The 138,571-nt window shown below is 41.4% G+C and overlaps 10 protein-coding genes and 1 long non-coding RNA gene across 15 annotated transcripts; 2 read left to right on the forward strand and 9 right to left on the reverse strand.

The window, feature by feature from the left end:
* Positions 1 to 2,517: 2,517 nt before the first annotated feature.
* Positions 2,518 to 10,301, reverse strand: LOC121197198 (TLE family member 5-like). Its single transcript, XM_041060659.1, has 7 exons — positions 9,882 to 10,301; positions 7,010 to 7,107; positions 6,186 to 6,249; positions 5,975 to 6,019; positions 5,808 to 5,870; positions 5,635 to 5,709; positions 2,518 to 5,209 (listed from the first exon to the last, which is right to left on the reverse strand). The coding sequence occupies exons 1-7, from the start codon at positions 9,906 to 9,908 to the stop codon at positions 4,970 to 4,972; spliced, it is 612 nt and encodes a 203-aa protein (XP_040916593.1). The 5' UTR covers positions 9,909 to 10,301; the 3' UTR covers positions 2,518 to 4,969.
* Positions 10,302 to 11,558: 1,257 nt separating this feature from the next.
* gna11b (guanine nucleotide binding protein (G protein), alpha 11b (Gq class)) lies at positions 11,559 to 35,460 on the reverse strand. 2 transcript variants are annotated; one of them, XM_041060956.1, is made up of 7 exons: positions 34,356 to 35,460; positions 25,234 to 25,418; positions 23,504 to 23,658; positions 21,664 to 21,792; positions 18,127 to 18,256; positions 17,742 to 17,895; positions 11,559 to 16,888 (listed from the first exon to the last, which is right to left on the reverse strand). In XM_041060956.1, the coding sequence occupies exons 1-7, from the start codon at positions 34,489 to 34,491 to the stop codon at positions 16,698 to 16,700; spliced, it is 1,080 nt and encodes a 359-aa protein (XP_040916890.1). In that variant the 5' UTR covers positions 34,492 to 35,460; the 3' UTR covers positions 11,559 to 16,697. The 2 variants fall into 2 exon arrangements, with proteins under 2 accessions (XP_040916890.1, XP_040916889.1); XM_041060955.1 differs by lacking the exon at positions 21,664 to 21,792 and adding an exon at positions 20,574 to 20,702 and having other exon boundaries at positions 34,356 to 35,459.
* A 785-nt stretch (positions 35,461 to 36,245) lies between these two features.
* On the reverse strand, positions 36,246 to 38,832 carry LOC121197369 (protein ALP1-like). The gene is made up of 4 exons (XM_041060954.1): positions 38,546 to 38,832; positions 37,606 to 38,154; positions 37,342 to 37,502; positions 36,246 to 37,125 (listed from the first exon to the last, which is right to left on the reverse strand). Exons 1-4 carry the CDS (start codon positions 38,708 to 38,710, stop codon positions 36,693 to 36,695), a joined length of 1,308 nt encoding a protein of 435 aa, XP_040916888.1. The 5' UTR covers positions 38,711 to 38,832; the 3' UTR covers positions 36,246 to 36,692.
* Positions 38,833 to 39,558: 726 nt separating this feature from the next.
* On the reverse strand, positions 39,559 to 41,338 carry tpgs1 (tubulin polyglutamylase complex subunit 1). Its single transcript, XM_041060957.1, has 3 exons — positions 40,991 to 41,338; positions 39,815 to 40,561; positions 39,559 to 39,773 (listed from the first exon to the last, which is right to left on the reverse strand). The coding sequence occupies exons 1-2, from the start codon at positions 41,326 to 41,328 to the stop codon at positions 39,916 to 39,918; spliced, it is 984 nt and encodes a 327-aa protein (XP_040916891.1). The 5' UTR covers positions 41,329 to 41,338; the 3' UTR covers positions 39,559 to 39,773; positions 39,815 to 39,915.
* A 618-nt stretch (positions 41,339 to 41,956) lies between these two features.
* LOC121197368 (inositol-3-phosphate synthase 1-A-like) lies at positions 41,957 to 48,394 on the reverse strand. The gene is made up of 11 exons (XM_041060953.1): positions 48,185 to 48,394; positions 47,723 to 47,847; positions 47,469 to 47,630; positions 46,565 to 46,694; positions 45,665 to 45,858; positions 45,397 to 45,546; positions 44,542 to 44,757; positions 43,877 to 44,041; positions 43,667 to 43,780; positions 43,024 to 43,241; positions 41,957 to 42,831 (listed from the first exon to the last, which is right to left on the reverse strand). The coding sequence occupies exons 2-11, from the start codon at positions 47,834 to 47,836 to the stop codon at positions 42,636 to 42,638; spliced, it is 1,659 nt and encodes a 552-aa protein (XP_040916887.1). The 5' UTR covers positions 47,837 to 47,847; positions 48,185 to 48,394; the 3' UTR covers positions 41,957 to 42,635.
* A 2,233-nt stretch (positions 48,395 to 50,627) lies between these two features.
* On the forward strand, positions 50,628 to 57,552 carry LOC121196810 (programmed cell death protein 10). The gene is made up of 8 exons (XM_041059944.1): positions 50,628 to 50,762; positions 51,984 to 52,206; positions 52,887 to 52,940; positions 55,155 to 55,272; positions 55,456 to 55,582; positions 55,959 to 56,037; positions 56,143 to 56,225; positions 56,707 to 57,552. The coding sequence occupies exons 2-8, from the start codon at positions 52,117 to 52,119 to the stop codon at positions 56,786 to 56,788; spliced, it is 633 nt and encodes a 210-aa protein (XP_040915878.1). The 5' UTR covers positions 50,628 to 50,762; positions 51,984 to 52,116; the 3' UTR covers positions 56,789 to 57,552.
* Positions 57,553 to 58,673: 1,121 nt separating this feature from the next.
* LOC121196806 lies at positions 58,674 to 68,767 on the reverse strand. 2 transcript variants are annotated; one of them, XM_041059942.1, is made up of 5 exons: positions 68,586 to 68,767; positions 61,455 to 62,090; positions 60,710 to 61,040; positions 60,405 to 60,580; positions 58,674 to 60,065 (listed from the first exon to the last, which is right to left on the reverse strand). In XM_041059942.1, the coding sequence occupies exons 2-5, from the start codon at positions 62,060 to 62,062 to the stop codon at positions 59,834 to 59,836; spliced, it is 1,347 nt and encodes a 448-aa protein (XP_040915876.1). In that variant the 5' UTR covers positions 62,063 to 62,090; positions 68,586 to 68,767; the 3' UTR covers positions 58,674 to 59,833. The 2 variants fall into 2 exon arrangements, with proteins under 2 accessions (XP_040915876.1, XP_040915875.1); XM_041059941.1 differs by having other exon boundaries at positions 68,580 to 68,767.
* A 48-nt stretch (positions 68,768 to 68,815) lies between these two features.
* LOC121196811 lies at positions 68,816 to 74,611 on the forward strand. Of its 2 annotated transcripts, none has more exons than XR_005896197.1 (3): positions 68,816 to 69,017; positions 73,248 to 73,498; positions 73,767 to 74,611. It is a non-coding gene; the product is annotated as an uncharacterized LOC121196811 (long non-coding RNA). The 2 variants fall into 2 exon arrangements; XR_005896198.1 differs by having other exon boundaries at positions 73,791 to 74,611.
* On the reverse strand, positions 70,263 to 75,208 carry LOC121196807. The gene is made up of 4 exons (XM_041059943.1): positions 74,607 to 75,208; positions 73,158 to 73,488; positions 72,847 to 73,022; positions 70,263 to 72,640 (listed from the first exon to the last, which is right to left on the reverse strand). The coding sequence occupies exons 1-4, from the start codon at positions 75,206 to 75,208 to the stop codon at positions 72,409 to 72,411; spliced, it is 1,341 nt and encodes a 446-aa protein (XP_040915877.1). The 3' UTR covers positions 70,263 to 72,408.
* A 5,129-nt stretch (positions 75,209 to 80,337) lies between these two features.
* On the reverse strand, positions 80,338 to 84,155 carry LOC121197301 (glycosyltransferase family 92 protein F13G3.3-like). 2 transcript variants are annotated; one of them, XM_041060860.1, is made up of 6 exons: positions 83,400 to 84,155; positions 81,985 to 82,616; positions 81,342 to 81,672; positions 81,048 to 81,226; positions 80,615 to 80,930; positions 80,338 to 80,523 (listed from the first exon to the last, which is right to left on the reverse strand). In XM_041060860.1, exons 1-5 carry the CDS (start codon positions 83,409 to 83,411, stop codon positions 80,714 to 80,716), a joined length of 1,371 nt encoding a protein of 456 aa, XP_040916794.1. In that variant the 5' UTR covers positions 83,412 to 84,155; the 3' UTR covers positions 80,338 to 80,523; positions 80,615 to 80,713. The 2 variants fall into 2 exon arrangements, with proteins under 2 accessions (XP_040916794.1, XP_040916793.1); XM_041060859.1 differs by having other exon boundaries at positions 81,985 to 82,207; positions 82,368 to 84,154.
* Positions 84,156 to 122,376: 38,221 nt separating this feature from the next.
* On the reverse strand, positions 122,377 to 133,562 carry LOC121197292 (SLIT and NTRK-like protein 3). Its single transcript, XM_041060841.1, has 6 exons — positions 133,347 to 133,562; positions 132,912 to 133,163; positions 132,556 to 132,671; positions 131,357 to 132,286; positions 129,734 to 129,953; positions 122,377 to 123,516 (listed from the first exon to the last, which is right to left on the reverse strand). Exons 1-6 carry the CDS (start codon positions 133,560 to 133,562, stop codon positions 122,377 to 122,379), a joined length of 2,874 nt encoding a protein of 957 aa, XP_040916775.1.
* Between the last annotated feature and the right edge of the window lie 5,009 nt (positions 133,563 to 138,571).

The following is a 138,571-nucleotide window of genomic DNA, read 5'->3' on the forward strand; positions in this document are numbered from 1 at the left end:
AGATTTGGAATGAGATCACATTTGCCATCTGGGGACTGAACACCCAGTATTCAACATCTTTTAAGCTATGGACTAATATATATATTTAATATATGTATTTTATCGTGTCAGCTTGAAACCATACAAACATGTAGTGTAGTCGAACAAGAATGTGCATGGCGAATCAAATCCCAAACAATCCATGAACCAATAAATGACACATCTTGATTGCACTTCCTTTTATTGACCACTAGATGTCCTACTCGAGCACTGTGTCATTGAAGCCTCGGGTAATGAACCCTTTGTTTGAATCAGGTGTCGAAGCTTCAACAAAGCCTCGATCAGCCATCACTGGCTACTGCTGCTGCAAGTGTAACTACCGCCCCCCTAAAGGTGCTTTGAGATGTTTCTCAATAAAAGATAAGGTGCAATACATTTATGGTGTATTTTGGGTTACTGCTGTCAAATCAAGACCTCAATAATCGTAATCGAATCAGGAAATTGAACCGATTAAAAAAAAAAAAAAAAAATCAATACCATCATTATAGGGATCAGGCTCAAATAGTTTTGAGCTGGGCACATAATTCCATCAGGGTTGGCAGCAGAAATCTTCTCAGATTTTTTTTTTTTTTTTTTTGTAATTTGGGTGATCCAATTATTTAAACCTGCTTTAAATGTTTTGTTCTTTTTTTTTTTTTACAACATGCTGTAAACACAACACTGACATAGGCACCTTAAAAAGTGCATATTGTGAAATTGTAAGCAAACATTTGCACATTTGCACATCCTGCAGTCACAAAGCAACATTAGCATTCATTTGAAGCTGTGCTTCTGGCCACTTATTTTTTAAGTCCAATATTCAGAGTTTTAGCTCAGTTTTTCCAACTTATATGGAAAATATCCAGCTCTTTAACCCCTAATTATTTTGCTGGAAACAAGGATGAGAGTGAACAAATATAAAAGGAGCTGCAAGGTACTTGCAAAGTCATGGTTATATGGTGACTCATCCTGAGAGCTGTTATTCATCTGAAGGGAATTCTTTGTTTTATTTTTTCTGTAATTACAACATGACTCCTATAATCAAATTCACTAACTTGTATCTGAGTCAGCTAGGACTAACCACAAATTATTTCGCAAAGCTGCAGAGGAGTCGACTATCAGACTGAACATTTTAATCAGGCCCTCAAATACTACATTTCATAACTCCAAGTTTCAAAAACCCAGTGCTGAAGGGATTTTGATGCCCTTTAATGTTGCCTTTTTGGCCTTCAGATTGTTTCCTTCTGTTCTACTAAATATTTTTTGCGCATGCAAAGACAAACCACCCACTCTCAATCACGTCTTTTATTTGTAAGGCACCAGAGAAGCTTCCTTACTGCTAAAAGGTTGATTCATTCTCATTAGAGTACACAGTTGCTTGTTTACATTTTTTTTTCTTTGCCCCAGGTATTTTTAAAATGAGACTGTGTTCATAAACACATTAAACTGGTTTTTGTTTGCACAAAAAAAGGATAAAACATTTACAAACCTAGAAAACAATGTTAAGTGTTACTGCCTACTGAGAGAATGGGAGAGAAAAAACAGGGAAAACGACATGGTATACAACATTGTGCCCCTCTTACTGTAGGCTTGTAATGCACACATACAACACTAAAGTCTTCCATGATACACACACATTAAAAAGCAGCTTTGAAACATACAAAAATGCTTTAAAAAATATGTATATTGATATATTCATATGTATACAAATTGGCCCTTCACAGCAAAAACAAACACACATACCATTCATATGTCTGAGTTTTGCCAAAGGAGGTTTTCTACCGAGACTGACGTCAGCATAAAGAGTGCAAATGACTCACTGATCTGTTCTTGCACTCGATATATCAAAGTCAAATCTCCGGGGGGGAGGGGTCTACGGCTCCCCAACACTAGCACAGACAGGAAGAAGAAAAGCAAAAGAGCACTGAGCCACAAGTGCTTTTCAAATTAAAATACACAGAGAGAGAAAGGTTTAAGCGCCAATCTCGGACGTGCTCAGACACTAAAAAGGTGGGTTGTCAAAGCCCTGGTAAACGCTCACATTACAGGGGAACAACAGCTAACACCTGCAGTGTGCCGGAGAAAACAGCGGTGACAACTTTGTGAACACAACAGTCTGACCCGGACCTCCTCAGATGCTTTGAGGATGTCAGCCTTTATGCGTGCCTTTACACTAATGACCAATGAAAAAGCTCTGCTGCCCTCTGCTGCCTAAAACATTAACATTCCTGTCTCTCAGACTTCAGCTGTGTCCCATTTCCATACTATGTGCTAACTGCACACAGTATGTACTATACGATAACCTTTACTGTGATAGCAATAAGTATACAAAAAAATCAGTATACTGAGTTTTGTACTTACAAGAAAGGATACAACACTAGCTTCCTCAGATGTCAACTAAAGTGCAACATTAGAAAACCACTGAAAATTAAACTTAAGAAAGACAGAAAAAGGTTTTTCCAAAAATAGCAATAACTATCTTTCATTTTCTGGGGTGGGGTTCTGTTTCACAATTAATTGTTTTGGGGTTTTTTTTTTGTTTTGTCCACAGCTATGACCAGCTCCTCCATATACTTTGTGCCTTGCATTATGGGACAACAGTGTCCATCAGTACTAGACTCAGAAATCAAGCATTTTTTGTATGCATACCGACTGTTCTGGGCATACTTTATTTTGTCACACGTCTAGTTTGAACACGTTATGTACTGAAAACCTGCTTAGAATAAGGGTCGGGTATGCTGAGACAACTGACATGACTAAAGGCAAAAGTTTTTATAGTTGATCCGAAGAGCAACATTCAAAAGGCGTGAAAAGCCAGCTGTCAGATAACGACGCATATTTACAGGCAGTCTCTCTTGGAAGGAATTCACAGTGTTGCACAGAAAGTCATGTTTACTTAAGGAATGAAAAAAGAAGAGGCAGAGGCAGAAGTTCAAACCCTGATGATCCCCTTGCCTCGGCCAATCAATCACTGCTTAAATTCTGATTACCGAAATGGCAATTCAGTCTGATGATCAGGTTAAAGTCACTGATAAAGTGACAAAATTCTGTTCAAATGGGGCTGATACTGTGGTTAAAACTGTTACCACAATATTAATATATATGTATCCCGATATGGCAAATGTACACTCTGCAAAATCACAGTTCAAAGAATCAAACTGATTTTTTATTTTGTTATTTTTTAATTAAAAAGTGGACACAAATTGTGGACAATGGTAATTAGACAAGATGTCAGAAAACAAAGTAAGAAATATTTGGATAAAGGTTTTTGCTCTTTAGTTTAATTGGCAGTGCCTATCCAGAGTTGCCTAATACCATTTCCTGTTGGCACAAAACTGTATTTCATTTCTTGTATTAAAAGAAATATACTGTATATACTATCCAGATAAGTAGACAGTATATACTTTACAGAATTAAATTAGCATTTAGTATGGATTTGGGTCACAGCTTTTGTTTGAAAATGTTCTGATTATAAAAACCAACTTGTTTTTTTTCTGTGCAAAGGACACAATAAGCTGTTTGTAATAACTGTTTGCTGTCGCTTACAGAGCTTTGGCAACTCACCTGAGACATATTCTTCATCAAAACAACGGGAAAATTAAGGAAAGGGGAAGAATCCCCCTTAAGAGTCACACACAAGATAGGAAAAGACAGATGCTTGTTACAGTCTCAGCATAAACTGAAGCGCACTGCTAACTTAGAGAAATACAGTACTCGTCTGCTGTTTACGACCATCTGGTTCCGAAGTTAAGATCCTGTTCAAGTTTGTTTAACAGTGGACCAGCAAGGCGAAAGGGCTGACGCAGGGGGGTGAGGAAAATACAAAAGGTGCTTATAAAAAAAAAAAAGTTAAATTAAGCAAGTGTTTTCTTCTTTCCAATCACATTCACTCGAGCACACACAGACAATTATAGACTAATTAGAGCCTGTCTTTAACTTCACGAAAACATGTCAAAATAAAGTCAATTTTTTTTTTCAGAGCGTAAATTCTTGTCATTTAGAGACGAGTCATGGTCCATGCCATGTAGCGCGTGTAGCAGCAGCAGCAGCTAGGCCTATGAAACACAAATCAACCCCCCCGAGCTGGGCTTACTATCATTTGTACAAACTATAGGGTTCTTAATGGAATAAAATCCCACTTGTTGGGATTGAGGTACACAGCTAAGGTAATGCATCCAGTGGTTGGTCATATGAAAACGGGTGGTTTAGGTTTTGAAGGGTTTGAATGCACCGGACAAGTGAAACGTCCCTTTAAAACATCCCATTTAACATCCAACTAAGATTTAATTTGGCTCCACACACAATATCACTGTCCAAACAACTTCAATCAACATTTTGTTGATACTGAGCTACTGTACGTCATGCAAGGAGGAAAAGGAGGGAAGTGAGATGTTAAAACTGCTTACTGTGACTGGCAGACAGGGGCCAGTAAGAAACAATCGGAAGGACTTAAAAAAAAAACAAAAAACAAACAAAAAAAAAAAAAACATTGGATACAGATCTGATATCAACAAGAAATAAGAAAAATAAACCTGTGAGAGGAAGATCCATGTAAGGGGTACTGCTGTTAGCTTTCATCCTCAGCTCTCTCTCCAAATGGGAAAACATTTATCTCAGTTAAGCCTAACAACAGTGGCTTACACTTTAAAAAAAAAAAAAAAAAAAAAAAGCATATACTTAAAGTCTAGAAGCCTGAACTGAGTCTATTACCACTAAATAATAAGGACTCACACTCTCAGCCATTCAGCAGTTTCATTCTCGACACATCCAAAATCTTTAGCTCCGTCCTCTCTGCTTGTCATCATCCCTGCAGTTACTCTTCTACATTAACACTCAGCCGACAGGCAGCCAGACTTACATCAATCTCCATTTACAGTTACATTTTCACCTTTCTTTTTTTCGACACTTCACCCCATGACATCCCCCTCCAAACCTCTCCGCTGTGTCAGCACTAGTCTGACTTGTCCCCGTCCTCTCCTCTGGGTGCTCTCTCAGCGGCGTCCCGGGCTTTGTCCTCCTTCACCACCTGGGCCTGGCCGTGGGAATAGTTGGCCAAGATGGAGGAGAGGGAGAGAAGGCCGGAGCTGGAGGAGACAGCGGGCAGGGTGGGAGGGGTCAGGCCCAGGGGCAGCGGGGTCACGGGCAAGGCCAGGCCCTGGAGCTGGGACAGGTGTTGCACCTGGAGCTGTTGCTAAAAACACAAAGGTGGTAAAGAAACAATCAGTACATGATACGCACAAAACAAATGTCAGATGGTCCAGAAATGGAGTGTTTAAAGCTGTTCCTTGGGAGCCATATTTCCAATATTGTTTAGCATTGTTTTTATTTTACAAGTATATTAACTACATGTTTTCAACAAAATTATGATTGGCTGTGGTGACAGATACTTTTGGGCCCTACTTTAATCTTTTAACGTTTTACTCGTCTTTATTTTGTATTTGTATCTTTGCAATAGTGTAAATTAGCAGGAAAAGCACATTCTTTCTCCTATTTCCTGTACTAGAAAGAAGATGTGGCTTAATTCACAATAAAAATAATAAAATGAAATTTAAAATAAAAAAGGTTTTGCTCTTTGTGCATAAAGACAAAGTCAGTAGTAAGTGACATTAAGCCCACCCGTATGATAGAGTTCATCTCAGGAGGTGTGACCTGCTTGGCTCTCTCTATGGCACCCATCACTTGCTGCTGATGCTGGAACAAAGACACAACACGATCATAAGCGACTAGCTAATGATTTATGTGATTAAAAGAGTAAACAGCTGGGCATGACTGCTGAGCGGTGTCATTACCTCCTGTGACAGGTAAGGCAGCACCTGAGCACAAATCCCATTCAGTCTCTTCACTATTTCAGCCTGTAAAGAAAAAAAAATGAAAGGGAGAAAAAAAAAAGTTATACCAGATACCTACAAGACCTGGGATCAGAGAAGAAAACTGCATTTTAGGGGAAGGTAATTACCTGTTTGTGCATTTCAATGTTGAGGCCATAGGACATTTCATAGTACTAAAATCAACAGAGGGAGAAAGAGACAGTTAAGTTAAAACCGACTGAAGCACACACACAAACTGATGTTTTTAATTAATAATTAAACAGCTAGAGTTGTTATTTTTGGTCAGATTCAACTAATAAAAAGCCACATGGCACGGAAACAGGACCATAACGGACTTACCATGATATAGTGACGCTGCATCTCTGACTTTTCAGAGGCCAGTTTATCACACTCCAACTTCAAACTGTCGAGACAGAATACACAGAAGCATTAGAGGACAGCTTGAGTGCAAATATCCAAGTGAAAATATTCGATATTGAATTTCATCAGCTGGATTCTTTTCATCCATAGCTTCTATTTGTCTACTCATTTTGGCCAAGACTGACATGAGGCTTAGTACAAATGCAGAAGTAGAGCATGTTAATGAAAACGATATCTTATCTTGATGGACATGCTTAGTACTTGCACATTTTATTGCTAATCTTTCACAGGGTTTCTACAGCTCAGCCAGATTTCAGACTTTTTAATACCACTTGGGAACATATTTAAGACCAACTTCAGGAACATTGAGTGGAATGAGTCATTTACTCCCTCATGTGACTTGTACGTGTTTTTTGTCACTGTGTTCACACACCACCGCACTTCTGCTTTCAGTATAGGTGTACACCTAATGTTGTCCGGAGATCTGTTCCTGCTTGCCCTGATGCTGGTATCGGAGATGGGGGTTGAGGCGTGGTGAACACAAGGGCACCTGGGAAATACCTGGCGTCTGCTGGCAGGCTGACCTAGCAGTTTTGTGTTTCTCGTATTAACATCAGTAAATATGGAGCTCCGTGTGTAAATTGAGGCAGGAGGAAAATTAAGTTAAAAACCTCACTTGGGCAGTGTTGCCTGACTGAGAGTATGTTGGACAGACATAGTCCTTCTTCTTACAACGACAGTGGGCGATATATTAGGGCATTCCTCGTGTTAAGTGCCTGTGTGAGGTGTGTGTCACTGCCTACCTGTGGTATTGTGCTTGGAGGAACTGGAACTCATCCTTGATGCGGTCACAGGAGTCAGAAGTGGTGAACTTGAGAGGTTGACTGGACTGAGAGGACGCCTGGGGAAACAGCAAAACGCCAGCATGAACAGTTTTCATAAACTCACACACACAGGTGGCTAAAGTACACTCACAAAGACTTATTACGATGACACAGCCTTTGCTTTGCTAAACCATAACATGTCCAACTAGACAGAAAGCAGAAAATGGGCCAGCGGTGTATATGTCTTTGTCCTGCTGCTGAAAAAGCTGATGATGAGTGTGTGTTTTAATTGAAAGCGTGTTTGGGTTTGTTTAGAAACAGCAGTTTGACCTCTGAGATTAACCCTTTGAGAGGATAGTTAAAATGAAGGACAGCCTCATGTCTGAGTACCAGAGTGTAAAACGAGATAAATCAAACAGTACGTTTGACTTGTATGCTAAGAACCGGAAAGAGAGATCACCTAGCACTCAATTATTCCAACAACCACAGATATCTTTAACAAACTGATACACAACAGTCCTCACTGTTTTGGTGAATCACTGGCCTCGCTCTTTTGGTAACACAGAGTTTGTTGATTGAGGAAATGTGTTTACAGAAAGCGAGATTAAAGTGTGCCCATGTTGAACATATGTGAGAGGTATTTAGAGGCTGTATTAGAAGTCTGGTTATGTATAGACTACGCTTAAACCATCAGTCCAAAGCTGTAATCCAGGGTTTATCCTGTGCCCTAAACCTCATTACTCTCTAAATAAGTGGCACAAGGGCAAGAGGCTTCTAGGAAGATTATCGGACTGAACAGAGAGGATGGAGTCGCACAGAGGTCGAAATTCTGCATCCAAAATGCAAACTTTATTAATTTGCTGTGCTTTTCGAAAGTAGAAAAGAAATACTGAAACCGATGAACACTGATCTGATCGAGACTAAAACTGTGAGCATTGACAAGTTGTTGAAGTAATTTTGATGAGGCAAAAATAAAAAAAAACTGCTGTGACTCTGAGCTAAGGAAATGTGTGATAGGCATATTTCACTACTTTATAACATTTTAGATACAATACAATCAATTGAGCAATTATCAGACGGCTGACCTCACAATTGATCACTGCAGCCCTTGTAAAAACAACCAACGGATAATCAATAATGGCAATGACCGTTAGACGTAGCTGTATGTCTGAGGGATCTCTCAGTAATGAAATAAGTCAGGGCTAATATTCTGTGTCTTATCAAACGGTTTAAAAAGGAAAAACAGTAATACAGCAATAAAAAGGAGTCAGCTTGTGTCATGTTGATAAGGCAATAAAGAATTCTTATTAAAAGCCACAAGCGGTTTGAAACTTGTCTTGCTTGTCTCCACATCTTTAAGAAGATCTTTGATACAACCTGGCCACAGAAAGAGGAACATCAGTCACATTTTGAAACTAACCAACAAGAATGTACTGTTATATATGTATTTTTAACAAACTCTTCACATGTAACCTTGTATGACCATGAGACGACACTGTGGGAAGTGTTTGTCGTGGTGCTTCAGTTAATGATCTGTGTTATTTTGTGTACATTTGTGAAGCACTTGCCTAACCTGTGGTTTTCTGCTCTGGGTGTTGTTCAGTGAAGTTTATGTGGCATTAGTTGACCATAAAATTATTATACTGTTCTGTTAAATACAGCATAAAAAGAATAGGGCTGCAGCCCATGTTTACTTTCTTTGTTGATCAATGTGCAGGTTACTTCTTAAATTTACCATGTGGTTAATAAAATGTCACTAAACAGTGAGAAATTCCCATCACAATGTCTTGTATTGTTTTGTCCCATAGCTATGAAAACCATCTTATATTCACATCTGAGAACCTGGAACCACCGACGTTTTGGAATTCGTGTCTGAAAAATGTTTTATTTTTTGACGTTCCTCTTTTATCTCAAGAGCTGCAACCATTAGTCAAGTAATTGTTTAATATATCATTGTAAACTCAATATCTTTGTGTTTTGGACTGTTGGACAAACAAAACAAGACATTTAAAGAAATCCCCTTGCATTTGCATTTTCTGGGCTATGTTGGGAAATTTTATGGAAAACACAACATTTTTGGAATGTGTTGTTTGGAATACTTTGTTGGAATGTTTGTAGTGGCCTTTCAGTGGTCATTTTTCCAAAAGGTCTTTTTTTTCTTCACTGGCTAGTTGTTGTGGTGAAATGACTACTTAATAAAATTAATCTGGCATTAGTTGGCCTTCTTAGACTGTTAAAATTACTGAATGATTTAATTTGGCCTTGAAGTGCATTTATTTATGTCCTTCTGTTTTAAATTCTCCAATTACAGTTCTGTTTCTCAGGTATCATTAACAGCTGACAAATGCTATTTGTGGTTTTGGTCAAATCATGTCAAAGATAAAGTCCCTTTCTGGCAGGTGTCCACATTGTTTTGTCAAAGTCAGCTGTTGTTCTTTCATGTGCGCTGTTTCCACACATTTAATTTGTTTTGTTGACAGTGGAAAAGGTGAATTAAGATAACCAAAGCACAATAACACACCAACTTGCTCCCACACATCCAACCATCAACAACTTCAATTAGCTGTTTTGAGAAACGCTAGCTTACGACGGCCGGTTTTTGCAGCCAAATACAGGCAAGTTAGCGACAAAACAACTAACTCAATTTATTTTCATATTTTAAGCCGACGCCTCTCCTACAATATAACAGTACAACCGTCGTGAGGAGGTGCAAATGAGAGGGGTCTGGCATTGTGAGACAAGCTGACAGCTACCAGCAGCCAGCAGTGCTAGTATCAGCTGTCGGTTGCTAGCTAGCGTTAGCTCAGCTTGCTTAGTTTCCAACTGGGACAAGTTCAACTAGTCAACTTACCGAGTGCCTTGATTGAGGAAACATCATGTCAGCAGTGTGTTTCGCCCTGTTTCCTTGCTCTAGTCAAATTACCAGGCTAGCTGGCTAAGCTAACAGGTCCCCAGATACTATTAAATGATCGGAGACGCTATTCGCACTTTGTACTCTGTCATCGTTTACAATAACGTTAGCTAACGTCAAAGCAGCAGGAGCCGAAGATCGTCTGCGGGTCTTTACGGTCAGAAACACCGCGGCCTCCGTGGATGAGCAGGCTAGGAAAAAAAAAAAAAAGATCCTCAAAGGGACGTCAGGTTTTTTGGAATAACGTTAACGCTACGCCTCCCCCGGGGAAACCCTGGATGTTGACACATGAGCCCCCGACTTTCCTCTGCTTTGAAGAGAAGAGCAGCATCACCCGGAAAACAAACCGAGCAGCGGAGGAGCGGGCGCCCCGTGTGACACAGAGCTGAACTGACCCGCTGCTCGCCACAGCCAGGGCCGGAGACACAGCGTCTGTGGCCTCACAGCACAGGCTAATCCCCATGGGGTGGATTATCAACCCGGCAAAGATGGCGACTGACCCAGGACCCCAGGCTTCCAAAAACTCACAGTTTTACTTACTATTTTTTTGTCCCTCAACTGGTATTTTGGTTAAATCTTTTTGCACATTTCTATGATCAATTGAAAATGTGCACTTCTCAGCAAAGGTGGCAGACTGGGCTCAGACTCCCAGACACACAAAAACAACTCAGTCGTGTTATTTGTTGTCATTTTGTTTGTTTTTGTAGTTGTTTTGCAGTCATTTTGTGTCTCTGTGGTCATATTATTTCTCTTGGTAGTTGTTATGAATCTATTTGAAATAGTTTTGAGACTCTTTGTAGTCTTTGCATTTCTTTGTGGTCAGTGTGTGGGTTTTTACCTCTTTGTAATTGTGAAGAATCTCTGTCGTCTTTTTGTGGACATTTTGCATCTCTGTAATAATTTCCTTGACTTTCCGGCAAGAAATATTAGATGTCATTCCACACAGAGGCTCTGGCCCTGGGGCCCCTGTTCCTGTGGTTGGTGTGCTTAAGTTATTTTACTTTACATTATGACTACATTGTGCACGTTCCTAAGTTAAGCTGTACTTAGTGAAATTACCTCCATGTGAGTGAGAGAAAACATTGGATATTTCAAAATATTCTGATGGAGTGTCTTTTGATTAAACAAACAAAAAAAACCTTGATAATACTACTAAGAAGTTCTTCCTGCTGTTGAGTATTATAACTAAATCAGAAACTTGAAGACAATTTAACAATTCAACCATGATTAACTAAAATAACATATATAAAAAGAGAAAACAGGATAATAACCAACTAAGGGCCCCAGTAGGGAGTGGACATAGACTAAGCTGCAAAAATGAAACAAAATGAACATAAGCAGAGCCCCGGTTAGCCACATTTTCAGGACCATCTTTTTGGAAAACACTCAGGTAATCCGAACAGTTTTTTTTGTTCAACTTAAAATCCAAGAAACCACAATGATATTTCTTTCTGAGATTTGACATGACTGATTAAAAAAAAAACATAAGCCTTGAGATAACAGATGTTTGCTACTCATGGTACAATCTTGGACATCATAAAACTGACCTCAGAAACATTGTAAGTTATGTTACAGACAACAAAGAATCATGAAACCCACTCACCACACACACCATCAGCAAGTATAGGAACAAATTTATTTCAATTTAAAACAGATACCTTGTCATTATGTTTCTCTCTTAGAAGGCGGCAATGATCATAAGTCATGTTCATGTTTGAATGAGGATCAGGCAACAGTGGTTGAAACAAATACATGAAACACATAAAAAAATATGGCAAGAGTTATGTAAATCAATAATCGATAATAACCAACTGATTGAACCCCCTTCATCAAGGGCTCTGCTTCAATGAAAACATCCAAGCCCTCACTTCCAACACAAAATAAAGAGCACATGCAATTATAATTACAGTTTCTTAAAAAAAACAACAACAGCAGATTATCTTTTAAATCTTCAATCTTAAATACAGAATAAAGTCTTTGCGTGTACTTAATCATCTATCCTTTTAGTCTCTGGTGTGTTTTATTTAAAAAGGGGGACCATGTCATGTGGTGGTCCTTTTGATGATGACCACAGCGTTGGCACTTAGAGAGAGCCTGGCTCTAGATAGAGTGGGGTTGGCACACTCAGTATAATACATAATTTACATTTGGTTTACATACAAAATAAAGAGGAAAAAAAAACAGCATTTTATACACCACACAATTGACCTTCAGGTTTCATTGGAGTGAGGAAAAATAAATCAAGTGGTCCTAAATAATAGTGTTCTGGTAATGTCTTCTTATCGTACACAGAGAAAATGAAAAACACACAAAAAATAAAAAACAAAAAACAAAAGGGAACAAGCTTAAGTTTTTGAATATGCACTGACTCCATACTGATGTCTGAAAGATAAGTTTGATTCCACTTATTCCAACAGGCCCACAGGAAGGAACGTCACACAGCCCCGGCCACCAAAAGGTCACAGAGCATGCTCCAAAGCCATAACGGGCCAGCAACATAATCTGTCATTATTCAAGGCAATGAAAGGCAATAAATAAGAGAGTGTTGTAGTGAAAAACCAGTCCAGTCTTTTCACTGGTTAATGCTCAAAATGGACAAGAAAGAGAGAGCGAGAAGGAGATTTAAGTGTCATAGGGACTGCCTTCCCTCTTTCCAGCTCATTTATGTTGAGATGTGTCGAAAACACGCTGCAACTATGGACTGCAAACAAACTACAAACCCACACTAAAAGCCAGTCAGCCCTTCACCATGTGCCAGAGTTGCAGTGTCAAGTTTAAAAATACAACATTGGTTTGTCACTATTAAAGTGAGCTGCACTCAACACACAGTAAATCTTAACACAACTAGTGATAAATACTTGGGTATTCATACTGGTATAATCATTTCACCTAAATACTGGCATCCAGACCCTCTTTATGACAGCTGTGTAGTGGTTGGCTGTCTGCTCTCGTCCGTACAAGGCTAGTGTCATTTTTTCAGCAGACAAAATGGCAGTTAAGGACCACACTGGATTTTTTTTTTTTTTTTTTTTTAACAGATATTAGCCCCATTAATAGTGTTCAAACGTCACTTGCATTGAATCTAAAGGTTTTAGACTGATTCTCTATCTTTTCAACAGCCTTTGGTTTGAAATAAATGATTCCAATAAAGCTTCACACACACAAAAAAGAGCCGTGGAATCAGCAGATACTCTGAGTTGAGGTATCAGAAGAGTTGGATTGGCACTTGGTGCAATCATGTTCTTCTGAAAAAGATTTGAGATTTAAGAAGCGAGAAGCAACAATTTTCACCAAAATCACCAAATACCCATTATGCTTCACATTACATCATGCTTGTTTTCTTACTTTGAATTTATGACCCATGCAGCTTTCAAAAACATTTATGGCAATCGATTCTTAAAACTCTGATGCAAGAGCTTCTTTGAAAGCATCCACAAGGGAGACTGGAAATAGCCCTGCTCACTGCATTACCACTACAACTATCACACAATACTGCAAGTGTGACAAAAAGGGGGAAGGAGACTAAATGTCTCTCACAATCACGTTTCAGCACTCTGCAAGTTACTTTTCAAACCTTAATGGCATTAATAGAAACCAGCAGCTGCCTGGAAGTTAGGAAATCAATCTATAAATTGACGAGTCTATAAGACAGTGTAAGATCTGTAGTTAATGGGCTAAAACATGCAAATCCACCAGTATGGCCATTAAGATTTCTTGGCTAAAAGGTACGACTCAAATACTTGGGGAAACATGCAATACTTGTCCTGGTAGTAGTGTCTTTAGTGATAAGTGTGTCTACACTGCATGAGGTGTAACAGTTAACACTGTGATACCAATGCAAAAAAAAAACAAAAAACCATGACGTAGTGAAGGTCAGAGAGCCAGATACTAGGTCCATGTAGTTAACCAAAGGGCCAAATACATAAGGAAAACTTCTTAGTGTTGGTAAACTCTCTACACACACCTTATGTTTGCATTAACACCCTGTCTATACTTCTTATAGCACATACTGCGAGTAATCTCCATTTATAAACAAGAATTAGTAGTGGATGACTTGGTTCACTGTGGTCCTGTACTCCACTCCCCACTGTCTGATGCCTGATGCACTGTGATAGCCCTTAATGAGGATGAAGGATAAGTCACCTGTAGAAAAGGTCAAAGACCAAAAAAGTATCTGCACTTCACTGGCACTATCAAAGCAAGCCTCAAAAAACTGGAAATTAACATTGCAAAAAACCGACAACATTTCTTGTGTTAAATTACAAATAGCAAGCATGGACCGCATAGGTCTTCAATCACTGATTAAAAAAGTCCACCTACGTTCGTACTATACATTTTTCTAGGTATGCATTACAGCGCTGCGTCTATAAACCAAGAGAAAATACGAGTTTCTTTTTTTTTTTTGTTGTTTTTTTTTTAAAAATCAAACAAAACAAATGTGAGGGCTCCTAAAGAAACAAACCAGTATTATAAATGGATGGAGATGTGATGGCAAGTACAACTGGAAATGTCTCAATAAGAAATAGAAAGCAGAGATAAAGTCCTTACTATACCAGACATTCGTTTTTACAGCAGTTCAGACTCAAGTATGCTCCACCATGAGAAAAGGAGCACTTCAACATGACAGAATCAAAAGCAGTCAAATTATCAACACCTTCAAACCTGGTCCATAAATTAGATAAATTAAAAAAAAATCTTTAATTACTCTTAAAATCATCTTGTCACCATACTGTGAAGATTTTTACCAGCCCTAGTTAGTATTACTCTGGAGCCAGAGCTGTTGCAGTAGTGTGAAGTTGTGAGGCTGGTTGGGAGGAACCTCTTTTCTCTGACTATTGCTCCTTTCCGATCATTTCCTCAGCACCACTCAGCTCTGCGTAGTCCTATTAATCAAGTGAACAAAATCCATAATCACAGTATCAATACTACCATTAATTCATAGGAAAAACTGTATGCTAACGAAAGAAGTTGATAGTTGTTTTTTTTTGTAGGTTTTTTTTTTTGCCAAAGATGGTGTACCACAGAGCATTTTTATACAGGAGTGTTTTGTGTATATGTATTTACAAACAAATATACACAAACAACATTTGCAGACTTCAGAGTGTGTTTTCTGTGAAAGGTTCATAACCCCCCCCTTCCTCTCACCACTCAACAGCAAGCAATCTTTTTATAAACAAAGTGACTATACAGTTAAAAAAAAAAAAAAAAAAAATTAAAAAAAAGGTAAACAGAAGCACATCCTGATATAATGGATGACTATGTCACCATCAGGAAGTGTGTCTGATTGGACGGCTGAGTGACGTAGGTGTGACGCCATCAGAGAGGTTACCACATGGATTCTACTCACACACACCGGGGTGTGGGCGTGTTTAATTTACAGCTTTTATTTTGTTGAATAAGCTACTTGCAGCCCCAGCTGCAGATGTGCTCTGTGGGACACTGATGTCATCACACACCCCTTCACACCTGCTTCCACCAATCAGAGCAGAGCCTGTGTCAAAAGCAGGGTCCTCTCACCTGCTACTGGTGTTTTGTAATAAGGGTGTGGGGGGTGCTATCAGTGGAGCCAGATACTGTGAAGGTCACGTGGAAGATTGTCCCTGTGAATCCATACAGAAAACATCTGGAGGAGGGAAGCGATGTGATTAACTTAAACAAAAAATTACAGAAGTCTTTAAAGGATACTTATGTCAAGTAAATTTCTGGTTGTTTCTTTTTTTAGATGTCTTTGTTTAAAAGTTTTTTTTTTATAGATTTTCTTACCATTTCTTATCACCATTCCATTTAGCCATTATCTGTTAAATAGAAGTAGATGTAGCAACACATTTCTATCATTAAAAACATTTAAAAAATCTCAGCAATGAACAGATTTTGATTAGCTATGTCTTGCCCTCTCGTGCTTTTTGTCTTAAGTGTGTTTACATATGCATTTACTTCATAATATATATTTCTATTTTTTGCGATTGCGATGCTCACACTGGTGGGTACATTCATAGATGCAAGGTGGAGACAGAATCCTCAGACCCATCCCCTTGCGTCCTGTGTGCAACCTCACATCCTGTCTGAGTCACTCCCAAGTACCTCTCATTCAGCATCAAGCCATCGATCCTTGAGTGTTTCCAGGAGATACTGCATTCACTTCCTTCAACACCAGCAGGAGCTCAGAAAGGAGATGGAGGAGGACCTGATCTCACACCGCTGAAGGTCAACTCCAGAGGGCCAAAGGGGTTTGATGCCGCTATTCACCAAAACACAGCTCCTTGCTAGTCAATGCTGCACACACACACACACACACACACACACACACACACACACACACACACACACACACACACACACACACACACACACACAAACACCAAAGTCCCCTTCAGTCACTGTACAGCCCGTGTGAAAGGTTTGTGTGCCAGATGAAATGTCCCAGAGCCAGCAGCCGGGGCCAAATCTGACACACGGAGCAGCTTTGGGAGGAGCGAGGATTCTGACACAACAAGCTGCCGAGCGAAGGAGGAAGATGGCGAGCTTTGGTGAAAGAGTAGGGGAGGCGTTTGCAGGAGGGAGGATCTGTGAACGTACTGTACTGAGAAAAAAACAAAAAAAACAAAACAAAAACGAAGGGTTCTGTTAGTGTGTCTGTGTGTGTTTGTGTGTGAGCCGGCATGGTGTGCTGTGTAATGCATGTGGAGCTGAGCGCACACTCCCAAAGAGGTGTGCATTTGTGCAATGGGGGAGGAGATGTGCGTCGTACGTGAGCCCTCACACCAGGTTGTACTCTTTGAGATTGAGCTGTAGGATGGTGTCTTTGACAGCTGCAAACACAAAGCGGATGTTCTCAGTGTCCGTGGCACAAGTGAAGTGAGAGTAGATGATCTTGTCGCTGTCTGGGTTTAAGTCCACAAACATCTTGAGGATAAACTCCCGCGCTGCCTGTGCATCTCTCTGGGGACCTTAAATGTAGAGACAGATGAGCACATGTAAAATAAAATTCTGGTAATGACAGAAAGGTATGAAGTGCTTTATTGCACCTTCTGTTTAAGCATTAAGCATTACTGAGACTGCAACTAAACCTCACACATCATAAATAATGCTCACGTTCAAAGAAGATGCAGAAGCACCGTAATATTATAGGTACACAGATAGTGTGAGGCAGCTACATTTCATTCATTTTGACAGCTAAAATGCACAGAAGGACAGGAGCATTAGAGAAAATTATGTTTCTTAAAGCACAAATGGGCAAACATTCAGCTTGGTTCCAGCATCTCAAAGAAAATGATTTGCTGCTTTTGTCATAAACAGTAATAAACTGAATCTCTGGGTTTTAGATTAACTGAATCTGAAGATGTCACCTTGAGCTCTGCATAATTTAACTTGACTTGATAATTAATGCTCAAATCTAAAGTCTACCATCACAAAATCCTGCAGTTGGCTTGCTTTGCTTTCACACCACAAATGACCCACACCAGATTTGGAAGCAGACTAAGGTCCACCTTCTCTTGTCCCGGAGTTTATTTAAACGCCACAGGTCAGGTATGAATGCAGTCTAAATCTCACACAGCCATTTTTTTATATAGACAAATAAACCAACAGGGCACAGCACTTTCACATCTATACTGCAGAGGTCAGTAAAAAGTGATGACATCAGTGTTGTTTTTCTTACAAAGTGAATAACATCCACATTCACATAATCTGTCAGAGGACGTGACTACCAGCTTTAAATTTCTAGAGGGAACCACAAAAAAAAAAAGCTTACTCAGATTACTCAACACACACGCACATACACCAACATATAGATGATCTCACCATCGAACTCAGGGAAATAGTCCACCAAATGTGAGTAGGAGATCTTCTCCTCTAGCAGGTCCTTCTTGTTGAGGAAGAGGATGACGGAGGAGTTTTGAAACCACGGGTAGGTAATGATAGTCCTGAACAGAGCTTTACTCTCCTCCATACGGTTCTGGTGTGGAGAGTGAGGAGTAGGGAAACAGAAGTGTGAGAAAACTCAAGTTCTTTGGCTTCAGTTCTTTACATATCTTGTTTAGATGAATGCATTTCACAACACAGAAACAGCTTTGTGTGTGTATTAGTGTGAAGACATATACAGCAACATTCAGTGTGAATTTTTTTTTTTAATCAGTGGTTAAGCTGTTGCAAATACTTTTTGACAAACAGATTTCCGTCCACCTACCTCGTTGTCCGACTCCACCAGGACCTGGTCGTACTCACTCAGTGCCACAAGAAACATAATGGAGGTGACGTTCTCAAAGCAGTGAATCCACTTCCTCCTCTCTGACCTCTGACCCCCTACATCCACCATCCTGATGGTTAGATGAAGGTGAACAGGGGCATAATAAATGAAGAGGCAAGAAGGCAAAAACACATCATCATTTAAATCCTGGTGTCCTAGTTTATGTTAAGTGATCTAATTAAAGATTTAGAGATCAAGATGAGTTCAAGCTTTTGCTACTTCCATTGTCCTGGAATGGCTTTAAGGACAGCACTTAGTGGTTTTCACTAAGGTTTTGAATCCATCAAGATAGCTTTAGCACCAAAATTTTGAACCCTTAATATTCTATGACACTACAAATACACAGGAGAATGAGCCAGGAAAATGCATATACAGCAGATAAATGCTACAACAGAATGTTGTGGTCGAGATTTGTTTCAGGACCAGCTGTCCTGAAGATATTTTCTGGTGTATGTCTTCCTTAAACATTTTCAGCACATGACCCAAATAAAAATATAGTCCCTCATCCTGGGACACATGAAAGCACATTTTTATTAATGTGTAAGGAGACATCGGAAGTAGGCCTATCATTTATTTTGGGTCCTGACCATTTGAACAAAGAAGAAAAAAAAGACCACTTTGCAGTCCTATTAACTTCATTTTAACTAATATTTGAACAATTAACACCTGATGGATTCAACACCTTAAGAAGAGGATTAATCAAATTCACAACTTCTTTTTTTTCTAAGGGCAAAACAGTGCAATTCTCTATATTTGGCAAAAAAACTACACAAATAACAAATAAACCAGAAACAAATGTGAAATGTGAATATGAAGTGAGTCATGCATGCCACCACAAAGATGAAAAGATGAAAGCTTCCCACTTAAGACAGGTCTAGGATCAGTTTTTAAAGGAAAGCCACTCAATTTAGGAAATCTTATTATTTTCAGTCTGTTAAAGGTCCCTTCAACATTTTTGAGGAAAATGTCTTCCAATAACAATAATCTATATATCTATATATATAGATATATATTTTTGAAGGGAATTTCGTACTGGTATTCTCAAACTGAGTGGTATTCTTCTGGTCATACAAGGGAGTCAACACTAGATCTGATACTAGATCAGCCTGTACTCCTGTTTATGTGATAAAGTGAAAGTGAAGGATCATAAAGCATTCATTTCTCTACCAGACAGCTTTCTCTGGCCTACCCTGGTGTGTGTGATGAAGCACCACACAAAATCAATCACGAGGTTTTGAAACGCACTTAACGAAAACGAAGGGAGAAATGGGAGGGACATAAAATGGAGGACAAAGGAAGAGTTGGAGAGGGGTAGGGGAAGGAAGGATAGAGGACAGTCAGAGGACAGGAAGCAGAGTTGAAATGTTAATGAAGGATACAAGGGATCACCTCTGATGGCGAGAATCTCACCTTAACCTAATGAAAAGCTATCAGCTGAGAAGACTGATCCTCAGGAAATATGGCATATATTATTGATGTGATAAACAAACACAACTAAGCAAAAATTGGAATGAAAAGTTTGATTTCAGGACACGTGCCTGCAGGCAGACAGGCTGGCATTCGCTGAAGCCATTCGTGAACAGCAATCCTGACTGATAAGATATGTGAATCCTCATAAGGTTTCAGTTTTCCTGAGCTTCTCCTTGACAAGGTCACCCTTTACTCGTCAGGGAGTTTCGGGTCCCAGTTTCATTAAGCTTTCATCTGTGGCAACGGATTCAGTAAAATCTTTCCTGTCAGAGACGGTATATAAAAGGCACTGGCACAATTTCATGTCTAATAGTGCATATTCTGGTGCACCTCTGGATGCACAGGTGCAAGCCTCCAGACCAGGTGCAACATGGTCTCTGAGAAAGCTAAACAATTCACAATGCAAGGGTGCCCCCTGGTGGTGGCCCAGTCCATTGTGGTCCACAGAGACCCGGGGCCAATATAGGCCCTGCAGGACCTGCTGCCCAAAATAACATTCCTCCACCGCGGAGAGGACGACCTCGTTTCTTCTGCCAGCCGGAGAGGAAAGGAGGAGAGGAGGAGGAAGAGAGGAGGTGACCCATTTACAGAGACCGGGCACCAGAATGTAGGACTTTGTGTTCATTAGTGGGTTGTGTTATGGTATGATTGCTGTTGGTGGCAGAAGGTAAGAGAAAGTGTAGGACTATGAGGAGACTATAAAATGCTAATTACTTAATTTTTGTAATTGGAGCATTAAAGAGGAGGAACAGGAAATAAGGCACTCAAGTCACAGGTTACAAGTTCTTTCCATTATTGGGGAGGGCAAAAAACATGGTTTAATTTGGTCGTTGGACAAAAACACATCAGATGACTTATGAGTTAATGATGTCATGACATAACATGGAAGGGATCAGGCAAAAGCGGCCTCTTTCTACCTGAAAATGATGCTTTGCAAGTCGAAAGGGTACTCTATGATTCCTGTAGTGGGGATGCGCACCCTGAGCACATCCTGCTGAGTGGGAAGATAGTTGGGATCTGCAATACGATCCAGATCGGTAAGATAACTACAGGCAGGCCGGTGGAGAAAAAGAGAGATAAAGAGAAAAAAAAAAGACAGGAAAACAGTTATATAAAGCGTGACAGGCAATTACCACAACCCCTCTACCATTCCAGGAAGTGTGGATCAGTCCTGTTGAAAAGGCCTCAGAGAAAAGGCCACAGTCTTAGAAAACAAAGTGGTGTTAGTTAATGTCACTGCTCCACCAACACTCTCCGCCCATAAACAAAAATAAGACTTTTGAGATTAGCTGTTAACTTGCAACTTTGAGTTTACTTGAGTCTGGTTTTAATTTTCAACAATTTGCAGTGAAGTCAAGTAGTTTGTGGATTATGTTGCACACAGTGAAGTGGCATCAGTGACAGTAGTAGCAGCAGTGACTTCAGCAGCAGAAACAGCTGCACCTGGATTTAGGTAAAGAAGGTTTGGACAAGTATGATATCAAAGACAGCAGGAAAAGTATTCCCATTTTTTTCCCAAATACATGTAAAGTTTCAAATCTACTACATTTCAAAGGGTGCCAATTATCTCACAGGCTTTATAACAACTTCCTGCAGAATCTTTGACATCCCGGTCTAATCCTTCTTCATCCAGTGTTTGGTGGCTGCTCCCCACACGCTACAGTGCAGCACGTCTGTCCTTAGTTTTTATCCTGGGTCAGAACCTCAGCACAATTCTGGACACAAACCACTGATATCTAATCAGGTTAGCCAACCTGGCCCTCAGGCTCATTTGATCAAGCCACAGTATAATTTTTATTTTCTTTTGTAGGACAACTGCATTGTAATTGCACTAACAGAACAGAAATCACCCATCATTTTTCCCTTTTTTGGCTATTTTCTCATTATTTTAGTAGAATTTATAAGAAATATCCACCTCTTAAACTAATGTCTTAATACCCTGACAGTCATCAGTGGTTTCTGTCATCTAGCCATGGTGATGCTGCAGTCCTGGTGCCTTGGGGGTACCTGAAGATGACGTTCTCCAGGTCAAATGGGTACTCTATTATACCCGTGGTGGGAACACGGACCCGCAGCACATCCTGCTGGGTGGGAACATATCCCTCCGCAGTCACACGGTCTATATCGCTAAGATAACTGGAGATATACATGAACAGTGTGGATAACACTGACATAGACATATTCAGTGATTTTCTTGTCTTCCACTCACTCATAACCATGCAGAACAAATACACAGCTTACACATTCACCATCACATTGCTAAACACACCTGCATGCATGCAGATGCGAAGCAGCATTTAACTGTAGTACAGAATTTCCACAACCAGGGGGCACTGTAAGGTGAAGCACCTTTGGCCATTGAGCTTCCTGTCACAAATCACTACAATGTAATTGTAGCAACCACAGAGCAGGAGGCTGACACATCTGGTTGCAAATAACAAGGTGGAAACACAATGGATGTACACCTTGCCAGTTTTTTTTCTGTGGCTAGGAGTGTATCTCTTATTGGTGACATTCAGACATTTCACACATACCTCAAACTTCAAATGAAATCATTGTAGTTTTTAGCTAATCTGTGTATAAAGATATAGAACATGAAACACGGCTGAGTGCAGACATTTAACCTTAGCTGAGACATTATTAGAAGGGACTGTGTGTATTCACTGTTTAATTCTGGACTGTGCTCATAGATGGCAGCATGTAGTTTATGAACTACGAGTTAAACGACAGGAAGGATCATGGCTTCAAAGTCACTGTTCTGCTTTCTATTAGTTGGCTGAGACAGTATGAACTCTGGGTCAGGCCACCCAGTCCTCTAAGGCGTAAGGAACCCTGACGACACATTGAACTACTATCAGATTAATTAGCAATTATCCTAGACTGCAAATGAACAGCCATGGTGGAAAATAACCGAAAGTCAAATAGTGGCTCTGTAGCTTGTATATTTTTCATATGAAACTGTTATACTGTTATATGTTATATGAAACTGAAATAGGCTGGTGAATTTTTAAATCTGTCAGCCAATATTGTGTGTGGACAAAGGGCTAATGTGTTGCCATGCCCAGAATATATTGCAAAACCCAGAAGGTAATTATACACAGGTAATTACACACAGAGCACACACACACACACAACCTGCCATCAGTCACATATTCAAACACACCCTAATTCCTCTGAAAACCGTTGTCTTGATCTCTGGAGACAACTCTACCTGCTACACATAAAATTAAAGGGTCGGTTCCCCAAAATCATAAAAAATATATTTTTTAAACTACTTTTGGTGCTATCTAGTTGTGCCTATAGTCTCAGCAATCAGAAGGATAAGTTAAAACGTGCTTTTGAAAGCAGCTACAGCTATAGAATCAATGTGAGCAAGTGGGGAAAGAAAAATCTTTTTTTTGATTTTGGTGAAGTGACCCTTTAATTTTCATCGGCACACACACAAGTTCAATGTCACAATAATTCAAGAACACATGAAACACATGTTTAACTCTGGTTTGGGAACCAAGACATTTGTTTTTATCATTAGGCATCAATTACCTTTCTTTAATTTTTTTTAATCAAGATTTGCAAAAGAACCTGAATAAAAAGAACCTGATTCAAATTCAGCAACAGCTAATATGTATTTAAAAAGGACCCAATAGTTTGGGATTGTTAAGAAAAAAACAGAACTGATAAAACTGTAGAAATTCCCAAACCAGCATCACAGACACACCCTCACAAAACTACATAAGCATACTCACAGATTGTGTCAGAGACATTCGCACAAATACCATTCTTAAAACCTAGACAGACATCATAACCTTTGTCTACACAGAGAGACACAAACACACACAGACAGACGTACTATTTAGTGGAGTCAGACAGCTGATACTCTCTGCGGCGGTCGTAGGCCTCCTGGATCCCCGGGTCGGCCCACAGGCTTTTGATAGCTGCAATGTAGGGTTGGTCAAACCCAGCGATCTTCTCAATGTCCACCTCCTTCACGAGCATGGCATTAGACTGGAAAGACACAGGTGAAGGAAAGAAGGTGAGATACGAAGCAGCAGTAACAAACATAATACGTCAAACTGAAAACGAGTAAAGCAAAAAGAAACCAGATTTTTCAAGTTACCTACTTCCTAAAATTTCCAGCTGATGATATTTTAGTTATCTGTAGAAGTAACTTTCTCCACTGTCTGTTTAGACCTGTTGGCTGATCCTAACCACCCACTTATTTTTCTTACTCCAAAGATAATGTTTCTGCTAGACAAACTAAATGCATCACTTCTTGTGCACCAGAAGATTTTTCCTATGAAAGACATAAAAGACACAGATGTTCTAACTTGGAAAGAAGTTGTAGATTGATATATGGGCTAAAGAGAGCAGCAAAACTGACATTTATTCATATGAAAATGTCAGATAATTATTGGGAAGAATTCCTGCCCATTTGTCATCAGGGCCTTAAAAAAGGATTCACAATCCCAAATGATAAAGCACTGGGCAAAGGTCAGAGATGTATAAAGTCCAGCCGACATTCCATGAGAGAAAACCGAAACTCCTCCCGTGGGACACAAGTTTGACACAAGTTTGACCTTTACCCTTCAAACAGTTCATCAAGGGGGGGACACATATACAGCTGTCTTTCATCAAAATACAGAACTGAGTACTCTGCTGTTACCCTATTAATTACTATAGACACTTCATAAAAATGATGGTTTGCCTGATAGTTTATCTTCTGAAATGTAACCAATAAACCAATGCGAGACCAAAGAGGACTATGTTGAAGTATGGCTGTAAACCTGTCAAGACTGACAGGGACGAACTCTAAATCTGATTGATGTCTTCCTATGGCTATCTTCTTTCCCTTTTGTGGCACATAATGAGTGGGTTTCAATTTTTAAACATTAAATTAAACATATTTCTTTTGACAACATTAAATAACTGACATCTCATCTTGTGGATGCCAGCAGTGCTAATCATCCTATGATCTTGTTATACGACACATCGACCGTTTCACAATATTTACGTGAACATATTGTTCATAACATAGATAGTTATTCTGAATCCTGATCCTTATGACGGAGCATACTGGCGGTTTTCTGTCCTACTGAATAGCAGACTACATTTACGTTGCATCCCAGGTGTAAATCAGTCCTCAATTAGAGGTTCACAATGAAAGACCAGCAGGGCTTTGAGGACTGGAATTGAGAACCACTGTAGCATACAATAATAGACTATAATTATGTTGTTGTATTGTGCCCACACTGTCGGTAAATAGTTGATTTTCAATCATTTGAACGTATTAAAAGCATGCCTATGTACAAATACTCAAACACTACATCTGAAGGGGCAATCAAAACAGTTTGGTTTGGATGTGTCTTGTGTCTAGGGGCTTGTTTAAAATACAGCCTATTCCTGATTGTGCAGATAGCCTGTGGTGTCCACCCTCATGGTATACAATATAAAATGTCGTGCAAATGTACAAAGTACCAAGTTTAGTAATCAAAACAGGACTGTGGAATGACAGGGTTTAAAGCAGGTTGAATAAACCTTGAATAAGGTTTCCTGCTCTTTTTTCCATGGGTCAGTGCTTACCCGATTCTGTTCATATTTGTAGGGGATCTTGAGGGTCTCAGTGGCGCGGATCATGGCCTGCATGGAGGTGAAGATGTTTTGGTAAACAAGCCGGATGAAGCCTCTCTTATCTTCGTCTGAGTACCCGGCTCCATGGATGATCCTCATCTGCTTGATGAAGGTGCTCTTGCCACTTTCTCCCGTACCTGAACAGGACACAGGACATTAGAGACAGATTGCAGCAAAGTTACATCGTGGGCGAAGTGTAACAGGGCTGCACAGCCAGATAAGGTCTGATCTGTCATCAAATCCAGAAAACCAAAAGAAAGAAAGTGTAAGAGAAGGTGAGATAAGAGACTCTCTGCTTCACAGGAGACCGAGTTCAGAAAAAGCCTATAAAGGAGAATGGAATTCTTCATAAACCTTCATAAAAAGGATTTATTACAAGTCTGTTGTACAAGCCTACCTAAAAAATGGTATCCCTGTTAGGTGTTAGTAACCATCCCCTCCAATTAGCAGATAGCTCATTTTGAAATTAGGCTCCTCATTTGTGCCAAGATGACTCAAACCAAAGCTGCGACCTAAGACAGATGCTCCATGAAAGGAAAAAAATTACCAAAATCTTTGATGCCAGTAAGAGGTCCAATACCACGCTGCAGTCGGTTTGTGTAACTGATGTTTAATTAGTATTCATTCGTTTCTTTTAATTACCGTAAAAAGCCCTAATAGCCCTAATAAGCCCTCAAAACTCAATTAATATGAGATGTCCATCTAAGTGAGTTTCACACGTTATGAAATCCCTCCACTGGGATTCCAAGTTGATTAACTAAACTGGTTATGACTGCTAATTTGTCAAAGCTTCTTTGTGCAATGTCAGGATGTTATCGCATAGTTTGGAAAGTGAACGAATCAAAAATATTTCCGAGAAGATGAGGAGAGACGAGTGGGGGAAGATACAAGCTAATTTAATGAGGATGATTAAGACAACTTGCCCTACATTGAGGACCTAACGCTGAACTGCCTCTGCCAAAAGGTGACAGCACGGGTTGTTGTCAAAAGGCTGCATTCCTTCAGTGATCTTCCTCTGCCCTGCTGAGTCTATATCTGGATGCAAGATCTTTGTAATATTTCAAGTTGTGTCAGGTTTCCAGATTTACACATAGGGAAAATCAGCCCAAGAAAAAAACTGGATTATAATGCACATTCTTTAAAACAATTATTCTGTTTTCTGCTTTTCATGATCTCTAGTGATTGCCATATCACTATTGATCTTTTTGGGGGGGGGGGGTCTGTTGGACCTAACCCACATTTCACACTAGTCCTCTGTGTTCTACATGCCCAGAAACGCCACCCTCAGGCCATCCAAAAAAAAAAAAAAGAAAAAAAAAAGCTGATGGCATCTCAGTCCTCAGTGAAATCAAAAGGGATCCAGCACATCCATAATATCTGCAGAACTGAAAGGGAAAGACGAGGAGGAAAAAAATACACACACATACACTCATCTCACCACCACCTACATTCAAGGTTTTTGAAGAGCAGCCATATTTCCGTTACCATGGCAACCCCATCCTGTCTCCCTCTCTTTTTCATTTCTGTGTTTTTTTCCCTCTTCTTCTTCTTCTTTTTTTTTTTTTTAAACCCCTCCCACCCGCCCATTCTCTCTCCTCTCTTTCGTAGCAGACAGTAAATATAACTGTGAGCCCCTCAGGCTTGCTCTGTGCTCTTCATCTTTTGGTGCACCACAGAGAAGAAGGGCCTCAGCTCCACAGAGACTCTGGGGGGAAAAAGCTGATTTGAGGTCAGTACCAGGGGGTTCCTAACACCAATGACTGTAAAAACAGTTGGCAGAGATAGCTGCTTCTCCACTGATGCAGGACGAAATACCTTAATCTCAGAAACAAAATTTGGGTTTCAACACTGCACCTACAAGGGCAAGTGACCCAACTCTATCTCTTCTTCCAATAAGGACTAGTTAGACTATGATTCAGTATAAAGGTCTTCATCACTTCCTCCTGATGAATCAATGCATTGCAGTGAACGCTGCACACTGGTGCGTACAAGATAGTCGATCTAATAAAAACTATGATTGTCTAGCTAACAAAAGGAGTCAAGTATAGAGAGTGTATTCTTTGCATTGGGCTGTGGCAGTAGTGTCCTGGTAGTGACTGCAGACTGCTTCCGCAAAGGAGCAAGAGGATCACTCTCCAGCTTAATGTCTGATTTATTTCTCGTGACCCCGTCACAAGATCTCCCTCCACTATGTTCTCTTAACTGTCGTGTCCCTCTTTCACCAGACAACACACTGTGAGCCTCTGTCTTCCCTTTTTCCTCCACAGATTGTACCAGCGCCAGCCACAACCATTTCCATGCCCTCACCAGCTCTCCCCCCACGAATACACGCTCTTCCCCTCCTCCTCTTCATCACAACCCCTCCTAACCTCCCTCAGGCTAGAAATATGCCTCTCCATTCTCATCCCTCTCTGTCAAGAATTTTGGATATTCATAACTAGAATCCATCCATTCTTTTTTGGTAATGACCTAGAAAAAGGAGGTCACCTTTTAATAGCTCACACACTACTTGGGTTTGATAATGCTTTCCATTCTAGGTAGCTCCGATTGTGAGAGAGAAAAAGAAAGAGAGCTTAGATTATGCCCCACTGCAACAGTGCAAGGTACACTACTCAGCCCACACACCAACACTAGTCTTTTGTGGAGCCGATGTGTTTCTTGGAACAGAACTTGAAGTCTCAATCAAGGGTAACCCAACAACAATGAGAAAAAATTTTAACTTGCTCTAAATAGCCAAATTAAGAAGAGGCAGTGCAATGAAACCAGTATGTAAATTGTAGCAGCTATCCATCATGAGAAGACTCCAAACACTTCACCTGTATCCTCGGCTGCCAGGCAAGCTTTCATAAGCCTTTACATAACGCAACTGATGTCAGCTCGTGACACAACACCTGATGGACTTGACACGCTGCTGTCTTAGAGCAGCAGTTTTGGTTGAGCTCGGGTTGCCGCACCATCACTTTATCTGGCCAAGTCTGTGCGTTTGTGTGTAGGGCCTGCATCATTCTTCCGTCATGCTTCATATGCAGGCATGACTGGCCAGAAAAGGCCTCATGCACGAGCAGGGCCCCGCTAAACCAGACTTCCCTCTGCAACGCCTGTCACAGCTTTCGATGAACAGGAAACCTGCATGCAAATACACGCAATGAACATTGTCGGCTTATCTGAGTTTGTGAACTGTCCGTTCAGACAGAGCATGGCAATCCAATCTCAGCAGAGAGCAAAAATTTGCATGGACACAGCAAAGGTTAAAGTATTATCAAAACCTCAAAATTGGCCTCATATAGGTGTTAGCCTTCTTTTTTTTTTATTAAAGACCTGGAAAGATGCATGAATCAGACAGTCACAAGGCAAATCTAAATGAAGCGTGGGTCTCAATCTTTCACTAAATTCATCTTGGAAACTGGCCTCTTTCAGACGTACAAAGGAAAAGGATTGAGCCAAAGCAGCCTGGAGCTACACAACACACACACCAGCTGCCTAACCAACTGTGGACACACACAGATCCTGTGGTCAACCTCAAGGCACGGCTGTTACCTCCACTGCGATGGCCCATTTCTTCCCTTTTTCCTGCAATGGCCGCACCGTGCAGACAGTACAGGACGCAAGCAAACACACAGAAGCATAAACACAAAACTAAAGAACAATTTCTCTATCATTTCTACTGCAGGTTTCCTTACAAGTGCTGCTTGCTGTCAGGATCTGACCACAACACTGCTGCTTTGTGCTGATGTCTCTGCATCTGCTGAGTGCTCCATGTGCGTGGGTGTCAGAGCTGCAAACTGAACATAGATGCTATAGCATGCACTGCACATAATACACACATTCGCAACTCACACCTTCATCTGACCAACTTAGGACAGCTTTGTCTGTTCACCAGTGAGTATGTGCTGAGTGCTGTTCTGGTCGAGTGGGTGTGGGTGAGCACAAAAAAAAATTATCAAATACTGGCTTTGCAAAAGATTTGGAGCGAGCAGCAGTATTTTAGTCCGCAATACACACACACACACTGCTCAGCTGCTTCTAACTAAAAACAGCCAAATCCTAGATGTTGACATTATTTCTTAAGCCACAGCACTTATTTTAGAGGATCTCATAACAGATATTCTATGAGATAACACAACTCCGTGTCCACACATGGGCAGAAAACATACATTGCGCATCTCTGGTACAATAATTTACATGAATCCACACTAGGTTTCCACACTGGAATTCACAACCATATCGCAAGTCTAACATGAACCAGTAAAATGACAAGTGTAAGCATGGTCTATCATTCCAAATCCAACATGAAACTGAAAAATGAAGTGACAGAAGTTGAAACGGTACGATCAGAGAGTGTGGGCTTTACTGTACACAGCAGCTGGTGGGAGTAAACAGGAATGAACATGCCACCCTGTCAGCAGAGAGGGCTGAGGAAACTGGCAGTGAACAGAAAGGCAGGCTGCTACGTCCCTGTCCTGTCTGGGGACCTGGGGTAGCAGCAGTATGTGGGACAGTCACCATCTAGCCTCATTCACCCCCATATCTCCTGAGAACCAGCCACGACCCCATTTAAGAACATGTGTGTGTGTATGTGTGAGCTCAACTGTGCACTTGTGAGCAATATGAGCAACTGTGTAAAAGACACCATGCCACAGAGAGAGACAAAGAGTGTGTGCAAGCCTGGCTGATGCAGGGTGACTGCTAGCAGAGATGCAGAGGAAGTCTGGATGGAGACACTGGATATGTTCTGTAATGGAGAACGTACTCTGTGTGCTTACTTCACTGTGACTTCAAGATTACTGAAGTGAGGGGTGACCCTTTGACTTCAGGTGACTTGGAATGATACTTGTACGTGTACTTGTGCATTTTACAAATAACCCTGACTGGCTTCACGTCATTGCATTGAGAGAAAAAGTTGACAATTTAACAGAAATCCAGGAAACCACTCGCAGCCAAGCTCTAATAGCAATTTTGGACACAAATCACAAACCTGGGTGAAACCAAAAGAAATTAGCACAAATGAATTTCTAAGGACAACAGAACATTAGATTTTTAGTTTCTCTAAAGTCACATAAACCTAGGTCAAAGGCCCTGACCATGAACCAATCATGTCATAACCCATCTCTCTCTTCCTCAAGGACACTCAAAAGAGAAACTGGACAAGCTATGGGTAATAGTGGTTTCAGTAAACATTTTTTAGCAGTAGCAGTATTGGTAGTTAAACCATTATGTCTGGATTTACAATTTCAGATCTGTTTTTTTTTTTTGAAGACACACTGGTCTATTTTCCATGAAACCACACTGAGAATAAATAGCTGGGTGTTCTAGAGGATGGGCCAATTTATTGGCTGATATTAAGTTGTTATAGATATATCTGTCTTGGTGCATATGTCAGCTGATAAGTAACAATTAACTGCAGAACAGAAACGCTTAGAATAAGTGGTATAAATAGTAATTTAGAAACAGTGCATCCATTACATAGTTTGTCCATTAGATCTGGCCACAATAAAGAGAATGTGAGTAATAGCTGACCATCCACATATCTCCACATTCACTGGCATGAAAAGTACAGTGCTCACACATAGACACACACAGACACACACACACAGAACCACTGAGGAGTAGAGCTAGAAGATCCCTATTGCCATATATGATCAAAATAAGACAGCTTGGCAAGAGAAGGAAGGTCAGCAATAAACATCTGAGCCTAACCCCTGATCCTCCTCTTGGTTCAATCAGACTGTTCCTCTAAAGGATGTCTTAACCTGGAAACAAGGCGTTCTGCTGAGATGGGGAAGAGCAACAAGAACAAGGCAATCAGCAGACTGTACAGTAAGCCCATGTCTGGGATAATGTGCTACTAAGCAGTCCACAACATCTTGGCTGTTGAGCCAACTTCTACCCCAGTCAGACCCCTTTCTTAAATACTGTATACTGTGCTTGATCACTAAAAGTGCCTTACTGACGTCATTCTAGGGATGTTTTACTGATCACCCACATTTTGTTACTGGGATTTAGTTTCGATTTCCACATTTACACAAAAAACTAATGCCAACTGGTACACTGACAGCTTGACTGGGAGCTTACAGTTTTCCTCAGTCAGCACTTTGCGAAACCCTAAAGTGTTTGCCCTTCCATCTCACTTTACTGACCATTCGCTCACTCCAGCAGTTCATCTACCCTATGCAGCAAAGGCCACAGCTCCCGGCCCACTGTGTTTTGACCAAGTAGAGGCAAACCAGCGGTCTGTGGAGCAGGAAGCTGCTGGTATGGCCTGATATGGCCCTCTGTGACAGGCAGCCAGACTGTGGGCAATGCTGCAGCCCTGGCAGAGCTGTTATTTTCTGACCAAGAGGCTAAGCTTGAAGTTGTTATAGCTTTTACCTACAAAACTAACGCTGACATTCTCCCTCGTGGCATTCTTTATCTGGAAACCTCATGCCTGTGTCTGGGATAACCTCATAACTGTTTTTTTGAGACATGGCTATTATGACAATGCACCCTCACCATATAGTAAACTTTACCAGGAAGGGAGAGGGTGAACCTAGTGAGAGAAAAGCTTTGTTGTCAGGGGAATGCTACAATGAGCAATGTTACATCAATCTAGAGCTGAAAACATTAGTCAACCAATCTGAAAGTATTTTGATAATTAATTCAAGTAAAAATGCCAAATACCACATTCTGTGTTTCCAACTTCTCAATGGCGAAGCTGTGCTGCATTCCTCTGTTTTACGTCACTGTTAACACATTATCTTTTCACTTTGGACATCTGGACAGACAACACAAGCTGTTCTAAAATGTTACCTTGGGCTTTCAGAAATTGTATTTATTTGAATCCTCAAAGGTCCTGTTGTGTTGCTTTTGTCCAAACCCCCCCTCAAAAAAATTTTCAATTTAAAATGATATAAAAAACAGAATAGTTGCAGATCCTCACAAAGGAGAGTTGTCTGCCCTGCATCAATCATTCTATAATAAATCCAGACACACAACATCAGATGTGAGCTGGATTATGATACCTTAAAAAGAAACTGGATGATTGCAAGCCTCCCGAATAAAATATTTCAGTACTAAAGCTACAGCAGTCTGCAATAACACATTATGTACAACTAAAACTGTACATATTTGGCCAGAAAGAGCGGTTGGGTACATTGCTGTGAGCCCAGCTGAAATGTACAACCTATCTCCTGCACATGCACTGAACTGCAGGGTAGCTAATGAGAGAACAACTCCCACAATATTCTACTGAGACAGCTAAATGGTCAGTACTCATTATGCATCGCAGCATCACTTTCCCTCCTCTGTAAAATAGCCTTGATGGAACATAGTGGTTAAATGTTCAGAAACACTGACTGTCTTCATCCTCCAGTGAGGTGAGGAGAGGCAGGCAGCTCACTGAGGGCTGTGGGCCTGAGAATAATGTCAGGGGATAATAGGAGTCAGTGACATCTCAAAGTCTGAGCAGCGGATGTGTTTAACCAAGCCTATTAAGACCTGGACTAATCCTGCCTTACACGTCCTTATCCAGGCGTCCACTGACAGCCTTAACTCACACAGGATGGGGCTCTTACAGTATGACCGACTGCAGTTCTTGCTTGCTTTCAGCCTTTCACACTGACACTTTGATAAGTGTGTTTTTTTTGTTTACTGTAAAAATCAGGGCTACACTTAAAGCACTAAGAGAACAACTAAGACACTGAGTATTCTTGATGCAAAAGGAAGTGCTGAGACTGAGTGTAAACGATTGCCTGAATCCCGAAATATCTTGAAATCATTCAGTCAAGCCAAGCCTCCATCGATCATCTGGCAGGAGAAATATGGCTGCGGAACGCAAGCAAACCATTTCACAACCACCACCCAAAAACAAACACCCTTTCCACCTGTTCACCTTGGCCACCAGGTAGAACAGAAAGCAGCAGCGATACGTCCCATCGACGGTGTGACTCTAGTGTGGCCTACTTCTCCAAGCTGAGGTATTCAGCAGGGAAATGAAAGGAGACACACATGTCAAATAACCAGGGCTGCTTTTGATGGGCAAGAAATGAGAGCAAACGTTTTGAAACTAAGGATGCAACCTAGATAATGCTAATTGTCCTAAAAATGGACACCTGCCTTTTTTTCTGAGGAAATTTCACACTTGAAATCTGTTGTTTTAAGTGGCTCACTGGTCACACCATGCGTGTGCAGTTAAAAGCTAGCCTGTTTGAATTTGCATGTACACAGAACACATTTTCCTGAAAGCAATGCATGTTCATTTGTGGCAAAGCATAGCTTACTGTTCCTCTTTGTGTCCACAGAACTATGAATCAATGCAGTACAGAGCAACTTATTCAACAGCAGCTCCCACCTGCCCACACACCAGCTATAAAAATAGCTAACCTACTCAGCTAGACTCCAGGATGAGGGGGCAAATCCCTCAGTATCCTTGTCCACTATAAGGGTAAATTTCTGACACTGAGTGAACACTAATAAATAAGATAAATAGATAAATGAATGAATGAATGAGCACCAAACAAAGTAACTGAGGCACCTCAGGTTGTACAAATGTTATGCAACACGGTGAGCAACAGTGTAAAGCAACCCAAAGCTGCTGCTGCTTCATCTATTCTCAAGAGACCATCTTCACCTTTTAAACACCACCAGTTAACATACCACAGAGGCAGTTTTGAAGCCGCCCAACTGATTAGCTTAAGGGCTAGTCTATATTATCAAACTGCCCACTGACTAGCATGTGGTAGCCTGTAAACGGTGTCATCTTAGTAACTTCGATGCCAAATGAGCTGTTGTCTGCACACCAATGCCAATACACACACACGAATTAAGAGACACAATCGGGTGGCTAGCCTGTTCTTGCGCATATGCACCTGGACAAGACAGCAATCTGATTTTAACCCAGCAAGCTACAAGACAAGCCACGCATTTCGGAAATCATGCCATAACGTTACTCATACTGAAACCAGCCTTCAGGCTAGCAACCTTAACTAGCAGCATACTTGCTAGCATTGCCAAGAAGGCCTAAGGAGGTTAGTTTTGCATACAACGACACAAGACAGTACAATAAAAGGGTATATGAGAATTAGCATGCCACATACCGAGAAGAAGTAATTTTAGCTCTCTCCTGGAGTCTCGCTTGTCTCGGCGGAGTTGTTTGTCAATTTCTGCATTGATTCGTTTGGACTCCTTCGCCTCTTCGCTCAGGCAGCAAGCCATCATGGACTCCAGAGTCATCCCCTCTGGTTTTGGCAGCCCGGTTTAGACGGGACCCGACACCAACTTGCCCACGGTTTCAGCTTATCCCGAATCCCCGATCCTCGCTTCGATCTCAGGCGAGGGGGAGGCGGTCTGTCGGGCTGGACGGATGGATGGACGGGACTGGGGGAGGGGAGACTAAGCTAGGGGCCTCGCTGTCAAGTTGTCCCCCCAGCCGAGAACAACTGCGACTTCACCCGGGTGTTCTCGGCAAATCACGGGAGATTCGGACAGGGGAGGGGAGTCAGGAGACGGTGGGGCCTCCCCGAGATGCTCTGCCTTAATACAGCTAATGTAAAAAATTAACTGCTACTGCCACAGATTAGCCACCTAATACCTCGTTTATATCATTAACCCGCTCCGTCACTTGGTGGTCCAATTCTATCTTTTCGTCTGTCACTGTGGTCCAATTCTGCCCTCACAATCCGCCAAAAGTGGTTCAAAACTGCAGTGTCGCGACATCCAAAACCGTAACAGTTGTTATCTGTGCAGTCTCTCCCAACGTTAGCGGGCTAGTGTACGCCAAAAAAAAGGAGTAGTCCTTGCTATGAAGCTAACATTAGTGATAGCCCTTATTGCACTATCCACACCACAGCAATGCGTCCTATCTCTAAGTAACTACATTAGCTAACGTTGGCTAAAACAGACGTAACGGCTACGAAAGCTGCCTTGCTAGCCCGCTAGCTCACTCAACAACGCCTCGGCTAATGTTGTGTCAACCCGCAGTGATTGAAACAGCAGGCTGGTTGAAGGAATTTGTCCGCCTAGCCAGCGATAGCAGGACAGCACCCGATCACATCTTGCCTCATTCTGACGATAAAAGATAAGGCTACAACCACAGCCGGAAAGAGGGGGTAAAATGCGTGCCGAACCGGCGGCTTTAGCCAGAAATGTATTCACTGCAAACAGCTGGCTTTCGGGTAGCTTGTCGCTGGAACAAGGTGGGCACACACATACACACACACCAACCCGATGCCAAGCGAGGAGGAGGAGGAGATAACTGACAGACGGAGGGCTGCATGAAACAGGTTTGTGACAGGCCAATTGAATGAACCAGGCGGGTCCTTGGGGTGGGATCTGACTATGATCACCCGAGTTTGGTCGATGAGATGAAAAATCCATGCATGAACTGGGAAAGCTGTTTTTTTTTTTTTTAACGTTCTAATACATCCTCGGCTGTGCACGTGAGGTCGCCGCTAAAGCAAGTCCGACACATGCAGCTTGTTATGCTGCCACAATTTTTTCCACTGCTCAGGGATAGTGCAACATGCAGATCTTTCCAGACAGAAAACATTTCATTAAGCACTCTCCATTACTTCATCGATAACCTGCTGCATAACGCAAGCGGCATCAGACAAGTCGCATTATGAGTTAGGGCTGTTTTGGGCCTGTACTGTGATAGTAGTGACATCTTGTGGTCTTAGAGTGTAGTTGCATGTAAACGTCTGTAGAGCATTCATTCAGCAAGTCCACAAAGGAAATGAGGACGCTTGGCATTCAGGAATATGTGGGGTCTGCATCTGCATCTCCGAAAACACTATCCATCTATGAGATCAGGTTCAGTGCTGCTGTCAGCAGTGAAATCATCAATAAATGCCGGTGTGCCAGCACCCCTTTCTGACTGCACAGTCATTCTGGGTTATTTCAGAATCAGAATCAGAAGAACTTCATTAGTCCCTGTAGGGAAAGTCTTTGGTTACAGACCAACTCCTCACATACACATTTACAAAATAAATGAGGGCATTGTCATGATAAATAGGAGTTTTATTACATACAGAAGACAAAATAGTTTAATGGATTCACAAATAAAATGGGAAAAAGTTTTGCTGCTTTAAGATCCTTACTGTTAGTGGGGTAAAAAAAACCCAGCATAGTTGTTCCTGTAATGATTTTGTGGCATAACATTATCAGATTTGGCTTATTTTTAATTAGTCTGATCTGACTTTGTCAGAGTGAAATGCATTTAGAATCTGCCATGGTTTGAGATTTATGCTAATATTGCCAAGCTTTAACATGCCTGGCTACAGTTAGCATAAAGATACATGTTCATACTTCACTGGCTGAACAAGTGACAGACTGACACAGCGATCTCTACAGTATACCCATGTTGATAGTGTAACAAAAATATAATAGTATGAGTACAAAAATTTACAAGGTTTTTCAAAAATATTAGTCCTTTATCAATTACTTTGCTGTTCAAAATAGTCACAGAAGAGGTGCCGGACCTCCTCAGCCTGACTTTGGTCCATACTGGTTGAGAGCAGCTGCTTATGGCTGGGCTGAGGGCTCTCTGCTTCGGCCACCTGCACCTGCCACTCTGCCTTGAAGTCGTCACCGTGGGACTCACACATGTTGTGCAGAATGCAGCAAGCCAGGATCATGGTGGGCACTACATCCAGTCCACAGTCGTTCCTCTTGCTCAGGCACTGCCAGCGCGCCCTCAGCCTCAGCAGCGCTTCCTCGGACACACAAAGTGCTCTGGTGAGCCTCTGGTTAAAGAGTCGCTGTGGCTCTGTCAGTGCTGCATGACTTGCCCTCCTGCCTTTTTCTTCAGGGTAAGCCTTCATCAGCCAGCTCTGGAGTGGGTAGCAGGCCTCTCCCAGCAGCACATACCTGGACATGACAGATGGTTTTCAGTCAGTTATGTCCAGAAAAAAAACAAACTGGGAGAGTTTTAGGAGGTAGAATCTTCCATCATGTCACTGGCTTTTCGACAGTGTTAATAAATAATTTGTATATTGTATCTTTAAATGCCTGTAAAAATGTGATTTACATGGTACTGAATTGGATCCTGATGCCAATTGTTCATGCTGCTGGCTTGAACTTTACCTGAGTGGCTTTCCCATGAATAAAGGTAGTGGGGTAGGTGACAGTCCACCCTCTGCAGCTGTGGCCCACAGTGATGAGTTCTGTAAGATGTCAGCTGGGTCTGTTCCACCTGGGAAACTGGCACATACATCCCAGAATTGCCCCCGGCCACTGACAGCCACCTGAAACAGCAGAAAGACCGAAAGAGGCAAGAAGTCAAAATATGAAGTAGGACAACGGGTGAGCATATATTTGCAGTAGCACAGACGCAGGTGCCTTTTCTACCTGAGACAGCACCGAAAGCCAGCCGGCAGGGTTAGCATAGTCAGATGCGTTGTTTGATGGAGTGATGATAGCTGTGTGGAGTGTTGCTATGGCAGCGACACAGTGAGGAAAGCCAAAGTGGGACAGGAAGAGCTGGGCTGAATCCTCCAGCTCCTGCTCACTGGGGGTCCGCAGGTAGATTGAGCTGAGGAGTGCCACTATGGCGTGACACATGTCTCGAACACACCTGCACACAGTGGACTTCCCCACACCAAACAACGTGCTGATGGTGCGGTACTCGATGTTTGATGCAAGACGCCACAAAGCCACGGCCACACGTTTCTCCACCGGCAGCGCCAGGCGGAAGCTGGTGTCCTGGCGAGCAAGACGGGGCCTCAGTTTGTCGCAGAGGTAGAAGAATGTCTCCCGGCTCATACGGAACTTATCTAGCCAATCAGAGGGCTGGAATTCTGTCATTACCACCCGCTCCCACCAATCAGTGCTTGGAGTGGTGGTCCATGGACGCGTGCGGATGCGGACATTGGAGCGGATACTTCCGGCTATCATCATCTGGGGAGAAAAATATTAAAAATAAAAAGAATAATAATAATTGTTAATACTACTGAGTCTACTTGGGGTCTATTGACACTTTGAAAATGTTTGTATTTACACTCGATGTTTTACACATTTGTGGCATTTACAAAGAAGCCAAGAATTAAGGGTCTGAATACTTTTGTAAATAAGAATTTCAGTTTGTGATTTATAATAAACTTTAAGACTTTTTCACTTTGTCATCGTGGGTTATTTGGTTTAGATTGATGGCCAAAATTATCTATTTAAAATTAAATTTACAACACAATAAAAGGTGCAAAAAGTGAAGGGGTCTGAATACTGTATACGATCAGAACTGTTTTTCAGTTTTTCGGGGGATACAGAATAAGACGGAGAGGGAGGGACTGACCATGAGCATCCTCCTCTGTCTCTGGAAGAAGTACTGTCGGTGTCGGATGCGTCTTTGGATCTCATTGCGCCTCTGGATGTTGGCGTTGTTCATGTCTCTCCTGCGCTTCAGCAGCATGTAAGTCATCAGGAACATGAAAGACCGCATCTGCTGGTCCTGCTCCATTTTCACGACTTTAACCCGGAGACAGCACGCAGGACATAAAGTTATGGAAATAACAGTAAAACAGCAGCTCAGGTGTTGTTACCTCAACTGTCATTTCGCCACACACTGTAAGCTTGTGTACATCCGCCGTCTTCCTGTTTGAGTCTAACCCTAACCTCCACAAAGGTGCTGCCATCTAGTGTCAGTGGATGAAAGGATATTTAACGTATTCATTTAAATGTGAAAAATCTCTAACTAGACACGTTTGAGTGCAGATGGAGTGAGACTTCAGTTAATTTACTTAAGTAAAAGTAGCAACACTACAGTGAAAAATACTCCAAATACTAAACAATAAAAGTGCACAAGTATGGGAAGCAAAATACTCAAAAGGAAAAACAGAAAACAGCTGTAAGTGTAATATGTTATTATTATATGATTCATATTACTGGTGCATCAATGTGTAAGCAGAATTAGAATTTTGTAGCTGGTGGAATTCATTTAAACTGTTTATGCAGTAGTTTAATCTACAGCCTTCTAGGTTATAGCCTCCATTATGTTGTCTGAATGTGCTACCTTCTCCTGCTGGAGACAGGTCTGTCCTTGGTCTTTGAGCAGCTTGTCCATGTATCAGTAAGTCAAAGGAGATGACAACTGAATAAAAAGCTCTTTTATTCTTTCTTATCATTCTCATCTTTGTTTATCGCACCTTCAACTTTGCATGTAAACGTCCTTCTTTGCTCTAGTTTGTCAGTGTTTGTAAATGTGTGATGGGAGCACTTTCTTTAATAGCAAACTTTAGACAAGCAAAGAGTAAATTCAAATTAATAGGTCAAATAAGTGAAATAATCACATTGCACAGCTCTTCTCCTGTATTCCATGTTTATTCGCCCCAAAGGTCTCCTGCCACAGTTATTTCATCAGGATAACAAATCAGATTGGTTCCTGTTTCTATAACAAAAATGTTGAAATGTGTCAGAATCACAAACTAAACTGACACTAAGATCAAACTAAATGTTTTATCATGAGCGTCATCCACAAAACAGTGAAATTACTGAGTTTAGTGTCATTCTGGAAAGGAGGTCATTGTTATTTAGGTGTGATGTAGACATGTGCCATTGAGGCAGCAGGTTAGAGTTTAGAGAAAATACATAGAGGATAATTATTTGCTCTATAATATACTGTAGGCTGCTGTACATTCATAAATTACAAGAAAACAGAGAAGAAACCTAGGACACAACTTTGACTCGAGTGATAAACAGCTCTGCTGCTGCATTCTCAAACTCCTTTGCGTCCATGTTGCCACCGGGACCCCGTGCCTGTGCTCCAGACATAGCCTGAGCTAGCTTGTAGGGAGAGATCTTGGCACTGGCCTTCAGGTAGCGGATAGCCTTCACATTAGCCTCCAGACAAGAATTAGCTTTAGTGTTAGCATTAACACAGCAGTTTGCATCACAGCCCTTGGAAGTCTCCAGGGCTTCCTTTAGGGTCCCCAACACGGCCAGGCACAGTGCCCGAGATGCAGGCCCTTCGTCTGGGCAGCACACCTCGGCGTAAAGCCTCTGAGCCTGCCGGATGTAGTCTGAGAAAACAGCGCATGTGAGCACACCGTGACGGAAGACATCATAAGGGACGGCCTCATGGTCTTGGCAATAGAGGCGTTGCAGGAGCGGAGCGGAGGTGGAGGCAGGGACGCCACCTTCACTGCATAGACACTGCAGAGTCTGTGTGTAGAGGCCTCCTCTCACCCCTCCACCTCCTCCTGTTTGGTTGTCAGTGCAGGAGCCATCAGGGCCTTCAGGAACCTCACCTGGATGTCTATGAGGCCCAGTGAGGAGGTCATAGGCCACACGGACGTTGTTGCTGAAGGCAGATCTGGGTTTAAAATGAAAAATGGAATGAAAACATATTTCTTAAAACTTCCGCAAATAAAATCAGAACTACCTGTACAGTTACCTGAGGTCAAACAATCCATTGGGATGGTCTCCCTGATGACTTAAACCCTTTAGGTCATCAGGGAGACCATCCCAATGGACTCAAAAGTCAAATCAGGCTGAAAGAGGATAAATACCTGCCACAACCAAGCAACACAAAAGTTCTTCTAATAAACGGTTTTTAACTGCTCTATAAAGTAACTCTACCACAGCCATGGTCATAATCACATGCTGATTGATTAAGCTGGATATTTCTATAGTTTTCCCAGTGACACAAGGCCAAGCAAAGTCTCGGCCTAGTGTCTGTCTATTTGGAAATCCCATAAAAACAACAGATCCACACAATAATCACAGTGTTTCTAATATGAACCTCTGGGAGTGATGCGCCAGCCGCAGGTGCCACAGCGCCCGGTTGAGATGCTGCTGCTCCTGCGCGCCTGCGCTCAGCGGGCCGTTGTTCAACTGATCCCCATCGCCGCATCCAGATGTGCCGGTCTCTGTCACCGAGGCGAGGTTGCAGAAGTGGTCGGCTAGGAACCCGATGGGATCGTCCGATCTGGCCTCGACCATCTTCAGAATGGCCCCGCGGAGCAGCTCTCCCACCCCCGCCTGCGACAGAAACTCCCTGTCGCTGTCCGATTTCGTTGCTTTGCCCTCGGACATCACAGGAGGAGTAACCCCGGACCGGCGTTTCTCTTTGTCCGCCATTGCTGTTGACGTCCCGTGTCGCAGCAACAGCAGCGGAAGTGATTTAATCGGGAACATAGGTCCGGAAACAGGAAGCGGTCCAGCTTATGTTACAGGGTGTAACGGGTTCAGATCGCAGCTCAAAAACCACATGGCTGCATTCACTGAGCAAAAAAATATGATAAACTGTGCAGCTTTTGTCTAAGTGAAATTTATCCTCCTGAGATCCAGAGGAAAAAAGGTTTTGCCTTTTTGATTTTTCTATGATAATTATTGTGGTTGAAAGAATCATGTTGCAGTATTTTTTTTTTCCCAAAAAATCTTTTTTTTTTTGCTTGATACATAATGTAATGATGTAATGTTATGATACTGAAATCATTTTTGTATGGAACATTAAAGTAGATAAAAACAGTTACATGAAGAATACATATTTGAACACTTGAATTTTGAACACACCCCTGTCCCAGCCCAGCCAGCCCTCCTGGGGTTTGTTTTGTGTGTTCTTGTTACTCATTACACTTTTTTTTTTTTTTTTAAATATAATGTGTCATGTATTTTATTTTGCAACAATAAGTCCTTCACATGTGAACTTGACATATGGCTTAGTGGGAGGAGAGGTGAATTGAAAAAGACAAACACCTAAGATGTATTAAGTTCAAACACTAATATTTAAATGTTTATTGTATATAAATAGCCCAAGTTAGTCTTTAGCAAAATAGTTAAAAGTACATCCATATTTTCTGTCATTTAGCTTCACACAAAAACACGAGGCAGTGATCGACAACAACACAAAATATAGTAGGTTATAGTAGGTTATGTCACTCATTCATCAAGCCCATAAACTGTACAAGCAGACAACAACAACAATGACCTGTTCCATTTTCCCAGCTGCAAGATCAATATCACATGTTTACAAAACACAGACCAGTTTCTAGGAACTATACTGTACAATTGTATTTTACATTTGCAAATTTAAAAACCACTTGAATAAATTATAAAACTGTATTTCTACACTGTATACAGACTTGGGTGACTGAGGTCTATGGGCTTCACATAGGCCTCTGTCAAAGCAGTGAATCTAGCAGATCTTTTGCTGAGCACCTTTCCTGATTGCTTGTATGAGGTGGAAATGTTGCTGATCCACGCCAGGACAAGACTTGCAAGATATCTATGATTTTAAATGAATCTTATATAAAATGTCAAGTTGACTCTGCAAACTTTTCTTTTTTTTTTTTTGCGATGACAGCTTGATCAATGAGGGCCTTAGCTCTTTTTATACAAGGTATAAAGTTTCAGTTCTATTTTGGGCTTTAGTGTTGCATTTGTAATCAAAATACACATGCTGCATCATTGGCATTTGAACAGATGCCATTTGTTGGAGTTGAATGGTTTCCATTGGTGATGACAACTTTTTTCTGAGCAGCCACTACGCCGTTGATGTAGGTGGGATGTGGAGGCAGGAAGTTTCTCTGCAGCTTGTGCTCCAGGAGCATGTGGTTCTGAGGAGGAAGGCCAAGGCACGCTCTGAAAAAGACAAGGAGGCAGACTCTTGTCAATCTCTGCCACAAAAATGAGCACTACAGTCTCACATCTGTTTACTGGCCTGTGTCCTTTTAAGTATTTTTCTTTTATTGAATGTAAAATTTAACTTTTTTGTGAAAGTGTGTGGAAAGACAGCCTAGTAAAAAAACTTGTGAAAGTGAAACTGATCCACACCTCATGATGTTTTCTATACAGGCTCTCTGACGGAAGAAGGCATTGATGACCGGGGTCCCTGATGGGACCAGGGGGGCCTTGCAGAGGAAGGAGAGCACTGATAAGACACTATGGAAGGACTGAAAGTCCTCCTCGCCTTGAGGCCGGACAGTCACACGCTGACAAAGCTCTGTCAGGATCACCAGGTCCAGGATGATTGGGCTGGCTAGTAGAGAGTCCTGATGCAAAGAATAAAATAGGAATGAATAATATTTACTTCACTGCATTAAAAATCATTGGTGACAATTACTTATTTCAAATGTATACATTAATCTAAATTCACATTGTTTACCAAACACATTAAAGTGTGTGAATGTAAACTGAATAGATGTTATTTTATGTAGGCCACTTAAACATTTAAAAAACTATGTCAATGACCTTAATATGCATCTTTAAATTAGCTCCAAGACTTGTTAAGAAGGATTAACCGTAAGCTCTGACACTACTGAGCCTCCTCCTCCTCCACAACCACGGTCGGATAAAGAAGAATAGCTCTGAACGTTGTGTTTAGCCAGCAATCAGCAGTTTGTACTCTTACATAGGAAACTGCTCTAATATGTTTTGTTGTTTCCGATACATGTACAAGATTTTAGTAACCACTGACCTCACAGGTGTTGTGCAGAGCGATAGTATTGAGCCCGCCCATCATTATTTCCGAGGTGTACTCATCCATGGCACGCTTGCTGTCTCCCACATAGGGCACATACTTAATCACCACCTGAAATAACACACATAGAGGTTAACAAGTCTGATCAGTCGTTTTGTATAATCATCCATATGGAGCTCATTCTTTTTCTGTGTTTGAGTCACTTACACAGTGGTCAGGTTTCTCTCCAGGCTGGTACAGGACAGGGTTTGACAGGACCATGTCATCCACCACGTTGCTCTTGGAGATCTCTTTGGAGCGGAACTGCTGTGGAGCCGAGAGGTTTTTCCCATCGTTGTTGCCAAGGTGATTGTAGCTGACAATGGAGGTCGGCTGTCAAGTGCAGAGGAACTTATTAAAATCACTTTGCTTAGAAAGTAGAGTGATCCTTGTGGTCAATCAATATATCAAATACACGTTACTAGTTTTCTAATGCAAAATACTAGTAATTTTTGCTCAATTTTTCAATGATTTACTCAGCACTTTAGGTGCTGTGTCTGTTTCAGTTTCTCTGTTCACTTCCTAACTCTTTGTCCACGCACTTTCAGCAGTGCTGTGTATTAGGGCTTGTAGTATCTGGCAGTTAACTGGTTATCAGGACAATTACTACTATGAATCAGTCTATCACCAGTTAGTAATCTTTGTTTTATATATTTCTCCTAAAAAATACTGCAGAGGTTGACTGCAGTACAATTATCTCTGGCTGGGAATCAGTGCACTGCAGTACTTTACAAACACAAGATCATCTTTCAGCGGCGTGACTCAGTCTAATTGGTATCCATTCATTACTTCAATAATCTACCTTCCTTCTATCTGTGAATCCCTCCTCTCACCTTGATCCCTGCGCTGACCAGAAAGTCCACCAGCACTGACTTGATCTTGGTCTGACCAGATTTGAAGTCATCTCCTCCAATGAACACACCTTTCTGCATGGCCAGCTCTATGGCCCCTGGGACGAAAGTGTTCTGTGGGGAGCCGTTGATGTAGGCGCAGCCCTCCAGTATACTGGCCACTGCAAACAGAGTGGATGGAGAAACCTCTGCTCCAGTCTGACGGATATAGAGAAAAAAAAGAGATAATGGCTTTTACAAATTGTGTCATCATATTACACCTTGAAGAAAGCTTGACTCACAAGGATACATGTCCCCTGAGACTCTCTTTACATCATCTCTGTAGTTCAGCTCCACTGTCAACTTCATGCCTATCCAAAATTGAGCTATTTACTGAAGGTCTGTGAAATAGACTATTATAGCTGCTGACAGCAGTACAAGCACGCTGAAGACAGGAGATAAAATAAAAACTCATCCAAGAGGCACAAATCATAATCTTCTTTCTCTGATCTGATATAAAAGGAATAGCTCACTGTTTCAGACTCATTACAGCATATTTCATTTACAAATACAAAATGAAGTGTACGGAGAGCTAATCTCCTCATCCCCTAAGCTTTAATAATCACTAAATGTGATGGAGGATTACTGCTTGGTCCTCAGCATTAGGAGGAAATTAAAGTTGAATGGGTGATTCATGACTACCAGCCACCAACACATTTTAGTTTTGTTTCGCCTTACATACTTGAGACCTCTACTGCTTAAGCTTAAGGAACTGTGCCTTTATTTGTGTACTTTAAAGTATGTTTTATGAATCTGGAAGTTTCTAAACCAAACTCTTTTCATGGCTCTTGCTCTCACCCGGATTGCAGCTAGCAGGTTCTTGGCAGAGTCATTGACCCCTGGTATGATATCACAGAAGCGCTCAGTATTCGCCGTCCACAGAACAATGACTTTGTCCACACCACTCGTATGGCGGAAGTCCCTTATGTCAGCTCTGATCTGCTCCACCTGGAAGCACATTTATTCTTTGAGTCAAATTAAAAATTACAGCAGAAATACCACAATATAAAGTGGAATAAAGGCATGAACATAACATATCTCTGCTCGTGAGATGACCATGTATTACCTGCTCTGCCAGGGTCCCAGTGAGGACATTGTCAGCTCGGCCCTCTTGGTTCTCAGCAATGAATTCTGGGATATAGATGGATGGTCTGGGTTTCAACTGGCTCATGTGTGGTCGGAGCTGCTCTTGCAATGACCAATCAAGCACCTGAGCTCGCTCCATTGCACGGCCCAGATCCATCGAGGACACATCCCAGCCTAAAAACACAAAGCCACGTCAAGTTGAAAAAAAAAAAAAGTGCTTAATTCCTTTGACGTTTTTCAGAGCTAAAAAGGGCAGGGGCTGACCTATGCCAGTCATCACTTTCATCTTATAATAGACTGCAGTAGCTCTATAAATAGGTTGCCTATTAAAACTTTGCCCTTGTGAAGTAACAGTCTAGATTGCATTAGAAGACACTGTAAGCGCACATCTCTGACCATCTTCATGTAAGGGCCACCTGGCCTCTAGTACTGCCCTGAGGTCAGATTTCCCTACTGTTATCACTGCTGTTATCTCACCTGACCCTCCTCACATATGCAGACACACCTACTTTGACTCTTCTAGTCAAAACTTTTAGCTCAGCCTGATTTGTGTAATTTTTGCTGGAATTTCAGCAGTTCAAATCTGATGAAAAATATATGATTTCCATTGTAGAAAGAACATCACGAGTGTGTTCAACTGCTAGATGAGTCAAGAACTTAGATTCAACAAGAAGATTTCATGATTCCTTCCTCTTTTTAAAATTTAAAAAATATTATATGCTTAAAATTCAGGAACACTGAGCCCTTGAATAATGTAAATTTAAATAACAGCTGGAGAAACTGAGGTGTTCTAAAACGTTTGAATACATGTGTAGTGTGCGCTTCTCAGTTTCTTTCTCAGAGGTTAAACCTTCAGCAGACTATCTGCAATTGTCCGTACCATCAAAGACAATATCATTAGGGCACACCATGGGTAGGAGGTCACAGAGGGGCACGCTGACCTCGCCTTCCAGGTCTGATCCCAGACAGATAGTAGATGCCTGCATGAGGGAGCCGAAGTAATTTGCTTTCTAAAGAATGAGGAAGAGAGAGGAGAGAAAAACACTGTGAGTTCACTCCTTCTAAGAAGAGAGAGAGAGAGTGTGTGTGTGTATAAATATAAATATATAATATATATAGTATAATATAATGTATATGTATAATTATATTATATCGTGTATAATATAATGTATAATCTTATGAACCACAGAAAAGTGGCTGAAATGGAAATCACAAGAGCCAGCTCTTAGAGGTAACAATGCATGCCCATATAAAGGCAAATCCCTAACACCAGAGTCAGTTAAGCTCTTAACACTCAACTGAACATGTCAGTATACTGTAATCAGCTTTTAATGAGTCTCTACCACACTGTCAGGGGACTTACAGGAGGTTATATTCACATAATAGACCAAGAAGCTTTTCTATGAGCTCTCTAGTGTTAGCCTCAGAGTTTCACAGCCTACTTTTTTTTCCACAAATTGAACTTTTAAAAACAATAACTGTGGTGTTTTTTTATGTTTTAGCTGCTTAGCTGATATTGTAAATGTTAAAGAAACTGCAGCCACTTTCCAAGAACAAACATTAGTTTTTTGGTTTTGTTTTTGCTACCTCCAGGCAGTTTGCATCTATTTCAACACAGCATTGAAATGAACTTGCACAAACTTGAAAGTTGCGTGAGATGGTTCATTCCACACAGTCAAAATTATGTAACACTGTTTTGTGGAATTCCAATCTCTAATACCTCGCATTTTGAGTCTCTGCAAGAGTTTGTATGTGCACAGGCAAGTTTGTCTCACACCACCTACCTTCATTCCAGTCTTGGTCATCCAGGTGAGACCCAGCTTGTTGGCCAGTACAGCTGCTGTGACCGTGGACCCGTTGTTTCCTCCCCAGCCCACCAGCATCACACCCAGCCGGGGCACATGCCTCTCAGTGCGAAACGTCATCTCGGTGGCGCGGGGGGTCACCTGTTTCCCACACGGGGCAGGGTTAGTGGGAGACTGTACAGATAGCACGTACAGACATATGAGACAAAATGTGATACAGACCTCTGACTTACCGTGATTGTGTTCCCTTCTCTGTTCACGGATGTGGTCTGATAGGAATACTCAGCCACAATGTGTTTATCTGTATACTTCACATTAGGGCTGTTGACATGGATGTTCACAGACATGGCTGTAGAGTCTGCAAATGAAACAAGAGAGAAACAGAATCTATTCAGCTTTTCTCCCTCTCTCTCTCTCTCTCTCTCTCTGCACGTGGAGATAGTGCCATGAACATTTCTGCATCTTCTTAACACGTCATTACAGACTCGTGATGCCGGCGTGCCATGTTGAATAACACAGAGTTATTTCTATTTCTATTTATTTATTGCGATTTCTGTTTTTCATACCTTGCTCCGCGACTGCTGACCTTTAGAAATGGAAAACTATCTAATATACCAATGAACGAATGAATGAATGAATGAAAAATGAATGACTCGTACATCGCAGACCAAAACTAAACCCGGAAGCTGCCTCACCTTTTCCCACTTAAACAAGTGTAAAGATGTCTTTGAGATGTTTCGCTCAAGAGAACACAGTCCGGATAAGTCTCGCTCCCTGTTCTTCGCCCGTGTAACTGGAAATATACTGTACTCTTCGCCTGAAAGTCGCGGGGCTGTGCTTTTCCTCAGCTCGTCCGACTGCGCACAGATGAATATCTTCCTAAACTCAACGGATTCTGCGCAACAAACCAATCAGACGTCTCCGTCTCTCTTATGTAACACGCGAGGCTGTGGACGCTTGAGAACCGCGTGGTGCACACAGCAGCAAATGGCTGGATTCGTCTACAGTCAGTCCCCCGCGGGTGGGGGAGTTCTGGATGGATCCAGAAAGCTCTGTTTCTTGCCTTTCCAGAAGATTCAGCAATGGTGTCTGTAAGGTGTTACTCGGTGGGGCATGTTCCATATTACATTAATTCCATTTTTGTTAAGTGAAAAGTTGGAAATACTGTACAAACACAGCAGCAAACACAATAAATGTGAGCCTTTTTTTCAAAAGTTAATGCACTTTATTTTTTTTTCTATCCGAAAAATAGAAAAGCATTAAACTGTGATTGTGGCATGTGCAAAAGTTCGGGCACTTGACTGAGCCTGTAACAAAGGTTAAAGTGAGGACTATTTACACTGTAACACTGTAGAAATGAATATCTCTTTATATACTATCCCCTAGCACACACATAAAAATGCATACAATTCCTGCAGCAAAGTTTTACCTAATATCCAAATGCACAGCTATGCACTCATCTCATAGCTGGAATATTTGTTAGTACTTTTGTATTTCTATAATCTTTAATGTGATTACTTAAAGCTGGGGTGAGTTCAGAAAGTACACTCTTTGCTGTACATAGGCGTGTACGTTAGCCTTTTATGTTATCCTTTATAGGATTTATACTCCAAACACAGTCTTTAGAAAACAAGGTGTGGTGCCTGACATCGGAGTCAAGACAGATGTAATCAAAGATGGTTTCCTCTTGACATGAATGTTTCACAGGTAACAGGTAACTGACAACTGAAACACCTGAACTCTAGCAGACAATCTGGAGAACCAGTATATAGAGTATGAGGAAGCTGACTGGTAAATGGGTGTAGGAGACAAGGTGACTGGAAAGGAGGGAAAACCTCAGTGGGGGACACTAGTGGAAAGGTGAGGTATGACATGGTCTGAAATGACAACATGATTTAAACTCCAAGACATATTTTGTGGCTAGGAAGCACCATATACTGACTGATAAGAATTTAAACTGGAAATAACAGGAAAGGAGGAGGAACTGAGGTGGATGGAGTAGCTGCTGCCAATGCAACACATTCAGTATGTACAATACAATCAGAATATGTTAGAAAAAGACATTAAGTGCAATAACCACAACAGGAATATTCTTTCTTGTTTTAAGGGATGTCAGAGCATCGGCCTGGGAAACTTAATATGATCACTTTTGTTGTGTTCATGAAACGTTCGTTAACAATAACCAGTGAAAAAACGTATAGCCAAAACTGCTGCAGTAATGTCCTTTGCTCTATATTCCGTCTTCTATGCAAGATTTGCATACCAGTCACCTGCTGCTAGACATGTGCCTGAGGATGTCATCCACCTGGAGCCTCCACTCTGACCCATCAGAATGATTTTAACCAGACAACAAAACTGACAGTCTGTAGGTGACCTCTACATTCCTCCATAATGAGACAGAAAATGCAATCCTTGACCTCCTGACATGTGCACAGTGTAATGGGGAGATATGGAGATAGTCATGATGCAATTGGGGCGAAGAACAACACAATACTCTCCTATCAGTTTTGTTAAAAGCTATAAAGGGAATTCCACTAGTGTGCATCCTGGTGAAAATACATGATACATTATGACCAATGTCTGCTAACTGAGGACAAACAACCTTCTTTAGATCAAGAAATTAGCAGCTACAATTTCAAAGCTATTGTTTTATGGCTGCAACTCTATGTGTTCTATGGGGGGGGGAGGTCTCATCCTAAACTGCCATTTGAACAGTTACTGGAGTTCATTTGTTAATCATATCCAGGTTTGATAAGTATAAATGTTTACATTTTTAAGATTAACCTGGTCTGTTGATGTTGTCTGGATGGAGAAAACGTAGTTACATCACAATTTTTTTTTTTTTTTTGTTCCATTAATAAAATAAAGCGTTAACACCATAATTGAGAGACGTAGCATGCAACAGTAAGTGATGCAGTAAAACACAGAATCGCTTGTACAGATTTGTTACTTGAGTTTCCTTTAGGCTTTCCCTTAACTGCCTAATCAGAAGCTGCGATTCGGAAGCTAACTTTTTTTCCCCCTGTTTAATGACTGTATAAAAACTTCCCCAGGAACTAAAAATGCCACAATAACAAAAATATACCTATTGCTGTTGACGTCACTATCGCTCCAACCGCCCTCTGATTGGAGGACGTGTGTTTACGTAGCAACGGTCCGGAAGATGTCGCTGAGGCCAGTCCTAAAAAACTTCCGCCTTAAGTTGTAAAGAAAACATAGCAGCTAAAAGGCAATCGACGGCGTAACCAGCCCATTTAAGAAGTCAGACCAAAGGTAGATACAAGTACACATTTGACACGCTTATGCCGACTTACACATCTGACCTAAAGCAGTCTGTTGACGCGTTATAGCTTATCATCAGGCACGAATCTACAGTTTACTGTAGCTAGCACGTAAGATACGGTGTTCACTGTTAGCAGTTCGCTACCATCGATCTGCTCGGCCATAGGCCTCAATTGGGAATTTTTACGGCTAGATCGCGTTAAGTTCGTCACTTTACCCAGTCGATTATCGCCATGCCACTACATTTTGATAGTCTATTACCGTTAATAAACGAGCAAACTTCAGTTAGCGATACATCAGCTACTTTGCACCCATACCCAGTTAGCCGAGTAGCTGGTCAGTTTAGCCTTCCAGTTTGGTAGCCATCGCGTCTAACATTGTGGCTGACAAACTGTAATGTTACTGTATATCTCAGAAAATATTTGACTTCCTGGACAGGTCATGAATGGCACACTCGCCGAATAACCAAGTGCTTACCTTGTAGTTAAGACCTGAGCTACACTGCAAAACTACTGTGGCAGTAATGTCTTCTTGCCTTTTTTAATCAGACTCTGTAATCAGTATATAAAAAGAAGGAGGAAACTGAAGTGGAGGCCTAGCTTATAATGAGCACTCATTGTTTCATTGCTTCTTTTTAAATACTGAAATTATATAATTAATACATAAATGTTGCTGTTTGGTCACATTGGCCTTTCTGTCAGCAGACAGGTAACAGCTACCTGTGCCACTCTCCTCCTCCACATTAAACAATCCAATAAGTCAAAACAAGACAGAACAATTGATCGAGAAGAATAATATCCAGGTGAATTTTTAATTAAAATAATAATTAATTGCAGTGCTACAGGAAATTACAGGAATGCCAAATGCATATTTGAGGTAATATTGATACAGATTCAGAGAGGGTATTTTATCTGTAAAATACCAATACCAACTCCAATGCCAGGATTTCTGCTTGTACCAAGTCCTGATCTGACGCCAGTGCTTTCCCAAGTTTAAAATCTGTGTGGAACTGTTTGGAATCATTTCTTTGTAAGGTGACATGAAGCTATGGGGTGATGTGCCATTAGTTAGCAGCAGGATCAGATCAGTGCATCCATTCTAATAACCACATCTAAGATATACTGTACTATGTAGATACTCTGTGTCTTAAAATTTAAAATGTCAATACCCTGTTGTGTATTAACAATGTCATTCACTTTTCATTTGTTCCAGGCCCTTGCCACTCTGGAGCTTGTGTTGTTTTCAGGGTCTGTGTGAGTGAGTGAGTGGGTGAGTGTATGTGTGAGTGTGTGTGAGCTGCAGTTTCCTCCTCACAGTTTCACCAAGAGCTGCTCCTCCCTGGAGGATGACAATGGAGGAGATGAAGAATGAAGCGGAGACAAACTCCATGGTATCCATGACACTGTACGCCGTGATGTACCCAGTTTTCAACGAGGTAAAACATCCAGTGTTGACATCAGTTAGCTTTAGAAATAAAGCAAACACCTTGTTGTCCTTGGCAGTGCAGTCAGTATTTCGTTAAACATTAGTTTGACCTCTGAATCACCAGACTTGTGTTTTTATCCTCACTGAATTTATTGTGTTGCATAGCAGAAAAAGAGGGAAGCTGAATAGGTCAGTCCATGCATTTTAGAGTCACCTGATACTACAATTCACAGAGAAATCTAAACATACATTTATGTATTGAATAACCAACTCCCCCTGCAATTTGACAGATTATCAACACTGCAGTGGAGTGTAAGTAGACAGGCTTAGGAGCAAAATGTTATACAATAACACATCCAATAAAACACACACTGTTTAATGTTACAGTTATTCAAATTGTAATTATAGTTGTTGAACAGGAAAATCAGAAAAGTTTCTGTGCCGTTTTAAAAGCAAAATGTGAGTTCCTATTATGAGGTGATTATTTGAATCATTGTGGGGTTGACTTTTGTAAGCTGACTTAAACATTCGTCTTGTTTTGTGCCTGTTCTGACAGAGCAATCAAGTGTAACGCAGCTGCATTTGAAACCCCTGCAACTTCTAGTCAGATGTCAGACAGCACAGCAAAAGCCCCAGCATGTCCAGATTTGTCAGTGACATTGTGTGTTCATCCTTTTTTTCCCCCATTAGCTGGAGAGGATCAACCTATCAGCAGCTCAGACGCTCAGAGCAGCCTTCATAAAGGTGGGACTACGCATGAAACATACATATCATAATATTGTTGGTCTAAATCTAGGCTGCATCCCTGTTCCTTGTTTTATTTTTCAAAAAACTCAAGTTACTCAAGCAATTGTTGCACTCAGTTTGTGAGGCTTATATTTTATCTTGATACTCTTAACAATAACCTGCCAAAGGTTCAGTTCACTCTGTGATGACAGTACAACAGGGAACATGTTTAAGCACTGGCTGTGACTGTGGTCGGAAACAGTAACGTTCCAGTTTCAAGATGACACAACAACAAGACCACTCCAGGTGCTACCTGATGTAACTTTCAGTTCAGGAAATGAAACAACATAGTGATAATAGTTGCAATACTCCTGTGTATCACTGGAGTTATCATCAGCAGTTTATTACAACTTCATAGCTAAGGCCATTGGTTCTTTTGGTCATGATAGTGCAGAGAAGTGTAGAAACTTCAGAACACTGAAATAGGTTTAACGGGTAAGGGCAGCAATGAAAAGTGAATTAATCTGCACATTATACTGTCTATAGAACACCACAAATTTTGTCTTTCACCTCCAAATAAAGGCGCTTAGGTAGTGTATTATAACTGGTTAGTTGACCGCTTGTGGGTGTTGGATCTATTTTTAGTGATGCGTTCACAGCACTTTTATTAGGACAGTGCTGTTATAACTGATAGAACCAATAGCCAAAGCCAAGAAAATAAAATCAGAGTTGCAAAAAAACCTGCAGATTTCTTTCATGTTCATATAGTTCCTCTTATAGCCTCTTGTAGTGCTTAAATAACTACACTTTTTTTCCATTTGTTGGACTTCCTCATTTTTCACTTGTAAATAAAAGGCAAAAATGCGCAAAGGCATGCTATACTAAGTGTGCTGATGTGCATTAAGGTGTGAGGAGGGCAGTGCATGACAACGACAATATGAAAGCTGTGCTGGACTACATAATGAAAAAAATCGAAGTAAAGGGAAAGAAGTATGGAGAGGGCAGAGGGGCTTCTAAGGCCAGTGGCTCAAACGCCTTCAGTCTAAACCCCAGAGTATCAGAAGGAGCTCCAGATTAAAGCCTCTAAGGAGGCTCGGTCCTGACTTTTGTTGATTTATCTCTAAGAGAAGGGCTCAACTGGTGTCTCTGTCTTGGGCCACTCCCAAACTCGTAGGAAGGGGCTCGCCCGTTGCAGGTACCAGTCTGTTTTCCTTTCTGAGCTGTTCCCAGGTCACTTAAGGGGAATCACATTCCTCTTTTTTCTTACTTTCTTTCATTTCTTAACCCTCCTTGGGAAGACAAAAAAATGCACAAATGTGTTGAATGTTCAGCTGAGAAATCAGAGACTTGTGTGTGTCATGATTTCTACATGTACTAGAGTGCAGAGAGGGAACGAGTCAAAGAGTTAAAGGGGACAAATGTGAAGCAGAATCTCTGTCCTGTGCTGTTATGTTGTCTCCATGTACATTTCACTGCAACTCAAGCATTCACAGACATTATAAATGAATAATATATGAAGTCATACAAAATTTTTTTATTAGTTTTCCAATCTTGCCTTTGTTATTAGTCACGTAGACACTGCAAGATTCAATTTATATGGTGTTCATTATTATGGTGTTCACTCCATTTACATGATTGATGAATGAGCACATGACTTAACTTGGCCTCTATCAATATAACATCAAAGGTTCTGAAGTGATACCCGACCTTAGTCATCAAATGAGACTTTGTTAATGTCTTCCCGATCCCCATTTTTTTTATCCATACACTGCTGGGATTTCACTGGAACAATAGAAGCGCAGTGTTACCTCTGTAGTGCTGCTGATGAGTGGTAGTGTTCACCGTGTGCAGATGAAATATTAATGAAGATGAAGCAGCTTTGTCTTTATACAAACCAAAGGGAGATGTGATCACCTTACAGCTGTTTGACCATGACATTTGTGGGTCCTTTGTTCACTTGTCTCACTGATTGGTGTCTCTCATGCCCCTGCTGCTTCCTGTCTGGTGTAGTTCAGTGTTGAGTTATTCAGGAGGAGAGCTTTTGTGCATTCACCTGAACTGCTCACAACAGACATCTGACTTTCAGTAAAGTTCTAGCTTTGTGCTCTGCTGCTCTTAAGCCTCCTCGTGCTTTTGTTGGAGAGAACAAACTGTGCTAAACCCAATTTTCCTCTCATATATGATTTACTCCCTTCCTCACTCTGCGTAATTCGCCTGTTTTTTTTCTGTCAGGCGGAGAGGGAGAACCCTGGTCTGACTCAGGACATCATAATGAAGATCTTGGAGAAAAAGAACGTCCAGATCAACTTCACTGAATCTCTACTGCGCATGGCAGCTGATGATGTCGAAGGTGATTATATGAGAGAAAGGAGTATTGAGATATTGTGGTGGAAAGAAGCTCGGCGCCCAGCCTAGCTCTAGTTTGCTGGTATTCACCAGCGTTCTGTTCTACTCTGCCTTTGCCAGCTTGTTTGTTTGTGTCTCTGCTCATTTACCTAAATGATGGAGTCTCTGGAAAACTCCTTTCCTGCAGATTTCATGATTGACCGACCCGAGCAGGAGTTCCAGGATCTAAATGAGAAGGCCAGAGCTCTGAAACACATCCTCAGCAAAATCCCTGATGAGATCAATGACAGAGTACGCTTCCTACAGACTATCAAGTGAGTGCGAGCACACACACTGCCGCGCCACCTTGTGCTGTTTTAAAACACAAGTTTGCAATTTACACATCACCAACAAATGCGAGTAATTCTCACATTACAAACACATGCTGATCTGTTCCACACTGTGCAGTGCTCAGGCCTTCAGTAACTTTAACTTCTGCAGTATAGCACTGCAGGGACAACAGTACTGAGCTACAATGCACTCCACAAAGTAAACTGTGCAAAGTGCGAACATTACAATGGTTAATTCACAGTATGAATTATGTATGTGAATCATGTACAAACATTGCTTATTTTAACTAATACGCCTCTTGGTTGACCTTGTGTTGCAAAAGCTCGTGTTCTCACTGCTGTTGCCTTTTATCTCCGACAGAGACATAGCCAGCGCCATAAAAGAGCTCCTGGACACAGTCAACAATGTCATTAAGAAGTATCAGTACCAGAATCGCAGAGTGAGTAACAACACAGATGAGGAGACACGCCTTATTTGTGTTTCACATCTTTTCCTTGTTTCTAAATGATGTTTCTGTGTTTTCTTTTTTTTTCTGCTTGTCAAGGCCCTGGAGCACCAGAAAAAGGAGTTTGTGAAATACTCCAAAAGTTTCAGCGACACGCTCAAAACATACTTCAAAGATGGAAAGTAAGTATAGCCATTAAACTGTTTAACGATTCTTTAGCTCATCATTGCACTGTTTAATGTAGAGATGCCGTGTCCAAGGTGCTGCGAAGACAGGAGGTAATTTCAGGGTCCTGAAATTATTAATCAGTTTGTTCATTTGATGACTCTTCTCATTATTAATACTTTTGATGGCATTTTTAGAGGAATAGTTCAGTACAGTGGGTTCTGGCAAACCCTCAGAGGCAATAAGACTCTGGGGAGTTGCCTTTGGTCACTGTTCACTGTTGGGTTCTGGTAACTTTAAATGTTTTACAGACAAACGACAGACAAAGACAGTGTTTGCAGTGACTCATCTGGTCATTCGTTAACCAAGCCTGCTGTTAGGCTTTAAATGTCATTTCTATTCATTCTGCTTCCCCACTAATAGTTTACCAGTTGTTCAAACATAGCCTGCGAGCCTTTCTCGTCTGTTTCCTCACGTTGTAATTTTCTCTGTTCCCAGGGCGATAAATGTCTTCATCAGTGCAAACCGGCTCATCCACCAAACCAACCTCATACTGCAGACCTTCAAAACCGTGGCCTAGCCCTCAGAGCCCACTGGGTCCCCGTGTCCTGTGGGGAGCAACTGCTAGAATGGTGGAAGCTTGAAGAGCGCCTGACCCATATATGTAAATTAGAAAGAGTTGATTTTAGGGTTGGGGGGTCGATTCCATCGGAGTCGAGATTCTAGATTCCAGTTCAAGAGACTGAAAAGTGCCATTTGTTTTTTCAATGAGGATTTTCCAGTCTTGAAATGGAACTGAATGGGCCCAAAGTCTTGGTTGATTGATTTTATTTGGACAGTTTTAATTTATAACCCTGGTCTTTTTGGGAGTAGGTGAGGCGAGGTGTTTATTAAAGACTAATTGCCATTTTTCTAATATATTCATGTTGATCATTTTACTTTTAGCTTTTCAAACATGGCTACATGTGAGACCACATCCAGTAGGGGTCTCAGTGGTCTACACTGGTTTTCTCTTCTCGCCTCCTACTTGTGTCAGGTCTGTATGGGCTGGATTGACAAAAGCACCTGACCGCAGGTGAAATAGCAGCGAGGAGAGGAGAGGAAACAGTGTTGGACATTTAAGAGGCAGACTCAGAGATTTCGTTTCTCTTTATTATCAGAAGACAGAAAGCCAAATGACTTCCAGCACAGTGTGCGCCTTACCAAGTCCTGTAACATTCCCTCCTCTCAGAGTGTAATGAAGTGGAGCCAGTCCCTGCTGTTGGGGGATGTAGAGAGAGAAATGAAAGTTCTGTATTTAACTGATATCTGGTTGCAAATGTTCAATAAATAGTTTCCAAATGATGATGCTTTTTCAACTGTGTCCCGAGTCCAACATGTGTGAGGTGATTTTCTTCATTTTTGGTGAGGGAAGGGAGCTTGACTTTTGGACCTCGTATCAGATTGTTCCTCCTTTGTCAACTGGCAACTGAGTGTAAGTTGTATAACAGTGGTATTACAATGCACAGTTGCATTGTTATTCCCTGTCAAAACCCAGCGCAATACCTGCAATGCTAATCCACTACTGGTTCTCCCAGAAATTCAGGTGTGTTTTGCATGTAACCACTGACACAGCGTTGAGCTACAAGCATCTTGAAGACATGAGGAGAGAGCAGGGAGGTCTGGAGACCTCATTTCTTTCTAACTTCACACCCCCGGATTTATTTCATTTTTAAACTTGCAATCTTGAAAGCCAACCAACGCTGATGCGAGTGACATCACTCGAGGCAATCTATCAGGTTTACATGTGGCTCCCTCTGCACCCTCAAAAGGCTTTAACACATGAGCAGTAAAAAGGGAGTGATTTTGAGTCTTGTTCTCTATTAGGACCATCAGCTGCAAAATGTATAATGATAGTATTATCTGCTAAAATTTGAGCAGTCTTTATCAACTTTTCTTATGTAAAGACTGCATGTTATCTCCATGGTCAGATTTCCTCCTGACTGTACCAGGTGATTTCCTTGATGGTTCTCTTGTCAGCTGAAATACTATTTATGTCCATGAGTGCTGAACCAATAACATTTCCAGCTCCGCCTGACAACAAAGGAGCTGCAAACCATATAATTGGTTTTATCACATTTCTCAACAGGTGATGAGAAATGTGAGCCCAAACTTTTCAACTGTGTGAATGCAGTCAGACCCACTGACATCTGAGGAGGCCATAAAACCTGTTCTCTGCCAGAATTGAGGTCTTTGCATAAAAGGTCAACTGAGACGACCTCTGTGTGAAAAACTGGTCCTGCAAAACCAGTTGAGGCCTCCACTTTCTGTAAAGAAACAAAAGAACAAGACAGGCAAAGGTGTTCTTAGAAGTTTTATCCAGCTTTAATGTAGTTTGTTGATTTCTGACGGTCACAAAATATGTCACAAATAAGTGTGAAAACTGCTCTGTAATTGTCTGTTGGTCTGTGTCCCCTTTCACTGTCTTTTTAATCAAGTAAGCGAAGCGCAGTCATTTTTGTGTGACTGAGATCAAGCCCTTTTTTTTTTTGTTCTCCAAAGGGCCTGTGAAAAGAGAACACAGGAAAATTATTATTTTTTTTTTTCCTTAATCTTCTCATTAATGTCTGAACTTCGTGAAAAGCAGCATCAGTAGCGAACCAGAAATTTGTCAGATAATTGCTAAAAGGTTATATATGTTTAATTTATATTTATAAAAGCTAAATCACAAATTAAGATTTTAAATATAAAATGTTCAACAAACAGCCAACAAATTAACAAAAGTAGACTGAGGTGTTTAGAACACACTGATTTCTCTCACATTTAGCTGTAAAGAGAAACTCCACAAAGGTGCATGTGCACATGAACAAAGACCCATTAACACCCTTGTTTGATTTGTGGAAAACCCACCCAGCTGATAAGAAACCGCATTGTTTTTGTCATTATCCTCGGCCTGGCAAAATCTAAGTCACACCTCCTTTAAGCATAACACATAGTTACAAATATTTAATTATGTGTACAATACACAGAATCGATCGTTATTTCAATTAGTTATTTATATTTGAAAAGGTCAGTCAGTCATTAGTGTCTGACATATTTTTTATGTTTTTTTTTTTTTTAAATGCCATGCTAGCAGTGTGGGCCAATGTCGGTCGGCCGATTGGTTGGATGAACTTCCATGACATTGCTACAGACATTCGTGTCCCCCTCAGGACAAACTGCAGCAAATTTGGTGATCCCTTAACCTTCATTGATTTCAACACACACAACAACACACAGGACAAAATACACTGAAAACTAATATTACTGCCATCTTCACCTGTATTTTGGGTTAGCTGCTCATTAGCAAATGTTAGCATGACACACTAACATACACTGACCTTCAGTGACTTCTAGAGGCTGAGGAGGAACCATTATTTTAAATCTTGTAAACAACTGCTTGAAGGTAAAGATGTGGAGGCTTGCAAATGGTTATAACCAATCAAACACATTCACACCACACAATACTTCACTACCGCTCTTCAAAAGGGTCTTGAATGGACAGCTTTCAGTTCTGCACTGTCCATGCCATCAGCACCAACATTACTTGCTCTCGGCTCTTGCTCCACTAACTCTGTCCATCTGAGTGTCTGTCCAGTCCCATCCATCAGCTCTGCCCCCCTGACTTCAGCAGCCCCACTCTCTTCAGAACCTTGTCGACGTTGGGAATCAGTTTTTCATGGTAGTCCCAGAGCCGTTTGTCCTTGTTGAGCTGCTCCTGCGTTAATGACCCCTGCAGGGGCACGCGAACGTGGATGATCCGACAAATGTCTGGTGGAACCTTGTAACCTTGTCCAAAATGCTTGATTACTTCGTGTACTGAAGTCTGCTCCACCATCCTGTGAGGCACAGAGACATAAACGAGTGAAGCTTGACTATTTTTATTCTTTTGAAATATGCCCCAGTGGTGTCATTTCTTTCTAGGGTTTTTTTATTTAATCAGTGCACAACTTGAGTTTTGTTGACTTGATTGATTTTGTCATTGAACACAATAATCACCAGTGATTATTGTTTGTTCATGCTATGCGTCCCATTGGTGAGGTTAGGAAAACCTCATGACAGCTATAACCAACTATAGTGTTTTACAAGAAGACCTCACCAAATGTACCATCTATGCAGCCACAACACAGAGTGTGGGTTCTCAGTGAGTAAATTTCAGTCTGAGAAATTCACCCTACCTTGGCTGAACGATCATCTTGTGCGGATGGTATATGTTTCTGTTAGGCTCCTCCCTGTAGATGTGCTCCAGAATATTAATCCCTGGCACCCCGTTCCACTGAGGCAGGTGAAACCTCCCACTTGGCTCAAATTGTGTCTTGGGGAAGATATGGTTCTCGATGAGGAACACCCCTGTCTACAGGATGTGTTACAGCATAGAAGATGGAAATACAATATAAATATTAACAAATATAAAATATTATCTTAAAGTTTGGATATTAATGCAGTATTTGTCTTTCTCAAATGCACAACCAAAATACCGTACATTTGGATGCTGCTGTTGGAGACTGTTCATTAGAGACATCAGGTCGCCGTGTTGGTACGGCATTATAATCTCATCTATGTCGTTCAACAGGACGTAACGGGACCGGTCCATGTATCTGTAAATACACTCATTAAGCGTGGTCAGCTGGCCAAAGTAGTGCAGGTCCCCTCCGTGCTCTGAGAAGAGCCAGCCGCGAGATGGATTCATATGCTTGTCAATGGGCCATGAAACCATCTCCACGAAGCCCTCCTGGCTGTAGCTGTGCAACAGGCGGTCGAGGTCTGGGCCACAGCTGGTGTTATAGATCACCACTCTGTCCACACCCAGCAACCTGGGGCAAGGTGAGGCAAAGGTTAAATGATTCGTTTACACATATTACAAAAAACAAAACACTTTCTTTCAATCATTTAGCTCTAGTGGTATCAAGACATAATAACAGTTTTGGTTTCACATGCCCATCATTTAAGATTTTCTTCCACCCAAGTGAGGCAGAAATGAGTAGAGCAACATTAACTGTACAACCTTGTCTGACTGCCTATTCAAGACACGTAGTGCAGTTGTATGACACCATATGATACAGTAAAAAGACTAAATTGAAGGGTAAGACACACTAACTACATAGATTGAGTATATGCTTATGTGCAGCACACTTTATCTCAAACTCACATATGTTAAATGTGTTGCATCAGAATTATTTTCAGCTCATATCTGACACCGTGGTTTGTGGTGTTGTTGCTGTGCTCACCTGTACATCTCCAGGGTCTGTGCAAACTGAAGCACATTGTTGTAGTCTCCAAACAGGTTAGAGACGCAGATTGTGAAGTTAAACTGCAACTTTGCCTCCTCCTTCCCATTGGTCTTTTTGTTTCTTATGGGGAGCCAAACCTGTTTAGGTTCTTTCACACTCTCTGGTTGAGTCAGAAGAATAACTTGAGTAGCATTGCAGTTCTGAGGAATCTGACACATGACATCTGTCGTGACAAAGGGAAAGCCAAAGTTGTCTGAATGTTGTGAAATGGTTGCTGGAGTTGTTGTCCTTGATAAGTAGCCCTCACAGCAGAAAAGACAGTGAAGAGGTTGGATGGAGTCTCTCCTAAATATGCTAATGATGCGTATATCAAAACCATTCACTCTCTGGTCCATGAAGGCTGTCACCAGGAGGTGCTTGGTGTTGTTGAGGGGGGTGATGGTCTGCTCAGAGATCTGAAAGGGGCAAGTTTTTGGAGGTCCGCTCGGGTTTGGGATCGACCTGTATGTCAGGGGTATTCTCGTGATGCTGATGCAGATGAAGAAGATGAAGGTAATAATGAAAAGGAGGATGAACTTCCCTCGTAATTCTTTTACCTTGTCCATCCAGCCAGATACAAGATAGACTCCCAACCTGAGGCAGAATTAAGAACCACAGTTAGAGAAATTAGATATTTGAGGAAAAAAGCGAACACACTGATGGCTAAAGCTTGACTGTATTGTTACCACAATATCCTTAACAGGTGTGAGTGTGATCAGTGAAACTCACAAACTTTATTTCAGTAATCCAACTTGTGTGGAATAGATTATTATGTAAATGTAAATGCATGCACAATATTAATGTTTGGTGTTGAAAGTCTGACCTAAACATATGCATCTGTGCTAAATATTGTGTGTATACAGTGATTACTTGTTGTAATGGGTTTAGTCAGAGCTTCATGGTATGTAAAATTTCTACTTTGTGGAGCTGAAGTTATTACAAAGTGTACTAAGAGGTTATTTTAAGAGTAGTAAGTTAAAATGATAGCTGGCTATATGAGCCAACATGAGTTACAACAATTTTGAACAATTACTCTCTGTAACTGTAGTGCAAATCCACAGCAGTTTACGGGACTGTAGGGACTTGGATGGTTTGCGGATTCTTCTGCCTGTCTTGTAGTGAATCTAGAGATCTACTATAGACTGAAAAAAAGACTTCACACTGATCTGTTTGTGTTTGTTGAAGAGGTATTATCCGTGGCTACGAGAGGTGACGCTGTGCAGGTCGACTGAAGAGTGCGTGGATTTCACTTTATTCAGTTTGTCTCTGCCAAGCAGCCAACACTACCTAGCCAAGAATGTCAACATTCTTCCTGTCAGCACAAACAGTGCAGATGAGTTAGTGAGCAGGCTTTCAGTTCCTGCTCTGACTGTTATCATTAAAGCTGATGTGCTATACCGAGTGGAAGCATCTGCGGCTGACAGTCCGCATGTAGCTGTCTGGGACAGCACTTATTTTTAAATAAGCATAATGATGACACCCTCATGAGTGGTGCAGGTTTTTATTATTCTTGCTCAACAATTTTGCACATTAAGGCATGAAAGTATAGATGTATAATGCCACAAAGTGTGCATTTGTTACTAGCAGCTGCACTAGCAGCAAGAACGAGTGACTAACGTTCAGAGTCGCCAGGTCACTGGGAGCAACAGTAGAGGGGAACGTGGAGCAAACGCAGTAATTCACTCCTCAAATCGCCTGAAGTGACATAATCAGACTGATGTGGCAGCAAGTTGCTCTGACAAAGCAAATACGGCAGCAAGTTCTGAAATGCTGACAGCATAAGCAACAAGCTGCAGCAGCTTTTGAGTAAGAGGTGTGGCAGCAGGCATGTGGCATGTGAGTGAACACAGCACTGCTGGCTTAAGTACACCACCGTGTCTAAGACAATGTGTTGGGAATATGTTGCGATGAGAGGAGTACGTCGTGATTGTAACAGTCTCTCTAGTTAGGCTCTCTGAACTAGGTGGAAACACCTCTCATTCAAATGCAACACATCAAAATTTCTTGCAAGGATATTTTAGAGTCTAGCTTGATGGTCAATGTAAAAATAAACTGTTGTGCCTCTGAAAGAAAGAGTAACACTTAACCTAAGAGTGGTTTACATTCTGCATTTGTACATGTTGGGCTTTCTAAGCAGATTCTGACATTTATGCCAAAAACTTTTATATTTAGGTGCAAAAAAAAAGAAAATGTTGAAAGAGGTGTAGTATTCTCCACACAGTGGTGCTCTGAGACACATGCTAGTGTCAACATGCTAACATCCTCACTAATACAATGCTAACAGGCTCATGTTATACGCCTGCTGCTGTAGCCGGGAGCACCCACATGCAGACACCACCAGGTAGACTTAAGGAAGATGATTTTCTTTAATTACAAAAAGTCACTGGTTACAAAGTCTTTAAGCAAGCAGAGTGCCCTCGTGGGAGAGGGGAGATCCACAGAAGTAGCAGGAACACAAGCGAACAATGAGGCTTATATACACAGAGGGTATTTGGCCACAGGTGATTCACATTAGGGCGGGGCAAACAAAGTAGTAGACGAGGCACATCTTCAAGCTTCAAAAAAAAAAGTCCAGTTGCCTAACATTTTCTAATTTTAATTTAACACAAAGTCCAGGTGAGGCTGATGAGAATATCGAAAGTTTTGAAGACATTTGTCATAAACTAGAGTACCGGACAAAAAACAATTTTGACCTGCTGATGGTGCTAGATGAAGAGTCAGGGTAGGCTGTCTCCAGAATTACTTCAGCTCTGTGCCATGAATGATACAGAATATAGAGCAAACATTGCTGAAGAGATCACTGTAAAATACAAAGAAGCCATTTTCTTTTGTTTAAGGCCCAGCACACTTTACTGTTTCACTGATACCAGCTGATTAGACCTGAGCACATTAGCCCTCTGTTCAGGTGGATGGTGGGGAGACCTTTGCTCCTAGGCATAAGATAAGGTCACCAGACTCCATGCAGCAGCAAGAATGATAAAGGTGTGATTTGACCCTCTTTGGGAGGGGAGTGGAGGAAGGTGTCAATAAAACACAGACTGCACTGCACAGACTAACTTGACTTTATAACCTTTAACCGGATGAAGGATTTTAGTCATCCGACATCTGGATTTTAAGTTTGTGTGTGGGTGTATAGGCCCTTTAAGGGTTAAAATATAAGGTCAACATATTGACCAATTTGTTTTTGTGGGTAACCTAACCAAACCTTCACCGTGGCATATAACATTTTTGTCTAAACCCAAAAAACATGCAAAAGATTGGTAACACTCTTTCTGAACTCTGTCTGATGGTATTCCCTTCTGAATCAGCGCACTGCTAACAAGTTTCGGCAGCCTGTATCCTGACTCACAAAACCCAGGGCAAAATAACTTAAAAACCTGCTGTACCATTCGCTCCTGCTGGTTTAGCCAGTTATGAGCACGAGATACCGAAGGCGACTTGACATAAGCCTCTGTTCTCTTCTCTCAGAGAGAGAGACAAAAAATCTAAGTGTAACTTTAAGAGTGAAAAGGACAAAAATAGGATTTCCAGTGGAAATTGTCCAATGGAGAACGAGTCATCATACTTTAAATTTAGTTCACACTCCATTATTCTCAAAAGTGAAGTTGCCTTTCTGTTGCATAAGGCATCTGTCACATACAAGACCTTCCTGCAAAACCAAAAACATTTAAAACTAACCTGGACTCAAACTTGTTCTACCACAGCTTTTGTTCAGCAGGTGATCCAACCTGTTACGGACTTCACTAATTAATGCAATGACAATATAACATAAACATTATCATACCAACTTGAGCTATCAACATCTCAAGGATGTAATGAAGGAAAACAAGAACAAATGTAACCATAAAATTGAGATTCAAAGAGCCTTTTTATCGCTCACTGCACATCTGACTTAGTGAGCAGCTCTCATCATTGAATTTAAGACATTTGCAAAAACTTCAAGAATAAGTGGTGAGACAGAACTGAAACTACAGCGTGGTGCAAAAGTCTGAGACCACATTGAAAGCCTCTAATATTTCCATGTAAACCTGGAAATAATCACAAGATTTGGGGATTCAGAAACATTTAAAAACCCAAAGTGTTTTGAACTCTGCACTGGTTCTAGGTCAACAATGAAATATGAGCAAATTTGGGGCACTGACCGAGTTAAGTCCTTTGCACAAAAGTTCAGATTTCCTTCCATTGAAGTGTGTGTTCAGACAACACTCACAGGTGGATCTGATCTGCTCATCAAAGGCTTGTTCAAGTAAATGGACTTGTAGCCAGTGTTCACTTAAATATAATAAATAAGACTGTGGCTAAAGTTTCCAGCAGATCATTGCCCACTAAGCAACATGTTTATAGTGGGAAAATGACTCAGAACTCAGAAAGTGTCAGAAGTCAAATTCTAAGCAAAGGAGATTTCTCAGTGTCATATCATGGCTACGCTAAAGGTTTCTGCAGGGGCAGTGCATGGAACTCTTTAAAGAAACTGGATCAGTTGTATCCAAAGCACGATCAGACAGCCCATAAGTGACCACACCATCAGAAGATCAATAGATCAAAATTAGTTCCCTGAGAGGTACAAAAGCAGACTCAAATCAGCAAAAGTACTGTCAAAAGAAGCCTGTCGTGTAGTGGCCTCGGAGGACAAGTAGCAGCTTCTTAACCACTTCTCAGGAGGGAAAACAAGAAAAAAGTCCAGACTTTTGGGATCTGATAAGAAATACGAGCATTTCACAGTGGATGACTGAAAAAAGGTATATTAACTGATGAATCCAAGTTTGAGATTTATGGCAGTAACAGAAGGGTGAATGTAAAGAATAGAACAGAAGAGAGAATGACACTGCAGTTTAAAAAACCCACAGTGAAACATGGTCTTAGGAATATTCAGATCTTGTTTTTTTTTTTTGGTTTTTTGCCTTCTCTAGAGTTGAACACCTGCATCAAACTGACAACACCCTGACCAAGGATAAGTACCAGTCCATTCTTCTTTCATTCTTTGTGGGGAAGGACTTATACTGCAGCAGAATAATGAGCCCAAACACACCTCAAAGCTTAGCAAGAGCTACCAAAGAAGACCAAGCAGTCCTGACTGTCACAGACTTTCCCCCAGAGTCACCTGACCTCAAGCCCACTAAAACTTCATGAGGGCACTTGAAGACTGAGGAAGCCAAGCATTCTGTGACACAAGAAGCTCTTTGACACTGTCAATTTATGCTGGGAAAACAAGGGTCATCGGGCTTTGCGGAGGACTCCATGCAGGTGGAGTACATGCTGTCATTAAAGCAAAAGAAGGAGATTACAAACACTAAGCTTCTGAAATTGATGTTTTTCAAAGATTCAACTCTTCACTCAGATTGTTCAGCTGATATCATTTGTAATGAAAAGTATTAGTATTACAATGTAAACAACTACAGTCAGTTTAAAAAAAAAATGTTGCTGAAATGTGCTTTAGACGGTTAAATACGGGGATTAACAGGAAGTAAGTATGTAAGTAAGCAACAGGAAATTACCCCTGCAGCACACTCAAAAACCATAACAAGCACAACGCGGTTTCCTATTTAAGCAATATCCTCAACATAGAAACACAAGACTCTCCCAGACAACGAAAAAGTTCTTGAGGTTTACCAGTTTTAATCATTTCAGCTTAGTTTCCGAGAAGTCATGTCTTGTCTGTCATTTTGGCATGACAGGATGGACCTAAATGCTACAATACCCACAAGCTTCGGCTGCTGTTGCCACAGAGAAGTTAGTCCCCTGTTAGCAGCAAAGGTAACAGAATTTTAAGTTCAGTAATTGAAAGTTGTTTGCTGAAAAGCAGCTTGGGAATCATAGTTAACGTCTATCTTTAAGTTTTTATGTACACAGGCTAAAGGAACCAGATATTTTCTGATGCAGGTCTTAATCTTTTGTACTGATAAATTAATGGAAAGGCTGATCCATGCCATAGAAATGTTCCAGCTGTGGGTCACATAACAATCCCTATGGGAAAATGAACTCCCTTCTGAAACAGGACGTGCCCAAATCAGCTCCTTCCTCTTCACAGCACAGTTCTTTTTTTAGTCATATGAGAGCACTTTTGATTTCTCTGAACTGTTAAAGAGTTGTTTGTGTTGCTGTTGCTTAAATGCAGCACCTCATGGAAATGAGCCTGAAATGGGCCGAGAGTTAACCTGGGCCTTTCAACCAAAATTGCTCCTGTCTGCAAATTCTTTGATCATCAGCTACAGGAAACCTCCCCGTTTTCACACAGAAAAAGAAACCATTTCTTAAGGTGTTAACACTAAGCAGCATAAGACTAAGACTGATCATTTACTGATTAAAAAAACGTGTGTGTGTGTATGTGTGCTGTGCTGCATACAGTTCTGGGAAATGGAGGGGGCACATACAAATAGATTAATCTAAAAGAATCCAGGCTTTTTGTCATGACATGTCTTAAGCTAGAGAACGTTCCTTGGAGCACATGTAGTATCAGTCATAGGCTTAGTAGTACTGCAACAGGGTAAATTCATTTTAGAACAGTAAACCTTTATAATACGGCCTGTGAATTGCATTATTATACTAGTTATCTGTTGCTATTGATACTTAGAAGCATTGGAAGAAAACAACTGGGAAATTTAGAGTAAAAGAGACAAATTATGCTCTAAATATCTCTGTAAATACTTGGTACATACAAGGGCACAGTACCGTGTACACAAAAATTAAGTTTAGGAGAAAAAAATGTGTTAATGTCGTTTTTCTTAATGTGTGACTAAAGAGTAAAAAGGGAGGAAGAGACCTGGCGATACTTAGAAGACTTGTTGAGTAGGTTTCTGTGAACTGTAATATCCGTCAATATCTGTTAATATCCTACAAGGGAATTTAAAGATACAGTGTAGTGAATTAAAATACACAGGGCTAACTTTAAGTGGAGTAAATAACCCACATAAACTCACTATTCAGTGAGGAGACTGTAAGAAATCCAGTGATACACAGCCGGTGAATGCATGGCTGGAAAATGCCCGGAAATAGAGCTCAGTGGGAAAATAAACAACGTATTACACTGATTAAAATTAGTTTTAGTGTTAATATTAATATTATATTCATCAAACAGTAACTCACTCACACCTGAAGTACAGTCAGTGTGCTCCTCCTGGTGCAAGGCGGCTGACGGCTGATAACACCCGGACAAGGCGAGTAAATGTTTGAATCTCCGTCTTTCTGGTTCTTCCGTGTGTCACGGTATATCCCCCTCTTTCCCTGTTTCTCTCTCTCTCTCTCTCTCTCTCTCTCTCTCTCTCTCTCTCTCTCTCTCTCTCTGTCAACCCTCCTCCCTCCCTCATTGAGCTTTAATTATCGCCATTTGTTCATCTCTGGGTGTGTCCAGCACCCCCCCCCCCCCGCCCAAGGTGAAGCGGCGATCAGAGGGACCGTTTCGGAAGCAAGTCTTCTAGCGGTGAAAGTGAGGGGACGCACGGCGAACCACAACTACGGCGAGCTGGTGGAGGCGGCGGCGGCGGCGGCTCCTGTCCTGTTTTGGGGTTTAAGACACAGCGCAGTGTAAGTTGTCGTACAAGTAGCCCATCATAGCAAACGAGCCCATGAATTAAAACTGCGTGTTCTATGATGCCACGCAACGCACAAAGCGCAATAAGATCAGATAGAGGCAGTCCTATACTGCATGAACATTGTGCGCCATTGCATCCTGTTCTTTGCTTGCCAACCTACAAAAGAGGGGAAACTCGCAGTTTCCTTTTACAGTTCACTAGGAAGTGAATCACTTGGAAATGTGCCCAGAGATGTTTGACTTGTGGATATTGGTGGGTGGGATACTAGTCTTGCAACTCTTCCACGAAGAGGTTTGGTTTGGTTCCTGAAGTTGTAGTGGTGGTTGCAGGGAGGAATCAGAGTTTTATTTCCTAATTGCTATACCAATGAAAGCCATTGGTGCGTTGGGGTGCACTAACCTAGTAAGCACCCTAAAGTTTCCTTGACAGAGACCCAATACGTTTTAATAAAATATTGTTATTGTGCCATTTAAAGGTTTATTTTCAGAGTCATGTCTGCAGGCTTCACCACAGGCTGCATACAGCTTTGATCCAGAAGGGGTCCCTCTCTGGCTCTAAGTTATTTTAACCACTCTGCTAAGCTTTGTTAAAAATTAACTGCTGTCAAAATGAAACTTAAGTCAAGGAGTGAGGGTGACACCCTTAGTTTTACTTGACCTGTCATGTATAATTGGAAGTGAACATTTTTTATTTACCATCACAACAGTGTAAAATAATATTTATTAGCCTATATATGTAAATTATAACATTTAATGTGTGGGAGCAGCACTTTAATGTTGCAGCTGATAAAGGTGGAGCTGATTTTAATAACTATATATTCTACTGGGTAGTTAAATCTATATTATTACATCACATTTTATTTGTTGATTATATTTTGTATTAATAATTTGAATCTGTAAATGGACAAAACAGCCCCCAAAAATACCACAGGGCCCTCTTTGCTGCAGACTTTTTCAACACTTTAAAGCAACAGAAATTGTGCTGTTGGGGGTGTGTGCAGTTTGATAGAGAAAGTCTCTCAGTTCCTCATCATTTTCACCAGTGAGGTATCTGTGTGCTGCTGTTACTGAACTATACTTTCCTCTTTCATTAATTCAACACGACTTCCACAACATACAAAGGTCAAATACTGGATATATTACAGCAAAGAAGAGAAGCAAAGAATTAGGTTGTTTGTCCACTCAGCACTCTTCCCATAGAAGATTTAAATCCCTAAATATACAAAGGAATAACATGAAACACAAAACACACTTTACTTTCAGTATTTTTACTTTATGTCACAATTAAAAGGGGAAGAGAAAATGTTCATGTTTATTTCCTTAAAAGTTAACACGGTGCCAGCTCGAAACCTCCTGTCATTTAATCAAGTTAATCAAGCATATTTACCAGGACAGAAGACAAATTTGGCACACATTCCAAAGAAAAACTACACGAATTCTGGATTTAAAAAAATACCAGAATATTTTCATAGAGCCTTTAGATACCATAAAGATTTCTAAATTTTTGAAAACCTGAGTCATATACATACACAGAAATAACTGAAGCCCCACAAAAAACAGGTAAAGGGTAAGGGTTGTATGGATGTGGTGAAGAAGTAGAAAATGTGACTGAAAGAAAACAGAGGAAATTATGAAACTATGACCCTGCGTAACATTTACCGGTAACAGTGCGAGTTAATCTAAGAAGCTGTAAGCCAACACAAACAGACATTGAATTGTCTCGCCACAGCTTGACGACTGTTTCCAAGTCATGCAGTAAGTGTTAGGTCCGTGATGTTCACAGTCAGTTGATCATTTCGACGAACCGCATCCTTTCTTGAACTCAAGTCTCTCAGCTACACAGTATCAAACTGATACGTTTGGAAATTTAAACCCTACTGTATATTTGCTCATGAATGTGTCATCTCTTGTGACACACTATGACCACTTTTGTTCTCATAATTGTATCCCAATTTTTCCAGCTGTCCTAGAACAATGTAAACCCAGTTTATGCTGAGGGTGATGAGTAGTATTGGCAGTTGTAGAGGTAGTGGCAAAGTGGTAGTGGGAAACTTGTTTTCCCCCAGCAGATGGCAGCACAGAGCCTTGCACAGTCATTCCCAGTTGACTCACATGCTGCACTGTATTTGTTGTACACTTATCATGAAAGGTGGCACAAAGACAAACATAGGACATCTATTGCCTTTGTCTTTGTGGCATCTGTGAGTGTACTGAATGCCTGTAATGCCACCATCTCTTATCCGCAAAAAACTGTGGAAAATGTCTTCCAAAATGGAAAAAAGATGGAAACTGTTGAATGTAAAAAAAAAAAAAAGCGCAATATAATTTACTATTTACTAATATGTGAGTAGATTACAGACACATGATGGCACAGAGAACACCAAAAATAGCTTGGACTGGCTGCTTCTCCGGATTACAGAGCATTTCAAGCTTTTCCTCAGGCGGATGGGTCAAATATTATATTGAATATATTATAACCAGAAAACCATAAATAAATGAGTGTGAAACTTATAATATTGGTAAAAAGCGCATGATCTCTGTGTTTTGTCAGTACACGCTGAGTCCAGTTTCCGTTATATTAGTATTACAGAAACATGTGAACAGCAAATCAAAAACCGTGTTTTCCATGCTCCTCAGGACGTCTTTTCAGAGGCTCTTTTTGGCACGAATGAAGGAAACCAAGTCGTACTTGGTGAGAGCAGCAGCTTCACTGCCTGTGCTACATCCATTTCCCTTTATGTGGAATGAGCTCTCCTTCTCCTCCTGCTGAGGATCGGCAGATTGCAAACCAATTTTAAAGGTGCACACTGCAACCTACTGGGTCGGAGTGTGTAGGATCATGGTGTTAGATATTCTGAATGCTGATTGGTCTTGTACCGACCAAAGGCGTAACTTCATCACTCAGTCAGTCAGGGACAGAATTTTGTGTCTTTTGAACTTGGGGTGTGGTCGTACTGTAATTAAAATCAGGGCTGTAGTCAACCAAAGACAATCTTGGTTGACTGAAATCCTACCTACTCTTTGATCAGTCGACTGGTCATGGGGAAGAAAAAAAAAATGCACATTATCTCTAGATTAACTAAGTTGGCCACAGTCCACTGAGTGCGCTCTTCTTGTTAGGCTTATTAGCCTAAATAAATTATAAATAAATATAAAAGCTAGTATTTGCAGCATTACGTACTGGAATATGCCCATTTTAAAATTTTTACATTCAAAGCCTCAAGCATTAATTGCAAAAGTTGACAGTACATCCTAACGCAGACAAGTTTGCCGACTGTCACTTCCGTGTAAACATTCAGTAAATGTTAAATAAGTTAGACCTAGCAGTCTCCATTAGCCTGGGCCAGTCCAAAGTTGTGAAAACACTGCTGTTCATCCTATCCGTCAGCTCTCCCCCCCTGAACTCAGGAGCCTGGCTCTTGTCAGCACCTTAGTCACTCTGGGTAACAGTCTGTCTTTGAAGTCCCACAGTCGGGTGTCCACATGCATCTGCTCCACCGGACGCTGTACCGGGGTACTGATCGGGCTGTGAATGATACGACAGACTTCCAGGGGAACCTTGAACTTTTCTCCAAACATCTTGAGCACTTCATGTACTGAGGTCTGCTCCACCGACCTGTGATGCACATTCGACGCACAGTTAACCACAAATTCACTAAGGACCATATGAATATTGCAACTTATTATATTTAATACTTTGAAAAAGTATTATTCTCAAAATATTTGTGCCATATTCATCCACACAATAGTGTGTGAGCTTCGAGGAAAAGCAAATAAACATTTCTCCTGAGATTTCACTAACAGTCTGAGAAGTCCTCCTACCTCGGCTGAACTATCAGCTTGTAGGGGTGATATACGTTTCTGTCGGGCTCCTCCCTGTAGATGTGCTCCAGAATATTAAAGCCTGGCACCCCTCTCCAGTGAGGCAGGGGACCCCTTTTACTTTCCTCAAAGGGTTTCTTGGGAAAAATATGATTCTCTATGAGGAACACTCCAGCCTGTAGAACATGAATTCATGTTTGATGAGTGCAGCATGGAAGTTGGAAAGAAATTATAATATAAATGAGTAATAAATACAAGAAATATGTCTGGTTAAAATGTTATGTTATTCTTAAATGAACAAAATACCGTACATTTGGATGCTGCTGTTGGAGAGTGTTCATCACAGACATCAGGTCGTCGTGTTGGTACGGCATTATAATCTCATCTATGTCGTTCAACAGGACATAGCGGGACCGGTCCATGGATCTGTAAATACACTCATTAAGTGTGGCTAACTGGCCAAAGTAGTGCATGTCCCCTCCGTGCTGTGAGAAGAGCCAGCCACGAGATGGATTCATATGCTTGTCGATGGGCCAAGGAACCATCTCCACGAAGCCCTCCTGGCTGTAGCTGTGCAACAGGCGGTCGAGGTCTGGGCCACAGCTGGTGTTATAGATCACCACTCTGTCCACACCCACCAACCTGGGGCAAGGTGAGGCAAAGGTTAAAATTATACATTGTTCTAAAATTATTATATTCATTTTGTCCAAAGCAGCTTACAATAAGCACATTCAAACATAAGAGCAAGAGCCAAATTGGTAGTGTTTCCTTTCAAACAACTAAAAGCATGTTCAGAGCTACAGTACAAGTAATACAAGTGCTTAAATTTTTTTTTTGTAATAAACAAGAGTGATAGCAAGGATTGTTGAGATGTCATCTCAATTCACTAAAACATCAGTCAAATTTCATTTTCAACACAGGATAATTGTCCTCCTCTTCCTCAGATTTCTGCTTTGCCTGAGCTCACGTACACATATAACAAAATGCAAAAAAAAGATTTGCATTCTCCCATGGTATCATCATGCCTCCACACAAACATATACAGTAGCAATAAAAAGCATGTGAACCTTTTGGAATTTCATGGTTTTCTGCATTAATTTGTCATAAAATGTGATGTGATCTTCATCTAAGTCAAGGGTATTGACAAATATTATGTGCCTAAAATAATAACACACAAAAAAAATCTGATCTTTCATGTCTGCTCCAAAAGCAAACAAATAACTAAGGGAAAACCAAAGTTGTCTGAAGCTCGTAATCATTGAAAGAATTTTTGACATTTTGAAAAATATACTTATTTGAGTTCCTGCTGAGAATTAGCTGAGAAGACTGATGCCACTCTCATATCTCTGTGGTACATACTGTGATTTTATGGGGGCTTTTGTGCTGGAGAAGCTTCATTGTTTTTACACATAGGTTTTGTATGGATAAAATGAGAAAGATAATAGATATTAATTAGTGAGTTGTAAAAATGTTCTCAGGTGATTTATTTCTTTTATGTATACTGTATTTGTCTTGTAAAGAGCTCAGCCTTTCATCTTCAAGGTATGTACACTGAAACACAGTGTTCCGGTCAAACTAGTTGGTCTGCTTTGACATCATTTTACTGTTCAACCATAAACTGTATGTGTTCAACATCTGAACATGAGGTCCATTATGCTAACAGTAAGGGACACATGCAATAAACTGTATTGTTACAAAGGTTTACAATAGCTGCTTTTCATTTCTGACACAGTGGATTGTGGTGTTGTTGCTGTGCTCACCTGTACATCTCCAGGGTCTGTGCAAACTGAAGCACATTGTTGTAGTCTCCAAACAGGTTAGAGATGCAGACTGTGAAATTAAACTGTAACTTTGTCTCCTCCTTCCCATTGGTCTTTTTGTTTCTTATGGGGAGCCAAGTCTGGTTAGGTCCATTTGAACTCTCTGGCTGAGTCAGAAGAGTAACGTGTGTAGCGTTGCAGTTCTGAGGAATCTGACACATGACATCTGTCGTGACAAAGGGAAAGCCAAAGTTGTCTGAGTGCTCTGAAATGGTTGCTGGAGTTGTCCTTGATAAGTAGCCTTCACAGCAGAAAAGACAGTGAAGGGGCTGCATGGAGTCTCTCCTAAATATGCTAATGATGCGTATATCAAAACCATTCACTCTCTGGTCCATGAAGGCTGTCATCAGGAGGTGCTTGGTGTTGTTGAGGGGGGTGATGGTCTCCTCAGAGATCTGAAAAGGGCAAGTTTTCTGAAGCCCACGTGGGTTTGGAAGCGACCTGTATGTCGGAGGTATTCTCATGGTGACGATGCAGATGAAGATGAGGGTAGCAATGAAGAGGAAGATGAACTTCCCTCGTAATTTCTTTACCTTGTCCATCCAGCCAGAGATGAGATGGATTCCCAACCTGAGGCAGAATTAGGAAGCACAGTTAGGGAAATGTGAAATATAATAATTAAATAAAGGCCGGTCATGTGCAAAATGAACTTGCGTGTGCGTTGTTTTTCCACACTTCTCCTCTTGATGAAGTTAATTTGGTGTAATGCACTGAAGTAAACTCACTTTTTTGTTTATTTTACAGGTACATATGTTTATCCTAATGCAGTCCACTATAAGGTCCCTGAAATTAATCCTTTCCTAAAACAGTGTTGATTCAGAAAAATCTGACAGAAACTTAGAAACAGTAACTGATTTTTTGGCAAACTGGGGGCAAGTGGTGAGAAGCTGTGAACACAACATTGACATACTACCACTATTTAAGTTTCCATGGGAAGCTTTAGCACACACATTAGTATGTGCTAAAGCTACTTATTTACACATTCAGCAGTTACGCAGCAACATTATCATTCATTTAGAGTGGTTTTCTGGTCACCTGGTGAATGCAAGTGTACTATTAACCATCTTTACAGACTCCTGAGGGAAATATCTGGCTATTTAGCTGCTAAGTGCTTCATTATGTTCACCAGCTAGTCCCTAACTGTGCCTGTTTCCTGTTTGGTGCACGGCAGCTGGTGTAGCCTACAGTGTTTTTCAGAGCTCCCTGCTGTGGCCAAAAATGGCGCAATGAGAGAAGTGACAGTGAAACAGTTAAACAATAGTACGACTGATACATTGCTGAAAAATACTGATTAAAGATGCTATAAAGAAAATAAGATGATCTGTTGTGGGAAACAAAATACATCTGCATTTTTAATCATTGAGTCTAAAACCTTGGACTGGTACTAGGTTTGTAATAAATCTGAGCTCTGGTAACTAGGACGGGGTAAAAGTAAACATAAAAAGGAAAGAGAATGCTTGTTAAACAAAGACATCTTATATTACTGTATGTTCCATGGAATGGGAATTAGAGAAAGAGAGGGAGAGATCAGCCCTGGAAAAATGAAAAGAAATAATTAGGATGAGATCTGACATGTTGTATGTAATATAGGGGCTGGGTTATATTGCAGACTTTAAAGAAGGTCATTTCCTAATCTCAAGGTGCTGTTATGCAGAGCTACATCCAAAAAAATGTAAAGATTTTTATTATTGTAGTTTGTACATCTGCATATTCCCTTTTAAAACAACTCAATTTTGTCCCATGGCCCCCGAGCGGGTTAATCCAGTCATAGCTCTTCTTACTTGAAGTGTGATGATGTTTAGCTATGAGTAGGTTACATTCTGCACATTCAAAACCCACACTCCATGTTTTGTTTTGTTACATCTTTAGATCATAGTTTTTCTTTAAAACACTCACCAGAAGCGCCTTCGGTGCTCTGCCAGATTTGTTTGAAATAAAATCTCTTCCTGACACACCTTAATGTGTGACTCAGAGATGTTTGCAAATTGTAATGCAAAATCTAACATATACATTCACAAAGTACTTATTAGGAACACCTCGGCACTGGATAGGGCCTTTCTGAATTTGCTGTCATGTTCATGAAACCAGTCATTTAGGAGCCCAAACATGCAAACAGGTCAGCATTATTTGCATGTTTGCAAAAAATAATAACTGAATAACATACAGCCATGTGAAAAAGAAAGCACACCCGCTTTTAGTTCTATGGTTTTACATATTAGACATAATTTTAAAAAAATCATCTGGTTCTTACCAGGTCCTAAAATTATATAAATCTAACCTCAGGTGTAAAACAACACAACAGATTCCACTGTGTCATTATTTATTTCACAAATATTAAGCCAAAATGCAGAAACAGAGTGTGAAAAACTAAGCATATCCCATGAATCAACAGATTGTAGAATCACCTTTAGCTGCAATAACTTGAAGTAATCGTTTTATGTATGATTCTCTCACATCATCGTGGAGGAATTTCGGCCCACTCTTCCTTACACCGTTGTTTCAGTTTCCTGTTTGAGGGCACTTGATTATGCACAGCTCTCTTAAGGTCCCGCCACAGCATTTCAGTTGGATTGAGGTACAGACTTTGACTTGACTTAGCTTGTAGATTTGCTGGCGTATTTGGGATCATTGTTGTTTTGCATGACCTAATTGGAGCAGAGCTTTAGCTGTCAGGCAGATGGTCTCTCATTTGACTCTAGAATACTTTGGTATACAGAGGAGTTCATGGTTGACTCGATGACTGCAAGGTGCCCAGGTCCTGTGGCTGCAAAACGAGCCCAAATCATCACCCCTCCACCACCGTGCAAAGGACACTGTTGCAGGAGGCTTGTGGTTTGTTCAGATGCTGATTTGCAAACATAAGCCGTGCTGTCATGTTATGAGAAGAGGCTTTCATCTGGCAACCTTTCCAAATAAGTCATACTTGCTCAGTCTTTTTCTAATTGTACTCTCCGGAACTTTAACACTTAACATGCTAACTGAGGCCTGTGGAGTCCTTGATGTAGCTCTTTTGCAAATTTTCGGAGCAATGCACAGTGTCCTGATAGGTAAAACCACAGAACTGGAAGAGAGTGTACTTTCTTTTTCACATGACTGTGTAACCCTGTGTTGGTGTGTTCTCTAAAAACAACTTAGATGTAAAATGGATTATAGTAGTCTAACAGAGTAATGCAATGTTTGGACGAGGCCAGGGAGATCATATACTGGTGAACTCGAGTTGCATACAGTGTTTTGATTCAGTTATAATTACTGTTATTTCTCTTTATTTGTCGGTTGAGTAGGGATTTGCCACAGACAGCTATGTTGTTTGTTAGCTTGTTTTTATAAGTTTTTCAGTTCACTATAATTACAGCGTGTTCTTTCGTTAGTTTTACCAACAGACCCTCTGAGGATTCTGGTAAAAAAAAAATTTTCGGAAAGTAAAGGTTTGTTTCTTTAATGGTTTCCAATTTAATGAACTTTATATACAAGTTAACTAAAAATGTGTATAGTACACCTGAAACACTGACGGGTTTTCTCCTTTGTGTTCCGACCAGAGGGGTGGAGACAGTTAGCATCAACATTAATATCATTAAGAAATGTTAAACTGGGCAACCTAACAAGGAAGACCAAAACACAACTCCAAATGGATGTCTGCCAACACGGCTGACAGTCATCAGCTTAAAGGGTAATCATATGGACACGGTTTGTCTTGACTACCATCAAAAAGCAAAAAACAGGTTCAACAGGACAAGACGAAATGCACTGCTAACCTCATAATCTCATCATCAGCACAGTGGCCTCTCTAAAATCACCATGTTAAGGCTACCTGTTTCCCTCCATTTGGGGGCAAGTTTCATTCACAAAATTTTCACACGGGAGTAAAAAGAAGAGTTTTACGCGGCTGAGATTCAAGTCCCGCTGCCATAAATCAGGAGACCGTGAGATTTTACAGGGGACCTGAAATAATTACACTGTGCGCACAATTATTAGGCAATTGAATACTCTGACTTTATCGTTATTTCTATAGATTTTCCAGCTCCAGCTTCAAACCATATAAACTTGCATGCTTATTGAATTTAATCATTTTCAGGTGATTCGGGTGAAGCGTGCTATGAGTGAGCGTCTGGCCTAAAAAGATAAACAGCATATATTAAGGTGTGCATAAGTATTAGATGGCTTCATTACCTCAGGTAAAATGGGGAGGGATGACGATGTTCTTGAAAAACTTGTGAAATAGCTGAGCCGAATTTAACGTGACGCTTCTAATCCAGTGCGACCACATTCTTTTGATGCAAACTGGAATATCCACAAACACATGGTGTCAGGTTCTCAGAGCCAGTTTAAAGGGAGGTGAAACGCGACCGCCACCGCATAAAATTCACAAGTTTATGAGTCGAGATTGGGACAATAAATACTGGAAGACCGATTTTTCAGTGACAAATCAGGAAATAAGGCAGCGATGTAGGGGGCATAAGCTTAGAGACACTGTTATTTCAAGACAAACACATGGGTTTTCACCCCGTGAAGACTTTCACCCCCCCCCCCAAAAAGGTCTAGAAATCGTAAAACTTACCGTAAACTCAGGTGATTTTCTCCTGATGACTGAGGGACACGTGAAGCGGAGTATGGTTGGTGGAACTGACTACTTCTTCTACTAACTGATGCATCTCAGGGCGTTACCGGCTTTGTCCAGGGCGGAGCGAAGCACGCACAGCGCGGAAGAAAATGCAGAACAGGTGTTTGACCTTATATCTTCTCATTCATTTCAGCACAGAATAACAGCTTCGACTTTCATAAGGTAAAAACCCGTTACTACTACTGCCTACAGTCAGTGGTGGAAGAAGGACCCAAATTGCATACTTAAGCAGGAGTATTTAAGTGCCCTAATACACAAAAGAAAAATTCTCCAAAGTTAAAAAGCCTGAATTAAAAATTCTGCTCAAGTAATGGTACTAGTATTAAAAAATACAATATCATGGAATATACAGTATCAAAAGTATTTATATTGTATAGTGTATATTCTCTTATTAGTCACTGCAAATTAAGCCATGTGGAGTGTTATCCCAAATAAAAAACTAATTGTAACTCCCATGGACTTACTGCAAGAGACTCAATCATTGTGAACTTCTCATAACTGACTATTTAAGACAAATCCTGAAAAAGAAGAAAGTATAGGAGACAGTCAAACAGCTGCTGTGAAGCTAACCACTTACCAGATGGAGCACTGGGAATATGCTAACTATCTGATAATGGACACATGAAAATAATTATGCGTGAGGGTTTTTAAAGAACCCTCAAAGCCATTTTCATTAAGGTCTGGACAGGTTATTAAAGTGAACTGCAGCTTTGCAAAATGTGTACAGAACAATTTTCCATTCCTCTGAGGCACTTAAACACCACTTTGCCCTGCGCAAAATCAGTTGACCAATGGCCCTGCTGTAAGAAAAAAAAAGTTGCACATAGGATAATTAAATATTGGTGTATCAGAATTTAGGACAATTGTTTGTCCTCATTTCACTATGTTTTAACTGTCATTCCAGCAAAGAGTGTCAGTTTCCATTGCATTTTTCAATAGATAACAGAACATACATACTCCTACCATACTTAAATTTAATCAATGAAAAGCATTTTATTTTTCATAACAAACAAACTTTCTCAGGGCAGACACACCAGATCATTTTATTTCAGCATTATCAAAAACTTTAATTTACAAAAAAGTTGCTATTTATTTATTTATTTATTTATTTTAAATGGTGATGATCCAGTGAACTATATAAATTTATAGGGATAGATATACTAAACATATCAGTCAGTCATGGATACCTGAGGGCCTTGGCATTGGTGATGGGGTGATGGAGGACTGATACAGCTCTGACTGCAAAGAAAGCAGAGACACAAAACACATTTAGCTCTTTTTTTTTTCTTTTTTTTTCTTAATTCATTAGGTGACATAAAAGCCAACAAACCGAAGCCGGTGAATCTACAGCCACATTAGCTGTTGTAGACTTAAAAATATTCTGATCCCTCTGTGTGTTCGTCCATCCCATCCATCAGCCTTGTCCCTCTTAGTACAACAGCCCCGCTCTCCTCAGCACATTGTTCACATTTGGGATCAGCTCGTCTTTGAAATCCCACAGTCGAGTGTCCACATGGATCTTCTCCAGCGGCTGAACAGTGGGTGTGCTCAGTGGAGCGTGAACAATATGACACAACTCCGGTGGAATCTTGAACTGCTCTCCAAACATCTTAAGCACTAAATGCACCGAAGTCTGCTCCACCATCCTGTGAAGCACAGACAGTCAGACCATTATTGGACTGCTGCTAGTGATGATACCTACTTCACTATACTAGATTTAAAGCACCATACCAAAAAAAAAAAAAAAAAAAAAAAAAGCATACCTTGGCTGAATGATTAACTTGTATGGGTGATACTCTGCTGCTCTGTCAGGCTCCCACTTATAGATGTGCTCCAGAATATTAAAGCCTGGCACCCCTCTCCAGTGAGGCAGGGGACCCCTTTTACTTTCTTCAAAGGGTTTCTTGGGATAGATATGGTTTTCAACAAGAAAGACCCCAGCCTACAAGTGCAAGTTGGAAAGAAAACAAGAAAATACTGTTAACACCAAATATGTTAATCATTAATTTATGGACCATTAAGTGTTTTTCTCAAATGCACACAAACGGAGACCCTACTTTTGGATGCTGCTGTTGGAGCATGTCCATGAGAGGTGTTAGGCTGTCGTGTTGGTACGGCATTATAATCTCATCTATGTCATGCAACAGGACGTAGCGTGAGCGATCCATGGATCTGTAAATGCACTCATTAAGTGTGGCTAGCTGGCCAAAGTAGTGCATGTCCCCGCCATACTTTGAGAAGAGCCAGCCTCGAGATGGATTCAGATGCTTGTTGATGGGCCAAGGAACCATCTCCACGAAGCCCTCCTGGCTGTAGCTGTGCAACAGGCGGTCGAGTTCTGGGCCACAGCTGGTGTTATAGATCACCACTCTGTCCACACCCAGCAACCTGGGGCAAAGCATGAAAAGTGTTTTGGGCTAAATGATAAAAATCAGCATATTAAACATACACATGTGCAGCAGGGGGCAAAGCAGAGGCAACACTACCCACCCCACTCCAAGTTAGAATAATAACAGCAACACCTGTACAGTGTAATGCTTTCCAGGAGCCCTGCCATGAATAGCACCTTTGAACCTTAAAATATAAAATTTTCTAGAGACTCAAGGGTTAATTCAGCTCATCTCTGAGGCCACGCTTTGTGGTGGTGTTGCTGTTATTATGTCTTCCTTCTGTATTCTGTATGTTGTGCAAAGTGCTGACCTGTACATCTCCAGGGTCTGTGCGTACTGAAGTGCATTGTTGAATTCAAACAGGTTGGAGATGCAGACTGTGAAGTCAAACTGCAGCCGTTTCTCTTCCTTCCCATTGTTCTTCTTGTTTCTTATGGGGAGCCAGGTCTGCTCAGACACCTTCACACTTTCTGGCTGAGTCAGAAGAGTAACGTGTGTAGCGTTGCAGTTTTGAGGAATCTGACACATGACATCTGTAGTGACGAAGGGAAAACCAAAGTTGTCTGAGTGTTCTTTAATATTTGCTGGAGTTGTTGTATTTGACGACCGGCCTACGCAGCAGAAAAGACAGTGAAGGGGCTGAATGGAGTCTCTTCTGAATATGCTAATGATGCGTATGTCAAAATCTTTCACCCTCTGATCCATGAAGGCTGACACCAGCAAGTGCTTGGTGTTGTTGAGGGGGGTGATGGTCTGGCCAGAGATCCGTAGAGGGCAAGACTTTGGAACCAGACGCCGGTTTCGGATTGGGCTTGGGACGGGCCTGTACATCCCAGGGAATCTCACAACCACAACAATGAAGATGAAGATACCAATGGAGAGGAAGAAAAACTTCCTTCCGAGTTTCTTCCACTTGTCCATCCAGCCAGAGATTGAAGAAACCTGTGGCAGACATTAGAGTCACCATTACACATATCGGACATTTGAGAAACGAAGATAGAAAACAGAAAAAGTTAAGAGACTTTGCTGTTCACTGATTGCTGATATCAGTGAAACTGACCTGTTGCAGCAATAGACATTTAAGTTAGGTTTTTATCAGTACACTGTTTTGTCAGTGCCAACATTAATAATTTTTACGTGTTAGCAAGTAAATGTATATTTTAAAAGCTTCTGTACGAAGCGACTGTTATAATTTCTTGTTTAAAAGCCACAGAGCTCAGTCAAAAGTCCACAAAGAGGCCAAACAAACCAACGAGAGGCAAAGCTACCAAAAAGAAACATGATACAAAAAAAAATTACCTAATAAAGACATGCAAAAACTATTTCAAACGACACAAGGACAGCTGTCATGTTATTCGTTGGTTCTGCTATTCAAGAAACTTTTAATTGTGACAGACGGATTTTCCTTATAGAAATGTGGCTGCAGAAACAGTCCCAGTTTTCAGACAGAAATAGTAGTCAAGGCGAATGTGGTAAAATTACAGATTTTCTGGAGAGTTAATGTGTGTTAAGACACTACCGCTGTGTGGGATTTAACATAAAAACACAAGCCCTGGAGAAGCGAATCGCTGGCATCCCACAGAAAAAGACTACAGGCAAACTTCGCTTTGCAGGCATGTTCAGCAGGTCACCTCTGTCGCTGGGCAAAACAACAGCTGAAATAAGCTTTTGGAACAAGATAAAGTTACCTAAACAGTAATAATAACAGAAAACAAAGAGGCTTACCTCAATTTGCATCAAACATGTGGACTAACAGTAGTGCAGGGCCCAGCATCAACTGCAGGTGTGTCTGTGATTCGCCCAGGTGGGAGAGGGGGATGTGCAGACTAAGCACGAGGTGTTCTTAAAGTGCTAGGCAGCCAATCAGAATGAGGTATTGCTGTTGTGTCTGAGTGAAGCTGGCTGCTAGATTCACTGCACTTAACAACAGTGGTGAAAGAGGTGGTAGCCTTGGTAAAAGTATGACTACCACAATGTAAAAATATGTTACACTACAAGTACTGCATTCAGGATCTTACTTAAGTAAAAGTACAGAAGTATTATCAGTAAAATGTATGAAATATCAAGAGTAAATCTACTTCTGCAGCAAAATTTTCTGTGTGACTGAAATTGTATTATATATTATTAGAGACATCAGTGTGCAGCATTTTATACCACACAGCAGACTATAAACAACAGCTTCATTACTTGTACAAACTAGATTTTGAAACAGGTTTACCATGTTCACTGCCTTCATTCAGCATGCTAGCTTGCCAACATTTGCTAATTGCCACCAAACACAAAGTACAGTTGAAGCTGATGGGAATATACTTAGGTTTGCAGGTATTTAGTCACTGGAGAAATTAAAATGTTGACCTGATGATAGGGCAAGATGAAAAGTCAGCAGAACCACAAAGTTATTACTAGTCCTCTGGGGACATTGAATGTGTGTACCACATGGCAATCCATCTCATAGTTGCTGAGACATTTAAATTAAAATCATTGGTGCTGGGGGAAAGGTGAGAGGATCACAAAAGTCAGGAGGAGTCATTATCTGGGAATGCACTTCCACTGAAACAGTTGTCCAGCTGGTTCCTGTTTTACCTGTACCTGTAAGTACATGCTGAACCCCACCCACAAGAGGGCAAGAGGCAGGGTACAAATGTCTGTCTATATAAAATTTAAGTACATGAAGTTCAATTCCTGTGGAGTTTAAATAGAAAAAAAGCTTTATAGTTGTCATATTCAGTTTTGTTAAAATGATTTTCAGTGTCAGGTCAATCTTAAACTTATTTCAATCCAGCAGAGAAGTCACAGGGATTTACCAGGGGACATCAAACCTACCAGCCATTCAGATGTCTTATTAGTGTCTGTGCAGGTTATTTTCAGTGACTGCTGGATAAAAGCAGCAGCTTTGCATATGTGTAAGTGCAGCAGGTCCTCAAGCATTTTGTGGCAACAAACCCAACTTTGTCCTGCACAAAAACAGCTAATCAGTGTCTGTACCTGCTTTAAGAAATCAGTCCGCTGCACTTTTATCTGTCATTGTACTATGTTTAAACCCCAGTTTCTTTAAAGCTTGGGAATCTGCAGATACAACATATACACAGCTTGCTATGTTTTGACCAGTTTTCACCAGATGGTGGCACTGAGAATATTCACATCAGTTGGTTAAGGTGCAGTCTGTTCAATATATTTCTGATAAGTTTCTAGTTATTACATGTCCCTTTTATTTCTGTCTGGTAGAATAAAAAACATCACATCCCCATTATTATTTTCACTTAACTTTCTCTTTCTACAATGGAAAAACACTCACAACCAATGAGTAACCCAGGTACACCTGGAAATGTACTACTTGCAAATAGCTATCATACCTCTGCCTTCTGATTTTCCACCTTCATCATCAACATCATTCAAATTAAAGGTGTAGTACTATAAACAAAAGAATATGATTATGTTGTTGTTAATGCTATAACAAAAAGGAAGACATTAAAAAAAATGAAAAGATGACTACAGCACAATTTATCCAAACAGCATGGGTTATAATGAGCTGACATCTTCACCTGAAGTTTTCTGCTGAAAACTGTTTCCAGCAGCCAAACGGTAAATTGATTAAAGAAGTGAAGGCTGTCTGAACAAGACATTAGATGGAAAACCAAAACAATGAGCTAAAAGGGGCTAAAAGCTCTGTAAAACTGAGGGGAACTATGGAGTCAGGTGTTAATTTGTTGTGTGTTCATCACTACAAACAATTGCCTTCACATTATGAGTTATTTTACTGATTGTTAATATAAAAACACTGATTATTGCACCTTTAATTTGTGGGACCCACTCATAAAAAACATTACTCCATAGCCCTAGTGGTCACAAACTCCACAGGGTACCTTTAAAACAGAGGATATCAGTGTCTGCAGCACATCTTCCTTTAAGCCTGTTGTTAGTTTGTGCTTACCAAGGAACTGAAACCTGTATTTTTGTTGCCTCAGTGCTGTTGGATCTGATATAGGTGCTGCTGCTCTATAATGTGTCTCTCCAGTTGACACATCCAACTTGACATTGTTGCTGACAAGCATATTTTATACCACATCTATAATGTTTCTGGGACATTGAAGGACAAATGTCTCTGGTCTTTCTAGTATATCGGATACCATCCAGTGAATTTGGTTTTCCTCACAGCCCCTTATGCCAGACACACACAAACACAAACCTGCGATCTTTATTAAAGATGCTATATGAAAGCTTTTGCTATCGCTGCGTAGCCAACGTTAGCATTGACAGCTGCAACCAAAGCCAACGTTAACTCTTGTTTTGCTTCTGTTTCTTTTTAGTTTCTTCTACATAAGTTAGCATGCTAACCAGCTTGTCCCAGCCCGTCCCATCTCGTAATACCATTTTGTGATAGTGAGTCACTGTAGTGTCCAGTCTGCCCTCAGTCCAACATGAGAGGACGAAGAAGTAGGACGCCCAGAGGACAAATTCTAACTTTGTGTCTTGTGAATGCAACAGAGGCTGAAGCTCTCGACATGCGAATGTTATCACCACCACCACTACCCGCTCCCGGCAGGAAACCAGGTTTGGCGGCAGAGAACCCCCACCCCCCCTTCGACATTTTGTCTAAAATGTTCTCACACTTTCCTAATCTAGTAACAGCAAAGTCTGATCTTTGATTTTCATGGGAGTGCTGCCTTCAGACCTTCCTGGTGGTGTTTTGAGCTGGAGGCCACAAAGACAGAGTGATGCGTGATGCAAAGGAGGCTTTAGAGAGCCTGGTTTGCATTTGATCGACCGCTTACTCTTTCATCAGCAGCGAAGAGAACTTATCCTCTGCCACGATTAGAGAGGCATGCAGAGAGATGTAAATTTAGACAAGTTCATAGCGAAAGCTGCAAGGCTTAGCCAGCCAGAAGTTAGACAGATAAATCAGGTCAAACAGAACAGAGGACAGAAGCCGCAGGAAGCATTTGTGGAGAGTTTCAGTTTAAAATGAAAGATACATTGTTTAAGAAGTGACATACACCCTTACATACACCATACACCAACTATTATTTACACGTGTGATGTTTTCCAGTAACATCCAAACAACAAAACACACACTAGAGGCAAAATCATCAAAATTTACCAACAATGTTGCATGGTTGACTTTTCCACCTGTGTCCTTTGTGCTGCATCTTTCTGGCTTATTACCTTCGTTCACAGTGTGTTTCTGGATCCTGTGCTGATTTAAAAATTAATTAGTCAAGACGTGCAAAACAAACAACATCACATTCATCTCCATTGTACTGGGAAGGAGGCACCCGTTTCAGAAGCTAGTGTCTCAAAACCTGAACTCTCTGCGTGGCTGGATAAAGCAACAGGAGCAGAGTCAAAACATGTTTTTTTGTGTTGACTCCTGAGTCTGCAGCTTCCAAGCACACTCATCTGGAGTGTCTAAATAAACAGATCTTAAGTTGCACTGATTATTGCTTGCTGTACCCCAATGGACAGCAGTCGGATTTGCACAAGTTCAATTTTGTTTCTGGAATATTGCTGCTTTTAACATTCACACCTGAGAGCTGAACCCCTGTCTGCCTCTGTCGAGTGCTGAGCGGCTCCACTGGAGCATGTGAGTGCTAACTGCCTTTCTCATTCATTTTTCCAGAGCACACTTTCCATGAGCTGACCTCGGCAGCTGAACCAGAATTTTCAGTCTCAAGTTTTTACCTTGGGGCTATACCTTCAGGCTGTGTTTTGAGCTACATAAAACCACAATTTCCTTTTGAATGAATGTAGAAATAAGAATACAACACTAATAAAATACCTCTCTAGATTCCTAACATGTTCATGAGTGAGGTACAGTGAAGTGCTTGCCCACTTTCCCTGAGAATGGGGAAACTGACAGATCTGGGTTTTAACTCCAGAGCTTTTTGAGAATGTGGTGCTGTAAAAATGAAACTTAAAAAACAACCAACCAAACAGGATTACCCACAGCCACAGTTAATCCTATTTTATTGCAGATACCTCTGTGAGTGTTATCCATGTGATCTGCTTTTCTGTGCATATGTGTGCATTTGGACATACGGATGCGTGTGCTGCTCGGGTGCATTCATGTGTGCATTAAGGTTTGAAGGCTTTGCGTTGATGGAGGGATTCAAGAGCTATTTCCTTTTTTTAGATTGAATAAATTACCGTGTTGGCAAGCATCTGTGTCTGTATGTATCTGCGTCTTGTACATGTGTGTATGTCTTAATGTGAAAACACACTCCTGCTCTGCAAATCAGCTCCCTAAGGTATCTCCAGCTCTCAGCTCTCTTCACATTTTGCAGCCTTATTTTCAGCTGGCATGCACAGACGAAGTAAAGAGATACAGCATAGAGTAAGTGGGTGTGTGCACGCATGTTCATATGTAGGTGTACACAGAGAAAGAGGAGGAAAAAAGGAACAACAACAAACACAGTGAGTTGAATAATGCGTTTGATGAGGGGAAATGTGAAAGTGAATGACTATATCATTGCCTGTTGTTATATGTGCTAATTGACTTCATGTTTCTGAGCCATTAGACTGTGTATTTCCATTGGCCAAGGGGCAATTAGCTTATCAGGCGAGAGCACACACACACAACACCACACAGACACACACACAGACACACAAACATAGATACTTGACAGTTTGATCAATGGATGTCTTACTGACCATAATGACTCGGTACGGCCCCCCTTTCAATGCAGCACAGCTTGAGTCCGAATACAATAACCCTTTATCGCAATCTCGCACACACACTCACTCACTCACACACACACACGTATACACACACAAACATTAAATAAAAGGCACATCAATCATAATCATCTGCACCTTTAAAGACAATACAGCTGAGAAGAGAAGGGAAATGGCATATTCCTAATTACTGTCTCACTGTTGTTTACACCCAATTATCACACATGAACACACACATATACTGTATGAGCGCATACTCAGACACATTCACACATACACACAGAGGCACTGAGGGAGGATGATGAAGTTTCTTTAAAGAGAAATGGGTCTCATAGACCCAGAAGAGCTCTACTGAAGACACAGACACAAATCTCTTCTCCTCTTTTCTCTTCACATAGTGTAATCTACATACAATCTCTGTTCTCTTTCTTTCTTTCTCTCTGTCTCTCTCTCACACACATAACTCAACAGTTTCATGGATTGGTTTTGCTTCTCTCTTTCCCCTCCAAGTGTAAGTGATCTATTGATCCGGTGGATCTCTCCCAGTGACCCACCACTGAGTTGGGAGAGCCAGCCGTCCCCGGAGATTGGAGCAGCTAGACCGTCTCCCATCGATTAAAATGAGTCATCAGCGCACCTTAAGATTGCATTTTATTTTTCTGTGCAGCATGTCAATGTGTCTATGCTGGCATTGTGTATGTGTGTTCAGTCTGTGGGGGTGTCTGATTGGTTCAGGTTTAGCTATTCTTCTGCTATATTTAACCCATTGTTCTTGTGAGAAAATTTTGCCTGGTCCTCACTGTACTGAAAACACAGATTTTAGTATTATTTTAACATTTTGGGAAATAAAAGCTTACCTGCTTTCTTTACCAGACTTAAATGAGCAGACTGATAATACTCCAGTCAGAGCACGGGCAAGGATATGGATTTGTCTAGCATGAGATTAGAAACAGGGTGAAATTGCTTGCCCGGATTGCTCCATATGTGTACAAGACACATATGGAGTGGCTAACAGCACATCTAAAGCTCACCAATTAACATGTTTTATGTCCTCTGTTTAATCTCAACCCTGTTTAATCGTTAGGCAGAGTCTTGTTGTTTCTATTTCTTCGTGGGGATTCAGACCAGAAAGACCCCTGAGCTAAAACAGTGCATGGGGCCGCCTCTGTTGGAGTGTGTTGTTTCACTGGTAAGACAGTGAAATACGATCCACAGAGTTCAGTTTCAGTAACAGATTACTGTGCTTAAGGGTTATCAGACAGCAAAACACTCTACAGCAATTTGTAGTACTGACAGACAGGATTTTACAAGTCTGGAAAGTTATCAAAGCAGCAACTATTTTATCTTTCAGTGCAGCGATTGCAAAATAGAAGTTACACCGCAAATCACCAGAAATTGAGCCTGGTTCATCATCTTTTTTTGCCAAGCGACTCCTGCTTTTCTCTCAATGACCTTCTCATTAACTCTCAGCAAGACAGCGAATGAGTCCATTCGCCTAAATGTCCTTCTATTTCCTTCAGATGCTCAGGGTGCTTCCCCCCCATATCAAAAGACATGTATGCAAGCTTTTTCTCATATCCCTGCTGCACACTTCTTTTGCCTTTACTACTCACAGAGGGGATTTCTCAGTAAGCACGAGGTTCAGGTTCATTGCATGGTACAATCAAAATCATGGCCTAAAATCTGGCATATCCAGACTTGTGATGAATGACGCACCAAGTGTTGATTCTTAGCTTAAACTGTGTCCTAAAAAACAGCCAGATCTGGCAGACACACTGTCTGTGAGCCATTAACAGCTCATATTTGTTATTTTATTGCCAGAACGCAGCCAAGAGCTTTGAAACTCAGCCACTATCAGCCTGACGTAGAAGGCTGCATGGGATATTTTCTTTATTCTCTCCATGTCCTGAATTAAAAGTGTCTCAGCAACAGCATGTGGTGTGTTGAGTTTAAAGGGTTGCATTACGAGTACAGTCATTTTGTTTTCCCAACATTAAGTAACAACAATCCATTTTTTTAATGCGATGGCAGAATCATTTGTTCCGTTTTGGCTTATGTGCAAAAAGTAGGATTTTTACATCTTCTTTCAGCTTCAGCTTCAAGTTTGACATGGCTGTAGGATGGAAAACAAAGTTAAAGTTGGATACAGGTCACATTAGGTTTAAGGGTTGATCAAGCTTTCTGCAAAGGAATGGTGAGTCAATAGAGTGTCCTCACAGGTGTAGCATAACCAACATGTGTGGTTAGTGTGAAAATGCTCATGCAGAGTGGATCTTTTCTCTTTGGCCTGTGGGGACTCTGGCTACAGTCTGCATCGATTTTCTTTGAGGAAGTCAGCTGCTGTAAGTGGAAGGTTTCTATTGGATTTATTTACCCCCTTTTCTTTTCCTCTCTTTCTTTCTCCACATCTCTTATTATTATTTTCCTTTGTTTTGTCTTTCATTCAAAGCATCCCTTGTTGTCTTTGTCTCCCTCTGTTTCACTTCATCTCTTCCCCTCCCTCCCTTTGTTCTATTCTCTCATTTTGTTTTTCTTTCTGTTTCATTTTCATTCTGTTCCTGTCTCTCTATCTGTTTCTCCCTCTCCTGTGTCTCTTGTGTTTTTGTCCTCTGCGGCTGGCGCCTCTAGACAAACAGGACAGTAAATTTGCATTGCAACACAGAGTTCGCCATCAGATTCTGCACTGCACGTAGATACTGCTGAAACAGAAGGCTCCTTCCCGACCGTCCCCCATCGCACTGACGTTTCCTCTGCCACCTCTTCCTCCCTTCCTCGCTCCCCTCTTCATCTCCTCAAGAGCTGCCGTCGACAGGCTGCAGTAGGATAATTGAGAGTTCCATAGATCGCATGGGGAACATCGATTCCCTCCACTTCTCTATTCTCTTACTTTCAACTACACCTCCTCTGCCTCCCCTCTCCTCACCTGTTTTTGCCTCTCTCTCTCTCTGTACTCCTGTCACTCTCCCTCTGCCTCTCTGCTTCCCCTTCCTTCTGTGATCACAAGTTGTAACTGCTGTGATTCACTGCATAGATAATTCAACCACCTCCTGATCTATCTGTCTGGTAATCTGTCTGTGCATCTCTCTTTCTGTCTGTCTGCCTGTCGTATAGCACACCATCCGCTATTGCGGACAATAGGAGAGAGATGTGTGGCGAAATAGCCTCTGAGGCTGACAAAAGAAATGAAGGAACAGAGAAGAAAGAGGCAAAACAGAAAGGAAAAGTGCAATTTCACAAATATTGAGTTACATTTCCTTTTGTGTTGAACAGCTGTCTTCAAGATTTGGAATTTTCTCCAACCCGCCTCCTCCACCTTATATACATTGGCTTGTCAAAATGTGACACTGGTAAGGGATTGTTGCTTTTAGCTGGATTCATTTGGTGTAAGTGGAAGCTGCCCTATTCCTTAGACATTTAAGTCAAAATATAATCTTCATCCCCCTATCCATCCAGTAAAGATAATCCTTAACCTTTTAGTGCAAATAAATGTCAGTTTTTATACTTCCCTTTGGCAATTAAAAAAGCTCAACAGTGATTTCAGCTCAGCAGTAGCAGGACTTTGACCGGAAGAGCTGAGTAGTTTGCATGCGCAAAAATTACAGCCACAGCTGAACATGCAAATAAGAAAGCTTCACCCACCGTGACTATATGAATGACTGAAGCGCACAAGCACCAGAGCAATGAGGCACCAAACACAAAGACAAAAATTAAAAACAGCTTCTAACTTTAACATTTTAAGGCCCAGTTTATAGAAACTAAACATTTCACAGAAAGAAGACATATTTTTCAGCCCTGACTTAAGACAAGGATGCACAATAAAAAATATTTTTAAAAAAAGAAGTCCTCTAAGCCAGAGCAGACGGCTGTGTTTCCTTTGCTGTTCTAAGGCTGGGTTGCTTGCACATTGATCTGCCTTTCACTACCCTGCTTCACTCCTGATATGGATTCTTTGGCTCGGCCTTGACTAGTTCGCTTATGCTCAGTCATCTTGATCTGCTGCCGACGCCGAGCAACAAACACAGAACGACCCTCATCTCCTTCCTGCCTCTATCTGGTTTGAAAGCATCCATTGTTTCACCTCCAAACAGTAACTATGGTGAGCTGTTATCACAGTCATCACCAGAGGTGTGTTATTTGAATGTCCACTTCAGTTAGAGCATGTATGTTTTCATATATTTCTTACGTAAAACAATTCTGGTGACTCATGCTGCAGGTTATATATATGTTTTCCTGTCTCTTTGGCTCATGAATACTTCTCAGAAACCCACTGGATAATGTCAAAAATGCACTGTCACCCAGCCAAAAGTAAAATAGTTTTTCTTGGTCTGTGAAAAGTTGACATTGTGGAGATAAAGGGTTTTCACCCAGAGCTGGACAAGGGCCCTAGCACATGTCAAGGATTATAGATATTGTGTCAGAGCTGCTGCTGCGTTGTTGTCATGGGGCCCACAGTTTCGAGCCGTGCCCCTGTCTATAACAGTGGGTTAGGGTTAGACTTGTCTCTCCTTTGTAGAAAATGTGGTCTGCAAAATTGGAGACCAAAAGGGTTTAGCGTTAAATAAATAAACAAGATATTATTATGAAATTTACTTCACAATGTCACTTTGCTGTCATGAGTAGGGGCATTATGAAACTTCCAGCCAATCACCTGTGTCAGTGGCTGGCTTACCATCACCCACTCACTCAGAATGACAGTAACCATACCTGTCAAAAGAATATGTGCCATAACAAAGAATGTTGAGATGTTGTCGGACAGGTGTAACTTAATCTTCAGTCCATTATAAAGACATCTGTAACATTAGCAGGGTGTGAAAAAGGTTACAGAATCTATGGAACGACACGAACAACGAAACAACAACAGGAAAAAATTCCATTGTGAAATTAAAACAGACACTGAAAAGGGGCACTGCTGGGATGAAAAATAAAAGAAAAAACAAAAATGGTATAATTTCACAATAGTGACTGAGGTTCTTATAATTCTTAGTCTTATATTTTTATGAGAAGCTCCTCACGTCAGACAAGTTTTAAGGCAAATAAAAAACTCTCTTTTTGCTTCTTCCTCTAATCTATGAATATGCAAGTGTTTTTATCTCTACAAAAGTCTGACTGTTGGACTCAAGGTTTCTCTATACATCACACCTGTGAAAGTTGTGATGCTACAAAATTACACTTGTACAGATTTAAGGTGGGGAGAAACAATAATGATCTGCACAAAATCTTATGCTTTGAAACATACTCTAATATACTGACATTTTCCAAAGAGGAAGGTATCTCGTTTTTGTGGGAGCCTGGCTTTCTTAAAATATATTTCTGACTTCTTAGTATTTTCTTGACAGCAGTTGGCAAAATCCTTGGTGATTTTAAAAATAAATTTCACTTATTTCCAGTCAAGGTGTTGTTTATCTGCCGCACCACGCTGTTACAAGTCATTATCACTTAGCTTAGCTTTGTAGTTGTACAGCCTGACCTGTTGCAGGGGCACCATCTCAGTCGAACCATCTGTTTCAACTTGAAACAAGCTGCAGCTGAAGGCGTTCGCCGTTTCCATCTACAGTAGGAATACAGAGCAAAATTTCTCTTTGAAACTGGTCAGAATTTTAACTCTCTCCGTCTTCACAGGGTATGTGCTGACAAAGGGAATTTACAGTATTGAACAATGGCAATTAACAACAAGCAGCAAGGAAGCAGAGCAGGCTGGGGAGGGAACGTCTTAAGGAGAGATGAGAGACCCTTTACTTCCTCATCAGTAAATCCTTGCTGACGGGCACGGAGGATTCTCTTTCCCAAGCTTTTTTTTTTTTTTCTCTCTCCCTCTCTTTCTATTTTAATGAGCACACACACACACATTTTCACACACCCCCACATGCATACACACATGCTCTCTACCTCCATTTCTTTCCCAGTGTTAGTGCCTTTCTTTCTCCTCTGACACACACACACACACACACACACACACACACACACACACACACCCTTAAAGAGCAGAGATTGCCTCATTCTATCATCATTGGCCTTATTCTGAGCGTAGTGTCTATGGGCATACACTGCAGAAAAGCCTAAGTCAGGAGGAGAGCAGCGTCTGGTTTCTATCAACAAAGCATTACATTACATTCGAAACCACCTCCTCTGTTTGGTGTTAATCTAATGGCCCATTACCCCACCTGTCATCATGAGAAAATATGGAAGGAAAAAAAAATTCTACCTGACGCCCGTCTCCCTCGCCTGAATGGGTATGAGCATCTTCCTGTCATTGATGTGTGTCTGCATAGGTGTGTGTGAGTGCATGTGTGTTTATGCATGCATATGTGGAGTGTAAATATGTGGAGTGTGCATGTATGGGTTTCTGTCTTAGTGTGTTGCTGTGTGTGCATACAGAAGGGGATTGTTGATTCCCTGGCAAGCAGAACTATCTAAACAGTCTAAACAATGCCACTTTAAAAATCCCTCCGGTGCGCGCGCGCACACACGCACACACACACACGGGTAGACACACACATGCTCACACTCGCACACTGTTTGTGATCTGGCATGTGATCTGTGAGAACAAACCCCAGAGTGGACACTGTGATGGGGCTCTTGTTTATCTGCTGCTTGAGCCAAATATTTACTGCAGTAACATGCAGGTGTGTGCGTTCATATGCAAGTGTGTGTGTGCCTGTGCCAGTACGTGTGTGTGTGTGTTCATCTGGATGTACGTGCACGCATATGCCTTTTGTGGACCAACTCAAGGCTTTTGGTTGCCTGGCAACCAGATAGAGAAACTTGTACCTACAGTAAAATGATTTCACTTTCACGTTGACAACACCCAAAATAACCAAACCTGAGCAAACACACCCACCTCCACGTTAACACACACACTCGCCCACACAGACACCCTGTAGGAAGCACACTGTGAAAACCAGGATTAACTGCATTGTGACCTTTGTTTTGATCATCTGTATAATGTGCATGTTAGCATGCTCAGCAAGATCCAAAATAACCAAAGCTGTGCAAATATAAACACACACACACACACACACACACACACACACACACACACACACACAAAACACGCAAATGTAAATTAAGACATCTCGGTTAACTATACAAATTGTAAATTATGTTTTGTTACAAGCTTTTCATGGACTTAAACGTGTGAGGCCACTCGCAGGAGCAAGTGTTTTCTTGTTGTGCATCTGAATCCTTGTAAGTAAGTAACAGTGTTTTCAGTGTCTTACACCCCAAGGTACACTGCCTAGCTGCTTTGAGACCCATTGAAAGAAAAAAAAACAAAACACAACACAACAACACTAACAAAATATGAAGCCTCATTTCTGCAGCCCTCCTTGCAATCTTCTCTCTCTGTATCTGTCGCTTCGCCCGCCACCTCTTGATCCCCCGACTTCCATCGAGAAAATAAATGCAATCTATTATCATTATAGACAAGAAGAGATACAAGGACAAAGAGAATGAAATGCCTCGCATCGCTTCTTTTGACACATTCATCACAGTTGTGACGAGCAGGATAGGCAGGCAGTGCGCCTCACTTCAGCGGCTGAAACAAGACCGGGTAAGACTTGGGGACCAGAGAGGCTTGAAGTGACGCCCACGCTAATGTTCTAATCTTATTCCTGGGCCTATATTTGGAACCCACCCATGTAAATTTAGCTTCACGGATGCCTCGACACACCCAAGGCGCTCCGTTTTCTATCTCACATTTGAATAAGTCTGTTTTTCATGAGCAAATCTATTCCACGATTACACAGCGAATAATTACCTACAGCTGAATATGGAGGATGAAATCATTATTCACCGTCAGATTATTAATCACTACTCCAGACCTGATCTGGCTCCTCAGCTGTGAAATTATAGTTCTACTTTAGCAAACAACAATAATGAACTGTACTGAGTTGAACAGGGTGAGAGGGAGGGAGCAAAAGAGAGAAGGAGAAAGAGGGAGGGACTGAAAGAGAAGCTGAGACCGTCTGAGGAGGAGGAGGAAAAGAGTGATAGGCAGAGAGAAATACCAACATGAGAGGAAGAGAAACTCAGGTGGAAAATGACAGACAGAGAGGGAGAAAGGAAGAACATAGGGAAAATGAGTTTGCTGAACAGTGTGCTGGAACCCAGAGTAATAATTACAGGACTGCTCCTTCCATTGTGTGTCCTGGGAAGCCGAATCCAGCCACAGCCAATTTCAATTCATCTTTATTGAAGCTATTGTCAGCATCCTGGCTGGCAGAAGGCGAGGAGAGAGAGAGGGACTTAGATGGGAAATGGGACAGAGGGAGGAGAGGAGACAGAAAGGGACAGAAGGCATGATGCATGAAAGGATGAGAGGTTCTTACACCTGCCAAGCTTCCTGTTTTTCGCAATGCACAAATGCAGTTTACGACGGTAACAGGCTTTCTGCATGAAATTTGATGCAATTTTTTTTTTTTTAAATAATGGGTCCTCGATTTCACACAGCTAACACATTAAAACAACAACTCTACTAAAGGGTCTTAAATAGTAACATGATTTGCTACTTACATGACAGATACCAGCTGTACATCACAGGCTAATGGACCACTTCCATCTGTTGATAAGAGAGAAACAGCATTGTTCCTATAGGGTATCTGTAGTGTTACAGCACACTATAATAAATAAAACATAATTAATAATTAAAATGTTATTTGTTCTAACATGGTTGGATTGTTTACTATAGAAGAACATACATGGAGATAAACACGGTGGCTTCACTTTTACAAGAGAAAAGGACACTGAGGGTGAGGAATGACTATGTTTTGCCAACTTAAAGTTATCAAACTCACTCTGGAGGAACTGGAGAGCAAAGTTGCACAAACCAAATAAAGAAGAAGACAAAGTTGTTTACATTAGCAGTAACGCAACCCCTCATTAGATGACATGCTCCTTACCTTTTGAAACGATGCTAAGTTAATAGTGTAGACCAGGGGTCGGCAGCCTTAACTCAGTGTCTACTTGAGTCCTCCTCGTATTTATGAAATAAAAATCCAAACTTAAACGTTATTTTATTTTCCACCTACGGCGAACCAAAAATGCCGTCTGCTTCTGTGTTCCGCCATCACTTTATCGCGTGCGCTGGAGCGTGCAGTCAGCTGTCAACCTGAAAATGTTGCCGCCGGGTGTCGCACAGCGGCGGTTGTGACGCATATTTTGAGCGACCAAAAATTAAAAACGTTTTATTTTAATGTTACAAGATCACCGTAATCCTCAAATTTAGAATTACATTAAAAAAAAAAAACAAAAAACGAACGAACTAAAATAAAAAATACATTTAAATTAAATACTCATTATTTATTTTCCAAAGTCACAGGGAGCCACAGCACAGGGATGAAAGAGCCACATGCGGCTCTGGAGCCACGGGTTGCCGACCCCTGGTGTAGGCTATGAGCTAAATAGGTGGACATGTTAACAGTAGCTTATATTTGAGATGATAAACACACTGTGTGATCCATTCCTTACACTTGCTCTTGTGTTTTTTGAAAAGAAAAAAAAAAGGTATCATCCTCCAAACTCTTTGTGTGTGCTGTAATTGGACAGTTGCTGTTCTAAGCAGGGTTTAGCGAATGGTCAGCTGGACACGGCAGGTTGTTACTGACTGGATGTCCATGTGTGCAGCTCCATGTATTTTGTCATGTGTGTTACTGCCCATGTGTTTGCACATTATACATGAATCTGTCTGAATCTATGTCTGAGTGTGTTTTTACTTTTTTTTTTTGTTGTTCCTCCTGCCTCCTGAAGTCTTTAATTCTGGGAGGCTTGCTGGGAGCCATGACGAGTGATGCGTCCCAGAACAATAATATTCAGGGGGTACTATTTTACAACTCTGTTTTACTCTCTGTTGGTATTGAAGCCCTTGGAACATTGCTCTGCTCATTTTCATACATATTGCCTCTTCTGTCTTCTTCGGATGAATCTCTACCAAGATTCATCACAGAAAGAAAGTGTTTTCTTTAAGACGTATCTTCCCGTAGTCAACACTGCTGAAATGCCCCTTTGAAGCGATTTTTCACAGCGGCAGAATGTTTTCAGTGCTTTTTTAAACACACACACCTCCAGAGGCACTCAGGAGCAGTCAACCTACAACACTGGCAGCCTCGGGAATCGGCTGTAACCACCAGCATTCAGGTTTTTAGGGTTTTTTTTTCTTTCCTAGACTCAATTTAAATTGCTGCAACAAACAAAGAACTGAAAACATGCCTCTTTGTTAGAAATAACCAATACTGAAGAATTAAAGGCTATTTTCTGAGAAATGGCTGTGTTTTTTTTTCAGCATGTTACAGGTATAGATAATTTAAAAAAAAAGTAAAAGCAATTGAGTGGTGCTAATACCCTTAGTTGACTGTTCTTGACCTCCTGTGGAGATGTACGTGCTAAAATGTGCAAATGGAAAAAACTGGCTCCAACTTGCACAAAAATAATTGCTGGCATGGGAGTAAATTCTATTATCATCAAAATTACAAGTCACACTTAAGACCTTTACTTAGGTAAAATAAAATTTAAAAAATGTTTAAGAAGATGGGGTTTTTGAGTTATTAACTGATATGTTTCAGGTCACACAAAGAGCTTTCCTAAATGGGTGTGTAGTGTTTTAGAAAATCATGTCCTCCAAAAGAAAAAAATGTCCCTTTAAAGATCATACTGTTGAGGTTAAGAGCAGAAAGGTCACCGACCCTATTTCTTAGTGTAATCCACTGTAAAGCCTCAAAGTTAAGCATTGTAGAAGAGATCATATAGGGATACTTGTGCGAAGGATTATAAGGTGTCATCAGATAACCAACCCACACAAACCATGAGCTGAACCACAGGAGAAGACAACATCCCAGGCGTCGACTCTCAACCCCTCAGGGCCAAATCTGCAGCTGCAGATAACAGCTTTGCTTCCGCAGTCTGCAGAGGTTAAGGAGGACTTCGCTTTTCTCATATGAATCTGACCACTAAAAGTGACCGTAGCGAGAGGAGATCCTTATCCTTGAATGCTCGCTCTGCTGTTGGTTGACATTCATCTGCTGGCACAGAGCCCGGCGCTTCAGTTGTTAGCTTGTGGAGTGGACATCACTGGCCTGACCTCCCATGACACTGCAGTAATACTGTTTAAACGGGAAATAACACAAGGTGGGTGGAAGTCCTTGTCCAGCTAAACACCACCTTTCAGTCTGCTTGACACGTTGGCAGTTTCCAGTGCGGTTTATTTAGATGCAGCAGTTTGTGCAGTTCAGCTAGAATGAAGGAAAAGGTATCACACTGTAGGGAGTGCACTAAAATTAGACAGAAGCAAAACCCAGAAAAAGACAAAGTACTTGAGATCAGACCTCTAACAACCACAGACATGAGGAAATTAACATCAGCTACTCTGTATCTGGAGCTTGGCTCAGAACCAAAAATGGTCTCAGAAAAGGTTCTTATACAAATCAAAACAGGTGACTTTTCTATTGATTCAAACACGTAAATGAATTACTCCCCGACAGTGCTGCTGTTTTCCATTAAGTCCTGGTAACAATAAAGCAAAAATGTTCTTTTCACACGTTTCCCTAATCAATATATCTTTTTTTTTAAATAAAAAAAATCAAATTACAGTGTTAAAGGGGCTTGTGGTGATGAACCTACAGCTGAATCTGCAGCTCCATTCAGCTTTAGGGAGCTTTATAGCACGTTTCAGCTCATTGTTTAGCTCTGTGGCCCACAGCGTTACTGTTTAGGTTCACTCTCACCTCTCTCATAGTGTCATTTTCAGTTGCAGCAGGCAGCTGTTTTCAGCGAAAAAGCTCTAAAAACCCACTGTACACTACCTGCTCAGGACCAAACTGCAGACCGACACAGCAACCAGATGATGAACACAATGGAGCGTTTAGCAGCTAAAGACACAGATATTTCGCTCAAGACTCCAAAATCAGAGCTAAAGGAGAGTGAATACTGGACTTAGATTCATCAGGTTACCAGACTCATGGCTCCAAATGAATGATAATGTTGCTCTGTAACTGCTGAATGTTTAAAAAAGCAGTTGTTTGCCTGGTCAGCTTAAAGTGTGATATGTCAGTGTTATGTTCATAAGCTATTTTCACTGCCAGCATCCTTAAATCTCTGAGTAAACCATTCTCTAAAGTGTGTGAACATTGCACAGGTTTCTTATGCTGTAGCCTTAAAGCCCTAGACAAAACATCATTCAAGCCTCATCACTTATATAACCAAAATCATACATTATCTGGTCTCCCATTCTGGTATCAATATAATATTGATACAGTATATCTCCAGGCTCTCATATAAAGCGATGAGGCAGAAGAGAAAGGAGAATTGCAAACTGTGTAGCTGAGATAAAAATGGGAGTTCTAAAAACATTTCACCCTCTGTTAGTCTTGACTCCTGACTCCCTTCTTCCTACACTCTCAAAAATACACCTTCCTTCCAATCACTTCACTTAAAATTGACAAATGGACAAAAGTATATTTTTGGAGCCTGAAACACTGAAAAAACTTGATAGCAAAAACCAAGTAGAAGAAGTAGAGGGAGAAAAAGAAGCCTCGTGCTTCAGGTCAAAATATAAAACTCTTCATAACCAAATCTTTCTAACTCAGGCTTGTGTGAGTTACAAGAAAATATTTCAATGACATATTTCATGGTATTTTTGCAACATTACAGATGGTGTGCAGCAGAAAGAGGCAGAAAAGATGTGAGGAAAAGCAGGAAAAGGTAGACAAAGAGCAAGGATAACATGCAGCAAAGATCAGGAAACAGATTCAAACCCACAAAATTACAGGGGCATGAAGCCTATTCCTGTTGAGCCCCTTTGATCCACCAAATTGACCTTCCATCAGTTTTGGACAACAGGCAGCTATTTGTAAGTTGGCTGCTATCGAGGCTGAAAAATGTCTCGCGGTTCCCCGACTGCAGAGAACTGCAGGCGTGTGTCTAACGGGGCGGGATGGGGCTTTCAATGCTTTCAGTGCCAAGTTTCAATGCTGTATTCATTTCTGATATAATTTCCTGATTTCCCATGCCACTCCCTCCCCCACAGACTGGTTCTTAGTCCCCCCGTGCCACCTCATTCTCATTTAAAACAGCCAGTTGACAAGTGTCCAACACTAGGATGCTTTGTCAACTGGCCTGTGAACATGGGGAGAGTACAGCAACTCCGGAAATGAAGATGATTTATTATACATGAGAACAGCAGTGTCACTAATCCCGCCAGAGCAGGAAACACACTGAGGACTGTCAGCAGAACACTAAAAGTACAGGATGAGTCTCATTAGAAGCTTGTACATGATATTTTGTCTGTTTGAACTGTTTGTACTTAATCTAGAAAAAAATAAAGTAGAACAGCTTTCACAAACATGTCTATAATCCTAGTCTAAGTTCCAGTTGTTCTGGACTGTGAAGTGCGTGAAGTTCCCTCAGCAACCTGAAATTAATTTAGACATGCAGGAGTAAAATAAAAACCAATCCATCACCAACTAATCAGAAAGGTAATAGAAAACAGAGAACTGAAACAAAGTGTGAATCTTACCAAGCTTTCTGATTCGCCAGCCCCATTACATTTGTGTGTTGTCAAAACTGTAATTACTGACAGTGAACTAGACCGCGCATTAAAATGTGTTATTCTCAAGATGACAAAAAGCTTCATTATGCTGTCTTTATATTGACAAATTTGGTTGATGAGCATGTACTTAAAATAAAGAAAAGACTATTTCACAATACAAAAAAACAAAAAACAAAAAATGATTACATCTGTATTACTGAAACTGAAGTTCGACTTTGTGCCACTGAATGACACATTCTCTATCAGGCTTTGTCTCCTGTTTAAAATGTTACTCACAGATGACATTCACAGTTAGCTCTGAAAACATCAAGCTCAGTCTCAATCTATCATTTGTGAACTGAAGACCTTGTTTTTTCCCAAGACACAAAATCAAATTTGGAGATGTACTAAGATCTGACGCTATAAGCTACTGTACCACGCTTTGTTACTTTAAACAAACTGAAAGTGATTTCCACGATTAGTTCCTCTCCATCATTTGCAACTGTTTGCAGGAAACGCAATACCACAACACGACAAATGAGACCTGTTTGATTTCTAATAATGGCTGAAATATTTTTGGCTGAAAGAAAAGCCCAAATTTTATTTCCTGTTTGCATTCATCTCATAATTTACTACCCTCTTGTAGCTGCAGTAGGCTATTGTCTCTGAAAGCAGGTTGACTACCAGCCATTGACGAGCTATAGCTAGCTACAGACAAGTGTGCTTGTCAAGCTGCCCTTGATTCAGGCTTCTCCACTGCTCTGAGGTCATTTATGAGATTGCAAACATTATTATACACAAACACAGATGCAAATGGAAACTGTACATTAGCATTAGAAAATTACTTCAACAGCCCTTTCTTCCTACATGATCAAATGACAGTGATTTATATTGAAAGCCGTTTAGATTCTATTGATAATCACCTTGGTCACCGTGTGACAACGAGGAAAGCTTGCAAGGAAAGCTTACCACTGAAGTGATTTTTAGATATTTTGACTCTATACTGCACAATGGACATGTTCACTGTCAGTTCAAAGGAATAATCCTAATTCTTCTACAGCCAGAAACGTGAGTAGAAAGGTGAAGCTGTCCAGGCAGAAAGCAACAAGATGCAGGAGAAAGCAACAGGCTCTCAATTTAAGAGAGATCTACTACTATTACTGCTTTCATGAAAACGAAGGCTGTGTTTGTACCAAATTTAACAGCAAGCCATCCAATAGTTACTGAGATGCCACTAGCACGGTTAAAAACTTGACTGTGTCCACATGTGCCTATTGTGTAAAGCGCCCTCATTACGCTTAACACCAGTTTCTCAAAATGAAAAATGAGTGCAGCTAACATGGTCAATCAATACATCGCCTAAATGAAGAGGTCAGATCAATATTACAAGCTGATACAATACAGTACATTCTGAAATCACACCGTTGGTTTATTCAGCTCAGCGGAGGAAACCGACTGCTAATACTGTGAAGGTTTTGCACTGCGAAGGTATTGTTGTTCACTCCACGTGAAATTATCAGTCTGCTTGGACTTCTGTTTGCTTTAATTGATCTAAATCATTTAAAGGCCTAAAGAGTGAATCACCTTTGAGGTATTGTTCAGTGGGATGCAGTGAAATGGCAGTGGAAATCATTATTAGGACCATAAGTAGGATTTTTCTGATATCTGTCACAGCATGGAAACGGTATTCAGAATGTCAAATAACAATCAAAATAATGTTGAAGATGAATCCAACTGATTTTGGGGATTTTCAGATATTTTTCAGTAATGCTTGTGGTTTTGAGTGAAATATCTCAAGGATTGCTAGATGGATTATAATGAAACTGGGAGTAGACATTCAAGTCAAAGTTTGAATGTGTCCATTACTTTTAATGGCTAAATACCTGCAATTCTAATATCCTCAGCAGCATCAACTGTACGGTGCTCTGTGTTAATTAGTAAATGTTAGCATGCTAACATGCTAAACTAAGATTGTGAACATTTTACCTGCTTAACACCAGCTTGTTAGCATAGTCACTTTGCGAGCATTTTAGCATTCTTGTGTAAAGCATATATCACATGCTTTAAGACTTCCCTAGGTTTAAAAAGAAAATAAACAAACAGTCCACAATGGAAATAACTCTGTTTTGTTTTGTATATTTTTGTAGCTGTGTGTGATTTAATTTTTTCTTTCTCAAAATGTGAACTACAAACTTATCATTATGCATTACATTAGATCAAACTTCAATAGCTTAATTTGTTAATTGCATTTTAATTACAGTTTGCCTAGAATAATTAATTTGTAGAATAATAACAGGATGCAATCATACAATCTCAATACAATAATTATTAAACATCAGTCAAAATAAAAAAAAATCATAAAGAAGTGAAGAGCTCAAACCAAACTGCTAATATGTATTGCTATTAATATTTGTGAGTATAAAAATTGAAAACTGTGTCAAATCTGCCCTCAGGCAAGGGGGAGAAAAGTGATTTTAATGAGCACCTCTGACAGCTGGTAAAGGATTTTTTTTTTTCCAAATTATGTCATTTACACAGTTTCCCTTTGCTAAGAGTTATCAAACTCATTGGACACACAAAGGAAAATGCCTGGAGTTGTCTAAAAATATAAACATTTAAAGAGCATAAGTGTAGATATGTCTCTGTTATCTTTTCCCTGTTATCTTCTAGCAAGTGAAATCAACACCCAGGTTTGGGTTGCACTTTGAGAAGCCCTTGGCAAAGAGCAAAGCAACCGCCAATTTCTCTTTTCTGTTTTCTGTTTTGGTCCAACGACAGCCCACCAAGGCACCTCCTGGCACCCCAGCTGGCTGCTCAGCTATTGTGCAGGAGTAATGGCCACGAGGCTCCTGTTAGCTGCGCGATACACTCTGAGCTTCTTCCCGATCTGTGGACTCCCCGCGCAGCCACTGAGCCGTTATAAATCATGGCCTCTGATACTGGAGAGGTATCAGGGAATATAGTAACAGACTGACGCTGAGGCAGACAGACAGCGACAGGGAGAGGCAGATGGACACAAACACACACTCAGATACTCACACACACACACACACACATAGACTATGGCCACACTGCTGTGACTTTGAGTGAAAGCGTGACTGTGACAGTACTGCCGTGGGGTTATCAGTGGCCAACAGAGCGTGCCCAGACACAAACATACACAAACACACATATACAACACCCTATACAAACACACACACAATCCTGAAGGTTCTCTGGTCACTGTTACGTACAGTTAGTCTGATAGGAGCAGATTTCGCCTTTTCCTAGTCTGCTATCATCTCTCCTCAACCTCTTTTATTCACCATCTCACCTGTTTGCCCCCTCCTTTCCTCCTCTCATCCACACATCCTCCTCTTATCACTCACCCCAACCTCTCCTCCCAACCGCACTCATCCCCCCGCTTCCTCCTCTGCCTCCTCTACCTCTCCTCCCCCCGAGCCATTTTATCCTCTTAAGTAAAACACCACAATCATTCTTCCCCCATCATCTGCAACTTTATTGCTGAGGTCACACAGACAGACAGACGAGCCCCATGCATGAGTGTAGGTGCCCCCGCGGATGCTAGCAAGGCAAATATGGGTGTCATCATCTGAGAGATCTTACTGCATGAGCAGGAGTGTCTGCCTGGCTCCCTCCCTTACATTTTTCTCTCACTCTCTCTCTGCAATAACATTTTCACTCTCCCTTCTCCTCTCCACTGGGAGACAAACATTAAAGAGCTTTCTCATAATGAGAGAAACTACAGAGAAAAGACCTAAACTACACACACACACACGCCCATCCATGCACACACACACACACGCGTGGAGCACGCACACGTACGTAGAAACGTGTACACATATCCCAGAGTTACGTAAAAGTTACGTAAAAGGCATGAATATTAAAAGGAATGCTAGTGCTTGGCTGTCATTAAAAGTGTGTGTACAGTTGCATGTGTGTGTGTGTGATTGTGTGTGTGATTGTGTGTGTACACATGCATACATTCATGTGTCTGACCGTCATTAAAACACCTAATATTTTATGAAGGAACTGGATGGAGAAGATCCTAGGGCAATTAAATTACAGCCGGTAATGCAGGAATGGGAACTCCTGTCCGGCGGTGAGATTATAGACGAGCTCATCCTCAACCATCAGTGATGCACTTAAACCAAGTTTGCCATAGTAATAATAGCATTAAATTTAATTTAAATAGGACTTAAAAGCATAAAGGCAAGAGGACAGAAGAAACTTTTAAATCTTTAACCCTTTTACATCAGGATCAGACAACACAATATTTTGTCCTTCACGATGTGTCATGTGACCAAGCAACATAAATCCTTCCAAAGTTGGACCTGACCATTAAATGCACTCTTCAAGTATATCTTGAATTTTTGCTACACATTGTAATGGGGATCAGCCTAATGTAAGCTGCAAGCAACCCACGCCTTCAATAAAACATGAACTCATGGTATTCTGGAAGGTATGATAATATAATGTTTACAGTTATTACAATGGCGCTTATTCTCTTTAGCAATGCAGAGTGCAGTCGGGGGACATACTCCTCTTTGCCATTTGGGAGCCACGCCGACTAGTAAGATATAATACAAACAGACACTTTGGCTGTAATATAAACAGAGGCTTTTTTTCAGTAGGTGTTGTTCCCACAGCTCAGTTCTCTCTTACCAAACTTTTCTAACTGCTGACATCGACCGAGGGAATATAAAAAAAACAAACAAAAAAACCAAAACAAAACAGAGGGTTAATGAGGTTCAGGTGCCGTACCTCCTCTCCTTCCACTTCCCAGCTGTAGCTCCAACCCGCCCCCGCCTGGTGCATCCACCTCGACACCAGCTAAAGTTCAGACTGCCCTGCAACACCAGAGAGCAGGGAGTGTGTGCTGTAAAAGTGGAAAGAAGAGACTTCAGCATTTATCTACTGCCTCGAACAAAAGTATCACTGCTGCAGAAGTTAGTGTAACATTTTTAGGGTAGGTGCTGTTACTGCTTCCAGCCTTTGTCCTTTGGCCATGTTTTTGTTCATCGCATCACTCCTTGCAGTCAAATTTAGCACTGTGCAGTCCAGTCTGACATTAGATGAATCTGTTCACCAGGTGAGTTTAAGAACAATGTTTGTTTTTAGGTTACAATCTAGCACATCACAGTCACACTGGTAGCTCTGTGGGGGCAGACATTGCAACCTCTAAAGCCAAGCTGGTGTGTCTAAAAATAATGGTCTGAAAAAATAATAATCACCTTGAAACTGGAAACTAGTCATGGAGCACAAACCTCAGCCACTGATGACTAATTATCTTACTTGTACATACAAAGACATCAATCATATCTTTGGATTCAAGCACCGATCTCCAATGGTCTCACCATCTTAAAAAAAAATGATTAAAAATATTTTGGACATCCTAGATTCCTGGATTACCACGAAAATCCAATTGGTTGTTCTTTCCCCTGGGCCTTTCATCTGTCCTCCAAACTTAATGAAAATCCTTTCATAATTTTTTAAAGATATCTGCCCTTGGTGAGGGCGACAAAAATTTGATTCTATTAAAAAACTAGCAAAGATGATGCAGGTGATTCATGAATTTACAATGACCCGTGATATGCTTTACTACAATGATAATTTAGCACACTCTATGAGAGCAAGGGGGATATCTCAGTTGGGAAGTAAATTCCTCACATTTTGAACCAGGCACGGGCACTTGGATTGTACTCATTTTGTATTAGAGTAGCAAACACATTGATTTTATACCTTTATTTTTTAATCTTGTCCTTGCTGTCTTCAAATTTGGCTCGTTATTAATGTCTTTTGAACAATAAATTTCAGCACATTTCAAAGATTGGTTTGGCTTCCACCAGAGACCACCAGAGTAAATTTTTTACAGCCTCCTCCAGCCCAGTAATGCATCACATTTTGGGCCTTTGAGTCACAGGTGTTTGACGCTGAATCGAAACCTAACTAGCTGTGTCGGTTACAGGCCGGCTTCCTCTGGATTCGTATAAGTTAAAACCTTTGCATCCAGGGACTTCAAGGACCTTAGGCTAATGCAGAAAAAAATGTGTTATGTACAGACTCACACTACATTCAACTTTCAAAAGGCTTCTGAAAAAACACTTTCAGACAGGCCAGCTCTTTCAGCTGCTTGTGCCAACCTAGCCTTGAGCTAGTGCCACTGCAGTTCCTCCTGTTGTGTCAGACATATTAGCTGCTTGTTGATGTTGTTTAAATGTTGTAAATTTGACAGGTAGCGATTTGTTAAGTTGTCAGAAAGATTATAAGAAAGATTAGCTTGCATTATTAGTCAAATGAAGCAGCACTGCCTCATTGTGCCAAGTGAGACTGACAATCTGTTAAACAGATTTATTGTGATAAGATGATTCTGATTCTGATTCTTGTTAATATGACCATGATGTAAGAAGCTAAGCAGGGACATTCGTATTCCAGCTGATGCTTATCATTACCAGAACCACACATATTTGGAGTACCACTTTCTTATAAGGCATCCTTTAGAACTTTAACTTTTTTAAGTAGCAACAACTTTATTACTAACAGTTAATAAATTATTCACTGATGCTTTATAGATTAGTTTAGTGCTTTCTAGAATTTGCTAATTAGCACTAAAAACAAAGTATAACTGAGGCTGAGGGGAATGTCTTTAGCCATAAACTAAAGAAGTGGATCGACTGGAAATTTTGACCAGATGGTTGTGCTCCCCGGAGCCATGCTGATACTATAGCTCAAAATGTTCTTGAGCAATTAATGAATGAGGTTTTGTTTTTGTTTTATTTTGTTTAGCAAAAGAACTTTTTTGACTTGGCAACCCCAAAGTTATTCTTCATAATGTGCAATAGCTTCTTCATCTTTGTTCATCCTAAAAGAATAATATAAAACAACAAAAAGAGAGAATTTGAAATAGAATTAATTATGTTTTTAAAGAAAAAAGGGGCTCGTTGTACATCAAAAATTCAACTCTGGACCAACTAAGAACCAAAAAAGTCTTTTGGCTCACTATGAGCAAATTATAGCTCATCATCATTTTTTTTATTCTTCTACATTACCTATGCTTGACCAACACCCAAGCAGAATACTTACACTTCACCCACAGTTTTAAAATATTAAGATTGTTTAATGTGTTTTTATTTAATTTGGTTCCTTTACACCCCAATTTACTATTAGCATGATATGTTCTCCAGCAGGGAATTTTTAAGTCATATTGTTAAGCCTGAACCATTATGAGAACTAGACTTGGATCTCTGCTTTGTACACATACTGTCCATGAATCAAACCAGAACAACTGCTATACATTGTCCCAGTACTATGTGACTCCTCAGAGGTAATTGCCTGTTTGGGCGACACAGTGAAAACCTAAAAGGACATTATCACATTCCAGTGACAGCAAACGCCAGAGATCAACAATTTATAAGGACCTGCCAAAACAGAGGATACTGTAAAATGAAAATGTTGATTTAACTGAAATGTCACATTATTTCTTCTGCTCATTCTGGGGCTTTCAAAAAGCACACAACCATGATTTCTGTGCATAGAAATCTACAAACAGTGGAGTGAGAGATGATATTAAATGCAAAGATGCTTTCCGGAAACTGAGCTTAGGACTGAGCAAAGCAGAAGTTGTGCTGCTAAGTGGATTAGCACAGTCAGCTGAAGAAAATGAAAGCCCAGGCCAGTGAGGATGGACTGAGCTGACCTCTAAGATCAAGAGTAAACAGGTGCTCAGTGTCCAATTCAGTTTTTTTTTTTTGATATACTGTTTGATTTGAGCGAAAGAGAGTAAGAGAAAGATTTCCAACGTGTGCGTTAAAAGACAGTGAGTTAAATAGAGTGAAGGAGATGGAAAGAGGGAGAAGGAGAGAATGTACGGTTCAGTGTTTCTATGATGCTGAAATGAGAGACGGAGAATGAGAGCTCGGAGGCAGTCAGGTGTGATAAAGCAATAATCGAGTGAAGAGAAATACAGGTTTAACAGGTAAAACTGTGAGAACCTGGAAGCAAAGAAAAAGAAGCTCCTGAACCTTCAGTACCTCTCACATGACAGCCGGTAAAACTGGATGTTGTGAACGTGTATGTGTGTGCTGTTTTATAACCAGCCCATTATTTGAATAACAGAAGGCACAGACTCGGTCTACATGCAGAGCCATGGACGTGCTAATGCTGCATTTACATTGCAACATTTAAAAAGCCCTTCTGGGTTGGAATGAGTTGAACAGAGCAGCACATTCTGGTCTGCTGAGTCTGCTCAGCTGTGCAGTTTTCGGGTAGTTTGCTGCGTATTTATTCGATTCAACAATTGGGTATCTGCATCCTTCTAACCTCTTGCGAAGTCGCAGGGTAATCTTACTTATAATTGCAAATCTGCTGTCATGAGAAGTTTTGTCGAGCTTGAAAAATGCAGAATAGAGACCGGTGGAGCATTTGGTTGGGATCTGGATGGCTTAATAATATTTTGAAATGATTTACTGCAGCATCCTCAACTGCTGCAGTCAACATCAGCAGTGTCTCAGTCTCCCATCGTCTCTCATCATTGTGTGAATGAGTGAAATTCATTTTGCCATCAACTGTCCACATGTGGCTGAAGTACATGAGAGCTGTTTCTATAGAGGCAGAAACAGTGGGGGAGAGGCAGAAGAAATATGTCCTGTGGAGTGACGAAATGAAAGAGGAAAATAAAAATGAGGGCAAACACAGCAGACTCCAAACAGCATTTTCAAACAGAGGTTTTACACCTTCCAGAAACACCTACGGCGTCACTCTAATTCCTCTTTTATCATCAAAACAACATTGTAATCAAGGCCTATATAATCTATCACATCCTGAAGTGCTCTGTAGTGCTGAAACAATTAGCCAGTTAATCAGTTAGTCAATCAAAAGAACATAAATTGCTAACAATTTTGATAATTGACAATTGATAATCTGCAAAAAATGCTAGGCGTTTCAGGTTTCAGCTTCTCAAAAGTTAGGATTTGCTGATTTTCTCTGTTTCATATGATTCTAAATTGAATATTTTGGGGTTTTGAACAATTTATTGGATAAAACAAGCAAAGTGAAGACATCACTTTGGGGTCTGGAAAATTGTACCGCTATTATTCTGCATTTTATAAACTCAAACTGCGGGGCATGGGGAATGACTAGACACAAAAACTTGGAATAGAACTTAAAGAGGACCTATTATGCTCATTTCCAACTCTATATTTTTATTCTGGGACTTCACTAGAGTAGCTTTGCATGATTCACGGTTCTAAAAAAGTCCTTATTTTTCTCAAACTGCCTGTTATGCAGCCCCAGGCAATATTAGCTCAGGCCTCCTTAAAAGCCCACTTTCCTCTGATTGACTGAACATCTGGAGGTCTGCCAAAGGGCAGCGCACCCAGTGCTTGTGAGCACCAACTCATCCTGTTACCAGTGTGGAGGTTCTGAAAGGAAACTGTAAATCTAATTAACTAGTAGCTAAAACTAAGTAACACAGCATAATTGATTGGAAGCGGTAACTTGTCAAATCAGACAGATTTTTGACTGGTGTCTCATCAGGCAAAGATGAAGCCCATCTGGCTCACAGGTTCACTGTCAACATCACAGGGGAGGAGGAGGAGAGACCTTTGAGGCAGCAGATCACGCAGATCACACCCAATAAACTCCACTCTAGAGACGACACATAGAGACGTTAAAATGCAATTAAGCCGGTAAACTCCTCAAACTTGTTTATGCTCTTTAATCCTTAAGTTTTCAGTCCTTGCCCATGGCAACCGTGGTACAAGCAAGTGCAGTTTAAAACCACAGCAGACTCTGCTTGAGCAGCTACTTTCTCAGAAACACAAGTATTATCTGTTTCCAGTGCAGCCAAACAAAATCCAGATAAACCCGTGGACAAACACATTGTGTTTCCTGTGGCTCCTTCACAATAAAAGTCATCCTGTGTTTTGCCAGCTGTATGTTTTAAATGTGAAGGACTGTGATATGATGTTTAACTTAATACAACTCTGACACAGTGAAAAGAAAATGAACAGTAAACAGTGAGGCTGTTATTGTGGAGATAAAACTAGGCTGGATTACATGCTGCGTTGTTTTCCTGTGAATCCCTTGTGCCCGGGTAGGCAATCTGAATCCAACACAGGAATGGTGGGCTCCACCACTTCCTGTTTGATACCAATTTCCACTATATGAATGACAGATACATTTTAAACCACCACAGTGGGTTGAGGGTCATGAAGATGTTTTCAGCTCTCAAAGCAAGTCATGACAGAAAGCATTTAACATCCACCAGAATAAACAATGACTGTATTGATCGAAAAATAATTAGCATAATAATCAATATTGAAAATAATCGTTTGTTGCAGAACCATGCTCGTTATTAGGAAGCTGACAAAGAGAATGTCAAGATTTCAATATTTAGATTCAGGATTAAATCAAGTCATCCAATTGAATCAATCACATATGTGCAAGTGAATCGAAACGAAAGAGTTAGTAGCCTGAGGAGGAAATCTGCCCAAGCAGCAGCAGCAGCAGCAGCAGCAGCAGCAGCAGCAGCAGTGAGTCGCGTAGCACCCAGCTCATGAACTGTGAACACTCCCAGCTTCTGGGCTGTGTTTGCTATTGTGGCCCTCGATCCCATTGTCCCACCATTGTTAATGATAATGTCAGCAGTGACGGGTGTGTGAGGTGTGTGTGCGCTTGCTTTGCAGTGTATTTGCGGAGTGTGTTAGCTTTTCTGTGCATGGCGTCAGTGTGTATCAGAGCTGTGTGTGTGTGTGTGTGTGTGTGTGTGTGTGTGTGTGTGTGTGTGTGTGTGTGTGTGTTTGACCAGAGGTGACCCAGTGGTGTCCCTGCTGGTCCGAAGCAGGGATAACACCCTCTGGAGGCGATGCTCATTAATCATCCCATTCAAACACACAGAACGCAATCCATCCTCCCATCCTCTCCTCCTCCTGCTCCTCCTTCCCTCTCCTCCTCTTCCTCCTCCACTTCGTGGCACCAACGCTTCGTAATGGGGTCAGTGCTCCCATTAAACAGACAGACAGAGGAGAGAGAAAGGAAACGGGGAAGAGATGAAGTGAGGATCGAGGGGGTGGGGGGGTAGGATAGTAAAAACGAAGTGAAATTAAATAAGAAGTAACGGAGGGGGAAGGACAGCGAGGGAGGCAGAAATAATAAAAAAGAGGGGGAGGGAGATGAGGGGACAGTGGGGAAGGAAATAATTACAGAGGGAGGTGTTTGAAAGTAGGACCGATTAAGAGGAGAGGGAGGGGTAATAGAGTAAGGGAGAATAAGTAAAGAGGGAGGAAGTGGGGTTAAAAAAAATGTGCTGAAAAACAGTATAAGTCTTTCCCCCTGATTAATGTCGCGCAAGAGAGAAGCAAAACATTGTGTTCTTTAGAAATGTGGAGAAGAATCTTTGTAATATGCCGCTGTGGGTACCCAGCACTAATTATGTGACTGTGTGTGTATGTGTGTATGTGTGTGTGATTCATTCGAGCGCTGGAGGACAAGCATGTGTACATAACCAGCACACACAGAGATGCACAAACGCTGGTAGAGGCACATAGGCGCACACAAACACACAGTTGCTAGCGAGCAATGCCAGGGGACCTTGGTAGAAGTAGGTTCCTCCTCCTGCTGCATTATTCTCTTTGGAATGTTGTTTTTATTTCCTGGTTCAAAACTGTGGTGCATTGCCCCCGGTTATCCACCATCACACACACACACACACACACACACACACACACACGTGCACACACAAGTGTTTCACTCATCCTTGTCCCATAACCACTTTTGAGAAAACAGCCTCTGACAGATGCCCCAAACAAAAAGAGAAACTGGAGGCCAAAAAAACATCTGAGCCCGACAAAAAGCGTCACTTTCTCTCCCTCCCTGCGCGTGCCCTCAAAACAACAAGTTCATTCTGTTTCCTAGTGGACTGTGGCTCCTGGAGATGTTGTCCTCCTTCTGCAGTTAAAGTAAAACTTCAGCGTTTTAAGAAATAAATGACAACATTGATAACACTCATATGGAAGCTAAATATAATCATGAGATTAAGACAGAACAGGTACATATTCTAAGAACAACAGAAAGTTAGTTGTTGCCTGGCCCACAGATATGGCCCCATTATCAACAAGGGGTTGGAGCTGCAGCAGTGGCTGTGACACTTGGCTTATGGAGGCAGTTAAGGTACTTTAAAACCCCTTTTGTAGCCTGATTGCGTCAAAAATAGCCCACCCTCTCAGTCATAACTCAGACTGAAATCCGAACACACAGACATGACACATATATTTGTATCAGTGTAACTTACACTTACATGAGGATATTATCTCTGATGTCAGTCGCAAATAAACATCACAGAAATCTGTTTAGAAATCACAGAAAAGGCGTTCTTAATATCTCCAGAACTTGACTGAGAATCATCACGTTTTTGAAGTTCTCTTCAGTATCAAAGCAGTGCAGCGATAGATATGTGCACGCCCTTGAAAACAGGGACTGCTAATAGCTAATTCAGCATAATTGCCCATATGTAAACAAAAAAAGGCTAAAAAAAAAACAGGGATGAAATTCTATTGAATAGTTGCATCATTGCCGTAGGGACTTTGTCAGACCTCGAAAACCACTGGTTTAATCTGTACATTAACCCCCCAAAAATATATATATAAAAAAAAAATAGCTTGAATAAAAACAGGGGTTATCTGTTGAACTATTTACTGGCTTCAAAATTCCAAGATGTTGCTGTGCCTGACCAAGAAAAAGTCTGGCACATAATGACACTTATATTTGTACAGATCAAACAAATGAGAGCCAAGCTAGAGGTTTCCCCTCATTTCAAGGCTTTGTGCTAAGCTACACTAACCTTCTGCAACATTTATATTTAAGATACTGATATGAACGTGGTATCAATCTTCTCATCTAACTCTTCACCTGAAAACAAATGAATGCGTTTATCCATATGTCAAACTATTCCTTTAAACAGCAGCCAAGGAAAAGATCATGGCTGCTTCTTGCAGTTGCTGTGAATCCACCCAACTCAGAGCTCAGAGGTCTGGGCATTTGGTGTTGACTCAGAAAGCTCTGTCTGCCAGAGAGGAGGAAGCTAATTTATATAAGAATGGGATGGAGATTAAGACCTCTGTGGGTATTATGGATTTAGGGAATTAAGCATAATGGATTTCATGTAGGGCTTTCTTTTACGAGTCCCCCGTTGGAGAGAGGTACGCAGTCTTGAGAGCAGATCTGATTCATTCCATGGCTGGAGAACTGGCACGTGCACGTACCAACCAGCTCTCATTCAGTAAAAACACACATGCACATCTTTTCTTATGCCTGCATACAAATAAACAGCAGCTCCCTGATGAGCCATGGCTCTTAAACTGCCTGAACTAAAACGTCTTTTGTCATGCCCAAGTTATGAAGATCTTACACTTCTATTTCACACTGCTCTGGTTTTCAAAACAGGGATAGGTGGGAATCATCAAAACTGCAAACAAATAAAATGCACAATACTGTAAATGAAGTGTAGAACCACCAGGAATACAATTAGGCTTTTTTTTTTTGAAAACAGCCTTAAAATGGTCTTCCCTCGACAGAGTCTGAAAACTAACTGCTGAAAGTACAACAGGTGGATGCAATAAAACGACAATTTCATGCCACCCAGTTAAAAAAAAAAAAAAAAAAGATTACACACCACGGCTTCAGAGATTACCACAGAAATAAATTAACCGCATACTGCAGGTTCAGGTCAAGTACAAGAGTAACATATAAATATTACTAGCAAACATGAAATGGTACTATTAATTATGACTATAAAATTGTATTAAAATTGCAATGATACAGTGTGTGCAAGCATACTGATGATTTTGTTCCTGTTTCGCTTCATCTGACACACACGCTCTACTCTGTGGAGTAAAACAGATAAGGGAGTACATGTTCTGGTTATTCTGTTCTTTCTGAATTTATCTGTTAGATGAAGATTTGAATAATGTTTGTAACCTTGCATTTTTTTTCTTCCATCATATTCTCGTCAACTCAAGGCTAACTCATGAGGTAGTTTTGATTTATTAAACAACTGATTGTCAGTGTCTTGTTCTGATTGTTTTAAATGAGCTTCCAAGGATTTAAGCAGGACTAATTGGTTTTTTTGGGGGGCCACTTGGGGACAGTGAAACAAGCTGTTCAACCTCATAATGTGGATAAGGCTTTTTCGTATTTAAACATCCGGCAGACACAGAGAACATTAGCATCGATTTGAAGTGCGTCTGGCCACCTGTTGAATCTAAGTCCAATATTCAGTGTACGTTTTGCTCTGTTCTGAAAACTAGACACTCCAAAAAGGAAATGTCTGGCTCTTCAGCTGCTAAATGCTCCACTATGTTCACCAACTAATCACTAACTTTGTCTCTCTGCTGTCTGGCGCTGGGCAGGTCGCATACTGTGGGTTTTCAGACCTTGTTCGCTGCTCGAAACAATAAGATCTGTGAGAATGAATCCACACATTAAAGCTGCAGGCAATAAAATTCAAGCTGAAACATGCTAAACATGCTACATGAGTGGAACCTTAGAGTCGTCTGTCACCCCTTTTTGCACATATTAATCTGATTCATTGCTCATATCAAAAATATTGATTAGTGCAGCTTTGAAGATGCTTGGTGCGAACTACATTACTCTTGTTGTCAATATTTGCAGTCGATTCACTTGTTACTACGTTATGATTGATAGGTTGATTAAGAAGCACCAGACTACACCATATCCATATCGGACTATTCCACCGAATGCATTTTTAGCCGATCGCCAGTCTAACTAGCGTTTGTGCTGAGATGTATAACTAGAACATCCCAGAATCTTGCATGTTATCACCCTCCCTTTCTCTGCTTACATTTCCTGTCTGCCTCTCTGCTGTATGATATTAAAATAAAGGCAAAATGTCCCAAAAAGAAACTGTGAAAAAACTGACTTTGGGCCCAGGCAAGTTGGACTTAAGCCTAAACAAACCAAGGTGGGTTAGGTTTACATTGAAAATTAAGGCATCCCTTAACATTATAAGCTTCACCTCAGTTTATAATTTCTATGTTTATTCACAGAAATTATTCAGGGTTTCTGAATTCTTAATACTCGTGTGTATAATCTCAACAGTAGCGTGCCATCAGGGCATCACCACACCAAAGATTTTTCTGTTACTGATGAGGAAATCAAAATGTGGGCCCAAAACTCCCCTCTGTGCTCCGCACCCATAAATCACTGTTCCGCCCCTGCGTCCAGACACATAAACACAATCACACTCCCAGTTTCAGAGCGGCACTTGGAGGGAGAGAAGATATTCTGGGTTATCTCTGTGAACGGGTACCTTCCCCTGGCTCCCACTCCACTTGCCTTCACTGCCAGATAAACATGTTGTTCCAAACACTGGTTCAACACACGGAGACGGGCGGAGATTAAGGCCGACTTAAGTTTATCATAAATGAAGTGCAAAGTCGACAGTTGTGTGGCCCACTGCCTCTCAATACTAAAACCACCAGCTGGGGTATTTAGGAGGTGATGGGAGCTGTGCAATAGCAGCCACCAGGCATTCCAGTGCTGAGGTAGGCTCTAATCCTCTGCTCCTGGCTCGCTCCTGACAGGGGAGGAAACAAGTCGCAACAGCAGGCAGACACGTTCGCAAATCAGAATTTATGGAGCGATCAACACTGTCTTCTAGCTGTTTCACAGAGACACTGATCCCGAGGCTTTGTCGTTTCTGTTGTAGCTCTCAATCCAGCGAATAATCGGTATTTAATGAATATTAAAAAAGTGGAAAATTGGATTTAAAAAAGTCAATAATACCAATACCTGAGTGAAATCAGATTTCAAAATACTATTTCTAGCATGCATCTGTGCTGTTCTACTACTTATTGTTTTTTTATTATTATTATTTTTTATTACTTTTAGGGATGCTTGATCAGCTATATTTCCTCACAAATTTTCTTTTCAGTTTTCATTAGTGGAGGTATTTCCTGACTGTTGCAAGATACCTGAGGTGAACAGTGTCTTCTTGCAGCAGGAAACCCAACACCTTTCGAATATGTGGGGACTTAAAATGCGGGGTGAAAATCTTTTGAAAGTGATCTACTTTTTTCAAAGAGTATTTTTTTTTCCTGTGAAAATCAGAAAAAAAAACATGAAATAAAAACTCCCTGGTTATTCCATCCTCTCATCCATGGTCTCCTGATTCTGCTTGTTTCTGATCTTTTACACAAAAACCTTAAAACTCACACAAACGCGCACAAAGACATAAAACTACACAAACAAACACCTGACACTGAAAACAGCAGCACAAGGGCTGTGAAAGTCATGTGATGTTTTCAACGTCAAGGGGGCCCGGTCCCTGCCATCTTAGTGTCTCCACACCAGCTTACTGAAACAGCAGAATGACACAGTGACAGACACACATCAGCTTACTGCAATAACACCTAGCCAATATGTCGAGTGATCTGCCATTTTGCATCACAACACTGTAAATAAGCATTGTCGTGTTACACTAGGAGGCACGGAAATCTTCATCTTCTGACCGTAACTGTTTGGCAGACATGTAAAAGAGCTCCAAGTCTTAACAGAGATCATGTGGGTGGCGTCGCGTGCCGGAGAGCAGACACAAAGCAAAGGCGGCCAGAAATGTGTGGATTCACCATGGCAAATAAAAGTATCTGTGTCTGTTTCACACATCTGCTGTAAGTACTTTTTTCTTCTCTCTTTTTCGCTGCCTACTGTAACTCTCCACTCGCGCAAATTAACAAGTCCTCCAGCTGCCGTAAGCCTGGAAACACCCGCTCGCTGATCTTTCTCCCCTTCTTTTCATCTCCTCCCATCCTCCCTCAAATCTCCCTCTGTCCTCTTTAGTCCCTCTTTCCCTCCCTACCTTCTCATCATCATCTTCCTTCCAGCATCCTCCTTACCCTCCCCTCTGCCTCTCTCTCTCTCTCTACATGTCTCTTGCTCTCTTTGTAGGTATTTCCCTTGCTGATGTTGTCCATTGAGAGCCAGTGATTGTCTGTGGGTGAGAGCAGAGGAGAAGAGTGGAGCCGATTACTGCAATGCAGAGCAACCAAACAACATTACGGCGCTGCAGCAGACACGGTGTGTTTGTATGTGCGCTTGTATGTACAGTTTGTGTACATATTTAAATGGACTTTGTTTACTTGTGCATTTGTATTTGTATGTAGGGAAGTGTGCACACATTTGCAGCACTGATTCAGTGATGTAAATGTTTATGTGTGCGTGTCTGTGAGCGATGACCAGCTCAACCACAACTATTTGTCATGCCCAAACACCAAAGCTTCTGCAGCTATGCACCATGACTTTTAAATAGATCTCTTTTCACTGACATCAAACCATGCCCAACTGTGCATTTTTAATACCCCGCATGTTTATGCAGAGAAGAATATGGTTTCATGCCTTCACACACTCACACACACACATGCACACGCACATGCACACACGAGCTCACTCAGAAAGGATCTGCCTATCGCAGCTCAGGCTAAATCTGTTATGCAAAATGACAGTGTTTTAATCAGGCTAATTGTCCAGCTCCTCGCCATGTCTCTGCCATCTCTACTTAACCGATGCCACAGCAGCTCTGTTTTTTTTTTTTTTTTTTTAAGGAATAAATGACACGGCGGTGGAGGAAGAGCGAGAGGCAATCTAAGCCACAGAGGCCCACAGGCGTTTGAAGTCTAAAGACTCTTTCATCCTCGACTCTGGGAAATGAATGATTTTTTTCACACAGTGACAGGACAGCTCTGACAGGACCCAGACACATGAACCATGGCAAAGCTGTCAGATAGTCAAACACACATACACAGACGCATACACGTGCATACAGGGAAGCACAAGTGGAAAATACATACACACACTCACACACACAGCTGGAACGAGTCCAGGGCAGAAAGTGTTGGAAAAATCAGGCACTCTGTGCTTCATGGGCGAGGAAGTGAGAAGCGAGTGTTAAAAGTGAGACAAAGAGAGAGAATAGGACGGAGAGAATGATGCTATAATTAGTCGTTTGTTGCTTTAACTGGCATTTAGTTTTAACTGGGCTTCTTTGTCTGTAGACACAATGGGGCTGATGTGGCATGAGTGAACTACACAGCTTAGAGGATTAAGGCTGGACTGAGGCTGTAGCGCCGCACTCACTCTCTCCGTCACGCACAACAAACAGACACTCAACTAGCCGCACAAGCACTCAGCTTCACACACTTTCTTAAACACACACACCTACAAACAAAGGCACACCCCTCTGAATACGCACACACACAGACACACACACTGCGTGTGCGCACACACACACAAACGCACCCACAGGGGGATTATCTGTGCAACAGAGTTCTGAACACCGAGAGTGAGGAGGCGTCTGAAGAACTGCACTCATCACCGAAGGATGGAGAGAGCACAGCAGAAAGAAACAAGAAAAAAATACACACACACACACACACACACACATACGTAGACACACTTCAGTGCGAGCTACCTGTGTGTTGAGCAGCATATAGAACAGCAGCTCTCCGTGTCCGTCCTGTGAGGCTGAGCTGACAGCCAGAGCAATGAGAGGGAAAGAGAGGGAAGGAGAAATAGGGGAGAGAAGAAAGAACAAAGGAGAAAGGTGAGAAGGAATGCAGAGGAATAAGGAGCCAAGGAAAAGAGAGAACAAATCAGATGGAGAGGATGAAAGCAGAGGAGAGAGGGAAGATGGAGAAAATCAAGACAGAAAAAGAGCAGGAATGAGATGGAGCAATTCACGACCTTGGCCCCCGGGGCCACCAGCCTTACATGTCCTTATTTCACAAATAGATTGTATTGATTTTATACCATTAATGTGGTAGATTTCACACTATTAGCTCCTATCTCCACCCTTTAGTGTATGAGGAACCCTGCAGGCGCTCAGCTTTGCTCAACTCGCATCTGATCTCTCCAACACGCTGCATGGACAAGCTTACAGGCGTAGAATACCTAGAGCTGTTTCTTTCATGCACCATTAAGGCAACGAAGACAGGGAGAGTGAGTGTGCATTTATGGGGGTCAGGGCATGTGTATGTGTGTGTGTGTGTGTGTGCGCGTCACATAGTAGCTGCCATCGCAAGTTTTTTTTATGTAGCACCCTTTATTGTATTTCGTGGGTCGGCGGTAAGAAGGCTGAACCAGATGCAGAATCATCCTATACATTAATATAACATGATCCCTTACAGGAGAGCTTCAACACGCAAAAACTAAGAATAAATATATTCACAACTGCCTCTACTATTGGTAGGAGATGAAAGCATAAAAAAGTACCTCCGTAAAAGATAATAATCGATAGTTGATAGAAGTTGTCTGTCCTTTTTTTTTGGCAAAAAAAAATGTCTTCACGTCCTGTTTTTTTGTCCTTTTTTGCCATTCAATTTCCTCTGAGATATACTTAAAAATCAATACAATAACCTTGGTGCCGTTGTCCGATGAAAGAAAACGTGGAGTAGGGGTCCTCGTGGCCCCATTAAGTCTAGCTGATTAAGAAATCCAAAATGCATCCATTGCCACAATGTCCCTCTGTACGTCGGCCTTCCTTTGTTTTGTCTTGCATTCAAAAAATAATAATTTCTCTATCCTTTCCTCCAGAAAACCAGAAGCTTCTCTATAATTTCACACAGCAACCAACTATTCATGGATAAGTCCCTCCTCTAGCCCTGTAAAAATTCAACAAATTAAGTTAACTGGATGAGAAGAAAATGAACTGAACTGCATACAAACAACTCCAATATTGACTGGGTATATTATTATTTTTGGCTCATCCAGGGAATGCAATTATTCGGCGGCTTTGATTGGTTTTAGTCTCAGTCGTCCATCAGCGTCCCATCCGATGGTAGTCAAACCTCTTTGTTTAGATAAATAGATCTGTATTCATAGAAAAATAAGCATTGACCACACTGCTGGCTGTTCATTGCTAAGGCACTTGGCTGTTTTCAGTAATTCTCTCCCTCTCGCTTTGTCTCTGTCGATTCTCCATCTTACGTGTCCGCCCAGCTCGCTCCACATTTTTCCGACTGTCACAGTTTATGACTCTGTGTTTGATGTTGCAAAGAGCTGGTGTGTTTCACCTCTACACAGGTCTTTTGAGATTGATAATATTAACATTAACACCCACCACCACCACCATGCTGTCTCCCGCTCATTGTGGCGCTGAGTAGACAAACAGAGCCTCGGTACTTTACGAATGTGAGGTGTAATGGAGGAAAAAATACTGTAGTAGCTGCAGCTGAAGTTTCGCCTCCAGGCAGAGATCTGGGATCAGCTAATCCTTGCCAAACCTATACGCCAGTAGTGGGGAAAATACAAAAACTGACCTCAGCTTGTCATCCAGGAATAAACATAGTGTGTAGTGTAGTCCCACTCCCCCACAGGCTCCTCTCAAAGCCACGCCAGCCTCTGTACAGGAGTCATTGTTACTGGATGATTCATCACCAGAGAGGGAGATGATGAGGAGACAAGAGAAGAGGGATAGCAGGAGGAGGAGGACTGGGAGGAGGAGTGTTAGAACTGGTAAGAACGGTCCAGCACCTCCATGTAGTCTGGTGTGGTCCTCAGTCTGGCTCTCTGCTCTCCCGCTCCCTGCTCGCTCTGGCTGCTGTTACTACCACCTGTTGTGGAACTGACAGTGGTGACCACGAGCGTTTGGTCGGGTCTGGTGTCCTGTTTGGAGTCTTGGGGGTGGGGGTAGCGGGGCGGCGGCCTTGCGTACCTGTCTGGCAGGTCTTTGAACTCCGGGGCGGGGAGTCTGAAGAAGCAGTCCACTGGTTCGACTTTAGGGGTGGGTCCTTGGCTGTCGATCACTGTGGGGCAGAGGATGCCGTTCCCGTGAAGGCCTGCAAGCGGTCCCATCGCTCCTGTAACAGTGTTGATGGGTGATGAGGACACGTCTAGAGTCCACTCCCTCTCCTTCTCTGCTGCAGAGCAGTATCCTCCCTCGCTGTCTTTGGAAGCTGCAAACGTCTGCTGCTGCCGTGGTCGCTGTTTCACCGTGGTGTCCTGATCCTCTTTGTAGATGGGGTTGCTACACATGTGCGTGGCTGCAGTTGGGTTGGGACCTTTTGAAGCAGCCTCAGGCGGCAAGATGGTGTCGTAGACGTGATTGTGTTCCGGTGGATGTAGAGGTGGCGTCTCTGGGAGGCCGTGGTGGTGATGGTGGTGGTGGTGGTGTGTCTGCTCAGTGAAGATTCCACACTCCATCTGGATGCCGGCCAAGTCTACCTCTCCCTGGCGACGGAACGGCAGCTTGTCCCTCCTCCTCAGGGCGTAGGCGATTAGTGCCGCTGCCGCGAAGAATGCTGAGACAAACAACACCAGCAGGCTGAGCACCAACACCGACAGAGGGATTGAATCCTTCCCAGGAGGGATCAGGGGGCCCTGCCCTGAGCCGGGGTAGCCAACCGATACACCTCTGTCTGCAGCTGTGGAGGTGGCTGTCTGCTCCTCCTGCTCCTGGTCCTCCTGGGGCTCCAGCTCAGGACAGAGCAGCTCCATGGAGAGGGAGCGCAGGTCTACACCCTTGGTCTTTTCCGGGGAATGGCAGACCACCTCTCCCACCACCACCACCGCACTCAGCCCCTCCAGCCAACGCTTCAGTGGAGCTGCTTCACAGTTGCACTCCCATGGGTTCTGCTGCAGGTCCACCTGGAGAAATACACACACCACAGAGCACTGTCATTGTGTAATAGTACACTAATTGCATGCAATGCTAATTCTTGAATCACTTTGTGTAATATAAACAAAATTGATATTAAATTGATAATACTGCTGACATCCTATATATTTGTAACTTGGTAAATGTCTGTTGTGTTGAAGAATAAGCCAGCGGCTAGCACTCTAATAAGATGACAACATGAAAAATGATGTTTTCTCTGCTACCTTTGCCTTTCACCAGCAAGAATATATGGAAAATTAGTTTTCCAGCATTTGCATAATGGAATGCAGCTCTCCACGATGGCCAGTGTCTCTAAATGATTTTTTGAAATATGCAAGGGTTGAATAACACTGATTAATGTAAATAATGTCATTATAGGGTCATCAAAAAAATGAAGGGCTTACATTTACTGAATGGCTGTGCACAGAAGTGATATATTCTCAGTAATAGACAACGATCTACAGTGACCAGTTCAAATTATACCACCCATAAGTGCTCTCTTAAAAAGCTGTTCACACGTGTACTACAGCAGGTTATGGGGATATTTTAGTTTACAATAAAGACCACTCAGAGTTTACATAAGTGATTATTCACACTTACTTACACTTATTCACTCACAGGCAGGTTTTGTGCGACAAGCATGTGAGAGTATCACAGCACTTTGTTTTTAACAATAGACTGGATGTGATGCAACTCTCCATTGTGCTATAATCCAATAGGTATGTGCATAAATCCATTTTCTCATCGCCAGCTATTGATTGCGTGTCCTAAAACAAACTCAAATATTCACTTTGCCACACTTTGAAAAGGCTAAAGCAGATTATGCACAAAGGGAATCACTTACAACACGTCGTACTGTCTGCAGAACTGATCTCTTCCATATCTTTAGCAATGACTTTGGCAATGAAAGCTGATATTCTCTCTGTCACTCTTCCAAGGAGCTTGCACAAATGTTGTCATGCTAATTTGGTTAGACCATCTCCCTGGCTTGCAGGAATAGATGGATGCATTTTGAGATGATTCAGCATTGCTGATGTGGGAGCTATAGTACGACTACATCCCCATGCCACACACTGAACAACAGGATGCTCCCTCACTTTATTGAAGTTAGCCCACTGTGGGCTTTTGTGTGGCTTTGATAAGGACATAATTGCGACTGGAGGGCGAGTAGAAACAACACTCAGCTGCAGTTTTAACTCAGTTTGAACACTTCCACTATATTAAAGGTCCACTGAAAAGTGTAGCTTTGCAAGTCTTCGTATTATTGTGACACATCTGGGCTGTAATGTAGCATGAATGAACATTGAAAAAAAAAAGCATTTTTAAAGAAACGCTATGACCAAAATGTCAGCTCGTTTTGCAGTTTCATCACTTCCACTTCTGCAATCTTACATCTGGTTGAAATTCTTGAAGCATTTTATTCCCAGGTACTGTTTGCTTTTATACTGATCCCAAGAGCTCTATCCCCTTCTCTTTTGCAAGCATCTGTCCAATATGTCCAACACAGTTTACAATTTATACGCCTGGTCACCTAGTGTGTGATTTGCTGTCAACTTGTCAATCAAAACTGTGTCGTGAAAGAAAATTTAGACCCTCAGTTGGCCTGACAGGTGCTGGTTGCAGCGGAAATGCAAGCCAATGAAACCATTATATATTTCTTATAATGAGACTTTTAGTAAACTTATTTCCCTTACAAAGTCAAATACAGTATGATAATGGTGACGGCTGGAAAAACAAGCCATCGGAGTCTTTGAATGTTTTAGATCTGAGTGCAGCATTCTCTGTTTTGATGCTGTATATTCAGACAGAAATTCATGAAAAACGCACAAAAAAACCCTCTTTTGTCAGAAAATATATTTAGCCTGACTTAAATGATGACTTCAATTTTAGATTAAACTGTCAAGCTTCAGCCACAGAAGAGTAAATTTGCTCTTGTGGGTTTTTATCATTATGACAGAGATCAAAGATCAAGCAATAATTGTCCAAAATTTACTTGGGAGCTATGAAGAAAATCCCATCAAGGGAGAAATTCATGATGTTCTCAATGAGCCATGTGCCTTATAATTGATCATTTTGCCCAAACAGCAATATCCTGTCAGTCATTAGAATTCTTCGAGTTCGTTCACAAAAATATAGTCAATATAAGCAGGTTTTTGGAGGTTCTGGTGCAGGGATTTTGCTGTAGTCTCTGGTGACGAGACGCCCCTGAGCGTCAGCTTGCCAAGTCTTCTCCATACTGATGAATGTGTTTCATTGTCTTTTGAATAATACACAGAGCAAAAAATGAAAAGAGAGCATCTGAAGAAGAATCTGCAGTATGCGCAACATTTTGTTTTTCTGAAAAACGTGTATATTGGAAAACTGCCTTCATGGTTATAATATATGTGAGATGCTATACATACAAAGCCAGGGAAATGCATCAAAGCAAATTCAATCATGGATAATCTTACACCGTTATATTTTATCAGTCTGTGATGTTGGGCTCCCTTTGTCTGCCTTCAACAACCCCTTGAGAAGGGGCATGAACTTGTTCTATCCAGCGGTTTATGTTTCACGTAGGTGGGGAGAAAGGAGAGAGCTGTAGTAATAGCGAAGAGCAAAGAGCAAAAGTTTCTGGTCCATTGAAGCTACTGTTAGTGGAGAAATTGGCATCACTGCCTCTGTGTGATAGCTGAACATCAGTGCAACATGGGGAGTCTAGAAAGAAGCCCTTGATCTTTTATTCTGAGGGAAAACAAACACTGACTTTTAATGCTGCTGTATTAGATATCTGGATTTTTTTTTATGTTCAAAATGTACCACAAACTGCTATGGAAGTACATAGACATGATATGATGAGTATATTTGACTTGTTACCTGCACAAGAATGCAATACTAAAGCTATGAATAGGTGGTTGCTATGTGAATACTAAACCTCCCGGTGAACAAAATGCATCCAGAAATGGAGGTTTCCTATAATCTTTTTAAACAATTTGGCCATTTTTTTAAAAATCATACACGCACTGGAAAAAACATTTAAATGGAATTTACTTTTCACAGTTTCTATGGGATATATACAGTCGACCAATACACAAATATTATAGTTGGCTCTCCATATATAACCATATATCCAACTTTAGTGGTTCACACACTTGAAAATGCAATTAACTTTCAAGTCTGAGTGTGAATACTTCAGTAAATATTAGAACATACTCATATTGAAAGAATACTGCAGTAATAAATCTAATACTAATTATGTCATGCCATATCACCCAGCCCTACAGTTAACTGAACAGAAGTGGTTATTAACACTAAATTACTCCTCTCTTTCAGTAGTGAGAAAATCCTGCCTTTAATTTGCAAGAAAAAAAAATATCTTACAGTGCAGTGGCAGGAGTTAAACTGGCTTTATTGACATTTAATGCCAAATCAGAAATACTCAGACAGTGAATGAGACTACAGTCTATTTTCTTCCCTAAAATAGGAACTATGTTCGTATGTTTGCCAGGGGAGTGGTCAAACTCCACGACTGCGTGTCACTTCTAGAGAATTTTATTGAGATGCTTTATTTATGTTTAAAACACCTGTGGCGGTTGTATTTTTGCTGTGCTGCAAGTTCATTTGACTGTCCTAGCTACTGGCTAGCTGTTAGCCAATTAGCACCACTAACCACAACACTGCTAACCCTAAATGTTAGCTTTAGATGTAAAACTCCTTTGCTAGTCTGATAACAAAAAGCTGAGTTTTAAAATTCAGTTTGTAATTAGCAAATAACTTCACTAAACAATGCAGGATTGGTTTGTTGAGGTTTGTCAAAGTGCAGTGTCACAGACTACAAAACTAGGCCTATTCAAGCACTGTTTTCAAGTTTAATAGCTCAGTAGCCAGCTACTTATAACAGTTATCCCACTGATTGTTTCTGTAGCTTTCATGTCTTTCAAAAAACTTTTAACTAGGACGTAACCCACTGTGTATCATGGCTGAGCTAAACAGACCACGGCTAAAAGCTAATGACTCTGTCAGTCATGTGCTAATTCACAGGTTATCACCCATAAAACATGTTTAAAACTTTGTTTTGCTTGGATTAAACATGAGATTTAACATGTTATGAGCTTTAGAGGTGGTGTAGGTGGATTTTGTCTCCTTTCGACAGGTTAACAGTTTCCCTCATCTCTGTCTTTATGCTAAGCTAAGCTAACCGGCTGGTGACTCTTAAAATATTTATTCGTACATGCATTGACCACCCCTGAGAAATATACTCTGAATCAAACCGTAGTACTCACAGGGTGATGAAATACTAACACAGAGTCAAGTAAAAACTGACAATCAGGTGTAACTATGTTGGGCTTTTTAAATGTAATGGTTTCCTGTCAAACCAGTCCCTGGTGAGTACTGTACTGTTTTCATCAATCTTTCCTGAGTGTGCATTGTTTTTCTATCTGACATCACTCAAGGTGAAACGTTCCTGTGGGCAAAACTCTTCACTGCAGTTGGCAATAATGAGCGACTGCTGCTTTTTTGCTTTTACTGAGAAAGACATATGTATCCCTGACCTGTACATATTTCTGGCATTCACTCAGATGCTGATTCACCCAACTTAATTTTAGAGTAATTTTTTTAAGGTTGCTATTCATTAACAGTTATCAAATTACAGACACTATAGCAGTTTTAATTTTCTCTTTAATGTGTCACCAGTGGATTTTTTTTTTTTTTAATAACAGAGACATCAAGAAGCTATTTTTCAAAAATATCAGTCATGTAAGTGGGTGTAACTGTATAATCCTGTCCTTGATGGTGACAGTGACTCTAAGTTATACATGCTGCTGCTTTATGATTTTAAAAATGGACTGCTTTTTACAGCAGCTGCGAGCTTCATCCTGCTTCCATCTGTGTTACCCTTTGATTTTACTGTGCAAACTCTGGCTCCAAAAACACATGCCAGCGCCCAGAAATCCCACTTCCCAAGCCTCAAACAGGCCAGCAGCAAGTCAACAGGTGATATCATTGTCACATTATTTTCTGCAGTCCACGGGCAGCGCTAATGTGGCTTTGTCAGAGTAATAACAACCTTGGTAAATGAATGAATTCAATTACTGTGCCACAGATTTTGAGCACTACAATGGTGATACCGCTGGGCTTTATGAGTATGGCCCACAGTGTGCTTCCATTTGGTGAATGCTTTAATGCTCTTGGACATCAGAGGCGTATAACAGCACAAAAACATAATACACTTCTACATGGTTCCTCTAGCTCCATAAACCGCTGTCGTCCTTCCCTTGAGCAAACATTTAGAAACAGCCTCTGAACTGCCAGCCTCACCCACTCTACCTAGGATCAGGAATTTTTCATGGAGCAAAGTGAAACGGAAATTCACAATGACATTCAGGCTAATCCACACCCACCTTACCCCATTCTACTCTGGCTGTCTAAGAAAAGCCTGGTACACTAAATTTGCTGAAGTGAGAGGAGGCAGGATGAAAAAAAAAATTAATACCTTGGGTTCGGTCCTTATCGGTGCATTGTGTACAGCAACCAGCCACCATAATGCCGCAGTCAAATGTGCACGGTAAGGCCAAGCACAAAGTGAATTTAACACATACTGTAGTTTATACAGACTATTTACAAAGAGATGTGTTAATTACAAGCATGCTCAAAAACTTAAGGGGTTCAAGCTTTCTCCAGTTTAGCTGCTGATTTATTAAGACCACTTATGCAAATTGAGTCAATTGCAATTTTCCAATTAGAATACCTGAGGCACAATCATAGTCCCACATGCCACAGCAGAGCTCTCAAAACAACAGAAGACACAGATGATGGAGAAAACTGCAGCTGTGCCAGAGGCCAGGAGATCAGGGGCTGCCAGAAGTTTTAAATGCGGGTTTTGCTTGATCCAAGATTTCAGCTTGTCTTGTTTATTTCATCAAGCTGTGATAATATAATGTGTCTTGGCAATGACATTTAAAATAAATATATTCTGTATAATTATGGCCATTTTCATTTAGTAAATCAACGGGGGTGATCCGATTCAATAATCTCAATTTTTCACCCAGCCACTGTCACTCAACAAAATGCATGTTATTTGGCCTGAATTTGCTAAAAGCCTCGTGCCAGGTATCTGACTCATTTACACACGTACAGGTTAGAGGATCAGTCATTTTTTTTCAAGCATCCAGCCACCATGAAACCACCTCAATTACTGAGTAAATACAGTTTTGGGTTTGTACCAACCTGCACCAGTCCCGTGAGATGCTCCAACACACCCTCCATAGGAAGCTGCAGGAGGTGGTTGTTTCTCAGATTGAGACGAGCCAGATTAACTCCTGAAAACACGCCGAGAGGGAGGCTCCGCAGCAGGTTGGCATTAAGAAACAACAGCTGGAGGGAAGGCATGGAGTCCAACGTCCCAGGATCTACCTCACGGATCTCATTGTACTCAAAATAAAGGTACCTAAAATTAAAAGGAGAGTGCAGTGTTGCAGCATTTATATGCTTAGAAACTGAAGAAAGACTATGGAAACAGGAGGATAAATGGGACATTGTTATTTTAAAAGAAACTATCATTGTATCTCAGTCCTTAGTGATATCTGACAGCATACATGAAATACATGAAATGTAATAACATTACAAGCCAGAAAGGTCAACTGTTTATCTGTCTTTGTCTTACCTTGGTGTAAAAACATTATTTTTGATTCTTGATTAGAGCACAGTAGGAATTTTTAAATCAATTTATTTTGAAGTATTCTGTAGGTAATTTACCTCTCCTGCACCACAGCATGATAATTACATCAATGAATATTTATGTAAAGAAGTCATAACAGAAATCTGATTTAATCTGCACCTTCCCTGTTCACGGCTGATTAGCTGATCAGGATCAAATGATTTTGTGTAATTTTACCCTGATGACTACTTACATTCGCCTTGGCATGACTGATCATCATGTTATATTTAAGAGACTTTGAATTTTTAAAGTTTTTTTTTCAATAATATAAATCAGTGGAGACTTCTCCTTGCATGCTAGTCATCCAATATACCTTCATTGCTGAAATAAGTAATAGATCCGGTATGGTTAAATGGCTTATTGCGCTCACTCGCCCCAGAGTCACTTACAGAGGCTAACAAGAGGTTAAGAGGCAAACTTTTTGAATGTCCTGAGAGGATCTTTATTATTGATTAACAGCCAAATTAATAGATTATATATAGATATAATGGAGCTGAAAACTAAAGGCTAAATTATGTTCTGAATATGAGGGTATTGTGGCACAAACCTTTTCATTCTATATATAGCAGAGCATGAAAGCTGACCTGTTGTCTTAAACAAACTCCACATTAGATTCACTGAATAAATATAGCAACTGACTAGATATTTGCTTTATACTTTATTTGCAAAGGAATTATCTTTGTAAGCTTAATCTGACAATGATACACATGCATCATTCTGATGACTCGTTTTTATAATAAGCCTTTTTCCAAAAAGCAAATTCCTGGCACCATCCAGACGCCTTGCTGCCTTATCAACACCTCTGTATGCAAATACAAAAAACATTAATTTTCACGTTGTCACTCATACCAGGCTCACACCTCAACTGAAGCATGCCATCAGGCAGTGTGACTAACAAATGACAATCCTGGAAGAGAAGGGGCATCTTTCATTTCAATCAAACTCCGGCATAATGGTAATCAAAATGTTCTGCTCTGTGCTATGCCGGTATTACAGTGAAATTAATTTCCACATACTTATAAGGAAATGTCTAAATACCTAAGCTGACGTGGTTTCGGTTTATGAATTTGTTTGAAGTGCGGTGAAGGCAAAGTGCTTGAAATGCTGAGAGTGATCCAAAAGCAAAATCCTACCTCAGATTCTGCAACCCCAGGAACACATGGGGGCTGAGCCTCTCCAGGTTGTTCCCATTCAGGTAGAGGCTTCTCAAGCTCGTCAGGGTGGAGAAGGCCCCTTCCTGGAGGTAGGAGATGCGGTTGTTCCCCAGGTGAAGAAGGTCCAGACTGGAGAAATTCCAGAAGTCTGTGCGGTAGATCCTCTGGATTAAATTTCCACTCAGGTACAGCTTGCGGCCGTTAAGGGGCCGAGGTGTGAGCTGGGACACGTTGAGGAAGCCGTTCTCCTTGCAGTTGACGGTCAGGCCAAGGTCTGTGATGTGCAGGTTGCAAGTGCAGCCCAGGGGACAGATGATAGGGATGGGGGGCCGTGTTTGGTAGCCAGCCACGGGGGGGTTCTGGTTGGGCATCAGACTGCGAGGTGTGGGGGATATTCTGGAAGGTCGAGGCCTTTTAGTCGGCCTTGGGTGCTTCTCTCTGTCCTTACGCTCCGCTGAGGAAGAGGATGACGAAGTGGAGGAGGTATGAGTGTTCTGGCGTGAGCCATGCACCATAGAGGAGGGCTTAGTTGGCCTGACTCTCCCATGATGTGAGTTGGGTTTAGAGTTAGGGGGCAGATGTTGGGGCTGCGATCCTGTGGATGGCCCACCCCCCTCTCCTTGTAGGTCTTTATCCGGCAGGTCAGCACACAGCTCCTTGCGGGGGATTTCCCTCAGGTCCTTGCCGTGAAGGTGGAAGGGATATTCGCAGGTAACATCCCCGACTACAGCCGTGTAGGGGATCTGACCAAGCCACTGCTGTAGTTGCAATGCCTCGCAGCCACAGTTCCAAGGATTCTCCTCCAGCTGTAGCTCCATCAGGGAGCGACCAACGTACTCCAGGGTCCCAGCATATGCCAGGCTCTTCAGACGGTTTCCCCGCAGGTCCAGATGAGTCAGAGACACAGATCTGATGCAGGAGGAGGAGGAGGAAGAGAGGGATAGGTAGTTAGGTTGGATGAAAGGACAATATGATAGTAAAAGAAAACGTAGGTTCACACATTCTGTTGCTAAGAAATTTGCTTTTTATCTGATGATTAATTCATCTTGTATGATATGAAACAATATGTCACAGAAACATTAATAAACAGTACAAACCGGCTAATTGTGTCTGACACCGATTTTTCTACAGTCCCGGCATTATTCAAAAGATTTTCAGTACAATAATCGGAATGTAACCTGAACAGATGAGCAGGCAAGACAGGGATCAGGTTGTCATTGAGGATGAGAACCCGGAGCTTGTAGAGGAACCTCAGAGCACCGCTGTCGATTCGTTTGATCACGTTGTAGTCGGCCTGCAGGTAGGAAAGAGAAATGATGAACATGTAATTGCAGCAGTTGAAAAACAGATTGAACTGGAAGCTGAGACCCTCTCCACTTGAAAATGCACAGAGATCTTGAGAAGATTCTTTCACTCAGACCACCCGCTAACCACTGACTATTTCTGTCACTGCTACCCATTGTAATCTTGTGCAACTTTGTCAATAATCCTGTCAATCATGGATAATCAACACGGATTATTGTCTCAAGCCTACCTGGAGATATTCCAGAGCCTCTAAGCCAGCGAAGGTGTCATTCCTGAAGACCTCCAGCTTGTTCTCGTGGAGGTACAGACGTCTGAGTTTGGCCAGCCCATGGAAAGCTCCCACTCGGATGTCCTGGAGTGCATTGTTGCCAAGGTTTATCGACACAGCGTTGCCAAGGTGCTGAAACCCGTTGCTATAGAGACGCCTAAGAGAGTTCCTCTGGAGGTTGAGTTTGAAAGGGCGAACCCACGACTGTGACACCTGAGTGATTAATTAGAGGTCTGACTAGTTATCTTATTAATTACATGAATTTAACAGTTAAAAACACCCATAAGCCACGTTATACACAGGATATTAGACTTGGAGATACGGTATGTTAATGAGGTAAACGACAGCGCAATAAATTGCCGTGCAGTTCCACGTGCAGATAAATTAGAGCGATACCTGACTGACATTAGTGAAGCCCCGCCCATCACAGTGCACATGCAGCACTCCTTCTTTGACCTCGCACGTGCACGGCTCGAAGCACGGCTCGTCCACTTCCTCCTCGGAGTTGTCCACTAGAGGGGTGTGTGTGGAGGTGGGGGTAGGGGTGGGGGTGTGTGACGCCCGGGACAGACACACACACCCCAGGGCCACTACCAGAGTGACCCACTGCATCCTCCTTCTTCTCCGTCTCAGCTCAGCAGCCTGGGGCTACAGCCCGACATCGGCCCTTCACCGCACTGCACGGTAAGGCCATGGCACGTACATGCATACATACAGACACAGACACACACACACACACATATAAACACACACGCGGTTAAAAGAGGGCAAACAGCCAGGGAGGCAACAGCAAAAGTCAGTTCAGGATGAATCAGATTGATGATACATCAGCATACAAGCATACTAAAGCAGTCAGAAAATAAAAGTTAAATCACACAGACTGGAGTGCCATGGGGGAAGAATTACATTATACTGGAATAATGACGTATAGGCCAACTGGAGGCCACAGTGTGTAGTGATATGATCTGAACCCTGGTGAACATATGTAAAATGCATATAGCGCAGGAAAACAAGGCTTTGGATTCACAGGGTTCACAAAAGCAGGAAATATTATTAATATAAAGACAACAAGCTGAACCATCTCTCAGCCGCCTCAATGTTGCTTTTGAATTAAAAATTCAAATACTGACATTGAAAATGCAAAACAAAGGCAAACACGTGGGCTAGTTCACCTGTGAATCACATTTTATCATTTTCAGAGTGGCTTTTTGGACAAGTGGGGGGGGGGGGCTTGTGATGAATATATTCATCTGTATTCTCAAATGCCCGATGAAGCTGAAATGTCACGCATGTGTTGTTTTAATGTATGCAATATGAATATGGGCAAATGCAAATCAGATTCATAATGCTTCTGTCTAATGAACTGCTCCATTTAATAAGATGAATGGCAATCAGAGAACAGAAGGATGAGGCACAAAATACCCCATATTATCAATCAGCAGAATACGTTAGGTTATCAACAACCATTGAGTCCTGTCATAATCATTATTGTGATAATGACAGTGGAGTGAAAGCATCGCTGAGAATCAAAACTCTTCAAAAATTTCAAAAAGGCTGATGTGGGAGCAGTGCAGTGATGAGCAGGAGCATGAACTGACGGTGACAGCGATGGTGATGGTGGTGATGATGATGATGATCATGAGAGTGGAACTGCAATAACAACAGAATGGAAACAGAGTTGCAGTAGTCCAGGAAATAAAAAAAAAAAGAAAAAAGAAAAGAAAAACAGCTGAGATGTGAGTCTTGCATGGGGATATTTCCTCTCAAGTCTTAATGAGATCTAAATTGGATAAAGCATCTCGATCTGCTCATACAGTGTTGAACACTGCCATGCGAAATGCAATAATGATCATGATGGTATGGTAGCTGTAATCATACAGCAATAATCTAGCATCAGCGAGTTAGACAAGGAGGCAGCAGTGAAAACATCACCGCCCGGGAAAGGAAGAGCAATCACAGAGATGATTATGACGGGGGAAAGATGAAGGGAGAGGTGGAAACGAGAGGAGGAGGAGGAGGAGGAAAAATGGGAACAAGGCGAAGGAATGGAGTAAAGGAGAGACAGACAGATAAAGGAAGAGTAATGGGCAGAGAGTAGGTACAAAGGAAGAGGAAACGGGTGAGGTGGGAGAGAGGAGTGGGATTGCATAAGCAGTAAGAAGTCAGTCAAGGCTGCCACTCAGGATGAGAGCTCACAGTGAAACCGCTGAAATCTGATATTGATTACATCAAAGCCCTCCTCTCGCCCTGCACACAATGTACGCCTGCCTCACGGAGGAGCAGAGCTGGAGCCAAGTTACACGCCTGTGTGTGTGTTGAAAACAATGTGAGAAAGGTCAAACCATATCCAAAAAGTATGCTTTTATAGCCTGCCAAGTACAGAAACAGGTAGCTAGACACATGTAGATGAATGTGCGATTTCATAACAAACCAGTGTAGTGCTGCAATACTTGTTGGACAATCCTATAAAACTTAGCATGAGAAGAACGAAAAACACATTACTTCCCTGTAAGGTGAGACTCAAATTCACCTGTTTATCAAAGTGTTTGGCAGATGCATGGTTTACACATGGAATACAAAACAATCTAGGCGAAGATGCTCAATAGTGTCTGACAAATTGGAATACAATAGGCAATACAACCCATTCAGTGTCCCAGTGGGTCCTCGTTTTCATCCAAGAAATGCATTGTTTATCACTGGGCCTGAAGCCCCCTGTATAGAGGGGATCAATACTGAGTCCAGATAGACCACTGGGATCCCTCCTGTTAGATTCTGCTTTGTTGGACGGCCATCTCTCCTTAACAAGAAGAAACACAGTCAACACTCAAGCCTCTTTCTCCAATCAGCCAAGTGGACTAGTCAGCAGTCGGCATAGCTCTGCATCATTATGTTAACAAGAATGGAAAGGACTTATGTGTTGGCTGGTGACAGCACAGCAGAATTTAAAACTCCATCTGTCTCTCTCTCCCTCTCTCTCTCTCTCTATCAATCAATCAATCTATCTGTCTGTCTGTCTGTTTGTTTTCATGTCCATCTGAAAACAGGCCTGGCACAGGTGTGGCTTCCCTCCCTGTCTTTCTTGAGTCTCTTGAGTTTTTTTTTTTCCTTCCTCTCTCCTCTAGACCTGCACACTGACGCAAGCGAGCCAGAGATGACGGCCACTGCTTATTCTTCACCATATTATTCATGTCACATAATTCCAGTGTCTACCTCTCCGTCCTCTCTGTCCGTCAGCATACAGAGAACCTCACCAAGCTTCACACTGGCTTTTACATGGGCCCCTGCTCCCAGCACAGACCCGCACTATCAGGCAAGCAGCAGCATCACTGATCAAATGTATGGGGCTATCAGCCTGGATAGCCCACAGCCCTCCAAGAAAATCAATTAGCCCCCAACATTACAGCACACAAATTGTAATAGTTAGCAGAATTAAAGCATGACCAATTAAACAGCCAAGTCATTAACAGAACCTATTAAGACATTTACCAGGCTATGTATGAAAATCCTTGGCAGAGTAACGCAATCCAATTGCATTCCCCATTGTCTGTCTCTCCCCACCAGCCTCTCTGATCCACACAGCGACGCTTAGCAGAGCAAGGATGCGGGTAATACTCACTCAGTCCGCCGCCAAAGAATTAGGGAACGACCGAGAAAACACTTTAGAGGCTGACTGTCGACATGTCGTTCACATTCAGCCGCACTCTCCTCCCTCTCTCTCTCTCTCCTCTCCTGTAGCGGCTCAGGCGGATGGGGAGGGAGAGAAGGGGGGGACCAGAGCAAGAGGGGGGACGTGATAAGACTGCAATGAGGTGGAGGATAAAAACCAGGAGAGAGGGGGGGAGAGACAGAGAGATAGAGAGAGAGAGAGGGAGATTGAGAGAGAGAGAGAGAAAGAGAAAGAAAACGATTGGCTTTAGGATGCAGGTCCGCTTCTCCACAGTGCAGCCCGTGGGAGCTGCGGCACTGGACCGCTGGACAGGCGTGCAGTGCGCGGAGTTGTAGCCTGCGTAATGATGGAGAATCCTCTCTTCATCTCAAACACAACTGGGTAATTCATAGAAGAGAGAAAAAAAAGAGGGGGGGGGGGGGGGGGCGAGGCGCCGGAATTAATCATGCAATAAGGCGGCGCGCAACTGCTAGTTTGTATATGAGGCATAAAGCGCGCAGGGTGGGTTCCTTCTCACCAAAAGGAGCCAGTTCAGTTCCTCATCATAAACAGATTACAGAAGACACAACAGAGTCACAGACAATGGGCCCCATAAACTTTCTCCTCACGTTGCCCGCGTGTGCAGTCTGGTAAAAATGCCCCGACTGTTCAGCTATACCGACAATAATTTATAATCTCATTAGTTTATTCAGCTCTCCTCTTGCCCTTAAGCACCGACGGATTTCGTGAAACCGGTGTGTGTTACCATGGCGACTCGTGCCAGCTGGCTTCGTCGCGCACGCACACACGCGCGGGCGCCAGCACGCACACAGCATCAGTCGGGAAAACTATGGTGACTTTCATTGGGAGAAAAGCGGAGATTACAGGGAGGCCTGGAAGTCTGCACGGCCCACATCAAAACACCTGTCCTGCCAAATGGAGGTGGTGGGCGCAACAGATGCCGCGGAGAATGAGAGCAATGAAGCCCCCCCGACAAGCACTGAATTTAGCTTCCTACACGGGCTAATCACAGCCTGCTAGGTGGCCGCCGCTCCATCATTACTTCCCTTTAAGTGACAGGTATTGGCCCCTTGTGAAGCCCGGGGTCCCCACTGGACCAGTGGCAGGTTCTCCATCAAGGACACCGTGGTGCCATGGTGTTGAAAACAAGCATTCAAACGCGTTCAAATATCAGTCAGCCGGTTTCACGGCTATGAAGGAAAAGATTTAATAACAACATGTCTTCCACATTACTGAGCTGAAAGTTCAATTTTCAGTTCAATTTCACATTGATTTCAGCGTGCATTAAGGTGAATCACCTTGAGGAAATGGAGAGGTGCATCTCTCCCCCACACGCACTCTCTCCTTCCTCTCCCTACAGCATTGGAGGGGAAAGCTCTCCCTGGAGATTCCTATCAGAAACAGTAACAGAGACGGTTCCAGTAATATCAGGAAGATGCAGATGATGGTTATAGATTTCAGGGCTCTCAGGTGCATTAGGCTGTATTACAGCTTCCCCACAAGGCTACTTAATGCTCGCTTGCAGTGGAAACAGGCTGGCAGATGAGGGGCATGTATGCACAGTCATATGACCACATGCATTTGTGGAGATTGCTTACAGACGCGTCCACACATTTAAGTCACCTATAACATGCAGAGCTGCAGCTGACATGTATATATATATATATAAATAAGCTTCAATGATGCATAGGTTTTGGTGCTGAGGTATTATTTCCAGCTTTGTGATTGGTGATGCCAGATCTGTGGCAAGGCGTAATGTGATCCCAGACCTGAGGCTATATCATCTACTTCTGAGTGTAACAATGCCCGTGACGGAGAATATGGGAGAAAAACACCCGCTTTCCTCACTGTGGTGCTGTCGCTGAACCGTGGAGGCTCCCTAAATTAAGAAAACAAACGGAGAGGAACTGAGAGAAGATGGTTATCAGGCACCATCAGATACCTGCGTGTCTGT

Source organism: Toxotes jaculatrix, chromosome 17 (genome assembly GCF_017976425.1).
Source record: "Toxotes jaculatrix isolate fToxJac2 chromosome 17, fToxJac2.pri, whole genome shotgun sequence".
Classification (NCBI taxonomy): domain Eukaryota; kingdom Metazoa; phylum Chordata; class Actinopteri; family Toxotidae; genus Toxotes; species Toxotes jaculatrix.

What these genes read in the sequence shown, in the direction of transcription:
- LOC121197368 (XM_041060953.1), bottom strand. Translation starts at nt 47,836, where the DNA reads ATGTCTGTGAACATCCATGTCAACAGCCCTAATGTGAAGTATACAGAT. An exon ending in TGACCAAGACTGGAATGAAG is followed by an intron (nt 46,695 to 47,468) that starts GTAGGTGGTGTG and finishes CTCATTCTTTAG; the next exon opens with AAAGCAAATTACTTCGGCTC. An exon ending in TAATGATATTGTCTTTGATG is followed by an intron (nt 45,859 to 46,564) that starts GTACGGACAATT and finishes TTGTGTTTTTAG; the next exon opens with GCTGGGATGTGTCCTCGATG.
- LOC121197198 (XM_041060659.1), bottom strand. Translation starts at nt 9,908, where the DNA reads ATGATGTTTCCTCAATCAAGGCACTCG. An exon ending in ACATTGAAATGCACAAACAG is followed by an intron (nt 5,871 to 5,974) that starts GTAATTACCTTC and finishes TTTTCTTTACAG; the next exon opens with GCTGAAATAGTGAAGAGACT. An exon ending in AGATGAACTCTATCATACGG is followed by an intron (nt 5,210 to 5,634) that starts GTGGGCTTAATG and finishes TTGTGTTTTTAG; the next exon opens with CAACAGCTCCAGGTGCAACA.
- tpgs1 (XM_041060957.1), bottom strand. Translation starts at nt 41,328, where the DNA reads ATGGCGGACAAAGAGAAACGCCGGTCCGGGGTTACTCCTCCTGTGATG. An exon ending in CTGGCGCATCACTCCCAGAG is followed by an intron (nt 40,562 to 40,990) that starts GTTCATATTAGA and finishes TTTTAAACCCAG; the next exon opens with ATCTGCCTTCAGCAACAACG.
- LOC121197301 (XM_041060860.1), bottom strand. An exon ending in CAGACCCTGGAGATGTACAG is followed by an intron (nt 81,673 to 81,984) that starts GTCAGCACTTTG and finishes GCTTTGCCCCAG; the next exon opens with GTTGCTGGGTGTGGACAGAG. An exon ending in TCCAACAGCAGCATCCAAAA is followed by an intron (nt 81,227 to 81,341) that starts GTAGGGTCTCCG and finishes TTGCACTTGTAG; the next exon opens with GCTGGGGTCTTTCTTGTTGA.
- LOC121196810 (XM_041059944.1), top strand. Translation starts at nt 52,117, where the DNA reads ATGACAATGGAGGAGATGAAGAATGAAGCGGAGACAAACTCCATGGTA. An exon ending in TCAGAGCAGCCTTCATAAAG is followed by an intron (nt 52,941 to 55,154) that starts GTGGGACTACGC and finishes TTTTTCTGTCAG; the next exon opens with GCGGAGAGGGAGAACCCTGG. An exon ending in GGCAGCTGATGATGTCGAAG is followed by an intron (nt 55,273 to 55,455) that starts GTGATTATATGA and finishes CCTTTCCTGCAG; the next exon opens with ATTTCATGATTGACCGACCC.
- LOC121196807 (XM_041059943.1), bottom strand. Translation starts at nt 75,208, where the DNA reads ATGGACAAGGTAAAGAAATTACGAGGGAAGTTCATCTTCCTCTTCATT. An exon ending in CAGACCCTGGAGATGTACAG is followed by an intron (nt 73,489 to 74,606) that starts GTGAGCACAGCA and finishes ACCTTGCCCCAG; the next exon opens with GTTGGTGGGTGTGGACAGAG. An exon ending in TCCAACAGCAGCATCCAAAT is followed by an intron (nt 73,023 to 73,157) that starts GTACGGTATTTT and finishes CATGTTCTACAG; the next exon opens with GCTGGAGTGTTCCTCATAGA.
- LOC121196806 (XM_041059942.1), bottom strand. Translation starts at nt 62,062, where the DNA reads ATGGACAAGGTAAAAGAATTACGAGGGAAGTTCATCCTCCTTTTCATT. An exon ending in CAGACCCTGGAGATGTACAG is followed by an intron (nt 61,041 to 61,454) that starts GTGAGCACAGCA and finishes ACCTTGCCCCAG; the next exon opens with GTTGCTGGGTGTGGACAGAG. An exon ending in TCCAACAGCAGCATCCAAAT is followed by an intron (nt 60,581 to 60,709) that starts GTACGGTATTTT and finishes CACATCCTGTAG; the next exon opens with ACAGGGGTGTTCCTCATCGA.
- LOC121197292 (XM_041060841.1), bottom strand. Translation starts at nt 133,562, where the DNA reads ATGCAGTGGGTCACTCTGGTAGTGGCCCTGGGGTGTGTGTGTCTGTCC. An exon ending in CTGGGGTTGCAGAATCTGAG is followed by an intron (nt 129,954 to 131,356) that starts GTAGGATTTTGC and finishes TTTTAATTTTAG; the next exon opens with GTACCTTTATTTTGAGTACA. An exon ending in ATCTCACGGGACTGGTGCAG is followed by an intron (nt 123,517 to 129,733) that starts GTTGGTACAAAC and finishes GTATTTCTCCAG; the next exon opens with GTGGACCTGCAGCAGAACCC.
- LOC121197369 (XM_041060954.1), bottom strand. Translation starts at nt 38,710, where the DNA reads ATGGAGCAGGACCAGCAGATGCGGTCTTTCATGTTCCTGATGACTTAC. An exon ending in GACAGAGGAGGATGCTCATG is followed by an intron (nt 38,155 to 38,545) that starts GTCAGTCCCTCC and finishes TTTTCTCCCCAG; the next exon opens with ATGATGATAGCCGGAAGTAT. An exon ending in TTCATGGGAAAGCCACTCAG is followed by an intron (nt 37,126 to 37,341) that starts GTAAAGTTCAAG and finishes TGTCATGTCCAG; the next exon opens with GTATGTGCTGCTGGGAGAGG.
- gna11b (XM_041060956.1), bottom strand. Translation starts at nt 34,491, where the DNA reads ATGACTCTGGAGTCCATGATGGCTTGCTGCCTGAGCGAAGAGGCGAAG. An exon ending in GCTAAAATTACTTCTTCTCG is followed by an intron (nt 25,419 to 34,355) that starts GTATGTGGCATG and finishes TGTCCTGTTCAG; the next exon opens with GTACGGGAGAAAGTGGCAAG. An exon ending in CTGTCTGACTCCACTAAATA is followed by an intron (nt 21,793 to 23,503) that starts GTACGTCTGTCT and finishes GTATATCTCCAG; the next exon opens with TTATCTTAGCGATATAGACC.